General features: G+C 44.6%; 7 protein-coding genes and 1 long non-coding RNA gene across 11 annotated transcripts in view; 7 read left to right on the top strand and 1 right to left on the bottom strand.

The window, feature by feature from the left end:
* LOC106595351 (mitogen-activated protein kinase kinase kinase 3) overlaps positions 1-2760 on the top strand; it is a 21923-nt gene extending 19163 nt beyond the window's left edge. Inside the window, 1 exon segment of the mRNA XM_045715372.1 lies at positions 34-2760. Coding sequence (XP_045571328.1) covers positions 34-262 — 229 coding nt within the window. The 3' untranslated portion in view covers positions 263-2760.
* A 13652-nt stretch (positions 2761-16412) lies between these two features.
* LOC106601521 (glial fibrillary acidic protein) lies at positions 16413-29434 on the top strand. The gene is made up of 9 exons (XM_014193763.2): positions 16413-16957; positions 25845-25905; positions 26043-26138; positions 26274-26435; positions 26622-26747; positions 26914-27134; positions 27320-27363; positions 27532-27617; positions 27844-29434. Exons 1-9 carry the CDS (start codon positions 16431-16433, stop codon positions 27892-27894), a joined length of 1374 nt encoding a protein of 457 aa, XP_014049238.1. The 5' UTR covers positions 16413-16430; the 3' UTR covers positions 27895-29434.
* Positions 29435-39990: 10556 nt separating this feature from the next.
* LOC106601520 (potassium voltage-gated channel subfamily H member 6) lies at positions 39991-80387 on the top strand. 3 transcript variants are annotated; one of them, XM_045715367.1, is made up of 17 exons: positions 39991-40705; positions 43608-43838; positions 49077-49229; positions 49544-49647; positions 49862-50201; positions 50299-50349; positions 51036-51250; positions 71092-71517; positions 71683-72100; positions 72266-72465; positions 73216-73468; positions 75758-75951; positions 76317-76404; positions 76536-76820; positions 76910-77138; positions 77815-78022; positions 78232-80387. In XM_045715367.1, the coding sequence occupies exons 1-17, from the start codon at positions 40630-40632 to the stop codon at positions 78511-78513; spliced, it is 3753 nt and encodes a 1250-aa protein (XP_045571323.1). In that variant the 5' UTR covers positions 39991-40629; the 3' UTR covers positions 78514-80387. The 3 variants fall into 3 exon arrangements, with proteins under 3 accessions (XP_045571323.1, XP_045571325.1, XP_045571324.1); XM_045715368.1 differs by having other exon boundaries at positions 39993-40705; positions 76949-77138; XM_045715369.1 differs by lacking the exon at positions 50299-50349 and having other exon boundaries at positions 39992-40705.
* A 1698-nt stretch (positions 80388-82085) lies between these two features.
* Positions 82086-89029, bottom strand: LOC106601519 (DDB1- and CUL4-associated factor 7). The gene is made up of 7 exons (XM_014193758.2): positions 88438-89029; positions 86325-86483; positions 85997-86108; positions 84979-85097; positions 84004-84213; positions 83767-83884; positions 82086-83660 (listed from the first exon to the last, which is right to left on the bottom strand). The coding sequence occupies exons 1-7, from the start codon at positions 88573-88575 to the stop codon at positions 83488-83490; spliced, it is 1029 nt and encodes a 342-aa protein (XP_014049233.1). The 5' UTR covers positions 88576-89029; the 3' UTR covers positions 82086-83487.
* Positions 89030-89664: 635 nt separating this feature from the next.
* On the top strand, positions 89665-94418 carry LOC106601516 (PAT complex subunit CCDC47). 2 transcript variants are annotated; one of them, XM_045715370.1, is made up of 12 exons: positions 89665-89683; positions 90937-91238; positions 91365-91457; positions 91639-91935; positions 92020-92085; positions 92225-92326; positions 92454-92564; positions 92753-92838; positions 93005-93063; positions 93186-93295; positions 93440-93607; positions 93756-94418. In XM_045715370.1, the coding sequence occupies exons 2-12, from the start codon at positions 90945-90947 to the stop codon at positions 93834-93836; spliced, it is 1467 nt and encodes a 488-aa protein (XP_045571326.1). In that variant the 5' UTR covers positions 89665-89683; positions 90937-90944; the 3' UTR covers positions 93837-94418. The 2 variants fall into 2 exon arrangements, with proteins under 2 accessions (XP_045571326.1, XP_045571327.1); XM_045715371.1 differs by having other exon boundaries at positions 89670-89957.
* A 3080-nt stretch (positions 94419-97498) lies between these two features.
* Positions 97499-110479, top strand: LOC106585476 (histone-lysine N-methyltransferase SETD1A-like). Its single transcript, XM_045716068.1, is given in 26 exon segments — positions 97499-97807; positions 97914-98012; positions 98123-98393; positions 98593-98717; positions 98884-99139; positions 99321-99334; positions 99370-99758; positions 99870-100287; positions 100474-100552; positions 100928-101046; positions 101183-101642; positions 101732-102126; positions 102537-102710; positions 102943-103024; positions 103135-103295; positions 103609-103645; positions 103792-103987; positions 104151-104206; positions 104312-104963; positions 104965-105637; positions 106044-106395; positions 106811-106992; positions 107395-107505; positions 107741-107860; positions 108053-108190; positions 108411-110479. Coding segments are annotated over 26 exon segments (5871 nt in total). The 5' UTR covers positions 97499-97669; the 3' UTR covers positions 108585-110479.
* Positions 110480-120439: 9960 nt separating this feature from the next.
* On the top strand, positions 120440-130083 carry LOC106601564 (hydroxy-delta-5-steroid dehydrogenase, 3 beta- and steroid delta-isomerase). Its single transcript, XM_014193874.2, has 6 exons — positions 120440-120893; positions 124569-124724; positions 126040-126148; positions 127871-127970; positions 128537-128699; positions 128880-130083. The coding sequence occupies exons 1-6, from the start codon at positions 120734-120736 to the stop codon at positions 129290-129292; spliced, it is 1101 nt and encodes a 366-aa protein (XP_014049349.1). The 5' UTR covers positions 120440-120733; the 3' UTR covers positions 129293-130083.
* Positions 130084-132146: 2063 nt separating this feature from the next.
* On the top strand, positions 132147-134343 carry LOC123741700 (uncharacterized). The gene is made up of 2 exons (XR_006769226.1): positions 132147-132452; positions 132536-134343. It is a non-coding gene; the product is annotated as an uncharacterized lncRNA (long non-coding RNA).
* The last annotated feature ends 2857 nt before the right edge of the window (positions 134344-137200 follow it).

Genomic DNA, 137200 nt, shown 5'->3' with positions numbered 1-137200 from the left:
TTCTCTTAACACTGTGTGTGTCTCCTTCCCCAGGAGCCTGGGCTGCACAGTGGTGGAGATGCTGACAGAGAAGCCTCCCTGGGCCGAATACGAGGCCATGGCAGCCATCTTTAAGATCGCCACCCAGCCCACCAAACCCCTGCTGCCCTCACACACCTCGGACCACACCCGTGACTTCATCCACCGCATCTTTGTGGAGGCCAAGCACCGGCCCAGTGCTGAGGAGCTGCTCAGACACCCCTTCTCCCAGATCCTCTGCTGAGGGGAAGTACTAGTACACTTTCTCTGTCTCAACCGCTCCTCAGGACTCATGGCCTACAGCTGACATCTACACTCTAGACTTGGAATTTGGAACTTGGCTCTTTCCATCCTATAGCTCTCTCCCCAAACCAGACTCACCACCACTCACACTCATTCCTTAACCCACAAATACACATGATCCATTATTATGGATAATAGCACAGTGCCATTATTCCAAGCTGTTAAGGACAATTATCAAATTCACCTCCAACTTCCCCCACTAGGGGGAGCTGTATGACTGGTCAGTGTTCAGCTGTCTGCTGTGGAGAACTGGACCCACCAACTCCATACGAACTGTATCTATTCAGCTATCACCTTGGTGGTCTGTGAGAGGAACACACACACACACACACACACACACACACACACACACACAGACACTCCAAACACATCAAATCTATGATATGTGGCTCAAGATGGGATTTGATCAAGCACCGCCACCAAATGTGCCTTTCAAATATTCCAAAGTGTCCCCTCCTAAGTTTACATTCTCTAGATGGGCTGTTAGATGAGACCTCTGAGGTAATGAATTGTTTCATATGGGACTTACAGTAAGCTTGAGCAGAGCAGTGTCTGGTCTGCTTAGGCCAAGACAGCAGACCCACAGCCACAGCTCAGTGCTTCAACATGCTAACTGATGAAACCAACAGATGCACCACTCAGTGTTATAGAGACAGGATGGATTTCATTTTTCACTTTCTCCTCTGATCCGTCTCTGATATTCTTTGTATTTTTTAGAAAATGCCTCTTTATGGTCTTTTGAAGACTCATAGTCCCTGATGGTGCTGATCTGTCCTGTCCTCACCATACAACATGGAACCAGAGCCATCAGTGTTTTTATGTTGTCATTATGACCTTCACAGTAGACCAACTCTCCACTGCAGCCCCTCATTATCACAGCCCAGGGTTTTCTGAGTGTACCAAAAATGACCGATTTCATTCATGAAGGGGTTGGTTTCCAGTTTGGTTGGAGGATATGCTAACTACACAATATTACAAATGATATTGTACTTTGTGATTTAAAGAGAGATTTTATTTTAGTCCTAGACAAATACAATCCTAATGCCTTGATTTGAAAGTGAGTTGCCATAAGGTTAACCAGTTTTCTATGTGTTGACAAGTGTATCTAGGAAAACGCTACGCCAAACAGTGGAACTCTGCCATTTAGGATTCATTTGAGTCAGATGCACTTTTATGTAAAATTAATGTTGTTGGTTATTGTTCGCCTTACGAAATTCACTTTTTTTTAAACTTTAAATATTACATTTCTTTCACTTTTATTTAAATCCCTATGTTCATCCATTCCTGAATTTTTATATTCAAATATATATGTATAAATATATTTTTTATATATTGACTCTAGACAATTTGAAATCTAATGAGGATGCATTTAGACCTATGAGATAAATGTTGCCGTTCGAAATGATAAATTGTGAAAGCAGCTGGTTTTGCAGAAATTACAACATTGGGGTTTATTAGTGAAACACTTTGGGTGGAAAACGACCTCTGGCTATCTTACCTGGTCTCTGCTCCACAACAAGAAACATATCCACATTCCCAGCTCCAGTATAATATATTATGTCTAAAGGTCCATGCTTTATTAAATGGCAATACTTTTCCATTGGACCCTTTCTGTTGGACTGCCCTGTCAAACCTCTCACAGTTTCAGTAGTTTTTTTTACAAGGCCACCGCCTAGGAGTTAAAGGCTACTAAAGTTCCTCCATATTTCTCCTTGCTGGCGTGATGTGTGGGAAATAGAGGGGAAGTATGTGAAGTCTAATTTTAAGAGTATGCACTAGAATGCTGTGTCTCACCAGAATAACCTTCTCTTAGTGTCATTCTTGCAGAGCAGAGGGACCGAATGTGTGCGTTAGTTAGACTGAGCTGAGCAGGGCAGGGATGGAGGAGTTCTGATCAGGTAGATGCCAGAGACCGGGGTTCCACCCAACATGACGACTTTGTTTAGCTCAGGGTTCGAGAGACCGACCGGTGCCTAATGTCTGGGGCCCTCCACACTGAGCAAAGGGCTTTCTACAATTACCTTATTTTAGTTTTGTTTTCCATTTATTTCCATTTATTTCAGTGTTACTGGCACTAAAATACTTTCATAAGTGAATCAAATGAATATCATGTGGCTGCTAGATGTTAAAGAAGGCAGCTAAGAATCAGTTCAGTATTAGAAATGGTCCCGTTATATACAAAGAGCCAAAACAAATGTTTCAGTTAACAGAAGAACCCTGGGGTAAGCAAATGAAACAGGAGTTAAACGTTTAGATATATACATGTATGTAAATGTATAAATGAGTTTAATGACAGGGGACTTGCAGTGCAAAGTCACTCCAGTGTATCAAGTGTATTTACGTAGGAAAAAGAACAGTATGTTAAATGACATTGTTTTTCTATATCTTTGAGTGCCTAATTTCAAAAACAAATAAATGTTCTTTGTCTCTGGTCCAATATTCTGACCTGCTTACTTGTTTGTTTGCATAATGTTTTGTGTATGTTCCAGTCATGTACACCGCTCTGATGGAGGTGTGTTTGGTATTGTATAACATGTTTTTGGGCCAGCGGCTCTGGAACACACCGGCTAGTCTTTCCATGCATGTCTTCATTATCTCTGAGCAGCCAGCAGGTTGGAAAGTCAGACTGGCCCAGTCCAGTAAATAAAAGAACATCTCACTGAATAGAGCTCATTGTTGGAAGAAAGAAGCAACCTGACTGATGCGTGCTCCATCTCTTTCTCCCTCCCTTTAAGACAGAAGAGGAGGCGGAGAGAGCTCTGTTAATCTGTGTGGCCATGGGACAGAGAAACGCTTGGACCCAACAAAGGTTCCTTTTCTTAGCTACTGTGACAAGGGGATGGATGGCAGATAATAAGTACTTTATTGCTTTGTTTTTCTGGTAATGCACTTTCTCTGTGTATGTTTTAGCACGCGGCTTGTTCCATTTTCTTCCTGTGGATCTGACCCATGGCCCCTGATTACCAGGATCTGATACCAGTTACATAACCTTCCCCTACACCTGCAATGCACCGCTCCATGTGGCCTGCAGGTCTGTTGATGTGGTTAATGGCAGTGTTATTGTGATCAGTGGTAGTGTTATTGTGATCAGTGGTAGTGTTATTGTGATCAGTGGTAGTGTTATTGTAGTCGGTGGTAGTGTTATTGGGGTCAGTATGTTATTGTGGTCAGTGGTAGTGTTATTGTGATCAGTGGTAGTGTTATTGTGGTCAGTGGTAGTGTTATTGTGATCAGTGGTAGTGTTATTGTAGTCAGTGGTAGTGTTATTGTGATCAGTGGTAGTGTTATTGTGATCAGTGGTAGTGTTATTGTGATCAGTGGTAGTGTTATTGTGATCAGTGGTAGTGTTATTGTAGTCAGTGGTAGTGTTATTGTGATGAGTGGTAGTGTTATTGTGGTCAGTGGTAGTGTTATTGTGGTCAGTGGTAGTGTTATTGTGATCAGTGGTAGTGTTATTGTGATCAGTGGTAGTGTTATTGTGATCCGTGGTAGTGTTATTGTAGTCAGTGGTAGTGTTATTGTGATCAGTGGTAGTGTTATTGGGATCAGTGGTAGTGTTATTGTGATCAGTGGTAGTGTTATTGTAGTCAGTGGTAGTGTTATTGTGATCAGTGGTAGTGTTATTGTAGTAAGTGGTAGTGTTATTGTGATCAGTGGTAGTGTTATTGTGATCAGTGGTAGTGTTATTGTAGTCAGTGGTAGTGTTATTGTGATCAGTGGTAGTGTTATTGTAGTCAGTGGTAGTGTTATTGGGGTCAGTATGTTATTGTGATCAGTGGTAGTGTTATTGTGATCAGTGGTAGTGTTATTGTGATCAGTGGTAGTGTTATTGTGGTAAGTGGTAGTGTTATTGTGATCAGTGGTAGTGTTATTCTGGTCAGTATGTTATTGTGATCAGTGGTAGTGTTATTGTGGTCAGTGGTAGTATTATTGGGGTCAGTATGTTATTGTGATCAGTGGTAGTGTTATTGTGATCAGTGGTAGTGTTATTGTGATCAGTGGTAGTGTTATTGTGGTCACTGGTAGTGTTATTCTGGTCAGTATGTTATTGTAGTCAGTGGTAGTGTTATTGTGATCAGTGGTAGTGTTATTGTGATCAGTGGTAGTGTTATTGTGATCAGTGGTAGTGTTATTGTGGTCAGTGGTAGTGTTATTGTGATCAGTGGTAGTGTTATTGTGATCAGTGGTAGTGTTATTGTGATCAGTGGTAGTGTTATTGTGACCAGTGGTAGTGTTATTGTGATCAGTGGTAGTGTTATTGTGATCCGTGGTAGTGTTATTGTAGTCAGTGGTAGTGTTATTGTGATCAGTGGTAGTGTTATTGTGATCAGTGGTAGTGTTATTGTGATCAGTGGTAGTGTTATTGTAGTCAGTGGTAGTGTTATTGTGATCAGTGGTAGTGTTATTGTAGTCAGTGGTAGTGTTATTGTGATCAGTGGTAGTGTTATTGTGATCAGTGGTAGTGTTATTGTAGTCAGTGGTAGTGTTATTGTCATCAGTGGTAGTGTTATTGTAGTCAGTGGTAGTGTTATTGGGGTCAGTATGTTATTGTGATCAGTGGTAGTGTTATTGTGATCAGTGGTAGTGTTATTGTGATCAGTGGTAGTGTTATTGTGGTCAGTGGTAGTGTTATTGTGATCAGTGGTAGTGTTATTCTGGTCAGTATGTTATTGTGATCAGTGGTAGTGTTATTGTGGTCAGTGGTAGTATTATTGGGGTCAGTATGTTATTGTGATCAGTGGTAGTGTTATTGTGATCAGTGGTAGTGTTATTGTGGTCACTGGTAGTGTTATTCTGGTCAGTATGTTATTGTAGTCAGTGGTAGTGTTATTGTGATCAGTGGTAGTGTTATTGTGATCAGTGGTAGTGTTATTGTGATCAGTGGTAGTGTTATTGTGGTCAGTGGTAGTGTTATTGTGATCAGTGGTAGTGTTATTGTGATCAGTGGTAGTGTTATTGTGGTCAGTGGTAGTGTTATTGTAGTCAGTGGTAGTGTTATTGTGATCAGTGGTAGTGTTATTGTGGTCAGTGGTAGTGTTATTGTGATCAGTGGTAGTGTTATTGTTATTGTGATCAGTGGTAGTGTTATTGTAGTCAGTGGTAGTGTTATTGTGGTCAGTGGTAGTGTTATTGTGGTCAGTGAGTCATTGTAGTCAGTATGTTATTGTGGTCAGTGGTAGTAGTAGTGTTATTGTGATCAGTGGTAGTGTTATTGTGATCAGTGGTAGTGTTATTGTGATCAGTGGTAGTGTTATTGTAGTCAGTATGTAATTGTGGTCACTGGTAGTGTTATTCTGGTCAGTGGTAGTGTTATTGTAGTCAGTATGTTATTGTGGTCAGTGGTAGTGTTATTGTGGTCAGTGGTAGTGTTATTGTGATCAGTGGTAGTGTTATTGTGGTCAGTGGTAGTGTTATTGTGATCAGTGGTAGTGTTAATGTAGTCAGTGGTTGTGTTATTGTAGTCAGTGGTAGTGTTATTGTGATCAGTGGTAGTGTTATTGTGATCAGTGGTAGTGTTATTGTGATCAGTGGTAGTGTTATTGTGATCAGTGGTAGTGTTATTCTGGTCAGTATGTTATTGTGATCAGTGGTAGTATTATTGGGGTCAGTATGTTATTGTGATCAGTGGTAGTGTTATTGTGATCAGTGGTAGTGTTATTGTGATCAGTGGTAGTGTTATTGTGGTCACTGGTAGTGTTATTCTGGTCAGTATGTTATTGTAGTCAGTGGTAGTGTTATTGTGATCAGTGGTAGTGTTATTGTGATCAGTGGTAGTGTTATTGTGATCAGTGGTAGTGTTATTGTGGTCAGTGGTAGTGTTATTGTGATCAGTGGTAGTGTTATTGTGATCAGTGGTAGTGTTATTGTGATCAGTGGTAGTGTTATTGTGATCCGTGGTAGTGTTATTGTAGTCAGTGGTAGTGTTATTGTGATCAGTGGTAGTGTTATTGTGATCAGTGGTAGTGTTATTGTGAGTCAGTGGTAGTGTTATTGTGATCAGTGGTAGTGTTATTGTAGTCAGTGGTAGTGTTATTGTGATCAGTGGTAGTGTTATTGTGATCAGTGGTAGTGTTATTGTAGTCAGTGGTAGTGTTATTGTCATCAGTGGTAGTGTTATTGTAGTCAGTGGTAGTGTTATTGGGGTCAGTATGTTATTGTGATCAGTGGTAGTGTTATTGTGATCAGTGGTAGTGTTATTGTGATCAGTGGTAGTGTTATTGTGGTCAGTGGTAGTGTTATTGTGATCAGTGGTAGTGTTATTCTGGTCAGTATGTTATTGTGATCAGTGGTAGTGTTATTGTGGTCAGTGGTAGTATTATTGGGGTCAGTATGTTATTGTGATCAGTGGTAGTGTTATTGTGATCAGTGGTAGTGTTATTGTGGTCACTGGTAGTGTTATTCTGGTCAGTATGTTATTGTAGTCAGTGGTAGTGTTATTGTGATCAGTGGTAGTGTTATTGTGATCAGTGGTAGTGTTATTGTGATCAGTGGTAGTGTTATTGTGGTCAGTGGTAGTGTTATTGTGATCAGTGGTAGTGTTATTGTGATCAGTGGTAGTGTTATTGTGGTCAGTGGTAGTGTTATTGTGATCAGTGGTAGTGTTATTGTGATCAGTGGTAGTGTTATTGTGGTCAGTGGTAGTGTTATTGTGGTCAGTGGTAGTGTTATTGTGATCAGTGGTAGTGTTATTGTGGTCAGTGGTAGTGTTATTGTAGTCAGTGGTAGTGTTATTGTGATCAGTGGTAGTGTTATTGTGATCAGTGGTAGTGTTATTGGGGTCAGTGGTAGTGTTATTGCAGTGGTTATTGTGATCAGTGGTAGTGTTATTGTGATCAGTGGTAGTGTTATTGTGATCAGTGGTAGTGTTATTGTAGTCAGTGGTAGTGTTATTGTGGTCAGTGGTAGTGTTATTGTAGTCAGTGGTAGTGTTATTGTAGTCAGTGGTAGTGGTAGTGTTATTGTGATCAGTGGTAGTGTTATTGTAGTCAGTGGTAGTGTTATTGTGGTCAGTGGTAGTGTTATTGTGGTCAGTGGTAGTGTTATTGTAGTCAGTGGTAGTGTTATTGTAGTCAGTGGTAGTGGTAGTGTTATTGTGATCAGTGGTAGTGTTATTGTAGTCAGTGGTAGTGTTATTGTGGTCAGTGGTAGTGTTATTGTGGTCAGTGAGTCATTGTAGTCAGTATGTTATTGTGGTCAGTGGTAGTGTTATTGTGGTCAGTGGTAGTGTTATTGTAGTCAGTGGTAGTGTTATTGTGATCAGTGGTAGTGTTATTGTAGTCAGTATATAATTGTGGTCACTGGTAGTGTTATTCTGGTCAGTATGTTATTGTGATCAGTGGTAGTTTTATTGTGGTCAGTGGTAGTGTTATTGTAATCAGTGGTAGTGTTATTGTGGTCAGTGGTAGTGTTATTGTGATCAGTGGTAGTGTTATTGTGATCAGTGGTAGTGTTATTGTGGTCAGTGGTAGTGTTATTGTGGTCAGTGGTCGTGTTATTGTGATCAGTGGTAGTGTTATTGTGGTCAGTGGTAGTGTTATTGTGATCAGTGGTAGTGTTATTGTAGTCAGTGGTAGTGTTATTGGGGTCAGTGGTAGTGTTATTGTAGTCAGTATGTTATTGTGGTCAGTGGTAGTGTTATTGTGATCAGTGGTAGTGTTATTGTGGTCAGTGGTAGTGTTATTGTAGTCAGTGGTAGTGTTATTGTGATCAGTGGTAGTGTTATTGTGATCAGTGGTAGTGTTATTGTGATCAGTGGTAGTGTTATTGTGATCAGTGGTAGTGTTATTGTAGTCAGTGGTAGTGTTATTGTGATCAGTGGTAGTGTTATTGTGATCAGTGGTAGTGTTATTGTGGTCAGTGGTAGTGTTATTGTAGTCAGTGGTAGTGTTATTGGGGTCAGTGGTAGTGTTATTGTGATCAGTGAGTCACTGTAGTCAGTATGTTATTGTGGTCAGTGTTAGTGTTATTGTGATCAGTGGTAGTGTTATTGTGATCAGTGGTAGTGTTATTGTGATCATTGGTAGTGTTATTGTGATCAGTGGTAGTGTTATTGTGATCAGTGGTAGTGTTATTGTGATTAGTGGTAGTGTTATTGTAGTCAGTGGTAGTGTTATTGTGATCAGTGGTAGTGTTATTGTAGTCAGTGGTAGTGTTATTGTGATCAGTGGTAGTGTTATTGTGGTCAGTGGTAGTGTTATTGTTATTGTAGTCAGTGGTAGTGTTATTTTGATCAGTGGTAGTGTTATTGTGGTCAGTGAGTCATTGTAGTCAGTATGTTATTGTGGTCAGTGGTAGTAGTAGTGTTATTGTGATCAGTGGTAGTGTTATTGTAGTCAGTGGTAGTGTTATTGTGATCAGTGGTAGTGTTATTGTGGTCAGTGGTAGTGTTATTGTGATCAGTCGTAGTGTTATTGTGGTCAGTGGTAGTGTTATTGTGATCAGTGGTAGTGTTATTGTAGTCAGTATGTAATTGTGGTCACTGGTAGTGTTATTCTGGTCAGTATGTTATTGTGGTCAGTGGTAGTGTTATTGTAGTCAGTGGTAGTGTTATTGTGATCAGTGGTAGTGTTATTGTGATCAGTGGTAGTGTTATTGTGGTCAGTGGTAGTGTTATTGTGGTCAGTGGTAGTGTTATTGTAGTCAGTGGTAGTGTTATTGTGATCAGTGGTAGTGTTATTGTGGTCAGTGGTAGTGTTATTGTGATCAGTGGTAGTGTTATTGTAGTCAGTGGTAGTGTTATTGTGATCAGTGGTAGTGTTATTCTGGTCAGTATGTTATTGTGATCAGTGGTAGTGTTATTGTGATCAGTGGTAGTGTTATTGTGGTCAGTGGTAGTGTTATTGTGGTCAGTGGTAGTGTTATTGTGATCAGTGGTAGTGTTATTGTGGTCAGTGGTAGTGTTATTGTGGTCAGTGGTAGTGTTATTGTGGTCAGTGGTAGTGTTATTGTGATCAGTGGTATTGTTATTGTGATCAGTGAGTCACTGTAGTCAGTATGTTATTGTGGTCAGTGTTAGTGTTATTGTGATCAGTGGTAGTGTTATTGTGATCAGTGGTAGTGTTATTGTGATCATTGGTAGTGTTATTGTGATCAGTGGTAGTGTTATTGTGATCAGTGGTAGTGTTATTGTGATTAGTGGTAGTGTTATTGTAGTCAGTGGTAGTGTTATTGTGATCAGTGGTAGTGTTATTGTAGTCAGTGGTAGTGTTATTGTGATCAGTGGTAGTGTTATTGTGGTCAGTGGTAGTGTTATTGTTATTGTAGTCAGTGGTAGTGTTATTTTGATCAGTGGTAGTGTTATTGTGGTCAGTGAGTCATTGTAGTCAGTATGTTATTGTGGTCAGTGGTAGTAGTAGTGTTATTGTGATCAGTGGTAGTGTTATTGTAGTCAGTGGTAGTGTTATTGTGATCAGTGGTAGTGTTATTGTGGTCAGTGGTAGTGTTATTGTGATCAGTCGTAGTGTTATTGTGGTCAGTGGTAGTGTTATTGTGATCAGTGGTAGTGTTATTGTAGTCAGTATGTAATTGTGGTCACTGGTAGTGTTATTCTGGTCAGTATGTTATTGTGGTCAGTGGTAGTGTTATTGTAGTCAGTGGTAGTGTTATTGTGATCAGTGGTAGTGTTATTGTGATCAGTGGTAGTGTTATTGTGGTCAGTGGTAGTGTTATTGTGGTCAGTGGTAGTGTTATTGTAGTCAGTGGTAGTGTTATTGTGATCAGTGGTAGTGTTATTGTGGTCAGTGGTAGTGTTATTGTGATCAGTGGTAGTGTTATTGTAGTCAGTGGTAGTGTTATTGTGATCAGTGGTAGTGTTATTCTGGTCAGTATGTTATTGTGATCAGTGGTAGTGTTATTGTGATCAGTGGTAGTGTTATTGTGGTCAGTGGTAGTGTTATTGTGGTCAGTGGTAGTGTTATTGTGATCAGTGGTAGTGTTATTGTGGTCAGTGGTAGTGTTATTGTGGTCAGTGGTAGTGTTATTGTGGTCAGTGGTAGTGTTATTGTGATCAGTGGTAGTGTTATTGTGATCAGTGGTAGTGTTATTGTGATCAGTGGTAGTGTTATTGTGGTCAGTGGTAGTGTTATTGTGATCAGTGGTAGTGTTATTGTGATCAGTGGTAGTGTTATTGTGGTCAGTGGTAGTGTTATTGTGGTCAGTGGTAGTGTTATTGTGATCAGTGGTAGTGTTATTGTGATCAGTGGTAGTGTTATTGTGATCAGTGGTAGTGTTATTGTGATCAGTGGTAGTGTTATTGTGGTCAGTGGTAGTGTTATTGTAGTCAGTGGTAGTGTTATTGTGATCAGTGGTAGTGTTATTGTGATCAGTGGTAGTGTTATTGGGGTCAGTGGTAGTGTTATTGCAGTGGTTATTGTGATCAGTGGTAGTGTTATTGTGATCAGTGGTAGTGTTATTGTGATCAGTGGTAGTGTTATTGTAGTCAGTGGTAGTGTTATTGTGGTCAGTGGTAGTGTTATTGTAGTCAGTGGTAGTGTTATTGTAGTCAGTGGTAGTGGTAGTGTTATTGTGATCAGTGGTAGTGTTATTGTAGTCAGTGGTAGTGTTATTGTGGTCAGTGGTAGTGTTATTGTGGTCAGTGGTAGTGTTATTGTAGTCAGTGGTAGTGTTATTGTAGTCAGTGGTAGTGGTAGTGTTATTGTGATCAGTGGTAGTGTTATTGTAGTCAGTGGTAGTGTTATTGTGGTCAGTGGTAGTGTTATTGTGGTCAGTGAGTCATTGTAGTCAGTATGTTATTGTGGTCAGTGGTAGTGTTATTGTGGTCAGTGGTAGTGTTATTGTAGTCAGTGGTAGTGTTATTGTGATCAGTGGTAGTGTTATTGTAGTCAGTATATAATTGTGGTCACTGGTAGTGTTATTCTGGTCAGTATGTTATTGTGATCAGTGGTAGTTTTATTGTGGTCAGTGGTAGTGTTATTGTAATCAGTGGTAGTGTTATTGTGGTCAGTGGTAGTGTTATTGTGATCAGTGGTAGTGTTATTGTGATCAGTGGTAGTGTTATTGTGGTCAGTGGTAGTGTTATTGTGGTCAGTGGTCGTGTTATTGTGATCAGTGGTAGTGTTATTGTGGTCAGTGGTAGTGTTATTGTGATCAGTGGTAGTGTTATTGTAGTCAGTGGTAGTGTTATTGGGGTCAGTGGTAGTGTTATTGTAGTCAGTATGTTATTGTGGTCAGTGGTAGTGTTATTGTAGTCAGTGGTAGTGTTATTGTAGTCAGTGGTAGTGTTATTGTGGTCAGTGGTAGTGTTATTGTGATCAGTGGTAGTGTTATTGTGATCAGTGGTAGTGTTATTGTAGTCAGTGGTAGTGTTATTGTAGTCAGTGGTAGTGTTATTGTGATCAGTGGTAGTGTTATTGTAGTCAGTGGTAGTGTTATTGTAGTCAGTGGTAGTGTTATTGTGGTCAGTGGTAGTGTTATTGTGATCAGTGGTAGTGTTATTGTGATCAGTGGTAGTGTTATTGTGATCAGTGGTAGTGTTATTGTGATCAGTGGTAGTGTTATTGTGATCAGTGGTAGTGTTATTGTAGTCAGTGGTAGTGTTATTGTGATCAGTGGTAGTGTTATTGTGATCAGTGGTAGTGTTATTGTGGTCAGTGGTAGTGTTATTGTAGTCAGTGGTAGTGTTATTGGGGTCAGTGGTAGTGTTATTGTGATCAGTGAGTCACTGTAGTCAGTATGTTATTGTGGTCAGTGTTAGTGTTATTGTGATCAGTGGTAGTGTTATTGTGATCAGTGGTAGTGTTATTGTGATCATTGGTAGTGTTATTGTGATCAGTGGTAGTGTTATTGTGATCAGTGGTAGTGTTATTGTGATTAGTGGTAGTGTTATTGTAGTCAGTGGTAGTGTTATTGTGATCAGTGGTAGTGTTATTGTAGTCAGTGGTAGTGTTATTGTGATCAGTGGTAGTGTTATTGTGGTCAGTGGTAGTGTTATTGTTATTGTAGTCAGTGGTAGTGTTATTTTGATCAGTGGTAGTGTTATTGTGATCAGTGGTAGTGTTATTGTGATCAGTGGTAGTGTTATTGTGATCAGTGGTAGTGTTTGGAAGGTATGTGGTTCTCATCGTGTGCTATGTGTCTGGGTCTGTTTGTTATGCAGTTCTGTTTGTTAGGTATGTCTCTGGGCCGCTGGGGCCCAGCATTAGTGCTGACAGGCAGACTGCTGGACAGAGGCTACACTGGCTCCCCAGGCTCCTCTTTGTGACCACACTCAGTTTGGACCCAGTGGTGCTGAGTCATAGTCAGTGATTCAGCCTCCCTGTCTGCTCCAGTTAAGCTCCACACACACACACACACACACACACACACACACACACACACACACACACACACACACACACACACACACACACACACACACACACAGGGGGCACCAGCGGAGACTGGACCTATGCAGCCACATCTGGCATATTACGATTTCACAACTGCACCTTCCACCACTAACAACTACATACAACGTCCCATCATACCTGAGAGGGCATGTGCTAGCATGCACATCAGTGATAATCCACATCAGTGATAATGCACATCAGTGATACTGTACATCAGTGATACTGTACATCAGTGATACTGCACATCAGTGATACTGTACATCAATGATACTGTACATCAGTGATACTGTACATCAGTGATAATGCACATCAGTGATACTGTACATCAGTAATTAGTACACTGAATGCTGTGTGTGGGCATAGTATGTGTGTGTATGTGTGTGAGACCCATGGGCCACTAGGACCCCCATTCCCCGGGCTCTGCTGTTATGAATGGGCTCTTTGTTGGCAGAGAGGATGGGGTCCTGGGTCCCTGAGCTCCATGTGAGGACTAAGATTAAGTAATGTGACGGGGGGATTTATACGTGATTGAGCTGACTGGAGGCCCATATCATTGAGTTGATGGGGCGCGCTTAATCTAGTGGAGAAGGAGGGGCTGCTGTGTGAGTTTTGTTGTGGGTGGGGGATGAGGTGTATCCAGCTGAATGGTCAGAATTTGGGGTGTGCTCATTTGCATAGAGAGGAGGCTGGGGATGCAAGGGGGTCTGAGGTTGGGTAGCTCCCATAGGAGAGAGGGGAAAGGGGTTTAAACCGGCAGTAACAGAAAGGGTCTAAAAGGCCTGGAATGGTGAGGTGGGGGAGCCGTGTGCAGGCAAACAGAGCTGGCGTCCCTGTGGTTCTGGAGGGGGATCAGTCTGGAGGAACAGCATTAAGATTCTGCTCTACACCCAGGCAAGACGCCTTTTCTTCTGCTCCTTGCAAATGAGACGGGCTCCTCCTCATGTTGCCCCACAGGAATCAGATGTTTTGTTGGCCTTCCACTGGCTCTGTGAGGAGAGAGGGGGACACCCTCTTTCACTCCAACCAATCTCTCTCTCTCTCTATCTTTTTTTCTCTCTCTCTCTCTCTCCCTATCTCTCTCTCCCTTGTTTCTTTCCATCTTTCTCTCTTTCTGAATGTTTCTCCTCTGACAGATATTGCCTAAGTGACCAGATCTGAGGCAACCACAGTGACTGTCTCAGAAATCCAGGGGGCGATACAATTAGTGTCACCTTAATGATGAGACCACGTTATTAATCCTGCTAGATGGAAGCTTTTAAAACAACACATCCAGCCAGACTTACAGTGGACCCGCTCAGTTAACCTCTATCAACAGGGACCAATTGGAATTCAAGTCACTCTGTTGTTTTCTGTATTTACAGTCTTCCAGTCATACTGGTTCCCACTGGCTACACATTTCTTTTAACAGAGTGTGTTGGTAACAAAGAGGGTTTCTATGTTCTGCGATGTGGGTTTTACTACCTGTTGCAGGGCCAGAGTTGGCTGGAGGGGAGAGGGAGAACAGAGGCGAGCAGGATGGAAAATGCCCTAGGATCTTGCTGGTATAGTAGCTTGAGAGATCATAGACCTGGTTGTTTGAGCATGTTAGGATCATATCTGGGCAGCATGACTGTATAATAGCTGTGGATGTTTATATGAGGCTTCATCCCATCCCAGAGTCACATCCCTATTAGATGAGAGTCAACAAGAGTTTAACATGTTTTGAAGTAACTGGCACTGGGGTTGCCATGACAATGGATGGAAATTGATTCGTAACGGACTGGCTGCTGGTTTGTCGGGTTCAGACTAAGTTTCACGTCCCATCCCCCCATTCTCCAACCATCCATCTGCTGGAGTCCTGTGACAGTTTCAGCTATCTAATAACTCACAGACTGTCTCACCCTCAGGTAGCCTACCGGTTAAGAGCGTTGGGCTAGTAACTGAAAGGTTGCTGGTTTGAATCCCTGAGCCAGCAAGGTTGAAGAACCTGTTGTTCTGCCCTTGAGAAAGGTCATTCATTCCCAACAACTACTCTTGAGTGCTGATGACATCAATTAAGGCACCGCTCGGATTCAGAGGGTTTAGGTTAAATGTGGAAGATGCATTCAGTTGTACAGCTCACCAGGTGTTCCCCTTTATAGTAACCTAATACTTACTTTGCCATACATATTGTTGTTTGGATAGGTACCCAGAACTCGTTGGGCTTTTTGACCATGCCCAACACAGACTTCTTTCTCCAGGTCCAATTGCCCTCTTTTCAGGCTAAGCAGTCATTAAGTCTGATTGAATGAGCTGCCATCACTTACAACAGGGCTTTATGAGATGTGACTTGTGGAAGAGGGAGTGGTCGTATTGTTGCTAAGAGGCTGCAATCCAACTGGCTGCCTCTGGTCTTACTGGCCCATCCTCTGACACATAGCTTCCTTTGTCATTGATCACAGTTGATAATGGTCGGGATAGTGATGGATTAATAATGTGTGTGTGTTATGTTGCCGTGCTCCTGTGTGTGGCTGTGTGTCTGTCCAAAGAGAAGCACTCCAACCCACTGATAGATGTGGCCTATAGGTCTTATGTATGTATCCATCTGTAGCCTGTCAGTGACATCATGGTCAGAAACTCCAGGGGGGACAAAAAGGTGGAGATGTATAGCTGCTACTGTTCAGCCCTGTGGCCCCAAAGCTTCTCCAATCGGCTAGCACACTGTAATGGTGTCACTTGTTGACTGTTAGTACACTGCCATTTATTATGTATCCATGACTACAAGGACAATGATTATAAAACATTTTCCAGTATGATTTTGGCATTCTGATAAGCGGGTCAGCTGTTGAATAAGAGTTAATCTAATAATGCCATTTTGCTATTATAATGTTATTTTGTTTCTACTCCCCTCTGTTTACTCTCCTACTTTTGTCTTCAGTAGCTCACAATAGTTTGGAGATACTGTGGTCAATGTAGATATTCAATAATTGATTAACTGTTCTTGACTTCTATTTGATGTACCTAGATAAGACAAGAAAGAGAGGCAACCTTAACTAACTTGCTCTTTTCTTGCGGCGTTATGTAATTGTACTCATTCCCATTTTGACTCAGACAAGGAGAAGACTGAAGAGGAGCAGAGGAACAGGGATGGGGTGCGAGATCCTCCTAGACGGTGCTGCTGTCACACACAGAGTGGCGCGGGCCAATCAGAGTAATACCAATAAATCTGGAGGGCTTAGTGGGATATTTTGGACGCCAAGCGAGACAGAGTGCCACACAAGAACACAGCTACTATCTGACCCTCTCTCTGTCCCATTTTTCTCTGTCCCTCTCTTTTTCTGACCCTATTAGTCACCAACTAACAGGAATGGAGGAAAAGAGATCTCATTCCTTCACCTCCCTGCTTCTTTTCTTCCCTTTCAATCACACTCTGTCCCCATCTGTGTCTGTGTGACTGAGCATGTGTGGGAGGCAGCTTTGATTTGGTAGCCAAGCTCTGTCGCACCAAATCCTATTCAAACAAGGACGAGAGAGGGAGAGAGAGAAAGGCCAGGAGACATTTGTAGCTGAGTGGACGAGCACAAACAATCCCTGGCACACAGCTTTTGAGTGTCACATAAACCACCCTCCTCTCTCTCTCTCTCTCTCTCTCTCTTTCTCTTTCTGTCTGTCCCTCTCTGTGTCCTATTCAGTGACCGGCCCGGCCCGTCCCTTTTGCCCCTCCCTGTGTACTCTCTCTCAGGATGGGGGATGTCTATCCCTATAAAAGGCATGTGTGTGCCCTGACAGGGTTTCATTCCAGCCATGGAGAGTCAGAGAGTCCTGTCGTCTTACAGGAAGCGTTTCGGGCCCCAGGGGGCCGGCAGCGTGGGTGGGGGCGTGCGGCTCAGCAGTCTCTCCTCCAGCCGCTTCTCCCTCCATGGGAGCCCCCGCCACCTGACCCACTCCAGCACCATTTCCCGTCTCTCCCTGGGGTCGGCTGGAGGGGCCATGCTCCTGGGGACCCCTGGGAACCGGCTGGACTTCTCGGCTGACTCACTCCTCAAGGCCCAGTACCGGGAGACGCGCACCAACGAGAAGGTGGAGATGATGGGTCTTAACGACCGCTTCGCCAGCTTTATAGAGAAGGTGCGCTTCCTGGAGCAGCAGAACACGGTGCTGGTGACGGAGCTGAACCAACTGAGAGGGAAGGAGCCCAGCCGTCTGGGGGACATCTTCCAGGAGGAGCTGAGGGAGCTGCGCAGGCAGGTGGACGGACTCAGCGCTGGGAAGGCCCGGCTGGAGATAGAGAGGGACAATATGGCTGCTGACATGGCCACGCTCAAACAGAGGTGAGCATGAGGCAGTCTCATTTCCATCACTACAATTGGGCATTGATCAGTCTACTTTGTTTTAGTATTTTGGAGTTCCAATTGATATTGTGGAGTTCTAATTGCTTCAACATTCTGTCCACTTAAAAGTTTATTCGGAATTTGATTTAGTGGGTTCCTAGTGTTTGGCATGTGTTTTGGTCAATATGTTCATTTTGAATTGGAATCTTTGCTACAGTCTAAAACCAACAAGTGGATAGTTGACATAACACAATTCAGTATAACTGGATATCGTGTTACATGATAAAATTGCTCAGTAGATGCTTTGGCTTGTTAGTTATTGAAAACACTGTGCTCTGAGAAGGCTTTACTCAATGGTAGAGGTCAACCGATTATGATTTTTCAACGCCGATACTGATACCAATTATTGGAGGACCAAAAAAAAGCTATTCCGATTAATCGCCCGATTTAAAAAAAAAAAACTATTATTTGTAATAATGACAATTACAGCAATACTGAATGAACACTTATTTTAACTTAATATAATACATCAATAAAATCAATTTAGCCTCAAATAAATAATGAAACATGTTCAATTTGGTTTAAATAATGCAAAAACAAAGTGTTGGAGAAGGAAGTAAAAGTGCAATATGTGCCATGTAAGAAAGCTAATGTTTAAGTTCCTTGCTCAGAACATGAGAACATATGAAAACTGGTGGTTCCTTTTAACATGAGTCTTCAATATTCCCAGGTAAGAAGTTTTAGGTTGAGGTTATTATAGGACTATTTCTCTCTATACCATTTGTATTTCATATACCTTTGACTATTGGATGTTCTTATATGCACTTTAGTATTGCCAGTGTAACAGTATAGCTTCCGTCCCTCTCCTCGCTCCTACCTGGGCTCGAACCAGGAACACATCGACAACAGCCACCCTCGAAGCAGCGTTACCCATGCAGAGCAAGGGGAACAACTACTCCAAGTCTCAGAGCGAGTGACGTTTGAAACACTATTAGCGCGCACCCCGCTAACTAGCTAGCCATTTCACATCGGTTACACCAGCCTAATCTCGGGAGTTGATAAACAGCGCAATGCTTGAAGCATTGCGAACAGCTGCTGGCAAAACGCACAAAAGTGCTGTTTGAATGAATGCTTACGAGCCTGCTGGTGCCTACCACCGCTCAGTCAGACTGCTCTATCAAATATCAAATCATAGACTTAATTATAATATAATAAACACACAGAAATACGAGCCTTAGGTCATTAATATGGTCGAATCCGGAAACTATCATCTCGAAAACAAAACGTTTATTCTATCAGTGAAATACGGAACCGTTCCGTATTTTATCTAACAGGTGGCATCCCTAAGTCTAAATATTCCTGTTACTTTGCACAACCTTCAATGTTATGTCATAATTACGTACAATTCTGGCAAATTAGTTCGCAACGAGTCAGGCGGCCCAAACTGTTGCATAAACCCTGACTCTGTGTGCAATGAACGCAAGAGAAGTGACACAATTTCACCTGGTTAATATTGCCTGCTAACCTGGATTTCTTTTAGCTAAATATGCAGGTTTAAAATATATACTTCTGTGTATTGATTTTAAGAAAGACATTGATGTTTATGGTTAGGTAAAGTCGTGCAACGATTGTGCTGTTTTCGCAAATGAGCTTTTGTTAAATCATCCCCCGTTTGGCGAAGTTGGCTGTCTTTGTTAGGAAGAAAAAGTATTCACACAGTTCGCAACGAGCCAGGCGGCCCAAACTGCTGCATATACCCTGACTCTGTTGCAAGAGGTGACACATTTTTCCTAGTTAAAAGAAATTCATGTTAGCAGGCAATATTAACTAAATATGCAGGTTTAAAAATATATACTTGTGTATTGATTTTAAGAAAGACATTGATGTTTATGGTTAGGTACACGTTGGAGCAATGACAGGCCTTTTTCGCGAATGCGCACCGCATCGATTATATGCAACGCAGGACAGGCTAGATAAACTAGTAATATCATCAACCATGTGTAGTTAACTAGTGATTATGATTGATTGATTGATTGATTGATTGATTGTTTTTTATAAGATAAGTTTAATGCTAGCTAGCAACTTACCTTGGCTTCTTACTGCATTCGCGTAACAGGCAGGCTCCTCGTGGAGTGCAATGTAAAGCAGGTGGTTAGAGCGTTGGACTAGTTAACCGTAAGGTTGCAAGATTGAATCCCCGAGCTGACAAGGTAAAAATCTGTCGTTCTGCCCCTGAACAAGGCAGTTAACCCACCGTACTTGGCCGTCATTGAAAATAAGAATGTGTTCTTAACTGACTTGCCTAGTTAAATAAAGGTGTATTTTTTTATTTTTTTTTTACAAATAAATAAAAATAAAATAAAAAAAATCGGCTAATCGGTGTCCAAAAATACCTATTGCCGATTGTTATGAAAACTTCAAATCGGCCGTAATTAATCGGCCATTCCGATTAATCGGTCGACCTCTACTCAATGGGTGTCCGTCTTTCTAAACTTGATCCTGACCAGACCCCTACAGCCATTCAATGAGTGTGGAGGAATGGAGGAAACACATTAGAGCTGATTTCCACAAAGAGACCAGGGAGCCAGGCAGATGTTCTGTTGTTGCCTGCTCCCCCTTAATACTCATTCGTAAAATGCACGCTTCTTAGTTATGTTTATTGGTTTATTGCTTAAGTGGCATAGTTTATAGTTATGAGGTTATAGCTTATGTTTTCAGAGGATGTTTTTTTGTTGTTGCAAAGGACAAAGGGAACATCTAAGTGTGTAATGGTTTCTGAGCCTGTGTATACTATGGATCAGAGACGTGTGTGTGAGTGTCACTGCTCTCTGAATACAGATCTTTTCAATTGCCTTGGTTCAGTATGTGGTAGTTTTTCACAACACTTAGTACAGAACTCAAACCACATCATCAGAAAGGTAGTCATTTCTCAACTCAATTGAGTGAGTACAACATCAAATCATACAGTCACTTTTTTCCCAAACTTAATTAGTGTTTCATCTGGAAATACATGTTTCACATTCACAGTGCAATACATGTTCGTTTAAAGTAATTGCTTTTCACAATGCAATGCTCACTTTACTTTTTCTATGATTGTCTTCTCATTTTAATAAAATTACATTTTACTATTAACCGACTGCTCTTAATTGATAATCACTTAACCGTTTGGTTAACCTATAGATTTTAGATTTATTTTCTACTGCAGTTTTAGAGAACTAAATGATGAAAAAGTATGTTTGTAAAGTATAAATATAATGCACTATTATGATGATGAAGCATTTATAAGCATTTTATAAGCATTTCACTGCACAAATAAAATAAAATAAAATTGTATTTGTCACTTCTTAAACAACAGGTGTAGATGAACAGTGAAATGCTTACTTATGGTCCCTTCCCTACAATGCAGAGAGAAAAAGAGAAATGACACAATGGGTTCCAGTACTAGTGCACCTGCAATAACATCTGTACATCTGTGTACGCAACCAATACACTTTGATTTGATTTTACTTCACTGCAAAACATTTATAATCTGATATTGACAAGATTAGAGATGTTCTCTGTCATACAATTGAAAACAGCAGCACTACACATTTGGTCAAATTGAGTTAAGACAGAAATCAGGCTTTGTAGTCTCCTGGTTCAATTATCTTCCGTTTTCAAAGAAAATTGAGTTTCAAATGTGCAGTAACTACAATATCCACGTAAGAACCAATGCAAACAGCAGTAAGTGAAGTTACTAAGTGAAGTTCCTGCAGTTTGCCTTGGTATTCTATCGGGCTCTGAGTTCAGGCCATCCCGATCATAACATACCCTCACACACACACCATGAGACAGTCAAAAAGTTGGATAAACACATTTAGATTGTAGATACTGTACTTTTCTTTTGCATTACCCATATAGTTGTTTGTCATACAAAGGCAGAGTGCAGTATCAGCATTTTAGGGGTCATAGGTCAGGTAAGTGGTCATGGTTATAATAAGATAATTTGTCAGTGCATTATCACTTATCTACCTACAACATATTTGGCTGGAGAGTAAAAAAATACTATAAAGCCATTTTTCTCAGATTCACTGTTTGCGTAGACTGCTCTTTGCCTTTGTATGGCATTTCAGGTGGCTGCCCTGCCCTTGGCCTGAGTCTGCCTCCTGTCCCTCCTATCGTCATGGGCATACCTCCCTGAAAACAATGACACTATACTTTGCGTAGACCTGTTCTTCCTTAAGGTGGAACTGACATCTGTTCATATGGAAGAATATGACAAATGTTTTTAAAAATCGGACAAGCGAGCATTTAGATAAGGTAATTTTCACGTTTTCATAAATTCATAGAATGTTTGGGAATGACGTATAGTAAGGCATTTGTAAAAATTCTGTATCAATATAGAGTGGGAAAGCGGCAGTGCATTTGGACAATTAATAGACACTGCAGTAAATAAAAAAATGAAAAACCATCTGTCTTGTCCAGGCCGGTGCGCCATAGCCAATCAGAGTTACAGTAGGCCTATAAGTAAATATGCCATTTGCCACACGGGCCTGCCATCATTCACTTCGAACTGGACTGTGTGTTTACAGGCAGTAGCAACAGCACAACTTTAGATAATTAAAACTGCCCTTGCTAGTTTGATTGTATTGACATTCCCAACCTTAACTAAAATCGTCCGTTTTTTTCTAAATATTGAGTATTTAAAACTGAAACAGTGCTCAAGACAGGCTTGATGCAAGCTAATGCCTGCTAAACATTATGTTTCTTTCATTTCTTTCATTTGGTTACAGTACACCTATGTTGTAATTATATCTGAATAATCCATTTATTTTTACATCAATGATTATGAAAGATATCTTTAATGATCATACGTTTGATCACACATGGGATAGAAATTATGGAAATGTAATTTTCAGTCAATTTTGATGGGTAGTGCAAGTGTATTGCCTAATGTGAAAACAGTGTAATGTACTGTAATTTACAGTACTGTAGAAAATTACATTCAAAGGGCAATTTGTAATTAACTGGTTGTCACGTTTGTCGCATGATGAAGGAGACAAAGGCGCAGTGTGTGTATCGTTCCACATTTTACTTTAACTGTGAAACTATGCAAGACATACAAATAAACTAATAAACAAAACAAACCGTGACGAAGAGGTGAAACGTACACTAACTCAAAATAATCTCCCACAAACCCTAGTGGGAAAAACAATAACTTAAATATGATCCCCAATTAGAGACAACGATGACCAGCTGCCTCTAATTGGAGATCATCCCAACAAAAACATAGAAATACAGAAACTAGAACCACACAACATAGAAAATTTAACTAGACAAAAACCCCTGTCACGCCCTGACCTACTCTACCATAGAAAATAAAAGCTTTCTATGGTCAGGACGTGACACTGGTTGTTAAAACAACTTAATTGAGAAGATATCATTATATTGTATTTTGGTGATTTAATCAATTTCAAAGTAAGCTTATATTTAGGATCTATGGTTGTTTGGTGAAAGATGTCTCCAAATTAAATGAGTGCACAATAAAAGGTTTTGAATATAACTAACAAATGTTAGTTTGTACTAAGAGTTTTGAAAATTCACCACATTTGTGTGAAAATAGCACCAAAGCAATATAAAAAAAACATTATCACACAGCTGCTTTTCACCTCTAAGAGCTCAGCATGAGTATCGATGGTGAAGGTTGACAAGGTTAGAGGTCAGTTAGTGTTTCCTGCCGGTTTCCCAACTCTACTCTCTAACACCAATTCATCAGTCTGAATAAATACAGATCTGAGTTTGAGCGTGTGTGAGCATGTGTGTTTCAGTGTGGGGCAGATAGTGGCAGATGGAGTTTGGAAGTGTGTGTGTGTGTGTGTGCGTGCGTGTTCATGTGTGCGTGCTTGTTTGTGCGTGTTCGTGTGCTTGTTTGTGCGTGTGTGTGTGTGTTTTTTGGCTCCATTCTGAATCCGTAAACTCCGCCTCCATGGGAAAGGCTGATGGCAGGCTGATGTATAGAAGTGAATGGCTAATGATATGTAAGCTCTCCATTCAGCTGAGCTCAGCCCACCTACTGCAAACTCTGCTACTGCAGCATGGAAGACAAGTGGTACTCACAGTCCTTATCATCAGTTTATTCATGTCATTATGTATAAAAGAATATTCATACATAGACACATTTAATCATATCCTAATCATGATCCTGTAACGGCTGTCTTTGTCGTCAGATGAAACAGAGAAGTCATCGTCAGAAAAGGTGGACCAATATGCAGGGGAGGATGTGTTCATCATTAGTGTTTTAATAGAACAACGTGAACACTATACAAAAAACAAGAAAACTGACAGCCAACAGTCCTGTCAGGTGCAAACACTAACAGAAACAATTACCCACAAAACCCAAAGGAAAAACATGCTCCTTATGTGTGACTCCCAATCAACAACAACGAACTTCAGCTGTGCCTGATTGGGAGCCACACACGGCCCAAAACAAAGAAATACAAAAAACCTAGAAAAAGAACATAGAACGCCCACCCAATGTAACACTCTGGCCTAACCAAAATAAAGAACAAAAAACGCCTCTCTATGGCCAGGGCGTTACAGTACCCCCCCCCCAAGGTGCGGACTCCGGCCGGAAAACCTGACACTGAAGGGGAGGGTCCGGGTGGGCCTTCTTACGGCGGCGGCTCAGGTGCGGGACGTGGCCTCTGCTCCACCCTTGGCGTCGCCCTCTTAGGTGGCGCACCTGGCTGCACCGAAGGTCTGGTGGGTGACCCTGGTTGCGCCCGGCTGGCGGGAGGTGATGGTTGCGCCCGGCTGGCGGGCGGCGATGGCTGCGCCCGGCTGGCAGGCGGCGATGGCTGCGCCCAGCTGGCGGGCGGCGATGGCTGCGCCCGGCTGGCGGGCGACCCTGGTTGTGCCCGGCTGGCGGGAGGTGATGGTTGCGCCCGGCTGGTGGGCGGCGATGGCTGCGCCCGGCTGGCAGGTGACCATGGTTGCGCCCGGCTGGCGGGCGGTGATGGTTGCGCCTGGCTGGCGGGCGACCCTGGTTGCACCCGGCTGGCGGTGATGGTTGCGCCCGGCTGGTGGGCGGCGATGGCTGCGCCCGGCTGGCAGGTGACCATGGTTGCGCCCGGCTGGCGGGCGGTGATGGTTGCGCCTGGCTGGCGGGCGACCCTGGTTGCACCCGGCTGGCGGTGATGGTTGCGCCTGGCTGGCGGGCGACCCTGGTTGCGCCCGGCTGGCGGGCGGTGATGGTTGCGCCCGGCTGGTGGGCGGCGATGGCTGCGCCCGGCTGGCAGGTGACCCTGGTTGCGCCCAGCTGGCGGGCGGCGATGGCTGCGCCTGGCTGGCGGGCGTCCCTGGCGGCTCCGGCGGCACTGACCCAGGATTCACCAGGCTGAGGAGACATGTTAGAGGCCTGGCCCTAGGCGTAGGCACAGGACTCACCGGGCGGCTCTGACTGCTCTGGACAGGCGGGCAGCTCTGACGGCTCCGGACAGGCGGGCGGCTCTGGACAGGCGGGCGGGCGGGCGGGCGGCTCTGGCGGCTCCGGACAGGCGGTCGGCTCTGGCGGGCCTTGACTGGCGGGCGGCTCTGGCGGCTCCGGACTGGCGGGCAGCTCTGGTGGCTCCGGACTGGCGGGCAGCTCTGGTGGCTCCGGACTGGCGGGTAGCTCTGGCGGCTCCGGACTGGCGGGCAGCTCTGGCGGCTCCGGACTGGCGGGCAGCTCTGGCGGCTCCGGACTGGCGGGCAGCTCTGGCGGCTCCGGACTGGCGGGCAGCTCTGGCGGCTCCGGACTGGCGGGCAGCTCTGGCGGCTCCGGACTGGTGAGACCCACTGGAGGCCTAGTCCTGGGAGGTGGCACAGGACGGACCAGGATGGGGAGACCCACTGGTGGCCTGGTCCTAGGAGGAGGCACAGGACGGACCAGGATGGGGAGACCCACTGGAGGCCTGGTCCTAGGAGGAGGCACAGGACGGACCAGGTACCGCCTGACCACAGTACCGCCTGACTCCGCCAATCTCCCCGTGTGCCCCCCCCAAAAAATGTTTTGGGGCTGCCTCTCGTGTCTGTCACGCTCCCTTGCCTCGTACCAGCGCCTCTCAGCTCTCGCCGCCTCGATCTCCCACTGCGGGCGGCGATAATCCCCAGCTTGAGCCCATGGTCCTTTCCCATCCAGGATTTCCTCCCAAGTCCACGAATCCTGAACGCTCCTCTCCTGGCGCTTCTCCTTCCTCCGCTGCTTGGTCCGTGGTTGGTGGGTAATTCTGTAACAGCTGTCTTCGTCGTCAGATGAAACAGAGAAGTCATCGTCAAAAAAGGTGGATGGACCAATACGCAGCGGAGGATGTGTTCATCATTAGTGTTTTAATAGAACAACGTGAACACTATACAAAAAACAAGAAAACTGACAGCCAACAGTCCTGTCAGGTGCAAACACTAACAGAAACAATTACCCACAAAACCCAAAGGAAAAACATGCTCCTTATGTGTGACTCCCAATCAACAACAACGAACTACAGCTGTGCCTGATTGGGAGCCACACACGGCCCAAAACAAAGAAATACAAAAAACCTAGAAAAAGAACATAGAACGCCCACCCAATGTAACACCCTGGCCTAACCAAAATAAAGAACAAAAAACCCCTCTCTATGGCCAGGGCGTTACAGATCCCTTCACTTTTCTGGATGGAAAACATGATCATATATATTGGGTCATTTGGTGGGATCATGACCGGGATTCATTGACTTTGTATCAATAGAGAATAGGTTGAAACAATGTTTTATCTGAGGTGCATGGATCCTCTTTGCGTGACCAATGAGAGGACTTAGTGTGCACTCTAACACTGCCTCTCCTTTTATCTGTCTGTTTTCTATTTTTCCTCACTCTCTGTTTCCCTTTCAATCAGACTGCAAGATGAGATGGTTCTTAGACAGGATGCAGAAAGCAACTTGAACGCCTTTAGACAGGTGAGGTCATTTCTCTCATAATTTGTATCAATTTCACTATTATTGCCCATGTCCCTCTTTGCATGTGATCTTCACAGCCCGTGTTTTTATATGAGGAATATACATGTGACATTGACCTAAGGATTCTCTGTGTGTAGGACGTGGATGAGGCGTCTCTGAACCGTGTCCAGTTGGAGAGGAAGATAGACGCGCTGCAGGATGAGATTGCCTTCCTCAAGAAGATCCATGAGGAGGTGAGCTTCAGCTTCCCCTCGTCTCTATGGTCCTTACTGACCAACCTCTGTTTCCATCTCTAAAGTAAATAGTGAATATTCAGAGAGTGAAAGAGGTGACCTTTAACCTGTAAGCCTGTGGTTGGTTCTCTATAGGAGCTGCGTGAGCTGCAGGAGCAGCTGATGGCCCAGCAGGTCCATGTGGATGTGGACGTGTCCAAGCCAGACCTGACCGCTGCTCTGAGGGACATCCGGGTCCAGTATGAGTCTGTGGCCTCCTCGAACATTCAGGAGACGGAGGAGTGGTACCGCTCCAAGGTCATATCAGAAAGCTTGGGCTATTGCACATACATGTACACACATTACTGTACAAGCACAGGCAGACACACTACCATACAGATTAACATGCATACAGCCAGGTGTTGCACAATGCACACATTGACAACACACTATAAGATGCAGACTTTTAAACTGTCCTGTCTCTCCTTTTGTTGTTATGCACAGTTTGCCGACTTGACCGACGCAGCTACTCGGAACGCAGACGCCTTGCGATTGGCCAAACAGGAGGGCAACGAGTACCGCCGGCAACTCCAGGCCATGACCTGTGACGTGGAGGCACTCCGTGGAACAGTGAGTTGTCCAATCAGAGCAGAGTGTGCTGTGTCAACAATGAGACATGAGAAGACCATGAGTTCCATGACTCCCCTCTCTAACTGAACCACCTCTACTCTTTCATCTCTTTCCAAAGCTCTAACCCCCTTCCTTTCCTTCTCCCTCTCTTCCTCCTCTCCTGCAGAACGAGTCCCTGGAGCAGCAGCTGCGTGAGATGGAGGACCGTTTCTCCGTGGAGACGGCTGGTTACCAGGATACGGTGGGTCATCTGGAGGAGGAGATCCAGACTCTGAAGGAGGGGATGGCCAGACACCTGCAGGAGTATCAGGACCTGCTCAACGTCAAACTGGCCCTGGACATAGAGATCGCTACCTACAGGAAGCTGCTGGAGGGAGAGGAGAGCAGGTGAGGAGATAACGGTGGAGAGGAAGGAGGGTAGAAGGTAGGAAGAGAGGAGGGAGGAGGGATGGAGAGAGAGGGGGTTGGAGGGAATAAAGTGGGAAAAATAATGTGGATCTAATGAGCTGGTTCGGGAGGAGACAATAGGTGGTGGCTGGTAATTACTGATAGTCTCTCTTCCTCTTCCTCAGGATCACTGTTCCAATGCAGAGCTTCTCCAACCTGCAGTTCAGAGGTGAGTAAGGGTATCCCGACCCAGACATATTAGCATAGTCTATCCTGGCATTTAATAATTTACCCCAGCCATATGAATGATGTGCTGATGCATAAATCTCAAGTTAGGATTCGGCTCTCATGGGCATCTGAAAGCTAAAGGTCTCTCTCACCCTCTCCCTGAGTATAGAGAGCAGTATGGACACTAAGTTCTCTCCAGAGACCCATGTCAAGAGGAGCATCATAGTGCGGACTGTGGAGACTAGAGACGGGGAGGTATGTAGAACACCATAGATCACTGAATGAATCCATGGGGGATTTATTCCCATATCAGATGTGTGAATGTGCTCGCTTCCTGCTTAACTCCTCCAGAGGGCAGCATGCTACATTGTATTATTCAATACATGCAATTTCACAAGCTTTCAGATCACTTATAGACAGTCCCTCGCTACTGCTGCATCTACAACCCAACATGCCCTGTTCCCTGCTCTCTGTGTTTCAGATCATTAAGGAGTCTACGGCTGAGAGGAAGGAGATTCCTGACAGTCCTTAAAGGACACAGATGGTGCTAGCTATATGTCTGTCATACTGTCCCCACTCCCCAGTAACGCTTAGAGGCCTTGCATGATAATAACACCCTTTCCTGACCAGGCACCTCCCTCTTCCCCAAACCTCAAAGTCCCCCCAGTTGCAACCACCTCACCATCCCCTTCCTCTCCTCTTCATCATCACCCCCAGACCATGCTACATCATTAAATACTTAGGAGCTGCATTTTGTTGAAACAAAACAAAATCCCTCATTGCATCCTTGTTAGCATTTTTGCCAAAAAGTATTATTTTTGTATTGCTGTAACTGGAGATAGGCTTTAGTGCTGGGAAGTGTGGCCATGCACCTTAGAAGGAAGGGTCTTGGACTACTACCCTTTGTGATTAACAGACTTAATGCTTGGAAATGTATTTTTTGTTCAGCTCATAATAGTGACAGATCAGAGTGGGACATGTTCTCATTGTGTTTGGATAGTAGCCAGAGAGGAGGCCTTGAAATGTAGTGATTGTTATTCAGCTAGTGGCAGGGGTCATGCTGAAGTTGTGTGGTTTGAGTGGATGTGAGAAGTCAAGAGGAAAGTACAGTTGCTGGGGTTAGCAGTGGACAGGACGGGTCTCAGACAAGGAAGATGACGTGTGTATGACAGTGCTTTTGGCAGAACTGTTGGTGAAAAGAAAGAAGCTGATGTAACTCTCCTCTAGGGCCAAACATCCTATCTATTTCATCCCTCTGTCATACACTCCTCCCCCTCTCTCTCTCTCTCTGGATGCACTGTCTCTGGTTCCACTGTTTCATTGCAACATCATATTTTAACACTAGAACAGTGCCTGGGAACAGGGGTGAGAGGGACAGGATGGAGGTGAGACAGGGAGTATTGACGAGACCCTTACCTCTGAAATCCCCTGTTCCTCCCCCAGCCCCATCTCTGGAGTGTCAGTGATTGTAGAGAGACACAAAAGAGGGTGTTGCTGAGATAGCTTGGTGGTGGTGGAGCGGGTGGGGTTACATGGTGTCTCCCTGATGACAGCCCTCTGCAAGAAGCCCTGGGGGGGCTTGGAGGGTGGAGGAGAGGAGGGGGGTTGGAGGAGAGGAGGAGAGGAGGAGAGGAGGAGAGGAGGAGAGGAGGGGGTTGGAGGAGAGGAGGAGAGGAGGAGGGTTGGCGGGTGGCTGTCACAACACTAACTGTTAATCCCAGCTCTCTCCATCTGCTTAGAACCCCTGCTGACATAAACAAACTGACACCCCTGTCACCTACCATTCAGTACAGATGGTGCCTACAGACTGCTTTTCATTCTTCACTAAACACCAACCGTAACCATCTTCTAACATGCCTGCCTTTCTTTCACATCTCCCTTCCCTCTGCTTTGCCTTCGTGTCTCCACCCGTCAGCTCTAGATACTATTTTTGTCTGCATCTTACAATAGCCACAGCTGAACCACACTGCAGTAGGTCTAAGAAAAACCTACAAGATGTGAATATAACCTTAGATTTGACCAACATTATGACAACCCGCTAACAACAATAAAGCCATTTTGTTTGATTAGTATTTGTGTCTGAATGAGTCTTTTGTGAATGACCGTTTTTATTTGCTTTGTTTAGTCCAACACAAGCTGTTGCTTGGATTGAATGTGTACCGTTGTATGATTGTGTGAGCTCATGAAATAAAGATAGATACAGTACCAGCTCACTGATGACTTTATTTTATATACCCAGCACCTCCAAGTTGTTGATGTGCGTACACCACGTTAGAAACTCGTCGTGTGGGGCGCCAGATTTCAGGAGGACAGTTGGGCACTTGTTGATTGATCATAATCAATAAAACCCACATACTCATAATCAACATGCGTCATTTATCATAATGATAATCATCCATCCATATGTAGGCTCCTGTTTGCGCTATCTGTCTGCGGTGAATGAGTATAACTGAGTCTGACAGCCGATCTCTGTATCAGGTTCCACATTAGAGGTATGTGGGAGAGATGATGACTGGCATGGCTGACCGCTGAGATTGACAGGAGGGGTCAATGTTCATCATCATCACTACGTTGGTTGTTGTCCAGTGGCGAGGGGAATTGAGGTGGGAGGGTTCGGCACCAAAGCCTAGATTTACAGTACTGTCATCGTCACTTGTCAGTGTCATTGTCAGTGCTCTGCCCAGGCCCCTACAGAAGCACATAGACGGTATATTCTCTCACAGACGGGGTCAGACTGTAACACTGTGTTGAATGATCTAACAACCTATCCACACGTTCAGCCCTCAAGGACCCTTCACTTCACTCCCTGCCCAGAATCTAGAAGTCTTCCTGTAAGGACAATGACTCAAAGAGAGATTATATAAGTGCTCTCATCATATAGACTGTTCTCTGGGTCCCTTCTGACAAACAGCCAGAAAGGAGTTGAAGGAGGAAACATGCGTGTAGGTATGTGGGGTGCAGGTCTATAGGAGTCCCAGTCACGCAGAGGCCATCCTTTACTCACCGTACAGCTAATGTATTTCTGTGTGTTGGTGTGTGTATCAGTGGAGGCTGGAGGGAGGAGCTATAGGAGGGCAGGTTCATTGTAATGGCTGGAATGGAAAAATGGAACGGAGTCAAACATGTGCTTTCCATATGTTTTATGTGTTTGATACTGTCCCATTTATACCGTTCCAGCCATTTCAATGAGGCCGTCCTCACGCAGCTTATCTCAGAAGCCGCCACTGGTGTGTATGTGCACATGTGTATGTGTGTTTGTGTGTGTGTGCAGTACAGTACTGTAGTGGAGCAGGTTGAAAGCTTCAAGTTCCTTGGTGTCCACTTCACCAACAAACTATCATGGTCCAAACACACCAAGACAGTCGTGAAGAGGGCACGACAATGCCTATTCCCCCTTAGCAGACTGAAAAGATTTGGCATGGGTCCTCAGATCCTCAAAATGTTCTACAGCTGCACTATCGAGAGCATCCTGACTGGTTGCATCACTGCCTGGTATGGCAACTGCTCGGCCTCCGACTGCAAGGCACTACAGAGGGTAGTGCGTGCGGCCCAGTACATCACTGGGGCCAAGCTTCCTGCCATCCAGGACCTCTATACCAGGCAGTGTCAAATTGCCAAAGACTACAGTCACCCTAGTCATAGAATGTTCTCTCTGCTACCGCACAGCAAGCGGTACCGGAGCGCCAAGTCAAGTTCCAAAAGGGTTCTTAACAGCTTCTACCCCAAGCCATAAGACTCCTGAACAGCTAATCAAATGGTTACCCAGACAATTTGCATTGCCCCCCCCCCTTTACGCTGCTGCTACTCTGTTTATTATCAATGCATAGACACTTTAACTTTACCTACATGTACATATTACCTCAATTACCTGGACTAACCGCTGTCCCCGCACATTGACTGTGTACCAGAACCCCTGTTTTTAGCCTCACTAATATTATTTTACTGCTGCTCTTTAATTATTTGTTACTTTTATTTTTTATTAATCAATTTTTTACTTAACACTTACTTTTCTTAAAACTGCATTGTTGGTTAAGGGCTTGTAAGTCAGCATTTCACTGTAAGGTCTACACCAGTTGTATTTGACGCATGTGACAAATAACATTTGATTTGATTTGATGTGTCTATTTAGCCTGGTTCTTGTCAGTGGACTGGCGTGTCTCAGGTCTGGGATGGAGGTGGCCTCGAGCTGAAGGAATTCTGGCTAGATAAAACACTCACTCCACCAGGGTGTGGGCCCTGACGTCTGGCCCACTGCAACTTTTCCAGCCAATCTTTCAGAGGTGGGGGTAAGGACTGGTCACTATTGAAGAGCTTTTTCTCCTCAGCAGCCATACGTACTGTAGAACTATGAAGAGAAAGGGGTGACAATTAAGTTATCTAAAGAGTGTGCTTCTCAAAATCCTCCACTCTACATAAGTCCCCTTGTTGACCCCAAACATCACACAACCCTGTACACCCCACCCATGGCTTGGTGACCCCAAACATCACACAACCCTGTACAATCCACCCACGGCTTATGCACTCACAGGGCTCCTGGCAATACAGACCTCTTCACTCCATGAGAGAGGATGTCTAAAATGACCCATCATTTGTACTCAAATAATCATTCTAATGAGGATGATGAGTATGCTGCCGTCTTCTTTCCCTGACACTTTTAGACACTAGTGTGTTTGTTAGCTCTCTACACTAACAGAATCCATAATGAGCTCCCTAATGCATTTGTTTGTATCAGCGCAGAACATCAAGCACTCTTTCTCATCAATCACTACTGCAGTACTCAGCTCTTATTATGTAAAGGTGCACAGAGAACTAATGCTGGTAATGAGATGCTAGATGTGTGAGCATCATACACATGCCCTATCTCTATGTTACAGCCAGCACCCTTCTCCTCTCAGCCCCCTTGTCCTCTCCCCTCTTCACTACACATTCCTGCACTACTCGGCCCTGTCACCAAAGGGTCATGGGAAGGCATGTGTGCTTGTTGGTTAATTTTAGCCCTCATTTCATCAAGCCCATTGAGACAAAACACAGAACAAGCACGTCAACCCCTCCACCAAACACCACCACCCTAAAGCAACTCTCTCTGTCTCTTTGATTCTCTAGTAGACACCATAAACAACTGCAGTGACTTTTGACACACTAAGGCTACATTTACACAGGCAGCCCAATTCTGATATTTTTTCCACTAATTGCTCTTTTGACCAATCACATCAGATCTTTTCACATCAGAGGTTTTTCAGAGCTGATCTGACCAATTAGTGAAAAAAAATATCAGAATTGGGCTGCCTGTGTAAACTCAGCCACACACACACACACACACACACCCACACACACACACACACACACACACACACACACACACACACACACACACACACACACACACACACACACACACACACACACACACACACACACACGTTACCAAAGATACTGGCATACATCAGAGCTACAGGAGACGACAGAGAGACATGTCAGTGACAGTGAAAATGATCGGTGGTACTACATTTAAAGTAATGCAGCAATACATATGAACACTCTGGACACACAGGCACACTACAGACACAGACACAGACACAGACACAAGACACAAACACACACACACCAAGTCAATTAACGCATCCAACTCCAGACCATCTGACTGTTTAATAGTCACCACTAGCCGGCCTCCGCCCAGTACCCTGCCCTGCCCTGAACCTTAATCACTGTTACTACCCTGCACCTTTGAGACTGCTGCCCTATGTACACTGTCACTGAACCCATTTCATATGTATATACTGTATTATAGTAAAGGCTCATCCTATATAACTACTGCTGTACACACCTTTTCTATTCATATCCTGCCCATACTGTCTATAAACACACCATTAAATCCATAATGGACTCTGACATTGCTCATTCTGATATTTGTTAATTTATTTTATTTTATTTTTGGGATTTGTGTGTATTGTTTTATATTGTTAGGTATTACTGCACTGTTTAAGCCAGAAACATAAGCATTTCGCTGCACCTCTGATAACATTTGCAAAATATGTGTAATCAACCCATCAAACACTAAATATATCTTTGTTGATGGTTATTGACAACTCGACCGATCGTTATCAAGAGGACGTAATCAACAGGTCATACAGTAACGAACTTTAGGCCGATCAATGTTGGGATGATTCATATTACAGTTTTTTACAATCACCTTGGCACTAATTTCAGAACCTTAATGTCATTTTTCACAACTCTAGACACAAAACTCACAACCGATGATCAAAATGAACATTTTTCAAAACTCTAACACTTTTTCCAATTGCTTGGATACAATACACATAAAGCTAAGATCATTTGTTCATTGAACTAAAATCTCCTGTTCAAAATGACACAACTTAACATCAAAGTATTACCATTTCAAAATGCAATTCACACATTACATCTGAGATGACTGTCTATTCATTTCATTACAATTATCTAACTATCAATTGATACAACTGATCAAAATGATAAGTAACTGTTGCATTACTCTTAATGCATAGCTTTATGGAAACTGACAAACAATATTCCATGTTTAGATCATGAAAGTTTCAGGATAACGAGATCCATTGACACCAATTACCGTGGAACATGAACCAATTGGACTACATTATCTATGGACAAAATATTTCATAATCATTCTTTATCAGACACTGTTTCTATGGTCCCATGTACCACTTTTCCAGACCGTGTTTTCAGATTTGACATCACTGTATACTCACTTTATTAGGTACACCTATCTAGTACTGGGTAGGATCCCCTTTTGCCTCCACAACAGCCTGAATTATTCACGGTGTTGTACGTTAAGAGATGCCCTTCTGCACACCCCTGTTTTAAACAGCTGTTATTTGAGTATTTGTGGCCTTTCTGTTAGCTTGAATGAGTCTGGAAATTCTCCTCTGACGTCTCTCATTAACAAGGTGTTTTTGCCCACAGAACTGCCGCTCACTGAATGTGTTTTGTTTATCGCATCATTCTCTGTAAACTCTAGAGACTGTAGTGCGTAAAAATCCCAGGAGGGCAGCTGTTTCTGAGATGCTGGAACCACCATGTGTGGCACCTTGTCCGTTCTAATGTTTGGTCGAACAACGACTAAAGCTCTCTATACTCTATATATAGAGTTGCAGGCAGCCACATGATTCGCTGTTCGAAGGAGCAGGCTATTGGCTGGTGAGTGTATGTATGCAGGCCCTTGTCATTTATTTTCCAATACTGCCTACTCGTTACTGATGATTGATTTCACATTGTGGTACGAGTATATAGTGAAATGAGTGGTATCCACCTACAACAACATAGCGATAACATGGAGCCGGCAGGTGATCCAGGTCACAATAGAGGTCAAGCAGTGGGAGGAGGAAGACGTGGTGGTCAAAGGAATGGCAGGGGACAAGCACCCCTTCTGAGAGGTGGTCGTGGGCTTCGTTTGAGAGGTGTGGGGGAACGGGCCAAGACAGCGGCAGCAACAGCAGAGAGTGTCCAATGAAATCCGAGCAATAGTTGTAGACCATGTTGTAAATCATGGCATGACAATGACTGAGGCAGCTAGAATGATTCAACCAAACCTCAGAAGACCTCAGAACCGTGGCCTCAATCATCAGAACTTTCCACAATGAGAACCGGTAAGTCTTCAGCATGCACTAAACATTAGGCTACTCTCAATTGTCAAATGACTGTATACTGCATGCCAATGTGTACCACAGAGTAGGTGATGTGACTAAATGTGTTCTTACTGTCATTTTCCCTGCAGAATTGAGACTAGGCCAAATAGGGGAGGCAGAGGCAAAATTCTGACTGACCAAAAAGAACGGGCTGTGGTCAATTTGGTTCGGGACAGAAATTATATTCGTCTTACAGAAATTCGGCAGCACATCTTGGACAATGACGACATGTTCAACAATGTGGAAGCCATAAGTTTGCAGACTATTGCACGAATGCTGAAAAGGCACCAGGTGTCTCTAAAACAGCTATACCATGTGCCTTTTGAAAGAAATGCAGACAGAGTGAAGCAACTGAGGACTGAGTATGTTCAGGCATGTTCAGTTTCAAGATGCCTGTTGTGAAAAATTCCCCAAAAATTCTACATCATTGTAATCAGTAATTCTCTTTCCAAAATGTATTTTTAGAGGATAATGGAGCTGGATGCTGATGAAAACCATCACAAATTCCTCTTTTTGGATGAGGCAGGCTTCAACCTGGCCAAGACAAGGAGGAGAGGTCAGAATTTTATTGGCCAGTGGGCAACCATCCAAGTACCTGGACAACGTGGGGCCAACATCACCATGTGTGCGGCTATATCGGAAGATGGTGTGGTGGGACGCAGACCTCGTATTGGATCATATAATGCAGCTCTCCTTGTAACCTTCCTTGATGAGCTAAATCAGGTCTGTAGAGCTGATGGCGTGACCTATGTCATTGTGTGGGATAATGTCAGGTTCCACCATGCTCAAATGGTGCAAGCATGGTTTCAGGCCCATCCACAATTTACCACCCTGTACTTAACACTTACTCTCCTTTCCTTAACCTGATTGAGGAATCTTTCTCCACATGGGGGTGGAAGGTATATGATAGGGGCCCTCACGAACAAGCCACCCTTCCCCAGGCCATGGATGACGCATGCAATGTCATCACGGCAGACCAGTGTCAGGCCTGGATTTGCCATGCCCGAAGATTCTTCCCAAGATGTTTGGCTAATGAAAACATCCATTGTGATGTGGATGAGAACCTGTGGCCAAATCCACAAGACAGGGTTGATGGAAATATAGAAGTACAGTAATTAATCCTTTGTTTTTCTTTTTACAGTAAGCCAGGTGAGGAACACTGCAGTTGACGTTTTACTGTAGTTTTAAAAAAAAGTATAGCTAATTATTTTTGCTTTGATTCAAAGGAACCTATGTTGTGATTTTATTGTACTTCATCAATAAATGTCAAGTTTTGTTCAATGATTCCACTGTGTCTGTAGTATTCTCTCTACTAGTCCTTTTACAGTGATGTATTTATGTGTAGTACCATAATGAAACATGTATCACATATTTTGTACTACAATATTTAATGATTGTACAAACAACTACACAGTGAAACTATTGGTATCTTGTGTGTGGGTGATCTAAATGAATGTTCCTATGGTATTTCATGATAAATTAGTGTCACGACTTCCGCCGAAGTCGGGTCCTCTCCTTGTTCGGGCGGCGCTCGGCATCGCCGGTCTTCTAGCCATCATCGATCCACTTTTCATTTTCCATTTGTTTTGTCTTGTTTTCCTCACACCTGGTTTCAATCCCCTCAATCACTTGTTGTGTATTTAACCCTCTGTTCCCCCCCATGTCTTTGTGTGGGATTGTTTATTGTTTCATGTATGTGCACGTTAGGCTGGTTGCGCTGGGTTATGTCAAACCGTGTTGTATTTCGTGTTCGTTGTGCCGTGTGTTTTTGGTTCGCCTAATAAAAGGCTCTGTTTGGTACCCAATATCTGCTCTCCTGCGCCTGACTCCCTTACAGCCATTTACGCATACTGAACAATTCGTTGTTTGAACCAATGACTCTGCAAGTACAAGGTTTCTTTAAAGATATGAATCCACAATGCAATGTTTTGAACATTGGACAGCCTGTGTTACAAGTGATGACTGTTTTGAGTTTTGAGTCTAGGGTTTTGAAAAATGACCACAAGGATCTGAAATTACTATTTTATTTTTATTTAACTAGGCAAGTCAGTTAAGAACAAATTCTTATTTACAATGACGGCTTAGGAACAGTGGGTTAAGTGCCTTGTTCCGGGGCAGCTTGGAAAATTCCAGAAAATTATGTTATGGCTTTAGAAGCTTCTGTTAGGCTAATTGACATAATTTGAGTCAATTGGAGGTGTACCTGTGGATGTATTTCAAGGCATACCTTCAAACTCAGTGCCTCTTTGCTTGACATCATAGGAAAATAAAAAGAAATCAGCCAAGACCTCAGAAAAAAATATTGTAGACCTCCACAAGTCTGGCTCATCCTTGGGAGCAATTTCCAAACGTCTGAAGGTACCACGTTCATCTGTACAAACAATAGTACCCAAGTATAAACACCATGGGACCATGCAGCTGTCATACCACTCAGGAAGGAGACGCGTTCTGTCTCCTAGAGATGAACATACTTTGGTGCGAAAAGTGCAAGTCAATCCCAGAACAACAGCAAAGGACCTTGTGAAGATGCTGGAGGAAACAGGTACAAAAGTATTTATATCCACAGTAAAACGAGTCTTATGTCGACATAACCTGAAAGGCCGCTCAGCAAGGAAGAAGCCACTGCTCCAAATCCGCCATAAAAAAGCCAGACTACGGTTTGCAACTGCACATGGGGACAAAGATCGTACTTTTTGGAGAAATGTCCTCTTGTCTGATGAAACAAAAATAGAACTGTTTGGCCATAATGACCATCGTTATGTTTGGAGGAAAAAGGGGGAGGCTTGCAAGCTGAAGAACACCATCCCAACCGTGAAGCACGGGGGTGGCAGCATCATGTTGTGGGGGCGCTTTAGTGCAGGAGTGACTGGTGCACTTCACAAAATAGCTGGCATCATGAGGTAGGAAAATTTGGTGGATATATTGAAGCAACATCTCAAGACATCAGTCAGGAAGTTAAAGCTTGGTCGCAAATGGGTCTTCCAAATGGACAATGACCCCAAGCATACTTCCAAAGTTGTGGAAAAATGGCTTAAGGACAACAAAGTCAAGGTATTGGAGTGGCCATCAAAAAGCCCTGACCTCAATCCTATAGAAAATTTGTGAGCAGAACTGAAAAAGCGTGTGCGAGCAAGGAGGCCTACAAACCTGACTCAGTTACACCAGCTCTGTCAGGAGGAATGGGCCAAAATTCACCCAACTTATTGTGGGAAACTTGTGGAAGGCTACCTGAAACATTTGACCCAAGTTAAACAATTTAAAGGCAATGCTACCAAATACTAATTGAGTGTATGTAAACTTCTGACCCACTGGGAATGTGATGAAATAAATAAAAGCTCAAATAAATAGTTCTCTCTACTATTATTCTGATACTTCACATTCTTAAAATAAAGTGGTGATCCTACTGACCTAAAACAGGGTATTTTTACTAGGATTAAATGTCTGGAATTGTGAACAACTGAGTTTAAATGTATTTGTCTAAGGTGTATGTAAACTTCCAACTTCAACTGTACGTATATGGAAAAGCATCTATTCTCCTTAGAAACTGAGACAAGTGTTGTTCGGAACACACACCCCAGTTGGTCATTAGTGCCTGTCTCTTCTCTGGCACAGATCCCATGTGGGCACTTGGGCCCTCTGCTGTCTCCCCTCAATAATCTACACCTACACCTGCTGCCACACTGTCATCATAAAAAAAACCACTGTCTGTGTGGGTGTCTGTGTGGTTGTGTGTCTGTGTGGGTGTGTGCAAGTGTATGTCCAGGCCAGAGGAGGCTGGTGGGAGTAGCTATAGGAGGACAAGTTCATTGTAATGTCTGGAATGGAATAAATGGAGTCAAACGTGGTTTCCATATGTTAGATGTGTTTGATACCGTTCCATTTAACCCATTCCAGACATTACAATGAGCCCGTCCTGCTATAACTCCTCCCACCATCCTCCACAGGTCCAGGCCCTTGCCATATTGGTAATTAGCATGTAGTATAATGGTTAAGTTGGGGCCCTGCTATATACTGTCATCAAAACATACCCAGACTGTGCCTCTTATTAAGTCGAAGTGCCCTTGCCGTTTCACATAATTTTCTGTGAATCTTCTCCAATCTTCTCAGCCGTCGCCAGTGTTATCAGTGACTGGCTCAGGGAGCAGAAGGTTGAAGAAGCTTTGAGACGTGAGACTGGAGAATTTTTACCAGTGGTTTGACAGGATGACTTGAGGCATGCATAAGGCATTCTACTTGACATGTGTTGATGACACCTTCCAGCCCATGTTATGTTTTCTCACCTTTATCTGTATCTTTTCTTATCTGCCTCTTGTCACATGACATATCAATGGGCTGTTATTCACCAAGCTGGTTCAGTGGCTGTTTATGAGGAGGGGGATCCGATTCTCAGAATTGTGATCTTGTTTGTCTTTTTTTTGTTAAAGGCCCAGTGTAGTCAAACACGTGATTTCTCTGTGTTTTATATATATTTCCACCCTATGATGTTGGAATAAACCTGTGAAATTGTGAAAATGATGATAATGCCCTTTTTGTGTAAGAGATGTTTGAAAAGACAGTCCTAGCAAAATTCTGTCTTGAGAAATTGCTCTTTGCTAAGAAGCTACTTTTGTTTCTTTTTGATCATTTTCATTTAAAACAATCACAGTAAGGTACTTAACTGTTACCCAGAAATGATTTGATATTGAGATAAAAACGGCTGCATTGGACCATTAACTGTGTGGTCACTTATAGCATGAATTCCCCAAATGAAACATTTATGGATCATCCACAAACACACTGGACTGATACCCTTCACCCTGTCAATTATTGAGATTAAAGAAATGAAGAGGAGCATTACAGAGGCCAAGAGAGAGAGAGAGAGAGAGAGAGAGAGAGAGAGAGAGAGAGAGAGAGAGAGAGAGAGAGAGAGAGAGAGAGGGACTATTTTGAGCGTAGAGACTTCTGATGTGCAGCGAAGCAGTTGATGAGGGTGTCTCTGCTCACTGTCAAAAAGTGTCAGGCGCGTCTGGTGGGATGATGACTCCCCCTGCCCCGTGCAGTGCTTGGTCAACCCTGTCAAATGGGGAGGGCATCCGAGATTCGCCAAATAGTAGCTTCTTCTACTGTCCGGATGAAACGTAGCGGTTAAGACTTCGATTTACCCCTTTTCTTTCACTTCTCTTTGATCTTGTTGACGTGGAGGGCGGTGTTGGTTTTTCTCCTCTTCATTAGATGATAACGACTGGCAAGGCTAGACTAATTGTAGAGCCTATTTATTATTTTGTAGGCAAAGTGAAACGTTTTATGACTTATGAAATACCGTTTTTACACTTTCCTGTGTACCGCACGCAAAACCGGCTTCCAGTTCTCTCTCCTGTGGAGCGAGCGCCTTTTTTTTTTATCGCCCTAGCAACTGGTCCTCGCTGCTGCTGCCTTGTGACATTTCCTTGTCGCTTTGCTCACCAGCCATCGCATATTGAATTCTCCTTTTTCCACCCGCCTGTATGCGGGGCCATTTTTGCATAGGGTATTTCCCTACTTCGTCTTTAATTTGATTTATTTAAAACTCTGGAGGTTCATGCGTCGGAGAAGTCTCATCTTTCTGCTTCAAAATGCCTGTGAGACGCGGTCATGTAGCCCTCCAGAACACTTATCTGGACACCATTATCCGGAAATTCGATGGACAAAGTAAGTGGACACACTTTACATTATGACTGAAATAGTAATAACATAATGTGACCATGAGCAAGCTGTAATAACTGTATAATCCCAACAACAAACAATTAGACTGGGTAGAAATGAAAGTGAATGCCTTTTCCATGTAACCTTTCAACCATGCAAAGTGTAATAAATGTAAAGACAAATGCATTTGTCTAGTGGTCCCCCCAGTTTCTATTGATCCTAATATGAGTGCTACATGGCTGTTTCTGTAATCAAGCAGATGCTTCAGTTTAAGTCTGTCTGTCTGCCTGTCTGTCTGTCTGCCTGCCTGTCTGCCTGCCTGCCTGCCTGCCTGTTGGTGTAACCCCTGTACTATGGCCTGGGCATTAATGGCATGGCACAGGTGTTACTGCATTGCCCTGTAAATGTCCAAGACCTTCTGGCGATACTCCTCCTATCTCGACATTTGATTTACAGTTCAAACTTAGCTTATGTCCGTATGCATGTGCTGAATATGCCAAATTGTCATGTTAATACTATAGGTTTGAGTGTTTAGTATGTCTTTGCACCTGCCTATGATTTCCACATGTTGCATGAATTCACATGCTGCACTTTATTATATTGCATGAGTTAACATGTTCTCCGTTCTTAAACTGGTCAGACCACTGGATCCTGATAGAAAGAGTACATCATTTCTTTGCTTTACAGAGTTTGCATGTGACCACTAACTACAACTACACACTCTGTTAGTGCATATAACTGAGTGATATCCTTCTTGAACAGGGCCTTATGCAGCACATCACAGCACGCTTTACACACACAGTGCCGCTTCGTTTTCGTGCTTTTGTCTTGAATTAAATGGTATCGTAGTTGACTATTGCTCACTCAGAAACTGCCCCAGAAATTCTTTGCAACCCACTCAAACAAAACATTATTGATCCATTCAGCAAAGAAGAAATCCAGTTGTTTAAAAAAGAGGTATGGCTCTGATTATCACTCAACTTCAATTACTGTAGAGGCCTATAACCTAGCTCAGTAGAGGCCTATAACCTAGCTCAGTAGAGGCCTATAACCTAGCTCAGTAGAGGCCTATAACCTAGCTCAGTAGAGGCCTATAACCTAGCTCAGTAGTGGCCTATAACCTAGCTCAGTAGAGGCCTATAACCTAGCTCAGTAGAGGCCTATAACCTAGCTCAGTAGTGGCCTATAACCTAGCTCAGTAGAGGCCTATAACCTAGCTCAGTAGAGGCCTATAACCTAGCTCAGTAGAGGCCTATAGCCTAGCTCAGTAGAGGCCTATAACCTAGCTCAGTAGAGGCCTATAACCTAGCTCAGTAGTGGCCTATAACCTAGCTCAGTAGAGGCCTATAACCTAGCTCAGTAGAGGCCTATAACCTAGCTCAGTAGTGGCCTATAACCTAGCGCAGTAGAGGCCTATAACCTAGCTCAGTAGAGGCCTATAGCCTAGCTCAGTAGTGGCCTATAACCTAGCTCAGTAGAGGCCTATAACCTAGCTCAGTAGAGGCCTATAACCTAGCTCAGTAGAGGCCTATAACCTAGCTCAGTAGAGGCCTTTAACCTAGCTCAGTAGAGGCCTATAACCTAGCTCAGTAGAGGCCTATAACCTAGCTCAGTAGAGGCCTATAGCCTAGCTCAGTAGAGGCCTATAACCTAGCTCAGTAGAGGCCTATAACCTAGCTCAGTAGAGGCCTATAGCCTAGCTCAGTAGAGGCCTATTTCTATGCTACTGTAAGTCTGACTGTGACTACTGTGCCTGTCACTGTCAGTGTTCTTCAGTCACAGTGTGAAGGCAGTCTGTTGACCATAGGGGTACAGCTCAAAATAACCCTCTCCACCGCTGCTCCACATTAGAGAGAAGATGCAATGTTCCACTTTTCACCTCAATTTCATGTTAAAAGGATTTCAGCTTGTTTAATTTGCTGTGCTGGCAGGTGACAGTTCGGAATTAGTTTATGTCCGGGATTACTCTGGGATTTTCAAAGCTCTCTGCAGAGGGGTCCTCAGAGAGACCGATAAGTCCCATCAAACTTATGTCTTCCTTATCTCTGTGTGCGTGTGTGCGTGCGTAAGCACCCTGCCGGGTGATACGTTTTCCAAACCACTGCTGCTTAGCAACAATCTGAGTCTGGGTGTCTGTGTTCTGAGGCATTGATAATGACTTAGGATAGGATGTACTTTCCACCAAGCGACCTCACCTATTTACTCTACACAAAGGAGCAAAGAGGGGGAAGGGGTTCTGCTTTTTCTGGGTGAAGCTCTAAATCGCTCTCCTCATATTTGTTTAAATGGGGAAGAATGAGAGTTGTGTAACTCAGTTTCACGAGTGGATAAAAACAGGAGTAGAGACAGAGTCAGAGGTACAGATGTTTGAGCAGCTTTTCAACATAAACTGTACGACAATATCAGTGTAGCTGATGTGACTTCCAAGGCAATTGTCATTAGCGCTGGAGACAATAGCCACACTCATGAACCTAGGTAATGGCGGCTGAAACCTATTGCAGTATATTATAATCTTGATTGCGGACTGTCAATGCTGAGTCCAGCTGCTCCGTATTAGTCCCTCTGGGGCCATCTTGAATCATTACACTGATATAATTTGTGCCGCAGAGGGACAGGCTTGATTACTCCAATTTCAACTTGATGTTGAGGTGAATGTGGTTCGTTGAGTGTGAAACTGAAATGAACACAGTCCAGACTTGATTTGGATCTGATTGAGAGACTTCTCCTTGAAATGATCATTACCTGAATATGATAACTGAATGTTTCTGAAGTTGGATATACTTTGATTGTCCGATTTTGCATTTGATGTAATAGGCCTTCAATTATAATTGTACTGTAATTTCCCACATTCCCACCATATTCGTACATTTTCATATCTGCTCTGACTCTCCCCTTGGTTTCCTCCCAGATCGTAAGTTCCTGATAGCCAATGCTCAGATGAAGAACTGTGGCATTATCTACTGTAACGAGGGCTTCTGCCAGATGTTTGGCTTCTCGCGGGCAGAAATCATGCAGCAGCCCTGCACCTGCCAGTTCTTGGTGGGGCCTGGCACCATGAAGACTGCCCTGACACAGCTGGCACAGGCCCTGCTAGGGTCAGAGGAGCGCAAGGTGGAGATCCTCTACTACAACAAAGAAGGTAAGGAGAAGGTGGAGGTTTAGAATGAGATTCAGAGAGAAAGAGATGGAAAGAGCAAGAGAGTCAAAGTGACAGCATTACTCCCCTTCGTTATAGTGGGGAGTGCTGTAAAGGTCACATACAGAATATTTTGGTCCCTCCAAGTGTCATGGCTGTCTCCCTCTCACTTTTATATAATGCTACTGTATGATGCAGTGTTACAGTATGTGGAGCCAGCTGCTGCAGACTCAGTGAACTCTCATCTACTAATTTACCTGTCTGGGGAGTGGACATGGTGGAGCTGTCTTGGCCTGCTTACCTCACCTGCAACATGTTTATTCATCCCCTATAACGACACAGGACAAGACCCAGATGCAGACACAGGAGGCAGATGGTTCGAGTCTCTGATATTTATTAAACAACAAAGGGCAGGCAAGAGGCAGGTCGAGGACAGGTAAAAGATCAGAACCAGGTCAGAGTTCCAAATGGTACAGGGAGGCATGCAGGCTCAAGGTCAGGGCAGGCTGAATGGTCAGACAGGCGGGCTCAGTGTCAGGGCAGGCAAAAGGTCAAAACAAGGAGGACTAGAAAAACAGAGACAAGAAAAAGCAGGAGCACAGAAAAACACGCTGGTTGACTTGACAAGACAAACTGGCACAGACAAACAGAGAACACAGTAATAAATACCCTGGGAATAATTAGGAAGACGGGTGACACCTGGAGGTGGGTGGAGACAATCACAAAGACAGGTGAAACAGATCAGGGTGTGACATCCCCACTCCCCTTTCCCATCCTGTGCATAGCTGCACTAAGTAGTTTGGGGGTGGGGGTGCTGCAGGGGGATAGGGGAGTGCAGATGATTTATTTTTTTGCCCGCTATATAGGTCCGCTAATACAGGACACGTAAAGGCCCAGTGCACTACTTCTGTGATTTTTTTAAATTAAAAAAAGAAACAATACTTGTATGGTCCTGTGTTTTGTCTCTTGTACATGTACAGAGGACCCGGTGTTGGAACCAAAATTATTTTCCAATTGTTTTGTTCTGAACAGAAGCATATATCATTTTTTTCGTTACACTGTTCCGACCAGCAAAATACAGTTCTGAACTGGTTCAACCCCCCCAAAAGTACCCGTTTATATCGTTCCTTTCTGTTCCTTTTTAAACCTTTATTTATTTTCCATTTAGCTTGACATTAAATGACTTTTCCAATCATGCAGTATGGATAGTGCAGCTTGCTATAGAGCTGGCACACTATAGCTCAGTGAGTTGTTCACATGCGTTATGGAAAGACAAGTGTAGGGCGTGAGATGCAACTGAAACTTTGCGAGTGGGGAGACAGCGAGAGAGGGTGGAGGAGGAGGCTTGGCTTGAAACGCTGGGGATCTTGTGACGACATGCATTATCTGAATTAGGCCCACAGAACTATACCTACGGAGGAGCGGCTTCTATGGAAGATTTTTGAATGTCTTTGAACTTCAGAGTTGGCTTAACGTTGGACCAGAGTAGCTGGCTAGCTAACAAGCTTGCGTGTGCAGAGCGGCACCTGAATTAAAAACACATCTTACCTTTTTATAGTTAATAAATCCAATGTGAACTATAGGATCCCTAACTAGCATTGAAAAAGTTAATCCATCCTTCTGTAATAAAAAATCTCTCTCCCTATCTTCTGAATTATGTTTGTAGTGTCCGCAGGCTACAGCTATGCTTTTGAGGGGCAGATAGACTACACACACACACACACACTGGCAAAGATGTTCAGCTGGCAGACTTTGGAAGAAGATAATGATTGACAGAGGGAGAACTTTGCATAGGCGCTTTGTTGCATTTTTTTATGGGACTTTTAAATAATGGTTCTGTTCCAGAACAATATAGATCACTTTCGTTTCCTGGTCTGGTTCTGATTCTGTTCCTTCAAAATGTCATTATTTTCCAGTTTGTTTGCGACCCCTGCAAAGGACAGAGGGACAAGCAAACAGACCTGGCTAGTGAGGCTGTAGACACAATGCCGTTATGTTGGTCATTTGGGCATGAGAAGTGCCGTGTCGGAGAGCTTGTTGTCATGGAAATATTGTCAGCGTGCCAGCTCAAATCCACTGAACATCTATTTATTTTGTATCCCAGTAATGCATACAGTCATGAACGCAGGTGCGCACACAAGCACGAATGAATTGTAAATGGGTACAATTCATCATACACAATAAAAATGCATTATGTTACTGTACTTGATCCTAAAACTGAATGAATGTGTTTGTTTGTTGATGTGTGTGTGTGTGTGTGTGAGTGTAAAACAAGGACATTTCCTGGGGACATTACTCTGGGGACATTTTGCCGGTCCCCACAATGAAAATGACTGTTTTAGTCTTAGGGGTAAGGTTTAGGGGTTAGGGTTACAATTAGGATTAGGGTTAAGAGTTGGAGTTAGGGTTTGGTTAAGGGTTAGGTTTAGGGGTTAGGGAAAATAGGATTTTGAATGAGAATCAATTAGGCTTGGGCAGTATACCCCGTATACCAGGGTATTTGGAAATAGCCACAGGATGGTTTTTCAATACCGTCAATACCTTTGAAACTGTTTCTTTGAAGTTTTTCAATAAATTGTAATATTTGTGTCTGTTTTTTAAGTAAGTACCTGCAGTCAAATTGTGTTAGGAGAGCGTTAGGTGATAAGCAGATCGTGTTCTTCTTTTCACCTGTCACATTATTTGACATTATGAGACTTACCGTAGTTCCCCAGAACAGTTGAGCCAGTCACATGTTTGTTTGTGTTATAGCACAATGGGAGTAAGCAGGAACAGGGGAGTCCATCTGTGTATTGACAGGGTTGTATTTTATATTGAAAGTCAACAATGCCAAAGGTGCTTCAACAAAGTACTGAGTAAAGGGTCTGAATACTTATGTACAGTAAATGTGATATTTCAGTTTTTTATTTTTAATAAATTTGCTACAAGTTTTAGTTTTGTCATTCTGGCGTATTGTGTGTAGATGGTTGAGGACAAATAAGGCTCTGACGTAGCAATATGTGGAAAAAGTGAAGGGGTCTGAATACTTTCCGAATGCACAGTATCTAAGTAAGTGCTGAATTAATAAGGTGACGGGGCATCATATTGTGTTAGCTTTCTGCCATGTTTGAGAAGTCAAAGCCCTTTGGATGAGTTATCAGTACAACTGCCACTGCTATCTTTTTATTTCCTTGCGTTTTTTCACCTCTCTGTTCTCGGCCCGTCTCCTCCCCCATTTTCTCCGAGCAGAGCAGGCAGGTCCGTTGCCCTAGCGACTCCAGACTCCACACAGACACAGCGTGTACACATGCTGCTCCAGAGCCAGTTGTAACGGTTGTCGTCGGATTTAGACCAAAATGCAGCGGGGAAATGTGCACTCATCTTCTTTATTATAAACGGACAATAAGGAGAACCAAAACAAACACATACACAAAGAAAACACAACGACTAATCACAGGCTGGTAAGGCACAAAGCTATACACAGCATAATCTCCCACAAAGTACTCAACAAACACATACCTATATATAGGACTCTCAATCAGAGGCAACTAGAAAACACCTGCCTCCAATTGAGAGTCCAACCCCAATTAACAAAACATAGAAATACAAAAGACTAGACAGAACATAGAAATACACTAACATAGAACAGTGCCCCAAAACCCCCGGAATACATAAATCAAATACCCTACTAAACAAACCACCACCCCGAACCACATAAAACAAATACCCTCTGCCACATCCTGACCAAACTACAATAACAATTACTGGTCAGGACGTGACACCAGTACTGTTTTTCCTTCAAACAAGCATGCGTCAAACTTTGTTCATTTGCACAATGTCTCTCATTCACATTCACTTGTAAATGTCCAAACTCAACCAAAATGTTATTCGTAAGCTTCTACCTACAGTACCAGTCAAAGGTTTGGACACACCTACTCATTCAAGGGTTTTTCTTTATTTTTACTATTTTCTACATTGTAGAATAATAGTGAAGACATCAAAACTATGAAATAACCCATATGTAATCATGTTGTAACCAAAAAAGTGTTAAACAAAACAAAATATATTTTATATTTGAGATTCTTCAAACGAGCCACCCTTTGCCTTGATGATAACTTTGCACACGCTTGGCATTCTCTCAACCAGCTTCATGAGGTAGTCACTTGGAATGCCTTTCAATTAACAGGTGTGCCTTGTTAAAAGTTAATTTGTGGAATTTCTATACTTCTTAATGCGTTTGAGCCAATCAGTTGTGTTGTGATAAGGTAGGGTGGTATACAGAAGATAGCCCTATTTGGTAAAAGACCAAGTCCATATTGTGGAAAGAACAGCTCAAATAAGCAAAGAGAAACGACAGTCCATCATTACTGTAAGACATGAAGGTCAGTCAATGAGGAAAATGTCAACGTTTCTTCAAGTGCAGTCGCAAAAACCATCAAGCGCTATGATGAAACTGGCTCTCATGAGGACCGCTGCAGGAAAGGACGAGCTAGAGTTACCTCTGCTGCAGAGGTCAATGCGGAAAATTTAAAGAACTTGTAATAGAGAGTTGTAGTTTCGAACTAGCCAATATTCTACATAGTTTAGTGCATAAAACATGGTAATTGACTACAATGACTATAATCCATTGCACATCTACTTGTTCGGTCTGTGTTTCATTTACGCCTACTACAGAAGAGACAGAAGAATGCACCTCAAAAAGCACTAATCGCTCAGTACTACGATTGATATACCACTCTATTCCCCTCTCTTCTGTAGTTCTCTTGCTTTCTTTCTCTCTCTCTTTCTCTAGCTCTCCCTCTCGCCCGCTCTCTCCCTCCCCTCTTCCTACAGTCTGTCTACATTTTGATTGGTCTTATTCTCCATCTCCCTGTATATCTCATTTGCTGCCTCCCCCCTCTATCAGTTTCTCCTATGCTAGGACATGTTGACAGCCCCCACCCTGGCTTCACTTAAACAGAAAGGAGGGTCTCATAAATGCCCTGGGAAAACATCCAGTCATGGAAAGAAACTACAAGACTGTACAGCTGTTTAGAAGGCCTCTCCACATAAAACTGAAATGAGATGGCAGTAACAGCCCACCAACCATGAAACCTGAGACTCTGAGTCTAAATGTGTTCAGTGTTAAAGAGAGCACAGTCAGATAAGATTAAACAATATTTATAGTTACTTGAGCTGTCCTGAAGTCTGCTTAGTTACCTTTGAGCCCAGGTTAGGATGGCCATTAGCAGCTTTATAATGTTATGTCTCTCCCCCCTGCAGGGACCTGCAGGCCCTGTCTGATTGATGTGGTTCCTGTGAAGAAAGCGGAGGGACAGGTCATCATGTTCATCCTCAACTTCCAGGAAATCATTGACCCCTCCCTCAAGAAACCAGGTCTGAGACAGAGGGTGGCCCAGGGCTGGGTATGGGCAGGTCAGTGTGGAAAGCGTGTGTGTGATGACAGTGTGTGTGTGTGATACTGTCTGTCTGTCTGTCTGTCTGTCTGTCTGTCTGTCTGTCTGTCTGTCTGTCTGTCTGTCTGTCTGTCTGTCTGTCTGTCTGTCTGTCTGTCTGTCTGTCTGTCTGTCTGTCTGTCTGTCTGTCTGTCTGTCTGTCTGTCTGTCTGCATCAACCTGTTTATTCCATGTTGAATGTAGCTGTGTTATAACATACAGAATGTGACTACATCCTGGTACTCTAGGTGTATTTATGTAAAGTGGATGTATAAGCCCTCTGTGGTTTCTCAGGGCAGAGTCGCAGGCTGAAGTTGAGACTGCCATTGGTACGTGCAATGCGTCGGTCTTCCCTCGCCAAAGACCAGTTTGAGGGGGTGGTGGTGGACTACCTACAGGTAAGGTGGCCAGAGACTCCCATACACACATAGGCCTATACATACAGTACTCGTCTAAATATGACCTTACATATAATATATCTTGATTATCTCAGTTCCTGTAACTCTTATGTTTTGTAATGAATATAGCTTCAGTCACATACATTTAGCAGTAAGTAGAAATGTAGTACAATATTTAACCTATGATTGTCCTCTTCCTCCTTCCCTAATTCAGCCCAACAGTGAAGAGATCCCTCTGAAAGAGTTCCGTATCCCATCCAAGGAGAGCTGCATGCAGTCTGAGACAGAGGCGCTGATAGAGCAGGACCATGAGTCCTCCCAGCCTGCAAGCCACTACTCCCCCAAACTGCTGTCCCTATTGTCGGAGCGGCTGGAACCCAGCGTGCCCTTCCTCCCCAGCAGCCCCTTCTCCAGTGCAGCCTTCCCCAGGATGGTCCTGCCCCGGAGCCGCTCCAGAGAGACTGTCGGCAGCCTCCGCAGAGCTTCCTCCCTGGATGACCTCGACAGCATGAGGGCTGAGTCGGGCCGACCAGGAGACCCACGCTCCAACAGCAGTGAGTTCGTGTGTGTGTGTACCCAGTCAAAAGTGTAGTCTTTTGCCATTTTTGTACCCCCTCTGACAGGAAGAAATGTGGCTGTCTCCTCTTACAGTTCCATCTGAATCAAAACAAACCAAGCCAAAGCTACCTGGGCCTGTTGGAGGTATTCTGTTCTCTAGAAAATGAGAATCCTCACTCTCATTCCTCAAACACTGAGCATGTGCAGCAGCAGGGGCACTAATCAATGCCTCTAACCTATAGCCTGTGTGTGTGTGTGTGTGTGTGTGTGTGTGTGTGTGTGTGTGTGTGTGTGTGTGTGTGTGTGTGTGTGTGTGTGTGTGTGTGTGTGTGTGTGTGTGTGTGTGTGTGTGTGTGTGTGTGCCAGGTCTATAAGAGTCCCAGTCACTCAGAGGCCATCCTTTACTCATAACACAGCTAATACTATGGGCTATGGAGTGTAGGGCTGTGGACTTCCCATCTACCCCAGGGAAATAATGTAGAGGAATACATGCATCCCCACAATGCATTAACACACTCCCTCTCATTTCATTACTCTGTCAATTCAATTTAATTGGCTTTATTGGCATGAGAAACATATGTTTACATTGCCAAAAGAAGTGAAATAGATAATACACTTTCTCTGTATCTTTCTCAGATGCTTTGCTCAGTATAAACCAAGATGTTTCTCACCTAGAGGAATGGAAATTGCATTATAACACATTATATTTTTAGTTCTGAATCTGTTACTTGCAGTTTAAATAAAGGATTTGAATGATAATATAATATGTAAACTAGTCGTTGAAAATAGATAGAGACACAGTAATGAGAGATGAGTGTTGTTGTGTGCAGACCTGAAGGCCGGTACTCTGAGCTCCACCTCAGACTCGGACCTGATGCGACGCAGGACCAGCACTCGCAGGACCAGCACTCGTAACCCCCTCACACTCAGTTTCGCCTCTGACCTCTTGCGACCGCCCTCGCCCACTGAGATCGAGATCATCGCTCCCAGCAAAGTAAAGGACCGCCACCGAGATGTCACAGAGAAGGTCACACATGTCACACAGGTGAGACACATGGTCCTCACTAGCACTCATATCACACAACCACAACCGTGTGATTACCTGACTCAACCTGTATTCTGCTTATATCTTAAGGGATTTTTAAAGTGAGCTTTTTCAGAACGGCATGTGCGATATTGTGTACACAGGATGTTGTGTAAAAGGAACGTTGGGTTATTGAGAAGTGGTGGATTACATCTCTTCGGTCTGACTTCCTGTGTTGCAAGCTTTCTGCTGAAGAAGCAGCTGCATGTCACACAAGAGTTTCCACATGCATCCACATACACACACACACACACACACACACACACACACACACACACACACACACACACACACACACACACACACACACACACACACACACACACACACACACAAACAGGAACGATATATATAAAATTAAAACATTTTCAGTCACTTTGGTGCTATTTTCAAAAGTATGTGGTGAATTTTCTTAATACAAAACTCCAAACTGGTAACACTTGTAACACGGCAAGTGTCATAAAACGTTTTATTGTGCATTTATTTAGTTTGAATGCATCTTTCACCACACAGCCATTCATCCAAAATATAAATGTACTGTGAAATACCATGTGAACATTTATGTAACGGTTGTTGCAAGGAGAGGACCAAGGTGAAGCGTGGTAGGTGTTCATGATGGTATTTATTAAAACTGAACACTGAATCAAAAACAAAGTGGAACAAAACGCAACAGCTCTGTCAGGTGAAAAACACAAGACAGAAAACAACTACCCACAAAACCCTGTGGGAAAAGGCTACCTAAGTATGGCTCCCAATCAGAGACAACGATAGACAGCTGTCCCTGATTGAGAGCCATACCCGGCCAAAACACAGAAATACACAAAACATAGAAAACGGAACATAGAATGCCACCCTAGTCACACCCTGGCCTAACCAAAATAGAGAACAAAAACCTCTCTATGGCCAGGGCGTGACAATTTATTTAATCATCAAAACACAACATATTAATATCTTATCAATGTAGTTATTTTAACAGCTAGTTAATCCAATAGGTACATGTTTCAAAATGCCCTTTGAATATAATATGCTACAGTACTGTTTTCACATTAGACAATACACTTGCACTATCTATTGAAATTGACTGAACATCAAATATCGATAATTTCTATCCCATGTGTGATCTTTCACAATTGATGAAAAAAATATCTGTATTGTTCAGATATAATTCCAACATAGGTGTAATGTAATCAAATGAAAGAAACATAACATTTAGCAATAATTAGTTTGCATCAAGCCTGTCTTGAGCATTTGGCCATTGGTTCACATCGACATCGCAGTAAATGTCCTCATTGTTCATGCACCTGGGGAAAAACCTTTTGGCATGGAGAATCCAAGCCTGATACAGCCTGGATTGATGTCATTACATGACTCATTCATGGCCTGAAGGAGGGTGGTACGCTCATGGGGATGACAATCATATATCTTCCACCTGTACTGTAATATGTATTGTATTTTACAGTATTGTATTGTACTTATGTATTGTAGTGGTCCTGTATGTGGCTCAGTTCATAAGAGCATGGCACTAGCAAGACTAGAGTTGTGGGTTCAATTTCCACTGGGGTCACTTACGAAAATATAAAGATTCACTGTTGCCACTTAGGATAAAAGCATCTGCAACATAAATGGCATATATTACAGTATTACAGTACTGTACTGGCCAGATCAGCATGCACAGTGCCAAGCGTCGGCTGGAGTGGCGTAAAGCTCGGCGCCATTGGACTCTGGAGCAGTGGAAACGCGTTCTCTGGAGTGATGCATCACACTTCACTATCTATCAGTCAGATGGACAAATCTGGATTTGGTGGATGCCAGGAGAACGCTACCTGCCCCAATGCAACCCCATCGAACACCTTTGGGATGAATTGAAACGGCGACTGCGAGCCAGGCCTAATCGCCCAACATCAGTGCCCGACCTCCCTATTGCTCTTGTGGCTGAATGGAAGCAAGTCCCCGCAGCAATGTTCCAACATCTAGTGGAAAGTCTTCCCAGAATAGTGGAGGCAGTTTAGGCAGCAAAGGGGGGACCAACTCCATATTAATGCCCATGATTTTGGAATGAGATGTTCGACGAGCAGGTGTCCACACACTTTTCGTCATGTAGTGTGTAAGAGGATATTATCTCCTGTATGAACATTTTATTGGCTACATGTATGGAGATGTTGTTTAGCATCACTACTGTACTATATGTTCTTGTCTCTCTGCATGTATATGAAAGAGGGAGAATGGGGAAAAGACAGTTTGTATGTGTGAAAGAAAGATCCCACCTTCCATAGTGTGACATCTGTGCCAGCAGAAGAACTTCTCACACCCACATGTCATCACACTAAGTTTGAGTACATTGTCATAACCTGTAATGCCATGGAAACACTAACGCAGTGAGATGGCCCCACAACACCACTGCGTAGCACACTGACCCACATGTCTGTGGTGGGACAGTCAGAGTGGCCACCAGCCAGATGAACCCACACGCTAACCCTGGCTGCCCTGACTTCACTTGTCCACTACAAGTGGAGCAATGTGACTCAATATTAGGGATTTTTGTGGTATTACTAGATGTGTGTCTGTTAAGTGAACATACATGTCTTATGACAGTACATTTGAGTGTTATAACAGGCATATCATCAGAATTTACTTGATTGATTGTGAATGGGCAGTTTGACTTGCTGCTAATGTTAGCATTGCTCTGAGTGAGAGGTGAGCTCTTTAGGTTGCCGTGTCAATGCCCCCTGCCTTGCTCGCTGGGTGCACATGGGAGGCAATTTGGCGTGCCCCTAGTTCCTACCAATGGAAAAATCGATCCGGCCAATAGATGCTCCCCTCTCCACTTCCTCCAAACCTGCTCCTGGTAGAGTCCTCAGCTGCTGATCACTATAAATACCTCACACATGTACTCTCAAATTTTGTGAGCTGTGGTGTTTGTTTTTTAATCACCCTAACCAACAAGTTCACACATCTAGAAGATAATTTGCCTGGAGAAATCATCATGTTTGGCATGACATGGAGTGGCAAGGAGTGAAATGTTAGCACAAACAGACTGGATTTCTCCAGGCTAATTATGTTGCCTTCCCAGGGTTGGGTCAAATCCATTCCAATTCCAGTCAATTCAGAAAGTAAACCACGTTTCAATTCTAAATTGTCCTCATTGAAAAGCATTGAAGAGAATTGGAATTTCAGTGAATTCCTAAATTGACTGGAATTGGAAATGGAATTTACCCCAACCTTGTACCTTTCCAACTGATATTTGACGATTTCAACAATTTCTTTCTAAAAAGTAAGTGTTGTAGAGATAATGTACACAAAACAAAAATATAAACGCAACATGTAATGTGTTGGTCCCATGTTTCATGAGCTGAAATAAAAGATCCCAGAAATGTTCCATACCCACAAAAAGCTTATTTCTCTAAAATGTTATGCACATATTTGTTTACATCCCTGATAGTGAGCATTTCTCCTGTTCAAATATGACCCATCTACCTGACAGGTGCGGCATATCAAGAAGGTGATTGAATAGCATGAACATTACACACCTTGTGCTGGGGACAATAAAAGGCCACTCTAAAATGTGCAGTTTTGTCACACAACACAATGCCACAGATGTCAAAAATGTTGAGGGAGCGTGTAATTGGCATGCTGACTGCAGGAATGTCCACCAGAGCTGTTGCCAGAGAATTTAATGTTCATTTCTCTACCATAAGCCGCCTCCAACGTCGTTTTAGAGAATTTGGCAATACATCCAACCGTCCTCACAAGCACAGACCATACCATGTGTTCGGTGTTGTGGGGGTGAGCAGTTTGCTGATGTCAATGTTGTGAACAGAGTGCCCCATAGTGGCAGTCGTGTTATGGTATGGGCAGTCATAAGCTATGGATAACAAACACAATTGCGTTTTATCAATGACAATTTGAATTACCAAAAATACCGTGATGAGATCCTGAAGCCCATTGTGAGCCCCATTTTTTTTTAAAGGTATCTGTAACCAACAGTTGCGTATCTGTATTTCCAGTTATCTGAAATCCATAGATTAGGGCCAAATGAATTTATTTAAATTCACTGATTTCCTCATATGAACTGTAACTCAGTAAAATCTTTGAAATTGTTGCATGTTGGTTTATATTTTTGTTCAGTATAGAAACAATATAATATATATATATATATATATATCTTGCTCTGACATGATGAAAAAATATATATACAGCACCAGTTTAGACCAGCACCAGTTTAGACACCACTACTCATTCCAAGGTTTTTCTTTATTTTTACTATTTTCTACGTTGTAGAATAATAGTGAAGACATCAAAACTATGAAATAACACATATGAAATCATGTAGTAACCAAAAAAGAGTTCAACAAATCGGTTCAATTGTTGTGAAGAAGGCTTCACGGCGCCCAAGACAGTCCAGCAAGCGCCAGGACCGTCTCCTAAAGTTGATTCAGCTGCGGGATCGGGGCACCACCAGTACAGAGCTTGCTCAGGAATGGCAGCAGGCAGGTGTGAGTACATCTGCACGCACAGTGAGGTGAAGATTTTTGGAGGATGGCCTGGTGTCAAGAAGGGCAGCAAAGAAGCCACTTCTCTCCAGGAAAAACATCAGGGACAGACTGATATTATGCAAAAGGTACAGGGATTGGACTGCTGAGGACTGGGGTAAAGTCATTTTCTCTGATATATCCCCTTTCCGATTGTTTGGGGAATCCGGAAAAAAGCTTGTCCGGTGAAGACAAGGTGAGCGCTACCATCAGTCCTGTGTCATGCCAACAGTAAAGCATCCTGAGACCATTCATGTGTGGGGTTGCTTCTCAGCCAAGGGAGTGGGCTCACTCACAATTTTGAGTGAGAACACAACCATGAATAAAGAATGGTACAAACACATCCTCCGAGAGCAACTTCTCCCAACCATCCAGGAACAGTTTGGTGACGAACAATGCCTTTTCCAGCATGATGGAGCACCTTGCCATAAGGCAAAAGTGATAACTAAGTGGCTCGGGAAACAAAACATCTATATTTTGGGTCCATGGCCAGGAAACTCCCCCAGAATTTAATCCCATTGAGAACTTGTGGTCAAGCCTCAAGAGGCGGGTGGACAAACAAAAACCCACAAATTCTGACAAACTCCAAGCATTGATTATGCAAGAATGGGCTGCCATCAGTCAGGATGTGGCCCAGAAGTTAATTGACAGCATGCCAGGGCAGATTGCAGAGGTCTTGAAAAAAAGGGTCAACACTGCAAATATTGACTCATTTCTGGGACTCATCAACTTCATGTAATTGTCAATAAAAGCCTTTGACACTTATGAAATGCTTGTAATTATACTTCAGTATTCCATAGTAACATCTGACAAAAATATCTAAAGACACTGAGGCAGCAAACTTTGTGGAAATGAATATTTGTGTCATTCTCAAAACTTTTGGCCATGACTGTATATACATATATTTATATTTCATCATATCAGAGCACGATATACAGTATGGGGCTTGAGCCCTATTGATAAGACGTGCAGTTCATACTCAATCCCTCTACTTCCCGTTCCCACGATTATTTCCCACTTTCATCCGTGACTGTGTATGTGAGTATTCCAGCTGTTCTGCTATCATGTGTCTGTGTGTGTTGCTTGCAGGGGTGGAAGGGGTCAAGGTGGGTGGTTATGAAACATGTTGCTCTGGTTGGGCGGTGGCAGTCATGCAAATAACTGCCGGTCTCACAGTAATTGACCGTTAATTAACATAAAGACGTTTAGCATCTCCTGGCTTCCATGCATACTGTAGCCTACAAGCCACTGATGCAGACCTTTGGAACATCTCCATTTAAAAAAGTCTAATAAATCCATGTAATATAGCCTACACCATCACAATAAATACTTTTTTTTTAAACAGGTCTAAAGAAACATGATATGAAGAAAATGTAGTCTATTTCAGAAGAACAGAATAGCATACTCTGAGTTGTCCTTATGTTAGGCCCTGATATGGCAATGCCATATGGCTGTTTATTTTATTTTATTTTATTTTATTTCACCTTTATTTAACCAGGTAGGCTAGTTGAGAACAAGTTCTCATTTGCAGCAGCGACCTGGCCAAGATAAAGCATAGCAATTCGACACATACAACAACACAGAGTTACACATGGAATAAACAAAACATACAGTCAATAATACAGTAGAACAAAAGAAAACAAAAAGTCTATATACAGTAAGTGCAAATGAGGTACGATAAGGGAGTTAATGTGAGTCTGGAAGGAGAAGGTATTTGTAGTTGTCCACGTATTCTAAGTCAGAGCCATCCAGAGTAGTGATGCTGGACGGGCGAGCAGGTGCGGGCAGTGATCGATTGAATAGCATGCATTTAGTTTTACTTGCGTTTGAGAGCAGTTGGAGGCCACGGAAGGAGAGTTGTATGGCATTGAAGCTCGTCTGGAGGTTAGTTAACACAGTGTCCAAAGAGGGGCCAGTAGTATACAGAATGGTGTCGTCTGCGTAGAGGTGGATCAGAGAATCACCAGCAGCAAGAGCAACATCATTGATGTATACAGAGAAGAGAGTCGGCCCGAGAATTGAACCCTGTGGCACCCCCCATAGAGACTGCTAGAGGTCCGGACAACAGGCCCTCCGATTTGACACACTGAACTCTATCAGAGAAGTAGTTGGTAAACCAGGCGAGGCAATCATTTGAGAAACCAAGGCTTGTCAAGTCTGCCAATAAGAATGTGGTGATTGACAGAGTCGAAAGCCTTGGCCAGGTCAATGAATACGGCTGCACAGTAATGTCTCTTATCGTTGGCGGTTATGATGTCGTTTAGGACCTTGAGCGTGGCTGAGGTGCACCCATGACCAGCTCTGAAACCAGATTGCATAGTGGAGAAGGTACGGTGGGATTCGAAATGGTCGGTAATCAGTTTGTTAACTTGGCTTTCGAAGACCTTAGATATAGTCTGTAGCAGTCTGCGTCTAGAGTGTCACCCCCTTTGAAGAGTGGGATGACCGCGGCAGCTTGGGCTACACTAGTTAGCAGACAAGATTTGCTTAAAATTCTGTGGCATTATATTTTATTATTTTATAGTATGAAGAATACAATTGAACATAGCTTAATTAAATGGAAAGGATATTTTCTCTAAACTATTTGAGGGAGTGCTTACATGTGGCTATTCTGTGTTGAGTGGTTAACAAAGAATTTGGTCCTCCTGTATGCTTAATTTGGAGATATTTATGCAACTTTAGTGGTGAATCAAATGTTGGGCAAATGTTTTGATTTTTAATACATTCTCAGGCTGCATGATGGGACTCAAATGATGATTTGAAAAAAGTCACATGAAAGGCATGAGCTCTAATTTGTTTCTTGTGCAGGCTACACACTTATCCAGTCTCATTCATAATTTGACAAGCACTTGATTGTACGGCTCTGGGTGTAGTGGGTGTGAAGTCAGGCGCAGGAAGCAGAGAGTACAGGGTAGTGCTTCATTTGCACACACGGCGAACATAAGCCACCCCACGAAAATACAGGGCTCACACAAAACAAATGCCCCAAACACTGGGGACTGAAACAGTCCGGAGAACACCCACGACCGAAAACACGTCAGACACAAGCGTGCACAGTAGCAACACACAAACAATCCCGCACACAGAGCAGGCGGGCCTACTGGCTAAAATAACCTGACTAATCAGCCTAACACAAAACAGGTGAAACCAATAAACAGAAATGGGAAAAAGGGAATCAGTGGCAGCTAGTAGGCCGGTGACGACGACCGCCGAGCACCACCCGAGCAGGAAGGGGAGCCACCTTCGGTAGGAGTCGTGACAGTACCCCCCCCCCCCCCGACGCGTGGCTCCCACAGCACGCAGAGGGCAACCTGGAGGGCGAGGCGCAGGGTGATCCGGGTGGAGGCGATGGAAATCCCTCAACAGTGACGGGTCCAAGATGTCCCCCACCGGTACCCAGCACCTCTCCTCCGGGCCGTACCCCTCCCAGTCCACGAGGTACTGCAGGCCCCTCACCCGGTGTCTCGAGTCCAGAATGGCCCGTATAGTGTACGCCGGGGACCCCCCGATGGAGGGGTAGGTTTCGGGTCGAGAGCCAGACCCTGTCCCCCGATACGAACACGGGGGCCTCACTGCGGTGGCGGTCAGCACTTCTCTTCTGCCGTCCACTGGCTTGCTTGAGGGATTCCTGGACGGCTCTCCAGGTCTCCTTGGAGCGCTGCACCCACTCCTCCACCGCAGGAGCCTCGGTCTGACTCTGGTGCCATGGTGCCATGACCGGCTGGTAGCCCAAGACACACTGAAATGGTGATAGGTTCGTAGAGGAGTGACGGAGTGAGTTCTGGGCCAACTCCGCCCATGGGATGTACCTAGACCACTCCCCTGGCCGGTCCTGGCAATACGACCGCAGAAACCTACCCACCTCCTGGTTCACTCTCTCCGCCTGCCCATTACTCTCGGGCTGATAACCAGAGGTCAAGCTGACCGAGACCCCCAGATGCTCCATAAACGCCCTCCATAACCTGGACGTGAACTGGGGACCTCGATCTGAGACGATGTCCTCCGGCACCCCGTAGTGCCGGAAGACGTGGGTAAATAGCGCCTCAGCAGTCTGTAGGGCCGTAGGGAGACCGGGCAACGGGAGAAGACGGCAGGACTTAGAAAACCGATCCACAACAACCAGGACAGTAGTGTTCCCCTGAGACGGGGGGAGATCGGTCAGGAAGTCCACTGACAGGTGAGACCATGGCCTAGGAAGGTGCCTAGGAGCCTTACTCTGGGCGCATACCGAACAGAAAGAGACGTAGAACCTAACGTCCTTAGCCAAGGTGGGCCACCAGTACTTCCCCCTGAGACCCCGCACTGTCCTCGCCACACCAGGATGACCCGAAGAGGGTATTGTGAGCCCACCAAATCAATTGATCACGAACACCAAGCAGCACGTACTTGCGACCCGTGGGACACTGTGGAGGCGCAGGTTCCACCCGTAACGCCCGCTCGATGTCCGAGTCCACCTCCCATACCACCGGTGCCACCAGCCTAGAGGCTGGAATGATGGGAGTAGGATCGATGGGCCGGTCCTCCGTGTCATAGAGACGGGACAGCGCGTCGGCCTTCGTATTCAGGGAGCCTGGTCTATAAGAAATGGTGAACCTGAATCGGGTGAAGAACATGGCCCACCTTGCTTGATGCGGATTCAGTCTCCTAGCTGCCCGGATATACTTCAGATTCTGGTGGTCGGTCCAGATGAGCAAAAGGTGCCTAGCCCCCTCAAGCCAGTGTCTCCACACCTTCAGGGCCTTTACCACCACTAACAACTCCCGGTCCCCCACATCATAATTATGCTCCGCCGGACCGAGCTTCTTTGAAAAGAAAGCGCAGGGGCGGAGTTTCAGTGGCGTACCTGAGCGCTGTGATAGCACGGCACCCACCCCAGCCTCGGACGCGTCCACCTCCACTATGAATGCTAGAGAGGAGTCCGGGTGCGCCAACACGGGCGCATCGGTGAACAGCGCCTTCAACCTATTGAAGGCTCTGTCAGCCTCTGTCGACCACCGCAAACGCACCGGCCCCCCTTCAGCAGTGAGGTAATGGGGGCCGCTACCTGGCCAAAACCCCGGATAAACCTCCGGTAGTAATTGGCAAACCCTAAGAACCACTGCACTTCCTTCACCATGGTTGGAGTCGGCCAATTACGCACGGCCTTAACGCGGTCACACTCCATCACCACCCCCGAGGTGGAAATGCGATAACCCAGGAAGGAGACGGCTCGTTTGGAGAACACACACTTCTCAGCCTTGACGTATAGGTCATGCTCCAGCAGTCTACCAAGCACCTTGCGCACCAGAGACACATGCGCGGCGCGGGTGGCGGAATATATCAGAATATCATCGATATAGACAACCACGCCCTGCATGTGCAGGTCCCTGAGAATCTCGTCTACAAAGGATTGAAAGACGGCTGGAGCATTCTTTAACCCATACGGCATGACGAGGTACTCATAATGACCCGATGTGGTACTAAACGTGGTTTTCCACTCGTCTCCATCCCGAATACGCACCAGATTATACGCGCTCCTGAGGTCCAGTTTTGTGAAAAGCTTGCTCCGTGAAGTGATTCCACCGCCGTAGCGATGAGAGGTAGCGGGTAACTAAACCCCACCGTGATGGCATTTAGGCCTCTATAATCAATGAACGGACGCAGACCTCCCTCCTTTTTTTCACAAAAAAGAAACTAGAGGAGACGGGTGAAATGGAGGGCCGAATGTACCCCTGTCCCAGAGATTCCGTGACATATGTCTCCATAGCCAACGTCTCCTCCTGTGACAATGGGTACACGTGATTCTTGGGAAGCGCAGCGTTTACCTGGAGATTTATCGCACTGTCGATGAGGTGGTAATTTAGTCGCCCTCTTCTTACAGAAAGCGATAGCCAAATCGGCATATTCAGGGGGAATGCGCACAGTGGAAACCTGGTCTGGACTCTCCACCGACGTGGCACCGATGGAAACTCCCATACACCTCCCTGAACACTCCTCTGACCACCCCTGGAGAACCCCCTGTCTCCACGAAATCCTGGGATTGTGACTAGCCAGCCAGGGAACCCCCAGCACCACCGGAAACGCAGGCAAATCGATAAGGAAGAGACTAATCTGTTCCTTATGATTCCCCTGCGTTACCATGTCCAGTGGAACCGTGGTCTCCCTGACCAACCCTGACCCTAATGGCTGGCTATCTAAGGAGTGCACTGGGAAGGGGGATCTATCGGCACTAGCGGAATTCCCAGCTTGATGGCGAGTCCGCGATCCATAAAGTTCCCAGCTGCGCCTGAATCGACTAGCGCCTTATGCTGGGAAGAGGGAGAAAAGTCACGAAAACAAATAAATACAAACATGTTACCAACAGGGGGTTCTGGGTGAGTTTGGTGCTGACTCACCTGGGGTAACCGAGAAGTGTTCTGCCTGCCCTCTCGACTCCCAAACTGGCTCCTCCAGCACCGGTCAGCCGTGTGTCCTCTCCGACCACAGCTGGTGCAGGAGGAGCCTCCTCCTCCGGTACACCTCGGCACGGTCCCCCCTAATTCCATAGGAATAGGGGCAGGAGTGCTAGGAGGTGGAACAGACAGGACCCTTTCCGAACGCCCGCGGGCAGCCAGCAGAGAGACATGTTCGTTGAGGGAGAGAGTGGTGTCCCGACACGCTAGCTCCCTGCGGATGTCCTCCCGGAGACTACACCGGTAATGGTCTATCAGGGCCCTGTCGTTCCACCCAGCCCCAGCGGCCAAGGTCCGGAACTCATTTAACATTTACATTTAAGTCATTTACATTTAACTCCAACGCGAAGTCCTGCGCGCTCCTCGTCTCCTGCCTAAGATGGAATAGTCGCACACCCCAACTCTGGATAATGATCCCTCGCCGAGTCTGGGCCATTCCAGACCGCGTTGGCCCACTCCAGAGCTCGACCCGTCAGGCAGGAGACGAGGACACTCACACTCTCCTCCCCCGAGGGAGTAGATCTCATGGTAGCTAGGTACAGCTCGAGCTGGAGCAGGAACCCCTGGCACCCAGCTGCCGCTCCATCGCACTCCCTCGGGAGCGCAAGACGAAGCGCGCCGGAGCCGGATGCAGGGGGAGGAGGAGGTGGACTCGTCGGAGGAACCGGAGGTGGAGAGAGGAGACCACTCCTCTCCCATCGGTCCATTCTCTCCATCATCGGATCCATCGCCGATCCTATCCGATGGAGAACGGTGGTATGATGGAGGACACGTTCCTCCATCGAGGGAAGGGGGGTGGCAGCTGCTCCTGCTGACTCCATTCAGAGGGAGTGGGATTCTGTAAGGCTCTGGGTGTAGTGGGTGCGAAGTCAGGCGCAGGAAGCAGAGAGTACAGGGTAGTGCTTTATTTGCACACACGGCAAACATAAGCCACCCCACGAAAATACAGGGCGCACACAAAACAAATGCCCCAAACACTGGGGACTGAAACAGTCCGGAGAACACCCACGACCGAAAACACGTCAGACACAAGCGTGCACAGTAGCAGCACACAAACAATCGCGGCTGTGCTTCCCTTTGTAGTCCGTAATAGTTTGCAAGCCCTGCCACATCCGACGAGCGTCGGAGCCGGTATAGTATGATTCCATTTTAGTCCTGTATTGACGCTTTGTCTGTTTGATGGTTCATTGGAGGGCATAGAGAGATTTCTTATTAGCATTGGCGTCCTCTGACCACTTCCGTATTGAGTGAGTCACTGGTACTTCCCGCTTTATTTTTTGCTTGTAAGCAGGAGTCAGGAGGATAGAGTTATGGTCAGATTTGCCAAATGGAGGGCGAGGGAGAGTTTTGTATGCATCTCTGTGTGTGGAGTAAAGGTGGTCTAGAGTTTTTTTCCCCTCTGGTTGCACGTTTAACATGCTGGTAGAAATTAGGTCAAATGGTATGGTCTACAGCTTATCATGAGATACTCTACCTCAGCCGAGCAAAACCTTGAGACTTCCTTAATATTCGATTTTGTGCACCAGCTGTCATTTACAAATAGACCGTGACTGCCACCCCTTGCCTTACCGGAGGCAGCTGTTCTATCTTGCCGATGAACCGAAAACCCCAGCAGCTGTATGTTATCCATGTCGTTCAGCCACGACTCGGTGAAATGTAAGATATTACCGTTTTTTATGTCCCGTTGGTAGGATATCCTTGATCAGAGCTCATCCATTTTGTTATCCAATAATTGCACGTTTTATGTTTTAACCCGGAAGCCAGCCGCACCAATGTGTCAGAGGACACCTGGCGACCGTGTCAGCGTGCATGCGCCCGGCCCGCCACAGGAGTCGCTAGAGCACGATAGGACAAGGAAATCTCGGCCTGCCAAACCCTCTCCTAACCCGGACGACGCTGGGCCAATTGTGCGCCGCTCATGGGTCTTCCAGTCACGGCCAGCTGTGATACAGCCTGGGTTCGAACCTGGGTCTGTAGTGATGCCTCAAGCACTGTGATGCAGTGCCTTAGACCGCTGCGCCACTCGGGAGGACACCACAAATTGATTTTAACAAACAATTGGTCCCCCAAAAAATGCGGCCCACCGTTGAATTTCAAAATCCGGATTTGTCCCTCGAGCCAAAAAGTTTGCCCACCCCTGCTTTACATGGTTATAAAGTGGATTAATGTGCTTCATTTTAAGAAGTTATTTGGCCACTTTAGTTGTGATACAAACCTTATCAAAACACATAGGCCTTTGGGCTAGGCTACATGTGTTGTGCGACTATGATTTGAAAAAAATAGTTTCTTGCCTTACAAGCTGGGCATCATTCACAAGTGACAATATATTATTCAGAAGTGATAGGCTAATATTGTCACCCATCAGACTATTCTTGATTTAATCTTGTCTTTACATATACTAAATAATATATGCGTGAAATTTGTTTTGATTTAGAATGGACCATTATCATGCACTTGTCTCGGAACAGGGGCAGGGGGAAAAATACATGTAATCTATGCACTTAAATAGTGAATGGAAAACGCTTTTCCCGTGGTTCCTTTTCATGCCAGCCAGGTCGACTATACTCCTGTTGTAAAGCGAAGCAGTGTGCTTAATATTAGGAAATTTGATAAATAAATATAGTAGGCCTAGCCTATAGAAAGCTGATGGGATCCTCCTCTTTTTAATAGAGGCCATCAAAACTCTGTTTTCTCACACAATTGCATAGCCTATAGAAATGTTGCTCAACATGAGCTCATGGGCTCTCATGAAGTGTTTTATTTTATTTTTGATAACATTTGCATTGATGTCAGAGTGATTAGAAGGACAATAGAGTGCTGAGTACCAGGCAGTTAGCAGGTTTGGTAGGCTGCTAATGACCATCAGCAGCATCAGAGCTTTGAGAAGCCTAGTTACCGTGACTACAGTCACCTGGAATTTGACTGTGGTCATATGAATCGTGACTGCCGGTGTCACGGTAATACGGTCACCGTAACAGCCCTATGCTCTGGTGATGCTGGAAGGGGAGGCGTTGGGAGGCAGGGGGGTATCGAGCGGCCCTCTGCGCGGCCTGACACTGACGATGACCTTGGCCTCTGGTACTAATGGAAGTAGAGGGCAGCAGAGGTCTCTCTTTCTCGTCTGTCTGTCTGTCTGTCTGTCTGTCTGTCTGTCTGTCTGTCTGTCTGTCTGTCTGTCTGTCTGTCTGCCTGTCTGCCCTCCGCTATCTCCTTTATGTTTGTTGGTGTCTACAAGGTGTCAGTCATTATCTTCCATCTTCTCTTCTCCATCTCTCTGGTTCTCCCCTTCCCTTCCTCCTTTTCTCCACCTCCAGTCCATTCTCTCTACATGTTGTTCTTACCGTATCCCTGTATCGTTTGAAGAGCTAGAATGTTCTGAACAAGGAAAATCTCCACCATGACATAATGGTCAATTTTTAGGTCAAACAGATCGTTATCCCTGCAAGAGCACATTACGGTGGCTAACTACTAAACAAGTATCCATTGGTCAAAATAAATGGTCTGAAAAAGCAGTCAACATAACAGTTACCTTATCTATTATGAGTACAGAATGCATGTAGGATTTTGCCTGGGTCATGTCTCGTTACGCAACTGAGCTTCTTGGTAATCCCCTCTTTTATAATTGAATTTCGATTTGCGCCTTACAAAAAGAGGGAAATTATCCCTGTCATTGATCTTTGCTGGTATTGATTAGTCTGCGTAAGATTAAGCACATTATGTGATTGACTGTACAATCAGTGGTCCGTAGAAGAGTGACAGATGGTGAATGACAGTCAGTGAGAGAGACAGACCCTACATCTCCCCCTACTGCGCCCCCTGTCTCTGACTAAGTCTGTAGGGTAGAACAATTCTTACTAAAATAACTCCAGACAACAGGAGGTTGGGGGCACCTTAATTGGGGAGGATGGGCTCGTGCTAATGGCTGAAGTGGAATTGATGGAATGGTATCAAATACATCAAACACATGGTTGAATACCATTCCATTCGCTCCGTTCCAGCCATTGTTATGAGCCGTCCACCCCTCAGCAGCCTCCACTGCTCCAGACGTTACCTACGGATATTTTTTATGGTTTTCTAAATTAAAACATGCTTCATGATTCTGCGTATACTGTATTTGTTTGTGTTAGCTATAGGTTTGTGTGCATGTGTGTGTTTATGTGTGTGTCTCAGTTTGTGTCTGAGTGTACTGTATGTATGTGTTTGTATGTGAGTGTGAGTCTGTGTGTGTGTGTGTGTGTGTGTGTGTGTGTGTGTGTGTGTGTGTGTGTGTGTGTGTGTTGTGCATACTGTACTAGCAGCAGTGTTCATACTGTACTAGCAGCAGTGTTCATACTGTACTAGCAGCAGTGTTCATACTGTACTAGCAGCAGTGTTCATACTGTACTAGCAGCAGTGTTGCCGCGGGGCTCCAGCTGTGAGGGCTGGGCTGCCGGGTGCAGATGGAGAGGGAGAGGGAGAGGGAGAGGGAGAGGGAGGGGGAGAGGGAGGGGGAGAGGGAGAGGGAGGGGGAGAGGGAGAGGGAGAGGGAGAGGGAGAGGGAGGGGAGAGGGAGAGGGAGAGGGAGGGCGGTGTTTACAAACGTTATCCTCTCTCAGTTTTCTCCCGCCCTCTCTTCCAGCCACACTCCTCAACATGAGCCTGAAACAGAAACTCCAACCTGTGAGTACTCCAACTCTACTCTCTCACTCCCTATTCTCTTCTTTCTTTCTCTTCCTGACTCACTCCTGTCCTTTTCTGCCTCTCCTCTTACCCTCATGGTCATCTGGTGGTTCGTAGCAGGCTACCGAGCTCCATCCTCCGTATTGACAGTGAGGCAGGGGCTGTGACGGATGTTGTTAGTGCTGATGTCATCTTGTTGTCGTCAAAATTTGTCTTGTGTCACTTGTCGCCCACTTTTTTTTCGTAGGTGATAATTATGTTGATGTTTTGTGGGCTCCAGGGTACTTGTTGGTCTCTGGAATTTGGAATGTTCATTTGATTAGCATGAATCAAATTTCATTTTGTTCTGAAAATGATTATTCTAATTTAAAGAGAACAGTTCACAGTACCTTAGTGGTGTTTGTTTGGTGTATGAAGGAAAACTAGTGTCAGAGGTTTTTAATTTCAGACTGGATTGTTACTGAAGTATTAACATAGTTAGGTGTTCTTTATGCAAATAGCTAGTGTTTGTTTTTAATCTTTAAAAAGGTATTTGTTGTATTCTATGTCAGATGTCATTGTGTTTTCCAATAAGGACTGTTAACTGTTATAAGCCCTGAGTGGTTTTGGTTAAACATTGTGGTGCAGACGGCATGGATCTTATTCAGGCTGTCATTATGAAACAGGACTGGAAATGATGTCAATAATCTGAAATTACCCAGATGAGTGAATCTGGGTAACACACACGCACACTGCCCATCCCTCAGCTTGCTCCCACAGGTTCATCATGTTAGATGTTAAATTCAGTCCTCAGGGGGAGAATCCTGATTGTTGGTACAGCAGCGCATCTGTCAGAGAAAGAGCACAGTGACACGTGGAATCACAACCCTCATTTAGCCACAAACATTGATAGCAATAAGGCCTAAGGTCCTGAGCCCTATGTAGCCCCCAGCAGTCAGGTCTTCTTTCATACGGTATGTAGCAAACAGTGCTGTAGGTGTAGAATCTTCATTTGATCACCCTGTTGCAGGAGAACTTTCCTGCAATGCAGAAAATGTAAAACGTGTTGTGTATTTGAGGTTTAAAAAGACTCCTGAAGTTTATAATTTCCACTTTGAAATGCCATTAATTATAATCCACATAATAATTCACATTTCCTGTTGCTGCAGAATTATTTTCCTGCTCTATCGAACTGGCTCAAATTAAGATCCTACATCTGTACAGTACTTTAAATGCTCTGCTATGAGAGGTTCTGCAGTGCATTTTCACATCCTCAGTCTTCAGTCAATCGTTTCAGTTTGTTGTTTCAAATTGTTTATTCTGTGTACGAAATGCATTAACTGAACTATCCATTTAATTAAAGCTCAGTCCTACTATTCCTTGTATTAGATTAGTTTACTGACTACTGGAGCAGCACCCCCTGGACTGGGTGAGAGTTGGGTCATAGAGCGGTAAGTGGGCAGTGTGTAGTTTGGATGGGAATCGATAGGAGGCTAACCAGATGGTGTCATTTTATCACCTCTAAGACTGACTGTATGTGGGGACTTTAGCCTTACAGGTTTGGTCTCTTACTTTGAGTCTGAACATCTTTTCCATTTAAGAATCAAAGCTGTGAGGGTTGAGAGAGGTCAGATGTTCTGGAAAGAGATGGAAATTGTCATAGGAAGCTTTCACCTTGTACTCAGGTTATTTAGTAGGGAAAAAACCTTGTAGCACTGAACATGCCGCATTTAATGTACCTGTATTTTGTGATCCAGCTAAGTAGGGACATTATTCTGTCACCATAGTTATGCAAACTATACATGCAAAGTAGGATGAGCCAGTGGAGGTTCCACCAGTCTAGCCTGCAGAACATGTTGACCAGCTAGACCAGCCAGAACATGTTGACTGTTTAGGTAATATTATGGTCTGTTACACCAGCCTAGCCTGCAACACATGTTGACTGTGGAGGACCATAATATTACCTAAAAATGTATATTTTCCTCACACACCATCATCGAAACCACAGTATCTGAATCGACAACAATAACCCAAGAGATCACACTCACATAGACCATTTCAATCAGTCTGCCCCTAGTGCTCTTACTAACCGGTACAACGATGAGAGCCTCCATATCCAGGAGCTCCAGTTTATCCTGGTCCCGACCACAGCAGCAGCAGGAGGAGGAGGTCCCCCTCAAAGTCCCCAGCAGCCCTCCCTGTCTCCCCCGGAACAGATAGGTCCCACTCAAAGTCCGGATGTGATACAGCCTGGAATCAAACCAGGGACTGTAGTGACTTCTCTTGCACTGAGATGCAGGGCCCTAGACCGCTGCACCATTCGGGAGCCCATATGGGTGATATCAGAGAGCACATTGTGCACCATGGTCTGCCTATGTCCAGAGCTGTAAAAATACTTGAAAGTACTACTTAAGTAGTTTCTTGGGGTATCTGTACTTTACTTTACTATTTATATTTTTGACTACTTTTACTTTTATTTTCCGAAAGAAAATGATGTACTTTTTACTCCATACATTTTCCCTGACACCCAAAAGTACTCATTACATTTTCAATGGTTAGCAGGACAGGAAAAGGGTCTAATTCACACACTTTTCAAGAGAACAACCCTGGTCATCCATACAGCCTCTACATCAAGCACACAGACAGTTTTGACCAATACTGCCCTCCTACACAAGCACTCACAAAAGGTGTTAGTGAAAATGAACCAAAATCACCCAGCTCTTAGCAACAATCCCTGTCGATTTGCTTGTAAATTAGGGCACTTACCCTGCTCTGCCATTGGCCGAGGGACAGTGAAGGGGGTCACATGGTGTGGCAGGTGAGCTGCAGTAGGGTCTTTTTAAAGGCCAGTGAGTGGGGTGGGGTGGGGGAGAAGGGTACAGACAGCCAGGCAGCCAGAGAGGGTCCACTCCCCAGCAGTGGTCTGTTAGAGCTGGGCACATAGGCACTGGGCCACTGAGTAGCTGATCTGGAGCATTGTGCTGGACATAGCGGGCTAGGATGGAGCAGGGGAGGACCTATCTGTTCCGGGGGAGACAGGGAGGGTTGCTGGGGACTTTGAGGGGGACCTCCTCCTCCTGCTGCTGCTGTAGTCGGGACCAGGATAAACTGGAGCTCTTGGATATGGAGGCTCTCATCGTTGTACCGGTTAGTAAGAGCACTAGGGGCAGACTGATTGAAATGGTCTATGTGAGTGTGATCTCTTGGGTTATTGTTGTCGATTCAGATACTGTGGTTTCGATGATGGTGTGTGAGGAAAATATACATTTTTAGGTAATATTATGGTCTGTGCTGTCACTATGAGAACACAATCACTAAGGTCCTCTCTGTATTTGAATTTGCACCTATGATTTACATACTGGTTATTATAGTTGATTTGGTTCCTATTTGGCTGTACTGACTGTGTTGAACACTCAGAAATCAGACCCCCGTAACCATGTAGATATTTGTCTTGTGAAAAGCTGTGCGTTGGCTTCTACAGTGTTTGTGTTGGGTCCTTTGAGACAGATATTGTTTATACTCCAGGACATAATTGTCTTCATGACAACATGACTGGTTAGCTGTGAGACTGAGGGATGTTTGTGTGAACATTTACACTCATTGCATTGTATCACACACACACACACACACACACACACACACACACACACACACACACACACACACTACTTCTCCCTCTTTGTCACTCTGGAATACACATTAACTCTGATTGATTTGTGACAGTGCTTGAACAGCTAATGGAGGGTTGTTGTGTTTTTTTGCTGCTGCTGTTCTAGTTGTGCTGAGGTGAGAGACATGTGGGTTGGAGGCCCGCGGTGTCAGACACAGTAGGTAGGTAGACAGAACACAGTTGCTCCCCTTCCTTCCCCCAAAGGGCACAACAAAGACAATATCAGGTCCTGTTCTGCTCCTCTCTTCTGAACTGTCTTCTGCTCTGGTTCCCTGAACCCACGTCCCTCGGGTTTCTCGGCACAATTCTCTGACATGACTCACTCTCTTTCCCATTTCTTATACAGCTTTCCATTTTGCTAAGGCTGTTTGGCTTATCATCTCATATTATTGTGGTTCTAATCAAGGCCTTTTCAGCAGGGTGGTGAGGGACCATTGTGAAGATATTCTGTTTCATTTCTGTTTCACTTTTACTGCCCATGATTAATCTAGATTCAGCAGGACTCTCTGACCGTCTCTGCCCTCTCCCTTCTAGGTACTGTCCCTAGGGGCTGATGTCCTGCCAGAGTACAAGCTCCAGGCGCCTCGCATCCACAAGTGGACCATCCTCCACTACAGTCCCTTCAAGGCGGTGTGGGACTGGGTCATCCTCCTGCTGGTCATCTACACGGCTGTCTTCACCCCCTACTCCGCTGCCTTCCTGCTCAACGAGGTGGAAGACGAGCTCCGGCGCTCCTGTGGCTACACCTGCAACCCCCTCAACGTGGTGGACCTGGTGGTGGACGTCATGTTTATCGTGGACATTCTCATCAACTTCCGGACCACATATGTCAATCACAATGACGAGGTGGTCAGCCACCCGGGGCGAATCGCCCAGCACTACTTCAAAGGCTGGTTCCTCATTGATATAGTGGCAGCCATCCCCTTTGACTTGCTCATATTCCGCTCTGGCTCTGATGAGGTGAGATGGATGGAGGAGAAGGTGGATCATTTGAATCTGTGTGTAGTATTGGTCCTTTTTTTGCAGTGTTGGTCAGTGTACCAATTCAACAAAGACTCTCTCATAAATCTTCTTGTTCTTTTACATGAATTGCTTTGTTTGTACTTTGAACCTCTCTCCTCTCAGCCCCAGACGACCACTCTGATTGGCTTGCTGAAGACTGCTCGGCTACTGCGATTGGTGCGTGTGGCGCGGAAGCTGGACCGCTACTCAGAGTACGGCGCCGCTGTTCTCTTCCTCCTCATGTGCACCTTTGCCCTCATCGCCCATTGGCTGGCCTGTATCTGGTACGCCATCGGCAACGCGGAGCGCACCAACTCGGCCCGCATCGGAGGCATGAAGATCGGCTGGCTGGACAACCTGGCTGAACAGATTGGTAAACCATACAACGACACAGATCCTGCCTCCGGCCCCTCCACCAAGGATAAATACGTCACAGCGCTTTACTTTACCTTCAGCAGCTTGACCAGCGTGGGCTTCGGTAACGTTTCCCCCAACACCAACCCTGAGAAGATCTTCTCCATCTGCATCATGCTAATCGGCTGTGAGTACGTCACCAGTGTGTCTGAGTACGTCACCAGTGTGTCCGTGTCTGTAGTGTGCCTGTGTGTCCAGAGTGTTCATATGCATTGCTGCATTACTTTAAGTGTAGTACCACCGATCATTTTAGGTGGATGTCACTGACATGTCTCTCTGTCGTCTCCTGTAGCTCTGATGTATGCCAGTATCTTTGGTAACGTGTCGGCTATCATCCAGAGGCTGTACTCCGGCACGGCCCGTTACCACACCCAGATGCTGCGTGTCAAAGAGTTCATCCGCTTCCACCAGATCCCAGAGGGACTACGCCAGAGACTGGAGGAATACTTCCAACATGCCTGGTCCTATACCAATGGCATCGACATGAACGCTGTGAGTCACTCTCAAACACACATTCATATACAGCCAAACACACACACATCCATATGCACGCGAAAAACACACACGTTCATATTCACACGAAAAACACATATTCCCTACTTGCCACCTGAGTTTTGCCGCCATTAGGTGCTCAGACAGGGAGACCTAACAGTGTAAATGATGTGCGTCATATCCTTTGTGTTAGTAGATAGATAGCGTCCTGCTGGTTGCAGAGAAGAGAAAAGCATTAGGCCTCTAACACCACAGGAACATGACGTAGCAGAGAGCACGCCTGTCAATTCAATCTGAACACAGTTGATCACATAGACACTGTGTGTGTGCATGTGTCCCCTTGTCAATAGTGAGCATCAACTGAAACTGCTCTCCCCACTCGCTCTCTCTCTGTCTCTCTCTGTCTCTCTCTCTCTGTCTCTCTCTCTCTCTCTCTGTCTCTCTCTTTCTCTCTGTCTCTCTCTCTCTGTTTCTCTCTGTCTCTCTCTCTGTCTCTCTCTGTCTCTCTCTCTTTCTGTCTCTCTCTGTCTCTCTCTCTCTCTCTGTTTCTCTCTGTCTCTCTCTGTCTCTCTCTCTCTCTCTGTCTCTCTCTCTCTCTGTCTCTCTCTGTCTCTCTCTCTCTCTCTGTCTCTCTCTCTCTCTCTCTGTCTCTCTGTCTCTCTCTGTCTCTTTCTTTCTTTCTCTCTCTCTCTCTCTCTCTCTCTCTCTCTCTCTCTCTCTTCTCTCTTTCTCCCTCTCCCATTTCTCTAGGTGCTGAAGGGTTTCCCTGAGTGTCTGCAGGCTGATATCTGCCTCCACCTGAACCGCTGCCTGCTCCAGAACTGCAGGGCCTTCAAGGGGGCTAGTAACGGCTGTCTGCGGGCGCTGGCCATGAGGTTTAAGACCACCCACGCCCCTCCAGGCGACACCCTGGTCCACATGGGAGACGTCCTCTCAGCTCTCTACTTCATCTCTAGAGGGTCCATAGAGATTCTGAGAGACGATGTGGTGGTGGCCATACTGGGTAGGCTGAAGGGTGGTGGCCATACTGGGTAGACTGAAGGGTGGTGGTGGCCATACTGGGTAGGCTGAAGGGTGGTGGTGGTTACTGGGTAGGCTGAAGGGTGGTGGTTACTGGGTAGGCTGAAGGGTGGTGGTGGTTACTGGGTAGGCTGAAGGGTGGTGGTTACTGGGTAGGCTGAAGGGTGGTGGTGGTTACTGGGTAGGCTGAAGGGTGGTGAGGGTTACTGGGTAGGCTGAAGGGTGGTGGTGGTTACTGGGTAGGATGAAGGGTGGTGGTGGTTACTGGGTAGGCTGAAGGGTGGTGGCCATACTGGGTAGGCTGAAGGGTGGTGGGGGTTACTGGGTAGGCTGAAGGGTGGTGGGGGTTACTGGGTAGGCTGAAGGGTGGTGGTGGTTATTGGGTAGGCTGAAGGGTGGTGATGGCCATACTGGGTAGGCTGAAGGGTGGTGGTGGTTACTGGGTAGGCTGAAGGGTGGTGGTGGTTACTGGGTAGTCTGAAGGGTGGTGGGGGTTACTGGGTAGGCTGAAGGGTGGTGGTGGTTACTGGGTAGGCTGAAGGGTGGTGGTGGTTACTGGGTAGGCTGAAGGGTGGTGGTGGTTACTGGGTAGGCTGAAGGGTGGTGGTGGTTACTGGGTAGGCTGAATGGTGGTGGTGGTTACTGGGTAGACTGAAGGGTGGTAGTGGTTACTGGGTAGGATGAAGGGTGGTGGTGGTTACTGGGTAGGCTGAAGGGGGGTGGTGGTTACTGGGTAGACGGAAGGGTGGTGGGGGTTACTGGGTAGACTGAAGGGTGGTGGGGGTTACTGGGTAGGCTGAAGGGTGGTGGGGGTTACTGGGTAGGCTGAAGGGTGGTGGTGGCCATACTGGGTAAGCTGAAGGGTGGTGGTGGCCATACTGGGTAGGCTGAAGGGTGGTGGTGGTTACTGGGTAGGCTGAAGGGTGGTGGTGGTTACTGGGTAGGCTGAAGGGTGGTGGTGGTTACTGGTTAGGCTGAAGGGTGGTGGTGGCCATACTGGGTAGGCTGAAGGGTGGTGGTGGTTACTGGGTAGGCTGAAGGGTGGTGGTGGTTACTGGGTAGGATGAAGGGTGGTGGTGGTTACTGGGTAGGCTGAAGGGTGGTGGTGGCCATACTGGGTAGGCTGAAGGGTGGTGGTGGTTACTGGGTAGGCTGAAGGGTGGTGGTGGTTACTGGGTAGGCTGAAGGGTGGTGGTGGTTACTGGGTAGACTGAAGGGTGGTGGTGGTTACTGGGTAGGCTGAAGGGTGGTAGTGGTTACTGGGTAGGATGAAGGGTGGTGAGGGTTACTGGGTAGGCTGAAGGGTGGTGGTGGTTACTGGGTAGGCTGAAGGGTGGTAGTGGTTACTGGGTAGGATGAAGGGTGGTGAGGGTTACTGGGTAGGCTGAAGGGTGGTGGTGGTTACTGGGTAGGCTGAAGGGTGGTGGTGGTTACTGGGTAGGATGAAGGGTGGTGAGGGTTACTGGGTAGGCTGAAGGGTGGTGGTGGTTACTGGGTAGGCTGAAGGGTGGTGGTGGTTACTGGGTAGGATGAAGGGTGGTGAGGGTTACTGGGTAGCCTCTCCTTCTTTCTTAAGTCTTCCCCTCGTTCTTCCCTTTCAAGCTTATGTGGTTTAGTGCATTCTCTGTCTGTCTGCCTGTCTCTGTCTGTCTGTTTCTCTCTCTCTCTCTCTCTCTCTCTCTCTCTCTCTCTCTCTCTCTCTCTCTCTCTCTCTCTCTCTCTCTCTCTCTCTCTCTCTCTCTCTCTCTCTCCCTCTCCCTCTCTCACACTCACACACATACACACACACACTGCTGTGTTGTGGTGTGCTGTTTAGCCAGAGGTGTTTGGGCACGGCTCCACTTCCATTCCACAGTGTCATTGATTACCGATCACCCGATTGCTCAGACCCACTCTTTCTATGCTAGCCTGTCTCGCTTTGATTCGTCTCCCCTCTGCATTTAAGTGGACACAAAGTCAGGCCTAACTGGAATAATGTAGAGCATTAGTGTTATTGTTCTAGTCTCTGAAAAATCTAGAAATAATCCAGAAGAAATTTAACCTAGAAAATAAATCTATCAGGGTAGTCTTGTAGACGGAGGCTTTTACTCCCCCTGGTGGTGTATGTGAGTGAGCTTATAAGTGTTTTTAATGCTTATGTTTTCCAATTCTTTTTTTGTTCAAACATTGCTTTCTCCATTGTCCCTCTATTCACCTCCTTTTCCTCTCCACCTGTGTCACCTTTCAACCTCTCATCTCTCCATTCTCTCTCTCTCTCTCGTTCTCTCTGTAGGTCAGAATGATATCTTCGGAGAACCCATCTATCTTTTTGGGCGTCCAGGGAAGTCCAGTGCAGACGTCAGGGCTTTGACCTACTGTGACCTCCATAGGATCCTGAGGGAGGACCTGCTGGAGGTGCTGGACATGTACCCAGACTTCTCCGACTGCTTCTGGACCAACCTGGAGATCACCTTCAACCTCCGAGATGTGAGTACCGTCAGGGGGGGGGACAGAGAGCACCCTCTCCAACCACTAGTAGGTACTGTTCATGTTGGGCCGGTTTCCTGGACACAGACTGTGTAGTCTTGGACTAAAAATCATTCTCAATTGAGAATCTCCTTTGAAAGTGCTTTTTAGCCCAGGACTAGTCTTAATCTGTGTCTGGGAAACAAGCCCTTAGTCATAAAGAGAGCTTAACACAAGGTCAATGAGTTTTAGTTAGGCAAACTAATGCAAAAGCATTACTTCTTGAATATTTAGTGTGTATAAAGCTGATGATTGATGGTGTGTGTGTATTGTGTTGTAAAGTGTGAGTTGTTTTTTGTTGAGTTACTGAAGCTGATGTGTATTAGGTAGATAGAATGAACCAGGCACCTCCCAGTGAGGACTCTGAATGTGGATACCGACGGCCGCGGCCACGACGCACGAGAAACCGGCCTGGTGAGTGTGTGTGGTTCTGCTCATTATGTCCTCATGGGTTTCTTATACATTGTTAAAAGTAAAAGTAGTGTTACTATCAATGATATGTCTAAAGTTGTGGTGATCATTGTACCTGTCCTGGTTGTGTGTAGACGGCATGGACCGTGAGGACTCATTTCCAGACCAGTCGTGTCCTTTGGGGAACCACAGCGGCCCGGACACAAGCTCCCACTGGGAGGGCATGTGTAGCAGCGCCAGCGCCTGCTCCCAGTCCAGTGACGATGAGATGAAGCCCCTGGGACATAGCAAAGCAGAGCTGTACCCCTCTGTGGACAACACCGATGACTACCCCCCTGCTGTGGTCAGCCTGCTGCCTCCCAGCGGACCCTCAGCCGGCATGGGGTCGCCCCTGGACCGAGGAAGTCACCAATACACAGGTAAAGAGAGACTGAGATATAGATACACAGTATTACGCATGAACTTACTAAGATCAGTGGACTGTACTATGTTCTAACCTGCATCAAAGCATTCCCACAGGCATCTCTGCTCTTTCTCTACATCCCAGCTGCAGCCCCCATCAACATGCCAGGCCCAGGGGTGTATGGGTATTGGCCTGACCGGAGGACCAGTCAGTTGTCAGATCCCCAGCGGCGCTGCTCCTCAGTCAGGGGCACCTACCACTCTCCTCCCTGTGCAGAGGACAGGCCCAATGAACTGGAGTCCAGAGTGGAGCTGCTACAGTCCCAGCTCCACAGGTATAGATGAGATGAGAGAAGAGGAGAGGAAAAGTGAGGAGAGGAGAGAAGAGGAGGGGAAAAGGGATGACAGGAAAGGAGAGGAAAAGTGACGAGGGCACAGCAAAGGGGATCTTTAGAAAGGAACTGTGAGGAGAGGAGAGGAGAGGAGAGGAGAGGAGAGGAGAGGAGAGGAGAGGAGAGGAGAGGAGAGGAGAGGAGAGGAGAGGAGAGGAGAGGAGAGGAGAGGAGAGGAGAGGAGAGGAGAGGAGAGGAGAGGAGAGGATTTACAGACAGGTAAAGGAAGATAATAATTGGAAGCCAAAATAAATAATGGAGGTAGACCAAGAAATGATTGAGAGAGATCACAGAGGAAGAAATGATTGAGAGAGATCACAGAGGAAGAAATGATTGAGAGAGATCACAGAGGAAGAAATGATTGAGAGAGATCACAGAGGAAGAAATGATTGAGAGAGATCACAGAGGAAGAAATGATTGAGAGAGATCACAGAGGAAGAAATGATTGAGAGAGATCACAGAGGAAGAAATGATTGAGAGAGATCACAGAGGAAGAAATGATTGAGAGAGATCACAGAGGAAGAAATGATTGAGAGAGATCACAGAGGAAGAAATGATTGACTTTATTCTTCTTTGGTCTTTCCTCTCCCACCCTGCCTCCATCCTTGGCCCTGCCCAGACTGGAGACTCGGATGACTGCAGACATCCACGTGATCCTGCAGCTGCTCCAAAGGCAGATAACCCCAGTACCCCCGGCCTACAGCACTGTGTTGCCCAGCCCTCACCCTGCTCACACCACCACCCTGTACAGCACAGCAGCCCCCATCATCCACACTGTCCCCTTCATGCCCCCAATCAAGATTGACAGCATGCCTTCGCCACTGCAGGTGGGTACTGGTATGGTGTACAGATAGTACAGTATATATCAGTTTTTGCTTGCTACAATGCTCTGTCCTCGAAGAGCTATATGATATTGTGAAACAGTGGGCTGATAAAATGAGTGAGAGCGAGGAATTGGTATTAGAGGTTGTACAGTATACTGAGTTACTGAATCGCTTTTGTGCTTCACCTGTCTGCCCCGTTTTTTTCTTTGCAGAGCCCGGACTCAGACAAGCACAAGTCCAAGGATTCCCTGTCCAGTGGGATCCACCTCACGGTGGCCTCTGATGACACCATGTCCATGTCCCCTGAGACAGAGCCCCTTCCAGGGTCCTCCATGGGCCTTAGCCCCCCCCATGTCTCCTGCCAAACCCTGGGGCCCTCTGGACTGCTGTGTGGCAGCCTGCGTTTCCCCTCCCTCCCTGACAACCTGGAGACCTCCACAGAGGGGCAGGAGATTCAGAGGCACGTTTCTGACCCCATCCTGCCAGGCAGCTAAAACCCTCTGACCTTTAACCTTAAACCTGATCATCCCTCACTCCTAGTACCCCCTACACCACCACAGGAGGACAATCATATGTTGGCAGTCACTTCTCTAATCGTCCCCTCTCTCATTCCTCCTCTCCAATCCCCACCCAACCCCCTAACCTGTAAGATGCTGCTGATCAACGTGGGTTGCCTTCCACGTAGCTGAGAGGAGGTTCTATGGAGGGCCCCCTCTCACTGACTCACAGTGCCCGGGGCTGAGGCACCTCTGGTCCTGTGCGACAAACAACCTCTCCTCTCTATCAGGGCCTAGGGCATTATTGAGAGGGGGTTTAAGATTTCTGCAACCCAGACCCTACAAAGCCTGGGGTCCTGGCACTGCCTATGGAGAACTGATATGAAACTGGGCTGACTAGAAGCACACGGACACACACGTCACACGGACACTAACAATAACCCCAAACCCCCTTTTCCCTGGATCTCAAAGCTGTAGTATTATCATTCCTCTCTCGTTTTCTTTTTGTTAAGTGATGGTCCTTTTATGCCATGGTCCTTTTTGTTGGGAGATAAGAATTTGGCCAAAAATACATATAACTGTGTGTACTGTATGTTTACACTGTAGAGGAACTGCACATTCAGGCTCAGTGCTGTTTATAAGTTGAACTGAAACGTATTTTTATAGTATCATGAGGATCTTACCGTCAATCTGGAAAATCTATTAGTTATGAATGCACAAATGTATTGTTGCTATGTTGGTGTAACATATTATCAACAGATGATATAAAGAGATGGTATAAATGCTGTCTAAATACTGTTTATGTCTGTATGGTAGGAATGACTACTGTAAAAGTGGCCATTTTTGAATACAGTAATTCTACTCTCATGTTCTACCAATCATATGACTTAATGGAAAGCAATAATTGTTAACATGAAGTGACATGTCTCATTATTGAGTCAACATTGTCAGGGGTCATGAGAACAGCTAATTGACATGGGGAAAAAAGCATAACGGACAGTTTTCTCATCTCCTTTATGCTGTAGTTATGTAGCACCTGTGAAGCATTATAAACACCTTTCATTTATACAGCCATTACTGCTTTGCTTGGTTCATCATGTTTGTGTATGTCTATATATCTGTTCTGTTTCACAGGACTGTTGTTACACCAAGGATGCATCATCTCTTTTTCAGGTGTGTGTGTGTGTGTGTGTGTGTGTGTGTGTGTGTGTGTGTGTGTGTGTGTGTGTGTGTGTGTGTGTGTGTGTGTGTGTGTGTGTGTGTGTGTGTGTGTGTGTGTGTGTGTGTGTGTGTGTGTGTGTGTGTGTGTGTGTGTGTGTGTGTGTGTGTGTGTGTGTGTGTGTGTGTGTGTGTGTGTGTGTGTGTGTGTGTGTGTGCAATGTTTGTTGACTATGTTTGAGTAAGTGACATGGTCACATATTTAACATCACCCTTTTGGAAGGCCTGGATTCAATCTGATTCTACAAGACAATGTTCCCGCTTTTGAAGGGACCACATTAACGGTAAACGCTGCATATGTCGGCTCAATCGGAAATTACGTTTAAATGGTGCATTGTCCAAATCCGTGATCAGATTGAATCCTGGCCCAAATGTGTGTAATGACTCAAGGTGCCAAAGTTAGTGGATGTTTGATGCCCACCTGGGAGGAAGTGATGTCGATGGAATCTGCCAATCAAGTTATGTCACTGGGATAGTGTCATTTTCCCAGAATCCCAGTGTCAAGATGTTTTTGACAGTTTCAGGAGAATGTAACTCTGTTTTTTAAGCCTTTCTTGTTCTGTAAAGGTTTCTTGAAGCACAAAATCATAATTCTTATTCATCTTTTTTAGATTAAAGATTATTTATAACAAATAATACAGAAACTTCAACTACTGGCAAGTTGTTTATTTTTGGTTGAGGGCTTGGACTTAAGTGGTTTGCACCATTTACTCTTCTTCAGTTGGGCTTACTTTTGTGGAATTCATAGACATTAACTTATAAACCATATTTTTAAACCAGGAACTCATTCAGTTGGGCTATGTTAAAGGCCCAGTTCATCCCAAAGGTGTTTGATGGGTTTGAGGTCAGGGCTCTGTGTAGGCTAGTCAAATTCTTCTTCCACACGATCTCGACAAACCATTTCTGTATGGACCTCGCTTTATGCATGGGGGCATTGTCATGCTGAAATAGGAAAGGGCCTTCCCCAAACTGTTGCCACAATGTTGGAAGCACAGAATCTTCTAGAATGTCAATGTAGAGTTAAGATTTCCCTTCACTGGAACTAAGGGGCCTAGCCCAAACCATGAAAAACAGCCCAGACCATTATTCCTCCTCCACCAAACTTTACAGTTGGCACTATGCATTAGGGCAGGTAGCGTTCTCCTGGCATCCACCAAACCCGACGGACTGACGCGTTTCTACTGCTTCAGAGTCCAATAGCAGCGAGCTTTACATCACTCTAGCCGGCGCTTGGCATTGCGCATGATGATCTAAGGCTTGTGTGCGGCTGCTTGGCCACAGAAACCTATTTCATGAAGCTCCTGACTAACAGTTATTGTGCTGACGTTGCTTCCAGAGGAAGTTTGGAACTCGGTAGTGAGTGTTGCAACCAAGGACAGATGATTTTCACCACTCGGCGGTCTCGTTCTTTGAGCTTGTGGAGCCGTTGTTGCTCCTAGACGTTTCCACTTCACAATAACAGCATTACAGTTGACCGGGGCAGCTCTAGCAGGGCAGAAATCTGACGAACTGAGCTCTTCAGTAAGGCCATTTTACTGCCAATGCATGTCTATGTAGATTGCATGGTTGTCTGCTAGATCTTATACTCCTGTCAGTAACGGGTGTAGCTGAAATAGCCAAATACACTAATACTGAAATTGTGAAAATTATGAGTGAGAAATGTTGGTGGGATGGAGTTTTGGCCTGCCTGGTGACATCACCAGGAAGTAAATTAGTTAATTGACCAATAAGAGTTCCCAACCTCTCTGCCAGTAAAGGCTCGGTTTCAGCTGGTTGACATTTATTGTCATGAATCTTTCCCTGGAGGCAGAACTGAGCTATTTCTGCTAAATGGGCCAGTTGCAAAGTCAAAATTGGTTATATCGTAAAAAATGTATTTCAACTAAATTACCTTTTTGGTCTTAATTTAAGGTTAGGCATTAGGGTTAGCAGTGTAGTTAAGGTTAGGTATAAAATTAGAAGTTATGACTATGTGGCTGTCAGCAGCTAGTGACAACTCTGTAGAGCTGCCTCCAGTGCAACATTCATGACAATAAATACCAACCAGACAGTTTTCAGTTTCCCCCTACATAACAGAAATTGCTCTTTTTGACCATTTTAATTGAAAATAATCACCAAGGTACTTAACTGTTACCCAGAAATGATTTAATGTTTAGATCAAAACAGCTGTATTGGACCTTTAAGAACACTGCAGAGAGAAATGTAATGTTAGAAGCTGACAGAACTATACCTGCTCAGTGCAATACATAGCCATCTGTACATTGAAGTGACGTTATGCCCACCTAAATAAATCATAACATCCTGACCTATCCGTGTGTATTCAGTGATGCAATAACACTGACAACTACAAAAACACACAAAGGAATATTTATTAGTTAGAGCAAATTTGGTAATACAAACTTTTATGAAAAAAGCTACTACATGTAGATTTGCCTTATCATCAATATCTTGGTTTATATATTTATAAGTATGTACATTTCCCCTTGTACAAACATGCGAAAAGGGGGTTGACCTTCGAGTACAGTGAACAATAAAAAGATAGGAAGAGCGAGACAGGAGAAAAAAAGGTTTCACTCTCCTTCAGTACTAGGCTAAGTAAACGCATTTGTTTCACACAGTCTTGAATAGGAACTGCAGTTGTTCCGAGCAACTCTACTCAAAATGAAGAAAACATTAATCTTCTTTTTGGTAGGTTCTGGTCTAGTCCAAAGGGGCTGATGGCAAAGTATCCAAACTGTGTGTTGAACACAGGAGGCTGCTGAGGGGAGGACGACTCATAATAATGGCTGGAACAAAACAAATGGAATGGCATCAAACACCTGGAAACCATGTGTTAGATGTGTTTCATACCATTCCACCTATTCCGCTCCAGCCGTTAGAATGAGCCTGTTCTCCCCAATTAAAGTGCCACCAACTTCCTGTGGTATTGAACCATAACACTTCAGTCACTTCACTATATGTCAGATTATCACAGTATAATCATGGAAGTGATCTGGTACCAGCAAACCATTAAAAAAAAATACTTAAAAATAATTATGAGGCCTTAAAATTAGCCTAATGGTTTCAAATTTAGAAGTCTACAACTGGATTCAAACCAGTTCAGAAAGACACCCAGATGACCCTAAATTACATTTTCTGACAGTGAGTGTCATTTTAAATCCAGTTTCCTGACCCTAAATATGTCATATAGCTGGCTAAAACAACAGGTTAAACACACTCAAGAGGCAGTCTTCAGTTGGAACTGCACTGTTTCACTGCATAATGAATTGACCATCTAGAATTGTTGAACCCACTGATGCATTATGGCGCTGTACAGACACTGATGCATTATGGCGCTGTACAGACACTGATGCATTATGGCGCTGTACAGACACTGATGCATTATGGCGCTGTACAGACACTGATGCATTATGGCGCTGTACAGACACTGATGCATTATGGCGCTGTACAGACACTGATGCATTATGGCGCTGTACAGACACTGATGATTACCAAAACAATAAATAAAGACAACATACTCCTTTTGACACAGGGATTAGTTCTATCAAAAACAGAGTAAACCAGGACATTGTGGAGTGGGACAAAGAGTTCACACCACCTCCCATACGCACATCAATCAGCCAGGACAGAGCAGTGGTTTGAGGCAGTCCTGCAAGATTTACTTCCACTCAAAAAAACATGTCCAAGTTCTGAATCCACACATCATCCTCATCCTCCAGCCCTTCACATCCACCCCTCAGGTGAAGGTTGGCTTTAGACCCGCAGGATCTCTAGGCAGTTGTTGTAGCCGATGGCGATCCAGTCAGGCTGGGTGGAGGCCCACTGGACGTTGTTGATCTCCCCCTCAGCTGTGTAGGCCAGAATAGGGTCCTCGATGGCCCTGGGCATTTGCTGGATGTCCCATATCAGCGCCTGGTGGTCGTCGGCTGAGGAAAGACAAGACATTATTATTACACTGAAGGGAGAAGGTGAGAAGACTTAGAATGGGGTCTGAGGAAAGGTGAACTGGTGAAGAAGCTGTTTGTGCCTTACCTGCAGTGCAGATGTGACAGGAGGAGTGGGGAGCCCAGGCGATGCCGTTGACACAGGCCCGGTGGTTGTTGAGGCGGGCCACCGGCGTGCAGGGAACACGCACGTCCAGAATCACAACCTGAGACACACAGCACAGGAGAGAGAACACAGATGGGGATAAGGAGAGGGAGCAACAAAGAGAGAATGGACAATACCAAACTAAAAGAGGAATGAGAAAGTAGAGTAAAATAGACTGACTTCCATGCCGTCCATAGCCATGGTGGCCAGGTAGTTGGGGTCCTGTTTGTTCCAGCAGAGGCGCAGCAGGGGGTGGTGCTGGGGATCTTCATAGATGATGGTGCTGTGTTCCAGGTGCCGCAGGTCAAACATGCGTACTGAGCCGTCCGCGCCGACCGACGCAAACATGTCCCGACCACCGCCTGCGCGGCTGAACGCGATGTCATACACCTAGACACAGAGAACACCACCAACATACAGAGTTATTACACTGGTATACCCACAGACACACATTCAGACTTTATGATCTCAGGACCAGGGGTTGGAACCAAAATTATTTTCCAATTCTTCTGTTCTGAACAGAACCCCTATTTGTTTTGTTCCAGTGGTCCGACCAGCATAATAAAATTCTGAACTGGTTGGAACCCAAAAAAAGTAACGGTTCATATTGCTCCTTTTGGTAAAATGTTTAGGCTGTAAAATAAACCGTTTTCACATTTAGCTCATTCAGCTTCATCAATTACTTCGGATGGAGCAGCTTGCGGTGTATGCACAAGCTATTTGTTTATTTGTTGGCCATTTAAGAGCAGGCGCGAGATGAGATAAGACAATTTCATGGGTGGGAAGAGAGAGGGGTGGACATGGAGAGGCTTGGTTTGAAGCGCTAAACATCATCTGAATTGGCTATTACTAGAATACCTTTAAAGTCGTAACTTCACTGAATTACATAATTAAATATTAGACATTAGGAATATTTTTTGAACAACAAAATAACATTATTAATCGGTTCTCAGGATTTGGAATAAAGGATTCTGTTACGCAACACTAGAGACCTGTTTCGTTCCTCAGAAAATGTCGTTATTTTCCGTTTTTTTCGGTTCTGCTCTCTAAACAGGTTCTAGCCGCTGCTCACGACAACTAGCCTTTACTTACTCATTCATACAAGTAAACTAAACTTCAAGGCAAGGCTTATATTCCCCCTCAGCCCTCACACACCTCTTTGTCATGAGCAATGAGCTGGGTCTTGACGTGGCCGGAGACGAGGTTGACTCTGCCCAGCACTTGGCCAGTCTCCAACCCCCAGATAGTACAGGTGGTGTCAATGCTGGAGGTGCCTGAAATGGACAGATCAGAACCAGGATTAAAAACACTGACAGTCACCAAACAAGACACACTGTAAAACTTCAATTAACAGCCTGGGTGTTTATTTGCATGAATCACTCTACACAACCGGCGCTTATTTGAGACAGGCTTCTATTTCCATTATGCACACAGCTCAATAAATTGTTGAAGAGACTACCAGTTTCACCAGTATAAACATTATAATAACAAATCCATCGCAGATCAGACCTGCAAAGGCTGCCTATCACACACCCTCTATTTCACGCTTCAGCACCATTCATTTGATGCAGCGTTTTATTTTTGGTGGCGTCATGGCTCGCAACATTGACAGAATAAAAAATGTAATGCACGACTGTGGGAATATCAGAGCTGTGTCCATGGTAACAGTTGTCAACAATTCATTTAGACCCAGCATTTATTTGCTGAAATATGTGACGATGCCCAGATTTTAAAAGTGACAGGCAGCTATTTGAGATTGCATTTCAATTGTTTTACGCTACTTACTCTGACACACATGCTGTAGACACTGACAGCACACCAGTAGACTATATGCTAGAGCTGGGCGATATGGACAAACATCAATGTCACAATAAATGGACTAAATTATCACGATAACTTGAACGATAAGTTTATGACATTGTGCGCCACAGTTATTTTTTATATTACTCTTAAATCTACTACTTTCAATGTAGTAGCTATGAATTGTTGTATTAACAATCACCCATATTAGCAAACTTGTTTCATTTGAAACTTCACATTTCTCTACTAGGGCACCTATAGGTTATTTACTGTAATGAACGTGATCAGCAAAATGTCCATGATATTTGGTCGGTGTCACAAATTTTTGGTTTATAGTCCCAGCTCTACTTTATGCATATGCCCCATCTCTTACCCAGTAGATTAGGATCCACTTCATTCCAGTCAAACGAGGTGAGTGGGGCACAGAAGTCAGAGTTCTTGTTGTTATTCAGCAAGCATTCCAAACGCGTCTCTGTTTCACTGACCTAAGGGGTAACATTTAACAAGCCATGAGATGCTATACAACTACGTAGAAAAGAAGAGTCCCCCCTGGGCAAGTAACTGAGCTAGAGTGCAACTCCAGATGCTGCAAGAGGGACACAATAGTTAGAAGAGGGTGCTGGCCAGGGAGCGCCCAACATATGACATCTATTATGTTTACGTATGATTTAGTATCAAGGAGGCTGTGGGTGCATGCATACCCTCCAGATGCGCAGGTAGTCCCCGCTAGTGGCAAGCAGGTCTGGGTAAACACCCTTGCTGTCCGGGATCCACATGATCTTGGTGGTGGGGTAGGGGTGGTCAAAGGTGTTCCTGCAGATGAACTCTGAACTCTCCTCCTCCAGACCCACAATCTGCACCTGAAGACAAACAACAATAATTTAAATCAGCAACCGCTCTTGATATACAGTCGTGGCCAAAAGTTGAGAATGACACAAATATTAATTTTCACAAAGTCTGCTGCCTCAGTTTGTATGATGGCAATTTGCATATACTCCAGAATGTTATGAAGAGTGATCAGATGAATTGCAAAGTCCCTCTTCGCCATGCAAATGAACTGAATCCCCCAAAAACATTTCCACTGCATTTCAGCCCTGCCACAAAAGGACGAGCTGACATGTCAGTGATTCTCTCGTTAACACAGGTGTGAGTGCTGACGAGGACAAGGCTGGAGATCACTCTGTCATGCTGATTGAATTCGAATAACAGACTGGAAGCTTCAAAAGGAGGGTGGTGCTTGGAATCATTGTTCTTCCTCTGTCAACCATGGTTACCTGCAAGGAAACACGTGCCCCCATCATTGCTTTGCACAAAAAGGGCTTCACAGGCAAGGATATTGCTGCCAGTAAAATTGCACCTAAATCAACCATTTATCGGATCATCAAGAACTTCAAGGAGAGCGGTTCAATTGTTGTGAAGAAGGCTTCAGGGCGCCCAAGAAAGTCCAGCAAGCGCCAGGACCGTCTCCTAAAGTTGATTCAGCTGCGGGATCGGGGCACCACCAGTACAGAGCTTGCTCAGGAATGGCAGCAGGCAGGTGTGAGTGCATCTGCACGCACAGTGAGGTAAAGACTTTTGGAGGATGACCTGGTGTCAAGAAGGGCAGCAAAGAAGCCACTTCTCTCCAGGAAAAACATCAGGGACAGACTGATATTCTGCAAAAGGTACAGGGATTGGACTACTGAGGACTGGGGTAAAGTCATTTTCTCTGAATTCCCTTCCCGATTGTTTGGGGCATCCGGAAAAAAGCTTGTGCGGAGAAGACAAGGTGAGCGCCACCATCAGTCCTGTGTCATGCCAACAGTAAAGCATCCTGAGACCATTCATGTGTGGGGTTGCTTCTCAGCCAAGGGAGTGGGCTCACTCACAATTTTGCCTAAGAACACAGCCATGAATAAAAAAAAAATGGTACCAACACATCCACCTAGAGCAACTTCTCCCAACCATCCAGGAACAGTTTGTAGCTCAGTTGGTAGAGCATGGTGTTTGCAACGCCAGGGTTGTGGGTTCAATTCCCGCCGGGGGCCAGCGCAGAAAAAAAAAGTATGAAATTAAATGTATGCATTCACTACTGTAAGTCGCTCAAGATAAGCGCGTCTGCTAAATGACTAAAATGTAAAAATGTGACAAACAATGCCATTTCCTGCATGATGGAGCACCTTGCCATAAGGCAAAAGTGATAACTAAGTAGCTCGGGGAACAAAACATCAATATTTTGGGTCCATGGCCAGGAAACTCCCCAGACCTTAATCCCATTGAGAACTTGTGGTCAAGCCTCAAGAGGCGGGTGGACAAACAAAACCCCACAAATTCTGACAAACTCCAAGCATTGATTATGCAAGAATGGGCTGCCATCAGTCAGGATGTGGCCCAGAAGTTAATTGACAGCATGCAGAGGTCTTGAAAAAGAAGGGTCAACCCTGCAAATATTGACTCTTTGCATCAACCTCATCTTATTGTCAATAAAAGCCTTTGACACTTATGAAATGCTTGTAATTATACTTCAGTATTCCATAGTAACATCTGACAAAAATATCTAAAGACACTGAAGCAGCAAACTTTGTGGAAATTAATATTTGTTTCATTCAAAACTTTTGGCCACGACTGTACTATTTAACAAGGAACAAATTACTCAGAGCTTAAAACACACTTCATACTGTTTTTATTAACTTTTTGGTCATATTCATTCATAGAAGCGAAGATCTGTTCTGGGTTCTGTTTATACCCAAGATCTGTTCTGGGTGGCCCACATCACAGCATTGTGGGATTCACGGTGGTCCCAACTAATTATTTCTGATTAATCTTCTCACTCACCTTATTGTTATATTCTTCAACGAAACTTCCAAGGGCCAGGCGAAAGCGTTTGTCGGGACGAACGCTCCAGTTCATTGCATACACCGTCCATGGCGCTTCGTATTTGTAGATCTCTTTTCGCTTACCGTGGAGAGACATAGCTCAATAAACGAGCTCTTATATCAAATCCTTACCTATATAAAACAAAACAACTGTTTCCTTGGAACAAAATATACCCCACGGCTCGTTAATGACTTTCCGAATTGAAGATTTGAACAGTTCAAATGACAAAGGCTGTCAAACGACAGCTAGCTAGCAAACAGTCGTTAGTTATGGATACTACACTAGCCCAGTTAACGCCATTAGCTAGCTAGTAGCGCGTTCTACCGCGTGATAGCTATCACTGTCGGACAACGAAGTCGACGTTTAAGCTTAAATGAAGCTTCGAGACACGTTAGCTTACGGCCAATAGTCTGAATTTGCTATTCGCTCGATTTTGATGATCCGGGTAAGTGAGCCTTCTTTTCGAATTGAGTCCCCTGCTAGCTTTGACCCGAATCCGACTTCCACAACACTGCTGCAACCACAAAGAGGGGTGGGGGATCATTCTCCTCGAATCTCCTCCCATCGAAGAAAATGTCGGCGGTGTGACGCTAGCTAGCTCATAGACTACAATCACCCCATTAAAGTGTGGAAATCATCATACCAATCACACCATTCTTAAAATATGCAAAGATTGTTTTTACTATTTTAACAGCGTAACATGGGTGGTGGACTCTGCTTAGGGATTTTGTCTAGAAGGGATACAGTTTATGTCACAATTAACTTTTCGTAACAGGTTAGGATAATTCACGTAGCAGGTTAGGAAAGGAGTTAGGCTCAGGTAAAATGCACAAAAATATATATATTCGTCAATTTGATAAACTCTATACAACTGGGAAAAAACTTTTGAACAGTCATGCTAGTCTGAAACTCTGGTATCTTTAAGAGCTCCGACTTTCCGTGCCGAAGATCACTGGTGTTATTATTTCGTATTTTCCCGGAGTTCCCAGTTGTCTTGAAAGCGCCATAAACTGATTATCCAATAGAAACCCCTAATCACACTTGTAGGCGGTGTCACAAGGCGACGTTGGTAGACTAGCTAAACGTCAACGGGTAACGTCTCGGCCGAACTGCGCATGTGCACGCCGTCAACTCAAAGGCACTTCTTCGCTATAAAGTTGTTTTTAACGAACATGAAAAAGTGTCAGTTTGTCACTTTCACAAGGTTGGAGTAATAACATATTTAACTACTTACAACATTGGCTTGAATCTAGGCTGTGTCTTTAGATTACGAGAAAAACAACAACAAGGAATAATATTTGACTTCTCAAACCCCGGCCTGGTCTGTTTCGCAAGCGGTCCAGGAAGTGTCGCGAGGTTGCGCCTCTGGGTTTTTAGAAACTCTGTGGTAGAATCTACTGTCAAGGGGACTGTATTGAACTGTTAAGCTAACGACGACCTCAGCGTTTTCCATAGGAACATATTTTAACACTCCATAGGTATTCATACAGCTAACGTTACATGTGTTGTTTTGCTTTAGTTTGATTCAATGTGATAAATCCGGCTATTGTTATATTGTCAACCACTTATTAGCTATAGGGTGGCAATAACTTGGTTGGTAACGTTAGCTAGCTTGCTCGGTTAGAATGGGAAGAGATGGGGGGATGGGACACGTTGGCTAATCAGTGAGTTATCTAGCTAGCTAGACTAACGTTAGTTAGTTAACCAGAAATCGTCAACTGTGGTGGCATATTTGCTAGCTCTTTGTAATCTTAGCCATCTTAAATGTTCTATGATTTCAGCTAGCCACTCCAAGTCAAGCTAGCTAGGTAACAGAGTCAGAGAGTGGATTTGGCTAGCAGCAGACAGCTAACGTTAGTTAGCGCACCTGAATGCTAAGCAAGATATTTGTATCTGTGGTTTGTTAAGCTGGTATTAACTAGCATTAATGGACTACAGTGTCTGGAATGATGTGTCTATAAAGAAAGCAACGCGAGCCATATATTTTTGTAATATTGATGACTTGTGAATGATAGGGTCACTGGATCATTACCAATAACCACAGGCCATGTCCAGTCCGATTAATGGACAGATTCTATGGCGTTCAGACTGACACATTTTTGATTTAGGTAATTTGACAGTGTCCAGACCTAGCTACCACTCTCTTGGATGTTGACCTTTTCAGTGGGAGTGGATGTAAGAGGCATGAAATTATACATATGTGTTGTAAACAAACAAGTTACTATCCTGGGCATGTAACTAAATCAACTCACAGTAATGCAGATGTTTGTTGGAAACATCTTTGTGACAGCCAGCCTGTGTGAGACTGACTGAGGCATTCTGTCTAGTGCTGGTTTGACCTTCTGTCACCTCCAAACCCAACTAGTTTGACTTGAATTTACCTTTCCCTCCTTATCTTCCTCCTGCTCTTCTTCTCCTCCCACCTGTCCTCTCCTCTACCGGCCTGTGCTGGCACAGCTTCAACCATGAGGAGTGTGTACCTCCTGCTGCCCGCGCTGCTACTTCTCCTGGCACTGCCCGTCTCCAGGGGACGCTACAACGATGACTTTGACGACGGGGAAGACCTGGCAGACTTTGCAGACGACAATGACTTTGCTGAGTTTGAGGATGTGAGCGAGGACACTGCGGCCGAGCCAGAGACGGCCCCTCCTCCCCGTGCGGCCCCCCCTGCTCAGCCTGCTGAGGACGATGAGGATGAGGCCACAGTGGAGCTGGAGGAAGACGGACAGGAGGACGGCTTTGAGGATTCCGATACACAGGTTAGGGGCTCCAGTGGCCTGGTAGCTTGCATATGACCAGGGACAACTTAGTTGGCACACTCTCCCATGCACTGTGTTTTTGGTTTGTGCCAGAACTAATCAATATTTCATTTTGTATTGCTGTAGGATCAAGACATGTACAGCAAGTATGATCCAGACGAGTTTGATGGCATGGAGAAGCCCAGCCAGTCCCTTAAAGACCCTCTGATCATCCACACAGTAAGTTCACTGTTAACACCAGACTAGTGACCATTATGAAGCCATTGATTCCAGACCTATTTCTTAAACTGTACTCTTGACAATCAAGAAGAACATCCCTCTTAAATGTGAGTGTCAAGATCAAACATCCTTAATGTTGTGGTTGTCAAGGTGATGAAGTCTGTCCTTCTTCCCCTTCCAGGTGCCGGCCCACCTTCAGAACAGCTGGGAGAGCTACTACATGGAAATTCTAATGGTGACGGGCCTGCTGGCCTATATCATGAACTACATCATCGGCAAGAACAAGAACAGCCGTCTGGCTACAGCCTGGTTCAACTCCCACCGAGAGCTCCTGGAGAGCAACTTTGCCTTGGTGGGTGATGATGGCACCAGTAAGGATGCAGTGAGCACTGGGAAGCTGAACCAGGAGAATGAGCACATCTACAACCTGTGGTGCTCAGGTCGAGTGTGTTGTGAGGGCATGCTCATCCAGCTTAAGGTATTTACAGTGTGTGTGAGTAAGAGAGAAAGTGTTTGTGTGAGAACTAGCTGCTGTTTCAATGTTTTCTCTGGTCTGTTCCAGTTTGTGAAGAGGCAGGACCTGCTGAATGTACTGGCCAGGATGATGAGGCCAGTCTGTGATCAAGTGGTGGGTACATATGATGCCTGCATACATTTACATCACCAGTCACATTGTCACTCTCCTCAGCGCTTACAAATACTTTCCTAAAGGTAGACCTTTTCTGTTGTCTGACTTGCTGTATGTTTCTGTCTCTTTTTCTTTGTAGCAAATTAAAGTTACTCTGAATGATGAGGACATGGATACGTTTGTGTTTGCTGTGGGCACCAAAAAGGCCATGGCTCGGATGCAGAAGGAGATGCAGGACTTGGTGAGGGGCGGGCCAACATGACTATACATTCATTCAGCCATCCAGACACTATTAACCATCTATAAGCCTCAGGCTGCGTGGGTGTATGTTTTGACCCGTCTTTGTTTGTGTGTCTGTCTGTCCCCAGAGTGAGTTCTGCAGTGACAAGCCCAAGTCAGGGGCAAAGTACGGCCTTCCTGAACTCCTGGCCATCCTGACAGAGATGGGTGAGGTCACGGATGGTGTGATGGACAGCAAGGTGAGCAAGGGAGGGCACCTCTGTTGTGGCCTACTCACTACAGTGGGGACTTTGTCACTAGGCTATTGCAGAGTGGTCTCTTATTGTTTGTAGTGGGAGAATATGACATGTAGAGTACAGTGTGCTACAATTTGACAGACCCCTTGTTTGTTTTTTTCATTCACCCTTCCACTGTCTTTGTCTTTCAGATGGTTCATTATATCACCAACCATGCTGACAAGATCGAGTCCATCCATTTCTCTGACCAATTTTCTGGTACAAAAGTTGTGCAAGAGTAAGTGTGCCTGCAAGCAAGTCAGTCTTTCCACAACATATTAACTATATCACACCAATGTCCTTACTCCACCCCTACCTCTGGTCTTGTATTAAAGCCTCTTATGAAATGATGTACAGCTGTTTCTGTTACGTGAAGCTTCCTTCTCAACCCTGTTGTGTTTCAGGGATGGACAGCCCTTAAAGCTGCCTGAGACCAAGAAGACGCTGCTGTTTACATTTAATGGTGAGCCAATTGTCTCCACTTGAAATGCTTTCCAACACTTGGCATGCAGCCGATTCACCATATTTGATACGTAGTGACTGAATGAAATGTTAACAAATGTTTTCCTGTGTTTGTGCATGTAGTGCCTGGCATGGGGAACACGTCTCCCAAAGACATGGACACTCTGCTACCCCTGATGAACATGGTCATCTACAGCATCGACAAGGTCAAGAAGCTCCGCCTCAACAGAGAGGTGAGAATGGCAGGATAATTACACTAGTCTCCTAGTACACCCTCAATCTGGCCTGTTGGCAGACTTTTCTTTTTATCTACAGTCTTCCTTTCATCTATCACTGCATCTCCTTGCTCACCCTCTCTCTCCCTGTGTCTCCTCCAGGGAAAACAGAAGGCAGATAAGAACCGTGCCCGTGTGGAGGAGAACTTCCTGAAGCAGACCCACAATCAGCGCCAGGAGGCTGCTCAGACCCGGCGGGAGGAGAAGAAGAGGGCTGAGAAGGAGAGGATCATGAGCGAGGAGGATCCTGAGAGACAGCGCCGCCTGGAGGTCAGCTCCACCACAGCCCACCAGCAGAATAACACACTGGAACGCTACACACTGGAACATTACACATTGGAACACAGCACACTGTTCATCTTGGCCTTCTTTGTACCTCTTGCTCTAACTGTCTCTATGGTGTTTCCCCCTTTTCCAGGAGGCTGCTCAACGTCGCGATCAGAAGAAGATTGAGAAGAAGCAGATGAAGATGAAGCAGATCAAAGTCAAAGCCATGTGAGGACAGACGGCTACAGGGATTCAATCACACAGCTCAGACGGTTTCCACTGCTTCCATCCATCTCTCTCACTTCAGCGCCCAGTTCTGGCTCACAGGCTCACACAGACATTCCCTTCTCCATGGGTGTGTCAAGCTTAGCTGTTTCTGTTCTCATGGAAACACTTTGTCCAATCAGAGTGGGGGTTTCCTTGGCTGTGAGTGAGCTGCTAGTGACAAGCGAGAGGGACAGAGGAGTTTTGCATATCAAGTCTGTCACCATGATGACCCGTTCCAGTTTTTTTCCTGTTTTGACTTTTTCTTCTGCCTAGGTCTTCATTGCTCTTTTCAAAGCAAGTCGGCTCAATGAGCTTATTAATCGAATCGACAGGGATTGGGGGTTGCACCTCTTGGTGGGAAATAAAATGCTCATATTTTAAAGGAATGAAGGCATGTGAGGCCTGTTTGAGTTATTAAGTTAACACTGTGGATGCTACAAGACGAGATGCAAAATATCCAATTTTAATTTATATCTAAGTGACGGTCCTTACAAGCTATGTCTGTCTGGTGAATTTCTAAGCAAACAATAAAATGCACTGGAAGCTATTGAACAATCTAATTTGTGTATTTTTAGAGATGGCAGAGCCATCTTTGTGTGCCTGGACCAGATCCTATGAGGTCGAGGGTCCCGCGAATCTGGAGAAATGACTAAAGTCAAAGGCTCATGTGACAATACAGGACATGTACAACAACCCTACTCCGACAAAGTAATGTAAAACAATACCAACCGTCAAACTGAAATGCAGCCCATAATACAGTCCTTTCAGAAAGTATTCAGACCCCTTGACTTTTTCCACATTTTGTTACGTTACAGCCTTATTCTAAAATGCATTAAATAAAAAAATCCTCATCAATCTACACACTATACCACAGAATGACAAAGCGAAAACAGGTTTATAGAAATGTTTGCGAATGTACTAAAAATAAAAGTATTCAGACCCTTTGCTATGAGACTTGAAATTGAGCTCAGGTGCATCCTGTTTCCATTGATCATCCTTGAGATGTTTCTACAACTTGGTTGGAGTCCACCTGTGGTAAATGCACATGAGAAGGACCTTGGTCAGGGAGATGACCAAGACCCTGATGGTCCCTCTGACAAAGCTCCAATGTGGAGATTGGGGAATAATTCAGAAGGACAACCATCTCTGCAGCACTCTACCAATCAGGCCTTTATGGTAGAGTGGCCAGACGGAAGCCACTGCTCAGTAAAAGGCACATGACAGCCCACTTCGAGTTTGCCACAATACGCAAAAGGAAGATGGTGCTAGAATAGAATATCAACCGTGAGGCTGAATTACAGTATATATTTAAATATCTTTATTGACAGGCATATGCCAAGCGTTACGTCTGGAGGAATCCTGGCACCATCCCTAAGGTGAAGCATGGTGGTGGTAGCATCCTGTTGTGGGTATGTTTTTCAGCAGCAGGGACTGGGAGACTAGTCAGGAATGAGGGAGAGATGAAAGGAGCATAATACAGAGATCCTTGATGACAACCTGCACCAGAGCGCTCAGGACCTGACTGGGGCGAAGGTTCACCTTCCAACAGGACAACGACTCTAAGCACACAGCCAAGACTACGCAGGAGGGGCTTCGGGACAAGTCTCTGAATGTCCTTGAGTGGGCCATCCAGAGCCAAGACTTGAACCCGAACATCTGTGCCAAACTTGTAGTGTCATACCCAAGAAGACTCAGTGCTCTAATCGCTGCCAAAGGTGCTTAAACAAAGTACTGAGTAAAGGGTCTGATTACTTATGTAAATGTTATGTTTTATTTGTAATAAATTTACAAACATTTCTAAACCTGCATTAGATTTGTCATTATGGAGAATTGTGTGTATTATGAGAAACAAAATGTGGTAAAAGTAAAGCGTTCTGAATACTTTCTGAATGCACTGTATCATGTATATTTTGTTAACCGTCCGGATGGCTTGGTCTTCGATGAGCTTATAGCTCTTCCATTGCAAACTGAAAGCTCTTTGTGTATTCAGCTCACTGTCTGGATCCATGCGATAACTGGAAGAGTGAAGTAGGATGGAACTTAAGTGTTTGTCAGTAATGTTAACTTTTTTTAAATCGTCATAGCAGGCACAGGTATACATGATGCTAGCTACATACTCGTATTTGATTAATAAACAAACATGTTTTCGCAAACCTTTGATAAAAATGATCACATCAGTATAGCTTCAAACGTTAGTTGTATACCTATGGCATAGTGCAAACTTGCCCCCAGCCTGGTGCTGTTGTCAAAACAATGGCAACGTCACACACTAGCTAGTTGTGCTTTGCTGAGGAATATTTTGTTTTTGTCCGCTCACACAGGATTCATGATTTTGTTTAAGGTGCAGCAGCAACCCTACTTCCCGCAACTATGAACATAAACCGTGTTACTTGTGTGACGTATGTGATCATGTGTCTCGTTTCCCTGCGGTGCCATGTTTGGCCACATGATGGCAGTGTTGTCACTTGATCGTTTCCTTGTGCAGTAGTTCTTTTGAAACTTCTTTGGTACTCCGTATGCATAATATAACTAAGTAAAGAAGTTCAAAACTGGAGGTATGAGGATAATTAAATAATACATTTTTCTGTGTCAATGTCCTGCAAGTTATACTATGTGGAATGGCAAAGGACACATCTGACACATTAATCCGTAGATTCGCCACAAGTAGTCATAGACAAGAGAAGGCACATACGAATAGTTTTTAAAATCCTATAGCTACCTGTATGTAGTAGGCACATCCAACATATTTTTTTAATCTATTTTTAGTCGGTGACGTTTATATTTTGACTGAGTTGACTGTTCCCTTGTCATTTATTTTCGTGGATCTGGATGGATTGTGAGGAAAGTGCTGACTTCGAATGACGAAATGTATTCGCAAAGACTGATGGAGTGCAGGCGAGGCTTTCAGGTTTGTTACGCGATGGCCGCTCGTTTAACATTATTTTATTTTAGGACATAAACAAATATTTCGTGAAATATTACGCTTTGTATGGTAACTACACAGCACCGGGAAAGTATCGGCATTGTTATAACTGAGCTATTGTGCCCACTGGCAAAAACGGAGTTATCTTTTCAGTTTGGTACTCAGTGTTTTTCCCCGTTCGTCCTAGGCCTAGCTTCACTTGAGCGGCGGGTTGGTAGTTTCGGATGAAGCGGGCAAGCGGTTTGAAAGAGGCAGGTTCGGTTAGGCGAGTGAATGACGTTTAGCAAGCTAACTGAGGTCAATCTTTGCATCGTTGTACAGAAATAATATTTTGGATAACCACTGTCAAATGTATGAAACTTAACTAGTTAGTTGGGATTTGAATAGCTAGCTAGGTAACAAGCTAACTTGTTAAATGAAACTGGGTATGGTAGTAACTAACGCTAGCTACACATGCTAATCTAGTTTAGATATAGCTAGTTAGTCAAGGTGATCCGAAGTATATAACTAACGTTACAATAAGTTACCTTAGTTATCTAAATCATAACTAGCGGATTTAAAATAGTGGAATCCTATCAAAACACAGCTAGCTAGCGTGTGACGTTGTCATTGTTTTGACAGCAGCACCAGGCTGGAGCGAGTTTACAGTATGCCAGAGGTAGGTTACCATGACTAGAACTGACGTTTGACGCTACATTGATGTGAGCTGTTTTATCAAAGAAGGTTTTCTAAAACATGGTTTATTTAACCAAATACGAGTATGTAGTTAGCATCATGTATACTTGTGCCTGTTATGAGGATACAAAATGATGGTAACGTTAGTGACAAAACACTTAATTCAGTTGCATCTCCCACTTCACTCTTCCAGTTATAGCATGGATCCAGACAGTGAGCCGGATACACAACGAGCTCTCAGTTTGCAATGGAAGAGCTATAAGCTCGTCCAAGACCCAGCCATCCGGAGGGTTAACAACAAAATATACCGATATGATGGGGTGCATTTCAGTGTGCCGGTTGGTATTGTTTTTACGTAACTTTTTTATTTATTTTGGAGTAGGGTTGTTGTACATGTCCTGAATTGTAACATGAGCCTTTGACTTTTACTTGTCATCTCTCCAGGACTCGGGGTTCCCCCCAGTGGGAGATTTGCGGGACCCTCGGCCTCGTAGAATCTGGTCCAGGCACACAGAGATGGCCCTGCCAGTGCCCAAGTTCAAAGTTAGAACCCTAACTAACTTGCTGACTCATCATACACTCACACCAGCCTCGCTCTCTAAAAGCTGCTCTGTAGCATGCTATCTCTAATTTACCTTATTTTGTTCCCAAAGCTGGATGAGTTCTACGTGGGCCCCATTCCCCTCAAGGAGGTGACCTTCGCTCGCCTCAATGACAACATCAAGGAACCCTTCCTGGCTGAGATGTGTGCAAAGTTTGGAGAGGTGGAGGAGATGGAGATATTGTTTCACCCCAAGACCCGTAAGCACCTGGGCCTGGCCCGCGTGCTCTTCACCAGCACCAGGGGGGCGAAGGACACTGTCAAACACCTGCACAACACCTCCGTCATGGGTAACATCATTCACGCTCAGCTGGACATCAAAGGTATGACATGGATTCATGGCTTAATATCCTATGTGGTTTGATTTGATATAAAAATCTATTTTGTATAAAAATAACTTCTATTGCAATTACTATTGAAGCATAGAGGTGTTTTATGGAGACATAATTGTTGTCACATTAGAATTTTGTGAAGATATTAGCTACATCCTTGTCTTATGGGTATGTTTGTGTGTATCTGCAGGCCAGCAGAGGCAGAAGTATTATGACCTGATAGTGAGTGGCTCCTACACGCCCCAGACTGTGCCCACAGGAGGCAAGGCCCTGACAGAGCGGTTCCAGCCCCCAGCGCCAACACAACCAGACACGGTACACTCACCAAGGGTTCATCACAACCATCCTACGGACATTTTCATGGAGAATTTACCTTTATGGTCCATCATTCTTGAGAGGCTTTCATAATTTTCTACTGTGTAATGTTTTTTACTTTCTCTGTCTAATTCTCCCATCTTCCTGTTCCTCTCTCTCTGTGCAGTCGTCAGATATCAGGCGGAGACTGTCCTCTGAGATAGCTGGTCTGGCTGCGGGCTTGGCTGCAGGGGTACCGGCTCTCACCCCTGGGAGCACCACCCCCTGCTCTGTGGACACAGGCTTCAGTGAGCAGCGTCTAGACACGACCCCATCCTCCATGGGGGGGCCTACACCCCAGGCTCCTCCGCTTCCTCACAGGGAGGAGGAACGCCCTACACCCCTCGCTCTGTCTCACAGGACTCGGGCTACGCTGTTGCCAGGTCAGTATTGGGGAATAAATACCCTGCATAATAGCTCAGAATTGTTAATTTATCCAAAAATGAGTTTGTCATTCCAAAAAGGTATGCACATTTCTGTTTATTAGGATAGTAATAGTCAATGTGGTAACTTGTGTTATATATAAACCCTCCTATGAACCCTCTTTCTCCTTTTGTTTCTTAGACAAGTTGGATACAGTGCTGGCCCATTGACCAGTGGCTACCCTCCCCAGGACATGCTTCCCTCCTCCTCCTGCTCCTCCTCTACCGTCTCCTCCTCAGTCGGGGCATACAAAGCTCCCCGGTACTCGGAGGACCCCCATGCACCTCCTCAAGACCCCTACCAAAGGTGTCGCCCCACATACCCCCCTACCGGCCCTTTCCGTCCTAATGAGCCCCCGCTCTACCCCACATACCCAAATGCTGGAGGGGCTGGACAGCACATGGCACACCACCCTGCAATGCCTCCCCCACCACCTGCACCCCAGTACGAGCAGCCCCCTCTGGCAGACCGGGACAGAGAGAGGGACAGAGAGCGGGACAGGGACTCGGGAGGGCGGTACGGTGCCGGTGGGATCGGCTCTAGAAGGTCATCTTACCAGGAGGCCAACTCTTCCTCCAAGTATTCCCACCACTCGCATCACTCAGAGAGGGAGAGGGGCTACAGACGGGACAGCCTGGGCTCCAGAGAACACGGCAGACACCGTAACCACCACTCACACAATCACAGCAGCAGTAGTAGTAGCAGCAGCAGCCGGCGACGGAGCAGCCACGACCGAGACAGCAGGGAGAGGGACAGAGACAGCGACTACTCAAACAGCTCCGACCCCAGATTTAACTCCAACTCCCACCGCTCCTCCTCCAACAGCCTGTCCCCGCCTCCATCTACCTACCCCTCCTACTCCTCCTCCAAAGACCAACCACCTCCCCACAACCCCTCTGTCTCCTCCCGCCTAGAGCCCTCCTCAGTATATCGTGCCCAGCCTAGTGGTGCTGGTTCTGGGGAGAGGGGGTCTGTGTCGGACAAGGACCCCCGATCCCACCACACCCCTCTGCCGCCCCCTCCACCACCTCCCCTCCCCCCCGCCTCTGTGATAGCGGCGGCTGTAGCAGAGACGCTCAGTGCCCTTGACTTTGGCCAGGAGAGCCCAGTCAGAGAGGAGACGTGGACCAAGCCCAAACGCCGTCCCACCACCCCACCTCCCCCTCCTCAGCATCCCTCCACCCCTCCCTCTTCTCCACCCCACTCCTCCATCGCTTCCTCCTCCACTTCACCCTCCTCCACCTCCCTCCCACACCATCTCCCCTCCTCCACTTCCCTCTCCCCACCCCCCAAGCGAGACTCCTCCTCCCCGGAGCCAGATTCCACCAATGAGAGCCTGCCATTTGTCTACCACAGCAGCAGCTTAGACTCTCGTATTGAGATGCTCCTGAAAGAGCAGAAAGCTAAGTTCTCCTTCCTGCCCTCTGATGAAGATGAGGAAGAGGACAGGAAGGAAGAAAGGCAGAGAGAGAAGGTGGCAGCAGCAGGAGAGGGAGGAGCAGGGAAGGGAGGAGCAGCAGGGGAGGGCAGGAGCAATAAGCAGAGGGAGCAGGATGGGGAGAAAGACAGGCGGAGGAGACAAGGAGGAGATGGTGGAGGCCAGCAGAGGAGGAAAGGAGAGAGGGATAGAGACGGCCGTAGAGGGAGGAAGCAGAGAATGGGGGGAGAGGGGAGGAAGAGTCCCACTGTAGTAGCACAAGCTACCCCCTCCTCCTCCTCCACCTTCTCTCCCCGCGTCCCCACCACAGATGACCATACTAGTCTCCATGGAACAGGACCTCTGCAGGAGGAGACAGCCCAACCTGAGCCTATTGATCCAAGGACCAGACAAGGGGCACAGACACCCCCCTACAACGGAAAGAGTCAGGTAAGAACATCTTACTCTGTTAATGGAAATCTTGTAGGAATCAGATTGTATGGAAACGTTGGTGTATTGTTAGCAGGGATTGTCAGTTGATGCAAAAGTATGGGAAAGTTGTGAAATCTCTCTTTCCTTCCTGCAGTCATCCCCTCATTCCTCTGGGGAGGACATGGAGATCTCTGACGAGGATGAAGAGCACACCATTACAGCAGTGACCACCCACCACGCCACTCCTTCCTCCGTCTCTTCTCCATCTTCATCCCAGGCCCCCCTGCCCTCCCAGACAGACCCCTCTGCCTCCCCTTCTGACCCCACACAGCACTTTGGCACGTCCATGCCTGCTCCACCCATCCCCTCTTACCCCCCTCACCTCCCTCCCCCGGGCTTTTCCCTGCAGCCCCCTCCACCCCCCTGCATCCCCCCACCGCTGGGCCACATGGAGCTGCACCCTGAGTACCCTCCTCCCATGCCCCCACACATGTATGACTATGCCAGCAGTATGGAGCTGATGAACCAGTACAGTGGCGGAGCCCCCATGTCCTTCCAGATGCAGACCCAGATGCTGAGTCGGCTGCACCAGCTGAGGATGTCCTCCTCTAATGGCACTGCTGCCCCTGGCGACGCCCCCCCTTCAGACTACTACCACTCCATGCCCCTCCCCCACACCCCCACCACCCCTACATGGACCAAGAAGGGGGTGGCTATGACCAGGACCAGCACTACATGCCCCCCCACATGCCCTACGCCTACCCTGGACCCTCTCAGATGCCCCACCACCACGCCATCCCCCCTCCACACACGGGCTGGGCCCCGCATGTCTTATCCGAACACTACGCGTACCACACCCCTCCGCCCTATGGGACTATGCCTCCTGTGGGGGGAGAGGCCCAGTACGGGGCGGAAGGGGACCCACAAATGCCCCTGCTAACAGAGAACCCCCACGAGGCCACAGTGCAGCTGGTGCTCGCCACCCTCATCCAGGAGATGAAGAGCATCATGCAGAGGGACCTCAACCGCAAGATGGTGGAGAACATCGCCTTTGGAACCTTTGACGAGTGGTGGGAGCGCAAGGAGACCAAAGCCAAGGTAAGAGAGTGGAACAACATGTTCAGAAAGCACAGAAAAAACGCCCCATACTACATACCTGGTTTGAGGAGTTGGTGAGGTAACTTTGGTCAACCCTTGAGTTCAACTCGGGATAACTGGTACCATGAAAGTGACTCACCCTTCAGCCAGGTATATTTCTATGGCAACGAATTCTTCAGAACTAACCTGCAGGCTAACTCCATTTATCCTGAATGAAGTGTCTGCCATGAGTTGAGGACCAAATAAATCAGATTCCCTCCCTCTCATCAAGATTCCCTCCCTCCATCATCCCCTTCGTTTTATTAATCAAATGTTTTTTGTATGTTGAACATAAATGTTAAAATATCATTATTTGATTTGCCGTGATACCCATTGGCTTTTGTAAATCCACATCTGTCCTCCCTCCCCAGCCGTTCCAGACCATGGTTCGGGGTGTGGCTGCAGTGAGGGACGAGGACAAGAAGGAGGAGAACAAGGCCAGCAGCAAGCCCCGGGAGCCCCTCATGTCTCTGGTGGACTGGGCCAAGAGTGGAGGAATGGAAGGCTTCTCACTGAGAGGGGCGCTACGACTTCCCTCATTCAAGGTAAACAAGTACACAGAGGCAGCAGTTGGAACTCGGGAATTGTCAGTTACTCATGTACATACACTTTTGTACTGTGCTTAGGAAATAGAGATGGATTAGTACTGTACATGTATAGACATTGCACTAATACATGTTCATGAATAGACATTACTCCAATGTATCCATCCATTCACTTAGGGATTTTTTCCACCATAACTTAGCATGATATTAACAGTCTGTGTATTGTGTCCAGGTGAAGAGGAAAGAACCTCTGGAGCTAGCAGAGGTAGGAGAGATGAAGAGACCCAAGACACCGCCAGAGGATGACGACGAAGGTGAGCTTTTCATCAATGACCCCCTCCTTTGGGAATCCCTTTGGGGGTTTGTCACCGACCGTCTTTGTGTTTCCTATGTTGGCTCACCATCTCTCTCCTTCTCCCCCCAGACTCGTACCATGACAAGGGTCTAGAGGGAAGAATGGCAGATGGGGAGGGCCACAGGGCTGAGAGGGACAGCAGGCGGAGGAAGAAGAAGATGAGAAGTCGTAAACCTTGGGACCTGGACAGCGAAGGAGAAGAGACTTCTGACGGTTCATCTTCAGATAAGGTGTGTGTCTGCATGTGCAAGGGATAATTTAGCATGAAAATAATGTTTCTCCACATAATAAAGTTTATCTTATCTCAAAATGGAATAAATGGCTACAGAAACAATAATGCAGGATTCTTCTAATCAGTTGATGATTTCCACAAGCAGTACATACTGGCAGTGTTGTTGTATTTCCCCATAGTGCTGGCTAGATGGCAGCATTTCACTGTATGCCTCTTCATACTCTGCTGTACTTTGGCTTCATTGACTTGGATTGAACCTGAGACACTGTTCTATATTATCACAAACTGTGTCCTTCTGTTCCTCTCTGTAGGAGGATGAGGAGGAGGGAAGTGACAAGGAGTCGGAAGGTAAATCTAGCATTCTTCATGTTATCCTTACTGAAGACAATGTGCCCCCCTCACAGACTTTCTTATCTACCTTTTCCATCATGCCATCTTATCATCTCTCACTTCCTCTCACTTAATCTCTCACTTCATCTCGCTTCTTTCTTCAGATGAGGCCTTGAGTGCGGACAGCGATGATGAGAGCCTCTCCTCATCCACAGAGAGTTCTTCCTCCTCAACATCATCCTCCTCTTCCTCTGAAGACGAGGATGAGGAGGAAGGAGAGCAGGCCGGCAGTGGATTGGACACCATGGATGAGTCTACGATGGACAGCACAGCTCTGGACACAGAGAAGGGGGATGACCGGTACGTTTTGAACAGTGTTCCTGTTTTTGAATATACCTGTATATAAGTATCCAAAATGTTTTTTTTAATATATTTTCTATGGAAGTATCTTTATTGAAACTTGATTTGTTGCTCAATGTGTGTCTGGGTTGATACTGACCATTCCACTTGTTGTGCACTCCAGAGAAAAGTCTGCAGCTGCTGTTCCAAAAGCACCGCTCAGCGCCGAGATCAAAGCTGGTTAGTCACACATTTAGTTTCTCTGTTACGGATGTTCATTTCCATGGCAAGTGCCAATGTTGTTTTTCACCTGATTCATAATTCAAATATTTGCCCATCTCTCAGAAATTGCTGCCAGCAAGAAGGATTCATCAACACTCAGCTCAAACACTCGTCCTCCAGCCCCCCGCCCCTCCTCCCCAATTGTCATTGTGCCTCCTCTCAAGAAGCGAAGGAAGACCGTCTCGTTCTCTACCGGGGAGAGAGACTACAAACCCCACCTTCCAACGCTCCCCTTGTCCCCACCTCCCTCCACTGCCTCTCCTCTCTTCTCCCACATGAAATCTCACCTTCCAGACTCCATTTTCATCGCCTCCGCACCTGGAACCACCCCCTCCAAGACTCTCTCACTCCTCCCCTTTGCCTCCAAACCAGGCGAAGGTAATGCCCTCTCTCCCTCCCCTGTTCTCACTGTTCCCTCGCCTGTACGCCCCGAAGACTCAAAAAAGAGCCCTGTTCCTCTGGTGTCCCCCCCAATCACCCCCACTAAGTCCCCCAACAAACGGGGGGCCTCCCCCAAATCCCCTGCTCCAGTGTGGGTGTGTCGCACCGTGCAGAACCTCCCCCTGGACCACGCCTCCATGGTCAAGATGGCCTTCGAGGAGGCCCCGCCCCCTGTCACAAAGGGCCGGGGCAGGGGACGCCCCAGGACTGTCAGCCTGTCGACCCCCACCCCTCCCCCCTCCTTCCACACCCTCAGAGAGGAGGAGGAGGAAGAGGAGGAAGAGACTGCAGAGGCTGAGACTCAGTGAGCAGCTGGGAGCATCCAGCCTGCTACAGCTGGGCTCGGCCCCCACGGCTGATCTGTCTGTCCTGGCTGATGTGGCCCTAAAGCTGGACCCAGACGCTGGAGACTCAGAGGAGACGGAGACGTCAGACGAGGCAGAGGAGCAGAAGATGGAGGAGGAGATGCTCCTCTCTCCCAAAGCCCTCCCCCTGGTTATGGACCCACAGGGCCTGTCTGCCCTGCAGGAGCACAACTATTCCAAAGCCCCCTTCCACCTCATCCCTGCCCAAAAGAGGAGTGTCTCCAAACAGGAGCCTGGGGCGCTCCTCCCTGCAGACTTCAACCATCACGCCATCTCTGGGGTGCTGGAGGCACCTGAGGAGGTTATAGGGGAACCCCTGCCCTCTAGGGACAGACACCAGGCTGAGTATCTGTCTGGCATGGGGCTGCTGTGTGAGGATGGAGACATGGCCAAGGCCTCTGTGCTGACACCTCTCACCACATCAGCCAAGAGGAAGGGAATGGCGTCGAGGGGCAGCGAACTGGAGGAGATGGGGAAAGACAAGAACAAGAAGAGGAGGAGGAAAGATGAGGAATATCTGGAGTTGCAGCAAACGAAAAAGCAGAAGGAACATCAGACCAAGAAACAGAAGAGGAAACTAGAGGTGGGAGGTTTTGTGGGTTTGTGCTTGAGTCAAGAGTCACAACTAAGAAGTGTTGAGCATGGTGTGTCAACAACATGTAAAGATGGGCTATTGCTCAACCACAGCTTACATTTACTGTAACTTTGTCATCTTAAAATGACATGCAAAGCAACGTCTTTCCTCAATTGCACAAAGTTTCACAGCTTGACAGTTACATGGCCAAATTGTCATATAAATATATATAAATGTCTAACAAATTACTTGTAAATTAGTCTAATGTAGAAAGTCCCATCCTATGGCCTGTATTGACCAGTATTTAAGAACCTGTTACAGGCTAATTTTACTACCTGGGTTGACATCTCCCACTCTCTCCTTGTTCCTGTCCCTCTCCCACTCTCTCCCTCTTCCTGTCCCCGGTTCCTGTCAGGAGGTGGACCTGGAGGAGGATGTGGACGTGGAGCAGCTGGAGCCGGGTGAGCTGTCTAACACGGAGGGCGAGGAAGAGGAAGAGTGGGACAATGTGAGGAAGAGCGAGCGCCTCTTCCTCCAGGAGGCCGGGTTGACGTCGTCGCAGCGTTGGCCCAAGCCCATCCCTGCCCCGGAGCCCGTCACGTTTGACCAGCGCAGCGAGTTTGAGCAGATGACCATCCTGTACGACATCTGGAACTCTGGTCTAGACATGGAGGACATGACGCTGCTGAAGACGACCTACGAGAAGCTGCTGCAGGACGACCACAGCACCGACTGGCTCAACGACACACACTGGGTCCACCACACTGATATCCTTTACTACTGGCAGGGCAGGGGGTTTGGAACGAGGGTTAGAAGCCCTGCTTGTGGTTTAGGATCTTCCATGTGTTGATGCCTCTTATGAACAGTTGAGCTGTGTTTTAAGTAATGTACCGGTATGTGGAAGTCAGTGGAGGCTTCTGAGGGGAGTACGGCTCATAATAATGGCTGGAGCGCAGCAAATAGAATGGCATCAATCACCTGGAAACCATGTGTTTGATGTATTTGATACCATTCCACTCATTACGCTCCAGCCATTACCACAAGCCCATCCTCCCCAATTAAGGTGCCACCAACCTCCTGTGGTGGAAGTAGATGAAATGGTGTATAAGGATGCATGTGTATTTAGATGGACTGGTGTGTGTTCAACAGTAACTGTTGTTAGCCTTAACGTGTGGCCTGCACTTACCAACATCCCCAACCCGCGGCGTAAGAAGAAGAGTGCAGACGGGCAGCTGCGGGAGCACGTGACAGGCTGTGCCAGGAGCGAGGGCTACTACGCCATCAGCAGGAAGGAGAAGGATGTCTACCTGGATCTGGAACTGCCTGAGCAGGCCCTACTGGAGGCTGCTGACTACGACGCCTCGGTACGCACACCTCTCTTTACCATCGCTCTCCTTTTTATACTATATATAGTCTCTGGCTTTTCATACAATGGTGTCATGTTGTTGCCTGTCATAGGCTCTGTGGTCACAGGTTTTGTTCCAATAAGATTGATGACCTTTGTTCATTGAATACAGGGAAGTTGGTGAACAAGTACTGTATTTCTTATTTTAGCATATGCTTCACAATGCTGTAGGAAGTCCCGTGGAGTTTGTCATGCAGATGTATTCAACAGCTTTGCTGCGTCTGCTTGAGTCAATGAAAATAAACTCATTTAACCCCAGATTAACTATTTTATTGGGCGTTTAGGGCAAAGTGCCTCTGACTCAGTATTTAGCTCAAGGCCATGTGATGGTGTGTAACTCTCCTTCTGTCGTCCCCCTCAGGGCTCAAACCGGCTGCTGTCAGAGAGACGGTCGGAGCAGCGCCGCCTCCTCAGTGCCATAGGCATCCCTGCAGTCATGGACTCTGACCTGCTCAAACTCAATCAGCTCAAGGTACACAACAGCAGCCTGGAACTGTGTGTACCACTGATATTATGTAACTGCTGTGTTACCTCTGCTCTACAACCACCATGTCATTTCCCATGGGTTTCATTCTGAGAACTCACTTCTGTTACTGTGTGATGAAGACCTTGACCTTTTAAACTGGACTGAGTTTGTGAAACCCTGGACTAGAGTAACTAAATGATTATTGCACCACTATGGCACTAACTCTTACTTCCTTCCTCAGTTCCGTAAGAAGAAGCTTCGATTTGGCCGCAGTAGGATCCATGAATGGGGCCTGTTCACCATGGAACCCATTGCTGCTGACGAGATGGTCATTGAGTATGTGGGCCAGAATATCAGACAGGTACTGGTCATTGTACTGCTTGAGGAGTGTATGTGTGTAGGTCATATTGTAGTCTGTACTTCATTCATCCATAGTGTGGTGTCATAGCATTAGCAATATACACAATAGACACATGGCAAACATCAGTGTTTGTCTTTCCTGGGTGTTCAGCTGGCATCGTTGTTTGACTGTTTGTGCCCGTTTCTTTGCCAGATGGTGGCTGACAACAGAGAGAAGCGTTATGCCCAGCAGGGCATTGGGAGCAGCTACCTGTTCAGAGTGGACCACGACACCATCATTGATGCTACCAAGTTAGGCAACCTGGCACGCTTCATCAACCACTGCTGCACTGTGAGTCAGCCTATACCTGCACAAGCAAAACAATACAGCATATAACAACGGAGTGAAGCAACGTAAAGACTAAATAGAAATACACACATTTCCATCATAGATATTTAGTGACTCTGATACACACACAATGTTCACAGTAACATTGACTGGTAAGACCCTCTTAAGTCGTTTTGTTTTCTTTGAATTACCCATAACTGGTCTCATCCTCTTCCTTCCCCAGCCTAACTGCTATGCAAAGGTGATCACCATAGAATCCCAGAAGAAGATCGTGATCTACTCCAAGCAGGCCATTGGCATGAATGAAGAGATTACCTACGACTACAAGTTCCCTCTAGAGGAAAATAAGATTCCCTGTCTGTGTGGAACAGAGAACTGCCGTGGGACGCTCAACTAGATACCACAGCATGACCACTGTCACACTGAGGTGTGGCAGTACCCCGTTTCAGTCCCTCCTGTCCCCCCTCCACAACCCCCGACTATAACCAAGAACAAAGCCACACCCACCACCAACAGCCCCCCTCCTGACCCCAAAGCCCACCTGCTCCTCCAGACTGTCAAACAGTTGTCTGTACCATATCCAGAAAACAGAGAGAGACATGCAACGTTTGCACTGTTCACACGCTTTAATTTACCTGGGGTTATGGTTTATTATCGTAGGGGCTGTGAGACTGTCCTTCTCAGGGGTGTGATTCATTATCGGGCCCCCTCTCCTGTACCCCAAACCCCTGAAATGCAGCATTAGTCTCTGCTGTAGCAGGATTTAATAACTTAGGACCACTTGTTCCCGTTCGGTCAAGGGTGGACATTTTTTCCCCCCTGCCAACAGCCTTTCCTTGGAATAGAGAATGCAACCGTAACCTATCAGAACTGGTTTTGTGTGTCTTGTCTGCCTCCGCACAGATGGGGAATGGTCCAGAAGCTCCCGCTAACCCAAACCCTCTGCCCACACACACCGATCCACACGTAGACGCACAGGATTTACAAACATATTCAGGGTTTTAAAGGCGCTCGTTCGCAGCGCAGTTTTAGTTACACACTCTAATCCATTGGGACTTCAGTTATGCAAGATTTCCAAAAATGAAGATTGTTTGAGCTTTGTCATTTTATAGTATTGCATATTCTTATTACTATTGTTGTTCTGATTTAGTTGCGTGAGTTGTAGGTGGGTGCGTGACTCCCCTCACCAGTTTGTTTGGATGAGAGACCATAGACTTAAATATTTGTTTTTCACCATGCTACATAAGAACAAATCATTTGTAGATCAAATAATGTGTGGTGTCACATCAGTTTATCTTTAAAGCTTAAGATGGCTGCTGAGTTTTAGTCTGCAGGTTTATCTCAATTTGGAATGCTTTGTTTGTTCCTTTTACGTTCCCCTTTCCCCATTGTGATGTTGTCCCTCCTCACGTTAGGAAGCAGAGAAAGGACCTGACGCGTGTGTATCTCTGTGTTGGTGTGTGTCTGTGTGTTTTAAGAGAATGTATTCTTACAGGAAGAGTATGTTTTTATTCCTGTCGTGTGAATGTGCTCTCACTGTCAATTAGTAGTTTTGTGCTATTGAACAACCTGCAAATGTCAGGTTGTCTGCGATTTTTGTATGACATGGTCAAGGCACACTGTCAGGAAAACTGTTTCTATGAAATCTCCCTTATTTGGCAAACCATTACAGACAAATCTGTTCAAAAAATGTTTTTAATTGAAATGTAACCTTTATTTAACTAGGCAAGTCAGTTAAGAACAAATTCTTATTTACAATGATGGCCTACCCGGATGACGCTGGGCCAATTGTGCACCACCCTATGGGACTCCCAATCACAGCCGGATGTGATACAGCCTGTAATCGAACCAGGGACTGTAGTGATGCCTCTTGCACTGAGATGCAGTGCCTTAGACCGCTGAGCCACTCGGGAGCCCAAACATAACTCTGCCCCATTGACTGTTATCCAGCGTTGAGGTCAGTATGTTGGACTTTGTCATTGGGTGTGTGTTCTGAATGGTTTTAAAGGGTGAACTTGTGTGTAGATCAGATCTGGTAAATCTAGTTTCTAGTTAAGTCGATCTCAAGGGGGCATTTTTCACTGTTATCCATGCTCTCTCAACTCAAGCAGTCGCTGTCCCAAGTTGTAATCTTTGATTTAGATGTTTAAAATGTCACAAGGCCCCTCTGTGTTCTGTTCCTTCCACAGCAGAAAAGTGATCTATATTTCTTGTTGCAACAGGCGCTTTTCAGTACAAACCAACCCTCTAACTTTAAAATAAAAAGATGGAAAAAAAGATCTGACAAATGTACATATTGTAGAGGTGTTTGTTTCTCGTAGAAACACACTGGTTCCAGTCTGTAAATACGTTGTTCCTTTCCTACTTCCCATGAGGAAAACTGTACATACCTTCCATTGTTCTTTTTTGTTTTTCCTTTTAATTTGATTTTAATATTATTTGCAATATTTCTCTTGTATTAATGCGTTGGACTCTTTTATTAATGGTGCATTAAAATATTTTTTAAAAAAAGTGAAAGCTTTGTTTGTTTTTTTTAAATCCTTGGTTGAGTGTCTGGACTTTCACCTAGCCTTTCACCTAGCCTTTCACCTAGCCTATGGGTTGTTTATAGGTGTTAATATATTCACTCTGGCTATCTAATGCGATTTCAGAGCACTCTCATCCAAGTGTTCCAGCAACAACGGTTGAATGTGTCAGTAAACGTCGGCAAAATATAACGTTCCTAGAGAATGAGTTGAAGAAAATACAATCCCAAATAATGAGCTGTGTGAGAATGTAGCTGAACTTCAAAGGTACTCTCGCAGGTGGAATCTGAAAATCCAAGGTGTAAAAGAGGGAGAGGATATTAGGGAAACATGTATTAATATCCTGGGAAAGGTGGCTCCGTGCATCAAAGACAGGCTAAGAGACGTGATTGATGTGGTACATCGACTTGGGAAACAAAGATCTGATGGACCCCCTCGCAATATCATCTTGCGCTTAACTCTGCGCCATTACAGGGACATCATCTGGAGAATGGCCAAGGGGAACACGTTTCTGGATGAGAAGAAGCTCCGCATCAAAGAAGCTCTGATACCGCAGGACCAGGCTTCCAGGGAGAAACTGGCCGCTTATACAGAAGGCTCGACAAGAGGGAAAGAAGGCTGGGTTCAAGGGCCCACACGCGTTTATCGAATGAAGAATGATTACTGGGTAACTCTGTTGACATTAACCAAACTGGAACTGCCAAGAGTACAGTTAATGTACTACCACGAATAAATGTACTGTTCGAACTACAACTGATGAACACTTGCCAAATAAAAAAAATTAAAAAAAAAGGAAGTAAATAGATTTATTATACTGTTAACCACCGCTACCTCAGCTGAGTGTAGTTTTCCATCGAAGTAACCCTCTCAAGGTTCACTGTTTGTTTTATTGTTCACATTACTACTTCTGTTATCTAATTTGTGTTATTTTTTAATGCAGGAGTTCGTTTTCAATTCACTCAATATCGTTAGTCTGAATGCTAGGTGTTTGAGAAATCTTACAAAAAGGAAAGCTTTATTTTTATATTGTAAACGCAGTAACGCAGATTTTGTCCTTCAGGAAACTCATTCGGGTGAAAGTGATTTGAAATGTTGGAAAGCACAATGGGGAGATATGGCCTATTTCAGTCATGGATCAAATCATTCTGCTGGTGTTTTGACACTTATTCACAAGTTTAAAGGTGACGTTCTAGAATCCACATCTTCACAAGATGGGAGATGGGTCATAGTAACTCTTAAACTTGACAATGCTATTTTCATCATTTGTAATGTATACGGACATAACTCACATGCTCCAAATAAGACCCTTTTTACCCAACTTACCAGGAAAGTACAGGATTTAAGCATCAAATACTCAGAGGCTTTTCTAATTATTTATGTTTTTTTTAATGAAACACCTGATGCATCTGCTGATCGTTTTCTTCCTAGAATGAGTCAAAGCCCTCAAAATAGCAATATTATCACTACTTTATGCAAGGATCTCTGTGTTGAGGATGCCTGGCGTTATTTCAATCCAGATGCAAGGGGTTATACCTGGACCAACAAAACTATGTAACGTAAATCTAGAATAGATTTATTCCTGATTTCACCCTTTTTGTTACAATTTGTTATAGATGTAGATAATCAGCTGGCCCCCTTTTCTGATCATCACTTGATTTCCCTGAATTTACAAGCTACTAAAAAACCAAAAGGTATATTAGAAATATTGGAAATTAAACAAACACTTCTTAAAGATACTACTCTCATTGAAAACATCAAATCGTAAGCTAAATATATTTTTGCATTAAAAGACTTGGGTCATGGAAGTAGATGGGAATTGTTTGAATATAAAGTCAGAGTGGTAGCCATTAAACGCGCCGAAGAGCTGATACAATTAAAGAACCTTAGAGAAAAAGAGATGATGAGCAAACTTGACAGTTTTCTAAAGAAAGACAATCTATCTGAAGAAGAGGAGTCTGTATCCAAGTCTTTACAACTAGAATTAGAACAGCTTTACACGGATCTGGCAAAGGGTGCCTTTGTAAGGTCAAGAGCAAAATGGATTGACGAGTGGGAAAGAAACACTAGTTACTTTTTTGCACTTGAAAAGAGAAACTACAAAAGAAAATCTATAACTGCACTCAAAATTAACAATGTTTTATGCAAAGATCCCATTACAATATCATCATTTGTCAATTCCTTTTATGAAAACCTTTACAGCTCTCAATTTCAGGAAGATGGTTGTGAAAGCTACATTTGCCACATTCAGAATTATGTCCCTGTAATTGAGGATGATTTCCACTCAGTTTGCAATTGACCTGTGACAATTGTAGAAATTAAAGAGGCTCTGAATTCAATGAAAAAAGGGAAATCCCCTGGTCCTGATGGCCTGTCAGTTGAATTCTGTAGACAGTTTGGGGAGTTACTAGAAGACCCGATTTTTAATATGTTTCAAGATTGCGTTAAAAGTGGAGAAATGGTCTCCACTATGAAACAAGGCCTTATTTCATTGATTCCGAAGCCCGATAAAGACCCTTGTCTCATTGACAATTGGAGACCAATTTCTTTATTAAATATTGATTACAAATTGATTGCTCTGGTTTATGCCAAAAGTTTAAAGAAAGGAATAGATTGCATTATAAATGAGACTCAAACAGGATTTATGAAGGGCCGTCACATAAGCTCTAACATTCGTTTAGTCTTGGACCTTATAGAATATTCAGATGAAATTGACTCAGATGCGGTTGTCTTATTTCTGGACTTCTGTAAAGCCTTTGACCCAATTGAACATTAATTTCTCTTTAGGTCTCTTAAACTTTTTGGATTCGGTGAACATTTTATCAAAGTAATTTGCATGTTTTACAAAGATATAAATAGTTCTGTGTTACTAAACCTTAATACTTCCAAAAGATTCAGTATCAACGGAAGTGTACGACAGGGATGCCCAATTTTTATTCATTTTGGTTGTGGAACTTCTATCTCTAGATATTCTGAATAATGCAAATGTGTATGGCTTAACCATTTCTAACAAAGAAATCAACATTTCCCAACTGGCTGATGATACTACTCTTTTTGTAAGAGACAAAGACCATGTCGCCCATGCCCTTAATGCTATAACTGCATTTTCTATTGCATCAGGATTAAAACTGAATGTTTCTAAATGTGAAATCTTATGTTTATTTGACTCTGATGATAAAGAAATAGAAAATATTTCTGTGAAGGACTGTGTTAAATATTAGGAATACATCTGTCAAAAAAACACTTAGTCAGACATTTTAATTTCTCTCCTAAAATTAAGAAAGCCCAAAATATATTTAATAATTGGCTACAAAGAGATCTTTCTATACTTGGGAGAGTACTTCTGTCCAAGGCAGAGGGACTGTCTCGTTTTGTGTACCCCTCATTATCTTCATCTGGAAAAATAAGTCTCACAAGCTAAAAGTAGGTATTTTCTTATAAAAGAGCTGAAGGAGGTCTGGAAGTGTTGGATTTTGTTGACATAAATAACACTTTCAAGATCAACTGATTGAAAAGATGTTTGATCAATACTGATTCAATATGGTATTTCATTCCAAATAATGTGTTTAATAAGTTGGGAGGTCTTCAATTTTTACTGAAATGTAATTATATTCCTCAAAGATTACCTGCTAAATTGGCTAGGTTTCACCAACAAGCTTTAATGGCCTGGAAAATATGTTTCCTGCACTATTTTTCCCCACATAAAGCTCTTTTGTGGAATAATTCAGACATAACTGTAAGGAATAAGTCATTGTTCTACCCCAGCTGGCATGAGAGGAATATTGACTTTGTTCTTGATGTTTTCGACCACAAGGGTAATATTCTCACATATGAACAATTTATAACAGTGAAAGAGTTTCCAATACCTTTCAGAGAGTTTATTTCTGTGATCAAAGCTGTTCCCAGTGGTCTAACTACACTAATGAATACTCATCTTAGTTTTGGTAATGATCACAAAGTTTATCCAGAACTCAGATTGGAAGGTGTGGGCTTACTTGAGAAATCTTGTTGTAATAAATATATAAGACAAGTTCTTCATTCACAAAACCAACTTACACCGAGAGGAACATTTTCCTGGAACATGCTTATTCCTGACATTATCTGGAAAAATACATGTTTATGGCCTTACAAATATTGTATACCAAACAAAGTTAAGGAAGGGCACTTACATTTTTTTACATAAGATATATCCATGTAATTCTATGATATCCACATTTGTGGCTATTGATGATATCTGCGTTTTCTGTGAAAAAGAAGGTGAGAATCTGTCTCACTTGTTCTTTGAATGTAAATTTGTGTCAGAATTTTGGGAAAACCTTGCAAAATACTTATTTACCATTATGAACAATACCCATATTTTTGACATGAAAGATATATGTTACTATTGCAATGATAACAAGACCATTGAAATGATTGTGATTTTTTTATTCTTGTTGCCAAATATTTTATACACAAACAAAAATTCCAAAATTCTATACCAAAATTACACTTTTTTTATTGAATTTAACTATTTTATTAAAACATTAACCCTAGTGAATAATAACAAGAATAATATTTTCCTAAATCATTACAATAAGATTTTTTTCAGAGTGATTACAATTGCACTAGAATTGTTTATTATTATTTTTGTTTATTTCAGTAGTTTCTCGTTAATACCTGCGTTCTGTTTTGTATGATGTAAGAATGTAAATTGTTGATTTTGAATAATAAAAATAATAAAAAACAAAATAAACGTCGGCAAAAAAAACGTCATTCAATTGTTGCCAGCAGCACAGTTAGTCACCAATGCTCTTGATAACATGAAAATAGCCTAAGCAGCTCTGCTAGGGCGAGTAAAATGGTCAGACTGAGGTTCTCTCATTTCTGTCTGGAAGTAGCTAGCCAATTTTAGCCAATTAGCTTAGATGATTGACTGCGGTTGTGAGGTCAGACCGCTCGGACCAACCCTACTCCTCTCTGACCGCTCCGAATATACAAACGGACAATCAGACAACACACTGAATTTACGAACGCCCAGAGCGCACTCTGGCACTCCAGAGTGATTTTACTAACACAGAGATAAGATTGTCTTACAATGAATGTTAAGACACGTTCAGGCTAGTTTGAAAAGATACAAGTTATGACAACGTAATAATTGCATGTGGCAGCTTTCGAAAATAAAATAATGAATTGGACTAGCGACGTCCCATTGTTGCAAATAGTTATGGGATATTAGATTTCCGTTTTCTTAGTCGTCTGCAATCTAGCTTTCAGGGGGAAGTAGCAGACCGTAGTAGAATATTATCCATATAGGGTCGTCAAGCGATTTTGTAATACATAGTGGTCTTTTTGATATCGTCTTCTCCTACCCTGTGGTACTATACTGTATGTCATTAGGGTGAGTGTGCATAGTGGAACGCACACAATGTCTTACAGGAACTTGCAGGCTTGCCGGAAACGGCAATGCCCTCGTGCATAGAGAGGATACAACAGAAGGTACGTTTGTCAGTCAAGTTCCACCTGAAAAACGGAGTGTTTCCTGTGTGTGTGAGAGTGATAGAGATGGAGAAATCGTGGTGCTTTCTAAATGAAGCCAAGTGGATTGCAAAGTGTAGTGTCAGAGGAGGAGGAAACACAAATAAGGAAGACGTGACCTTGTATGGAACTGGGTTAACAGACACTTAGACCATTATGTGGCGAAGAAGTATGCATTTTCTGAGCTGGTTTTGTTATTTTTTAACTTCATGAACTCTGCTTCTATAACAAGGGTGATTGAACTCACTCATGATAACCAATATATTATTATGCAAAGTTGCATGTTGTAAAATAATTTACAAAACTAGGTGAAACCAAGTTGTAAAACCCTAAATAGGACATTTTCGAAGTTATTTATTGAATGTTTATCATTCAATCCAATTTAAGGGGCTTTATTGGCATGGGAAACATGTGTTAATATTGCCAAAGCAAGTGAGGTAGATAATATACAAAAGTGAAATAAACAATAAAAATGTACAGTAAACATTACACATACAGAAGTTTCAAAAGAATAAAGACATTACAAATGTCATATTATGTATATATACAGTGTTGTAACAATGTACACATGGTTAAAGTACACAAGGGAAAATAAATAAGCATAAATATGGGTTGTATTTACAATGGTGTTTGTTCTTCACTAGTTGCCCTTTTCTTGTGGCAACAGGTCACAAATCTTGCTGCTGTGATGGCACACTGAAATTTCACCCAGTAGATATGTTTATCAAAATTAGATTTGTTTTGGATTTCTTTGTGGGTCTGTGTAATCTGAGGGAAATATGTGTCTCTAATATGGTCATACATTTGGCAGGAGGTTAGGAAGTGCAGCTCAGTTTCCACCTCATTTTGTGGGCTGTGTGCACATAGCCTGTCTTCTCTTGAGAGCCATGTCTGCCTACGGCGACCTTTCTCAATAGCAAGGCTATGCTCACTGAGTCATTCATCCATTTTGGACATACCTCATTGAATGAGCATAATCCAAACATTATGGGTAAATGATTTACTGAAATTGCATCTGTTTCACTTTGTTTTCAAGCATGTAGTAGCCTTCAAAATTATAGCGATGAGGCTGTGAGGATTCTCCCGACCTAGGACACTTACAAGCTTGGTCTGTTCTTTTGGGGGCACTTTGTGACATGCATTTTAAAACAATAATTTGCAATCTTCTTTGATAGTTGATCTAGACTGTCAAAATCAGTTATAGTCCACATTCAACCAAATCAGTGAGACTGTTTAGCGGATGGTCAATGGTAACTTAAAGTTCAGGATGGGTATAACGAGGCTGTTTAACCAGTAAATACTGCCTGATTCAGCGCTGTGAGTAATATGCTCTCATTTAACCTGGCAATGACAATGTTTTGCAGTCTGTAGCTGAGACTATAGGTAACTTGTCTGTGAATCATGTGACTCTCTGGAAATTTGCAAGGAATGGAAATACAATACCTTGTGTGTCACTTTCCATGTAGGTGTACGCTAGTACAATATCTGTTTCACAATATGTTGTCCATTCAAATGTTGCTGTGTGCATGACTTACAGGGCTGTTCAAGAAGGCTATTATTGGACACAGAGAGATGTTGGATGAATGGCCATGTTGTTAAAACAGGAGAACAATAAGGCTTCTGACATTTGACATGATATTCAATCCAGTCCAGTCAGAGAGAAAGAATTAAAGGAAGTAAGACTTTTTCAGACCACTGGGGCTGTCTGCTTCATTGCCCCAGACTGACAGGTAGAACAGTTCCGTGGTTAAAATCATTGAGCAAGCCAAGCCAGTAAAAAAACAATATTACAACCTGTTGTGACAATTGTGTTGTTTACTCTATAGCCATTAGTTCATACACCATGGTTATACACAATAAGGCCGTGACAGCTAGAAGACAACAGTCACACAGTTGCGGAATAAATTCAACTACACATACTGTTTGTTTCATCACAAAACCGGAGAGCCACATCTGTGTGAAGTCCACAATGCAAATATCGCATGTAACAAACTGTTATCTCAAGCAAGTTAATGTTTGACAGTTTACTAAATAAACAAACTACTGATTTACAACCACAGAGTTACTGCAAGTCAGAACAAAGTCAACAGGAGCACTGCCTCCGCCATTCCAGCACCAATTCAACTTAAACATTTAAACATCATAAAATCAACAAGGCTATATATGCTTAGTTTAATAGACTGAAAAACTTAAAAGATACCAAAAACAATTTAGTTCAATCGATGTTGTTAAATATCATGTGCCTGTCCATGGTACTGATTTCTCTGTGTGTGTGTGTGCATGTGTGTAAGTAAAGCAAAACATGTTGTTAACTCACCCTACTTGTAGGCTAGTTGAACGCTAATGCCATCCTCCTCTATTTCATGTTGGGAAATCGGTCTATGACTCTGTCATAAACTTTTAGTTTTTTGTTGTTATAGGATACCTAGCTAAAATGCTTGCTAGCCTAACTACCTAGCATGGGCAACAATGAACCAGCTAAGTTAGCTAGCTAGTTAGTTACTGTGAGCCTACTCGGCTACATATTGAACTTCAATCGTCTCAGGCCAGTGGCACAACATATTCATTTATGGTTAGATTAGAATCGATGTCATGAACATTGGCCTGTGCAGAGAATTAAGTAAAAGTCCAAATCCCTTCTCCATCCATGGCTTAGGAAAGGGGCGGATTTCGCAAGCTTGTTACTGCAGGGCATCAACACAAGCAGCCCAGAAAATGACGTTTTGCTTAGAAAGTTATTTGAATGGTCTGAAGCCAAATCCAAACTGGCCTCCCTTGGGGGGCGTTTTGTGGCACCAGGACAACCCACAGTTGAGCTCAGCTCAATGCTGATTGGCTAATTATTATTATTTAATATTATGTATTTATTTTTTTTATCAAGGGAGGCCAAATGCTTGCTGGAATCAATCAATCAATCAAATGCTATGGCGGCAACATGTAATAGTCATTTGGTCCGGACAGCATCAGATACATGGGCTACACATTCTGAGACAGAGGGACGCTGTTGCCCTCGCTCGGGTTGATTTCTCCGGTGAGATTCAGCTACTTGCGAATTGACGTACATTTATGAAAACACAGAGATGAAAGATACATTATTTTAGATTTTATTTTATTGGTTAAATATTTGGGAAAGCCTGGCTTCCCTTGGCGTCCATGAATACACGCCACTGCTGACAGTGAATAATATATTTCTAGTGAACATAGCAGGTCCGTACTGATTATGACTGTTCTAGTCCCCAAACCAGATTCCCTCTGTCATATAGCCTACACAATAAATAAATCATTCAGTGCTCTACATAGATGTTGCCTTCATGTAGTTTTTTTTTGTGTGGGATGTGAACTTGCGTGGGCGGTGTGTAGGATACAGTAGAATTTCAAGGCGACAGCCTGCAGCAGTGTTATACAGGAGCACAATCGAGAGCATAATGTCGGGCTGCATCACAGCCTGGTATGGAAACTCCACCGCTGCTGACGGTAAGGCACTACAGAGTGTGGTACGTTCGGGTGCACACTGCCTGCCCTCCAGGACACCTACAACACCAGGTGTCACAGGAAGGGCAAGAAGATAATCAGGAACCTCAGCCACCCGAGCCACGGCCTGTTCTCCTCGCTTCCATCACTCAGACGGGGACAGTATAGGAGCATAATGGCAAAAACTGACAGACTGGCCAATAGCTTCTACCACCGGACCATAGTGGTGCTGAATAGCCACCACTAGTCAGCTATTTGCTCCCTCTATGGACATTTCCCCCGTCAACAAACATGTATCACTGTTACAGATGGAAATATGTGTATATATTTTTTTGGTGTAATGTTTCAATCACTTCCCTTTGACCTGCACTGTCGGAGCTGTACCCTGCAATTACATCTGCAACCCTGTGCATGTGACTAATAAACTCTAATCTAATCATGGTGGCATATAGCCTATCTACAGTAAGCTACATTTAAACGAGAAGACCAATCGAGTTCATTTTGCATAGTGATCTTTGACTTTCTTTGATGATAGAACAAACACTAAGTCGAAGGTCATCAATTAAGTCCAGTGAAGCGGAGCAGTTTACGATCGCTGTGTACAAACCGATCAGGGCTGCGTTCAGTACGTTTTTACGTTCTGGAACGTTCAATTGAACGGAAACGGTGCTGTTCTGAACGACCAGGGTTGGGGAACGAGGAAGGTTGGGGAATACTGTCAGCATGACCACTTCCCTTTAAAACACGGCACTCATTGCTTCCAGCCACACCTCGCCACATCTACTAAACGGTAGTCTATTCAAGAACGTACAAGAACCTTTTGGGGGAACGTGTCGTTCAGAACAAACCGTTGTTCAACGTAGCAAACGTTTAAGAGGACTGAACGCACCTCAACCTCTCCCTGTCTTTTTTCATTTCGTTCTCTCTCGTTGTTTATCTCCGCTCTTTTAGAACGCAGAAGGAGTTGTAGAAGATCAACAAGGACGACTCAGTAGCTCATCAACCAAACAATACGCGTTGATAGTAGCAACAGTGAAGAATGTTGACTAAAGAACGGGGCCTGGTTTATCTCGTCACCGGGGGCTGTGGGTTCCTCGGACAACACCTGTTACAGGTCCTTTTGGAGAAAGAGGATGCGGTAACGGAAATTCGACTTTTTGACAAACACATCGACTCTAGTCTAAATGGCCACAGCACAGGTAAAACAAAAATATATTCTTGAAACATAAATTGTAAATGTCTGGCAGTTCACTGACATGCTCAAACCCTATTTGTAGTTTTCTTGTCTAATAATGTTTTATGCATATTTTATTGGCATAACCAAACACCACACGAGGCTGCTGAGTTGAAAACGGCTCATAAATGTCCAGAATGATTTGCAGCTGTGGGACTAGTGGCGTTTTAAACATGAAAGTTAAGTTACTCTTAACCCTTATTCATGGTGACAATGATTATTGGGCTAAGCTACTCCTAGCAAGATATAGAGGCTCAAGTGGGCAAGACCTCTAATCATGAATGTCCTGGGGTTTATTCACTGAGAAGAGGTGGGGTGTCAACTCCTCAGTGAAACAGTTAGGGTCTTTATCTACCTTAGCACATTGAAATGACTGAAAGTGAGAGAACCTAGACTAGCATCACAGACCTTTACCCACATACATACCCAATCAAATAGATTCTGGATATCAGCTGTATTCCATGGAAACTATTTTCTGACACCCTTTATTTTTGGCTTACACCTTTCTTACTCTTATATTCTCAGGCATAAGAACATGCACATTTTTAATTATCTAACTTTGTACAAACTTTTATTCCATTGTCAGTCTTCACTACAGAAACAGAGCCATATATGGGATAGAGGTGGAGGGTGGGCAGTAGGTAGATGGACTGAGAGGGAGAGATGGGAAAGCTGAAAGTCAGATACATACTAGAGTGTGACAGAGATGAGAGTTAGCGAATGTCACTGAAAGGGAAATGTTAGGATAGTAAACAACACATAAGTGCACTCCGCTGAGGTCACTTCTACATCTGAATTGCTTGCGGTTTGGGGTTTTAGGCTGGGTTTCTGTATAAGCACTTTGTGACATCTGCTGATGTAAAAAGCTCTTTATAAATGTGTTTGATTTGATTTGACTGCATCGGTCTGCATGAACAACGTCATAACATGATGGGGTCATGGACACAGATTGCCCACACCCCTCCTAATTCCATTTCCTATTCTTGAACACTGCAGCTGGCCTATGTAATTTCCCGTAACCTGTGACATGTCACTGTCATAACAGGAATCTCCACCTGCACCCTGTCACCTTGTGTGACTTTTCAGTTTGTGTGGAATATGAATCGGAAAGGCAGGGTGGTATGTGGGGAAGGCTGCGCTCATCACAGACTGACAGGTTTGTTGGACAGAGCCTTCCTCCAAACTCAGTGATAGAAGATCACTCCATAGATGTGTATGACTGATGAGCTAAATATATGGCATTGATTACAAATGAAATCGCCCATATAGGCTTACATTGTTAGTCTTTAACCTCCTATATTGCCGTAGGCTACATCCAGGTAATATTAGAACACCTTGTTTTCTCTTAAATACCAAACATATATATTTCTCCCCTGGTGAGAATGTGCTTTTCAAGTAGAGGAGATGTAAGGGCTGAGGAAAAATGGAAAAAATGATTTACCATTCATTCATTACCATTCATTATGTAAGCCAGTGGTATTCACCTCCTACTATGTCTGGAGTTTGCTGGTTTTCTGCTCTACCTGATTAATAATTGCACCCACCTCTTGACCAAGGTCTAAATCAGTCACTGATTAGAAGGGAACATTGAAAAACCGCAGTGGAGCTGGCTTCGAGGCCCCGACTTGAGTTTGAGGGATGTAGGCTATTCCAAGGCGTGCACAAAGCCTGGTGGCTGGTAGTATTCATATAGCCCAGCCAGGGGGAGGCCTATAGTACACTTTATGTAATCAGAGCTCATAGTCTAGTTCTAATCTCGCTGTAACAGTGAACTGAAAAGACCAAGATGCTGTGATTGAATGAGATTTGCAACTTAACTTTGAGCCTTTGCTTGAAATGTTTCTGAAGTATTTACGTTCTGTAGGTTCTTTTTAGATATGAAGCATACATATTTTTTCACAGAGAAGGGTATGAGTGACTAAACCGATAACCAAAACAAACCAAGAATTTAACTTGGTTATTGGTGTATATGTTGCGTAGCATGTGAACCGCTGCTGCATCTCATGTAGTTACAGTAGCCTAGTAAGAGAGGGGCTTGTAAACTTCAGAGGACAAGGTTGACTGAAGCTTTCACTTCCTGTAATTACTTCAATTACAGTTGCTGTAGTTACTGGGTAATTACAGAACCTAGCTTTGGTTTGGTTCAATGGAAGTCAACAAATAATGTCAGATCCTTAAAAGGTTCTACAGCTGCACCATCGAGAGCATTCTGCCTGGTTGCATCACTGCCCGGTATGGCAACTGCTCGGCCCCCGACCGCAAGACGCTACTGAGGATAGTGCGAACGGCCCAGAACATCACTGGGGCCAAGCTTCCTGCCATCCAGGACATCTATAGCAGGCGGTGTCAGAGGAAGGCCCTAAAATTGTCAGACTCCAGCCACCCCAGTCATAGACTGTTCTCTCTACTACCACATGGCAAGCTGTACCGGAGAGCCAAGTCTAGGTCCAAGAGACTTCTAAACAGTTTCTACCCCCAAGCCATAAAACTCCTGAACATCTAGTCAAATGGCTACTCAGACATTGCAACCCCCCCCCCTCTCCACACCACTGCCACTCTCTGTTGTCATCTATGCATAGTCACTTTAATTAACTCCACCTACATCTACATACTACCTCAACTGACCGGTGCCCCCGCACATTGACTCTGTACCGGCACCCCCCTGTATATATTGTTATATATGTTTTTACTGCTCCTCTTTAATTACTTGTTGCTTTTCTCTTATTCATATTTTTTTTAAACTGCACTGTCGGTTAGGGGCTCGTAAGTAAGCATTTCACTGTAAGGTCTACCTACACCTGTTGTATTCGGCGCATGTGACAAATACAATTTGATTTGATTTGCTACTTAACCAAGCCACTGAGGCAGAGCTAAAAGAGACAGCTGCAGTAGTGTGACTTCAAGGCAAGAGTGTGTTTTTTTATGAGTCGGGACCATTCCTGTGGTTACTTGGACTCCAGCCCCGTCCTGGCTTTATGGTCCTTAGATATATTTCAAGGCCATGATCTAGATAAGCCAAGCCAGGGACAGCAAACTGAGAATAAGGGCAGCTTCTTTTCCATCTTATCATTCCAAGAAGGAAAGACGGAACAAACAGCTCTCAAAAGACACATTTGTGAAGGACGTGATTTTGTTGTGACCCACCTACTGGTGTTCCAATAAACATAAAGACCTTGTATGAGAAGACGTTAATTATGGTGGGGTGATTGGGTCTTTTTATAGCAACATCAGATTACATTTTTTCCAGAAACAGACAGAGTTCCTCAGTGGACCCAGCTTTGGTTAGGTAGCTAGGCAATGTAGGATCTGATTTAGAGGAAACAAATGAACACTCAAGTCAAAGAATCAAAGAATACTTCATATAGCCATGGAAACATGCATAGAAAGACTTGGTTCCTCCTCACACAACATATGTACCTAGACCTTCTAACCACAATATGTCTGATTCTTCTCTTAGGCTATTATTCTGTACATGATGTCCATGTCTTGTTGTCCAATCTCAATCTAGGATCAATTGTATTATTGTGCATTGTAGATCAGTTTATAGATATTTCATTCCGGTGAAAACAGTCTCTTTTACACTATATCTAACATCTTACAACCCCCCCCCCTCCACTTTTCTCCCTCTCTCCCCCGTCAGAGCGGGTAAAGGTGGTGGTGACGCAGGGGGACATCACAGATTACTCCAGTGTCCTGGAGGTGTCCAAGGGGGCAGACCTGGTCATCCACACGGCCAGCCTGGTGGATGTCTGGCACAGAGTCCCTGAGACAGTCATCCAGGCTGTGAATGTTCAAGGTAAGGGCTCAGACACAGCAATAGCATTCACTGGCTGAGAATACGCACCGATTTTTTACATGTAGAATCTCATAAAAAATGTGGTCAGTCAGACGCCTACAGCGAGCTGAACGGTGGGCAGACGAACACTAGATCCACATTCGGTGCGATGTGTGGAAGCCTTAAGACACAGGAGGATTTACGAAGAAGGGAATGGAAAATATGTTGGGGGAACGGAAAAGAGAAGAGGGAGAAATGGTTGCCTTCGAGATGATTGATGATAGAACGAGACAAACATAGGAGGGGTGGTTGGCTTCTCTTGACTGTAAATTAATTCCACAACAGGAACTGTTATGAAGACCCATGAAAACCCATGAAATAGTATTCCCTAAAGTTATTGTGATTCATGGTATAACCCACGTTTTTCCTGTTTGCCTGTCGCCTCTCCCTTCCTATAGTGCCTGGTGTTTTCCTCTGAACATTCTGACTATAAAACTGCCCCTTGAGTCTGTTAAGGATGACAACTACAGCAATGGTTTTATAGTGAGCAAACATAGACATACACAAATAAGGTCATTATTTATTTATGTAGTGGGTAAATGTGTGTGAGTCTCTGAGAAGGCCTGTTTATAGAAATTGTGTGTGTGCTTGTCATGAGATTGAAATGGCTGTAAAAGACTCATCTCAAAAGGTTTCACATCTCACGATAAGGTTAGTGCCAGCCTGTCAGGTGGTTTTCATGTAACTGAATTACCTACAAACTCAACTTATTGAAGGGAATCAGCTGTTCTCTGTGATCCACTGCAAGTCAACTGGTTTCTATTAAACTAACAACATCAAATTCAAATAGCAAGCCCTTGGAAGCATTATATAAGCCCAATTGAATACTGACACTTTGTTTCCAGTTTGTGGTTATTCTATCTATTCCCCGTCTGGTGGGTGGCCTACTGTGGTGGGTGTGTGTCTCACTGTCCCAGATCTGGGTAGCTGTCCCATATTTCTGCTCGTCGTCTCTTGGAGAATGTGACATTGTCCTCACAGGAATAGTTGTTTGTATTAGTTAGTGTAATTACTGTATATCAGATGTTTCAAATCCTTCTAGGATGTTTGTGTTGAGCTCTGAGAAAACACCTATCATCCGGGGCTAGTTCCTAGAACATCCTCCTCCAGGTACTTGTGTACTCATCGTCTGCCAACATCTCTGACCAGATGTTCTGCACGCACTTCATGTTGACTGCACCACATCCTAGCCCTTTCTTTCTGCAATTAAATCAATGATTACCTCTAGTTATTGGCCTCTAGAATGTTTCTCTTCCTCTCTCCGTCTCTCTAACAGGAACTGTGAATGTGATCAATGCCTGTGTGGAGAATGGTATTCAGTATCTGGTCTACACCAGCAGCATGGAGGTGGTCGGCCCCAATGTGAAAGGAGACCCCTTTATCAGGTAGACTTTTACTTCACAAATATCTGTTTCTCCTTTAGGCTTTTGTTCTTTTTTTCCTCTTTCCACTAAATCACTACCTCTCCTCCATCTGTCTTTTGTCTAGCCCGTATGGTAGAGATTTCCCTTATCTGTATTATATCAGCCATGTGACTATTTTATTTTCTGATTTGTCTATGAACTCGTATGTCTCAATTCTTCCCTAATTCTCCATCGAGAGACATTTACTGTGAGGAGAGATACATAAAGAGGTAGATAGGAGACAGGAATAGAGAGGGACAATAAATATTATTATTATTAGAGAGACATGAGAGAGCATTCCAGTCATAGTGTTGCGTTAAGGTCTAGTAGATGATGGATATGAAGCAGAGCCCACATCAAGGCACGCTTCCTTCATCCCTCCCTCTCTCACACAGACTAAAGCACTAGCCTCTCTGATGTGGCAGACATGTTATGCTCTACACTGAGTATACAAACATTATGAACACCTGCTCTTTCCACGACAGACTGACCAGGTGAAAGCTATGAACCCTTATTGATGTCAAATCCACATAAATCAGTATAGATGAAGGGGAAGGATTTTTAAGCCTTGAGATTGAGACATGGATTGTGTATGTGTGCTATTCAGATGGTGAATGGGCAAGACAAAAGATTGAAGTGCCTTTGAACAGGGTATGGTAGTAGGTGCCAGGCGCACCGGTTTGTGTCAAGAACTGCAACGCTGTTGAGTTTTTCACACTCAACAGTTTCCCGTGTGTATCAAGAATGGTCCACCACCCAAAGGACATCCAGCCAACTGTGGGAAGCATTGGAATCAACATGGGCAGGCATCCATGTGGAATGCTTTCGACACCTTGTAGAGCCCATGCCCCGACAAATTGAGGCTGTTCTGAGGGAGAACGTGGGGGGTGAAACTCAATATTAGGAAGGTGTTCCTAATGTTTGGTAAACTCAGTATGTCATTGTGTGTTATTATAGGTGTGTTTAGGAATGTACTTATCACATATGGTCCCTATAAGAAGATAAGTGGATATGTGACAAAGATGATGACAGTCAGTAGTAGGTATGAGGAACATCACAGGATAGAATTCATCTTTACCATTGAATTGAAGCTGCACATTGCCAGTTCAATATGAACATAGCCAGGCCCATGTACTTTGCAATGCTGTGTGATGATGTCAGGAAAACTGTGTGGCAAAAATAACTACATCATAATAACAGCCCTGTGTTAGGTAATAGGCTCAGGTACACAAAGCCTTAAAGCATTGTCTGGTTTAACCTGTTTTAGGCTGGCAGGTCCTGGGAGCGTTGATGTTTTTGTGTAGCGTCATCGGATCTTTTTCTTAACATTTCAGATGTTAAACTCATTTCTGTCATACCAAGGAATTAGAGTGACAGAGAGAGAGGGATGAGGGAAATCCACACACACACTGTGGATTTGCAGATGTGTTTGCTATTCTCTTCCTTTCACATCAGCACTCACAGTGTCCGGGGGAAAATGTCTGTCAGCCTTTACATGCATGACTGACTTTGCTAAAATATTCACAGAAACAACAGGATGAGTCCTGCACAGCCAGCAAGGAGAAACAACACCATGAAACTGCCAATGTCATCTGGCTATTATACTGAATCATTCCACATTCCACATGTGAATGTGATATTCTGTTCAAAGGTCATCAAATAATAACACCCCCCACCGTCTCCCTCTCTCTCTCTCATGCACAGAGGTGATGAAGACACCGTCTACAATGTTTATCATGATATGCCCTACCCCAGGAGCAAGGCCAAGGCAGAGAAACTGGTGCTGGAGGCCAACGGCAATAAGGTACTTGTATTAACACATCACATCTCATACAAAGACGCGGTAATAACACACACAGACCAACTCACACACTTTTATTTGATGGACATTTTGAAAGATCCGGGGGATAGTTGCCTTTAATGGTACCCTCATTAATAGCCTGATTCAGATAGGGAATCCCTTCATGGACCTTATTCAGATACTTATTCTCTCTCTTTGACTGAATTGCTCAAAAAGGTACCGCAGAACACAAATAAACTATAGTAATCCATGAAAAAAATGTTTTGGAGCTTATGTTGCATGTAAGATTTTTTCGCCCAATGGCCATATTTCTGCTGTTACTCTGCGCGAAAAACTAATATTTCTGAATTATGATAAATGGTAGAATTCTTTTCGACTTCACTGTCACTCTGCCAAAAAGCTGTTTAAGTGTTCCCTTGTGCGTTAGTCTACTCCACCCTTCTGTTAACATGTTGAGTTAAAACTGCATATTTGGGATTCCGGGTTTCAAAACTGTTTTCATTTCCCGTCCGCTCCCATCAGTTTCTAATGCTCTGTTACCACATCCTTCCTCTCCTCTCTCTGGCCAGGTGAATGAAGGGGCCTGCTTGTACACATGCTCCCTCCGTCCCACAGGGATCTATGGTGAGCAGCACCAGCTGATGAGGGACTTCTATGAGATGGGTGTGAGGACAGGGGGCTGGATCATTCGAGGCGTCCCAAAGGACACGGAACATGGTCGTGTCTATGCAGGTGAGTCCTGAAACCCGTGCTGATACCTAGCCACACCTACAAGATCTTGAGTCATCCTTTTAGCTGATTTTCTACTGAGCTCTTGGTTATGTACCAAGGTGGCTACTTAACTTGTTCTCCAGCCCTAGTGGATTAGGCTAGTGGTATGCACGTTCTCAGCATAGTTTCCTTTTTTTTCAGGTAACGTGGCTTGGATGCATCTGCTGGCTGCTCGCTCCCTGAGAGAGCACCCCCAACGGGTTGGAGGGGAAGTTTACTTCTGCTATGACGACTCACCCTACAAGAGTTATGAGGATTTCAACATGCAGTTCCTGTCTGGGTTCAACTTCCGCCAGGTCCGTGTGCCGCTATTGGTGCTGTGGTTGGTGGCGTGCCTGAATGACCTGCTCCGCTGGGTGCTGAAGCCTGTGTGCAGCTACACACCATTACTCAATCGCTACACACTCGCTGTGGCCAGCACCTCCTTCACAGTAGGTTCAGACAAGGCCCAGCGCCACTTCCAGTACCGCCCCCTCTATGACTGGGAACAGTGCAAGGCCCGCACACAGAGATGGGTGGACACCTTTCCCTTCGCAGGCCCCAAGGACTCCTGATTTGCTGGTCTGAGGGAACCTTGTCTGGGCTAAACCGATGCACCACACATCATAACATGGGATGGATGGAGGAGTGAGAGGACTTTCTCAGATTTATATTCTCACTATGTTTGCTCCATCATAAGCAGTATTATCATTACACGTATGCATACAAACTCTTGACCCCTGAACTCTTAAACCCTGAACTATGACCTCCTGCACGTGTTCTTCAAAAATGGTTATGTCCTCCTACCTGTCACTACTTGTGGCTAGCCTGTAGCTCCTCAGTCAAAATGATGACAAGGCATGTTCCACACTGAAATGGGTCACTTATCCATCCCATGATCTTCTGATTCACATGAGAACCTTCCCAGCTCTAAATAAGAGATAATACATTGGAGATTCAATATAAAAAGTTTGGTGCTTTATCGGACATTGCCATATTCATCCTCTTAAAAAAGGGGTAGATATGTGATTGTAGTCATAAAAGGGCATAGGTATGTGATCTAGGAAAGCTGCTCATGAATTGTTTTGAGTCTATTTCCAACAATACACAGTGCAATACATTGCTATACATATTTTGCAATACATACATGAAAATGCAATACATTTTCCACAAGACATCATCACTACATAGACTTGATCTGTTTTTGTTGAAGAGCACTAGTGCAGAAAACATGCATCTTAAACATGCATTAATGCACACAGAGAATATTGTCTGATTTTGTTCTATGTGATTTTAGAGTTTTATGAATCAAATCAAATCAAAGTTTATTTGTCACGTGCGCTGAATACAACAGTTGTAGACCTTACAGTGAAATGCTTACTTACAGGCTCTAACCAATAGTGCGGAAAAAAAGGTGTGTGTGTGTGTGTGTGTGTGTGTGTGTGTGTGTAAGTAGAGAAATAAAACAACAGTAAAAAGACATTTGAAAATAAGAGTAGCAAGGCTATATACAGACACCGGTTAGTCAGGCTTATTTAGGTAGTATGTACATGTGGGTATGGTTAAAGTGACTATGCATATATGATGAACAGAGTAGCAGTAGCGTAAAAAGAGGGGTTGGCAGGTGGTGGGACACAATGCAGATAGCCCAGTTAGTCAATGTGCGGGAGCACTGGTTGGTCGGGCCAATTGAGGTAGTATGTACATGAATGTATAGTTAAAGTGACTATGCATATAAGATAAACAGAGAGTAGTGGGGGGGGGGGGGGGGGGGCACACAATGCAAATAGTTTGGGTAACCATTTGGTTACCTGTTCAGGAGTCTTATGGCTTGGGGGTAAAAACTGTTGAGAAGCCTTTTTGTTCTAGACTTGGCACTCCGGTACCGCTTGCCATGCGGTAGTAGAAAGAACAGTCTATGACTGGGGTGGCTGGGGTCTTTGACAATTTTCAGGGCCTTCCTCTGACACCGCCTGGTGTAGAGGTCCTGGATGGCAGGCTGCTTTGCCCCAGTGATGTACTGGGCCGTACGCGCTACCCTCTGAAGTGCCTTGCGGTCGGAGGCCGAGCAATTGCTGTACCAGGCAGTGATGCAACCGGTCAGGATGCTCTCGATGTTGCAGCTGTAGAACCTTTTGAGGATCTCAGGACCCATGCGAAATCTTTTTAGTTGCCTGAGGGGTAATAGGCTTTGTCGTGCCCTCTTGACGACTGTCTTGGTGTGTTTGGACCATTCTAATTTGTTGTTGATGTGGACACCAAGGAATTTGAAGCTCTCCACCTGCTCCACCACAGCCCCATCGATGAGAATGGGGACGTGCTTGGTCCTCCTTTTCCTGTAGTCCACAATCATCTCCTTAGTCTTGGTTATGTTGAGGGATAGGTTGTTATTCTGGCACCACCCGACCAGGTCTCTGACCTCCTCCTTGTAGGCTGTCTCGTCGTTGTCGGTGATCAGGCCTACCACTGTTGTGTCGTCAGCAAACTTAATGATGGTGTTGGAGTCGTGCCTGGCCATGCAGTCGTGGGTGAACAGGGAGTACAGGAGGTCTCTGAGCACGCACCACTGGGGAGCTCCAGTGTTGAGGATCAGCGTGGCAGATGTGTTACTACCTACCCTCACCACCTGGGGGCGGCCTGTCAGGAAGTCCAGGATCCAGTTGCAGAGGGAGGTGTTTAGTCCCAGGTTCCTTAGCTTAGTGATGAGCTTTGAGGGTACTATGGTGTTGAACGCTGAGCTGTAGTCAATGAATAGCATTCTCACATAGGTGTTCCTTTTGTCCAGGTGGGAAAGGGCAGTGTGGAGTGCAATAGAGATTGCATCATCTGTGGATCTGTTTGGGAGGTATGCAAATTGGAGTGGGTCTAGGGTTTCTGGGATAATGGTGTTGATGTGAGCCATTACCAGCCTTTCAAAGCACTTCATGGCTACGGACGTGAGTGCTACGGGTCTGTAGTCATTTAGGCAGGTTGCCTTTGTGTTCTTGGGCACAGGGACTATGGTGCTCTGCTTGAAGCATGTTGGTATTACAGACTCAATCAGGGACATGTTGAAAATGTCAGTGAAGACACCTGCCAGTTGGTCAGCACATGCCCAGAGCACACGTCCTGGTAATCCGTCTGGCCCCGCAGCCTTGTGAATGTTGACCTGTTTAAAGGTCTTACGTCGGCTACGGAGAGCGTGATCACATAGTCTTCCGGAACAGCTGATGCTCTCATGCATGCCTCAGTGTTGCTTGCCTCGAAGCGAGCATAGAAGTGATTTAGCTCGTCTGGTAGGCTCGTGTCACTGGGCAGCTCGCGGCTGTGCTTCCCTTTGTAGTCTGTAATAGTTTGCAAGCCCTGCCACATCCGACGAGCATTGGAGCAGGTGTAGTATGATTCAATCTTAGCCCTGTATTGACACTTTGCCTGTTTGATGGTTCGTTGCAGGGCATAGCGGGATTTCTTGTAAGCTTCCTGGTTAGTCCCGCACCTTGAAAGCGGCAGCTCTACCCTTTAGCTCAGTGCGAATGTTTGCTGTAATCCATGGCTTCTGGTTGGGCTATGTACGTACAGTCACTGTGGGGACGACGTCCTCAATGCACTTATTGATAAAGCCAGTGACTGATGTGGTGTATTCCTCAATGTCATCGGAAGAATCCCGGAACATGTTCCAGTCTGTGATAGCAAAACAGTCCTGTAGTTTAGCATCTGCTTCATTTGACCATTTTCTTTCACCTGCTATACATTAAGGTAATTTTATAATCTGAATGCACTGCCAATTTAAAAACGATAATAAAAAAATCTTTCAAAATAACATTTGCCAGTGCATTCAGATTTTAAACTTCAGACAGAGAAAAGGTTAATTTTATATTTCATGCCTATTGATGAAATTATAATTTAGTGAAGTAGCGTTACTTAAAGAGCAACTGAAGGCAATAAACAACTTCTATTCTATTCTCTGGTAGAAAATGGCCTATGTCTCAAAGCAACTATACATGAATGAAATGTAAGCATTTCATGAGACACCTATTAAAGATGTGTAACATGAAAATATTGTCCCATTTACAATGTGTAATTTATTGACGGTCGCTAACTAGCCCCAGAGATAGGTTATCCAAAGTCACAACAATTTTGACACTGTCCCACACCAGCCGGCAAAGAAGTTGGATAGCTTGCTAGCTAATTTAGGCTTCTTCCAGACACAAGAACTTGTTCGACTGTTTCAAGTTATCTCAAAGGGTGTGTACTGTTTTGGCAGAGTGTAAGTACAAATGCTTCCCACGTCGGAAAACACAACAGACACCCACATCAAAGAGCGCCAAGACCCAAAACTTGTTAAGTTTCATTTCCAAATGAGGAGAATTGAAACCAGGACTTGATCAGGAAGTTCAGCCCTCTTTAAGAAAACAATAGACATACTTGGAACACAAGGAGGTTGGGGGCACCTTAATTGGGGAGGATGGGCTTGTGGTAAGGACTGGAGCGGAATGGTATGTGTTTGATGCCATTCCATTAGCTCCATTCCAGCCATTATTATGAGCCATCCTCCCCTCTGCAGCCTCCTCAGACTTGGAAAGCATACTCTTTCTGTATTGAATATTGTATTGAATATGAATATGTATTTTGTATTTATTTGTTTAATTCCAAATATAAGTATTTTAATTAATTCAAAGTAGATTTTTTTTACAAGGTAAATATGATACTATCAAAGACACAATGCAAGATTTTTTCTGAAAACGGCCTAGGTCCACTATGGTGACCTCGGAAACTGCAAAATAAACTAAATGGAGAAACATATGGAATACATGTTAACAACACATTCATTACACGTCCTTTACATAGTTATTGTCGGTATTAGATAGAACGTTGCGCCCCTGCCTGCCTGTGGGGAAAACAACTTGTGGTTACCTTTTTCAAATGTAATTTTCTTGTTGCCTGCTTGTTTTAATCTATTACAAAACTACATTTAAGAAAAGTACAACGTCTAAAGATTACTTTTCAACATTGCCTGTGATGGGGGTCACCTTGGTGTCATGATAGGGGCTGCACCAAATGATTGATGTATTATAATAATTGATTATGCTTATGTTGTATTAATAGAAGGGGAAGGGCTATAAGACCCTCCCCCACTACATTTATAGGGTCTTGGACCACAGATTAGCAATATATGCATTATAAGGTTTAATACTGTTCCACAGTTCTTTTCTAGTCTCTGCCTCTTATACGAAACGGTCTGAGCAGATGTGTGAGCCATTGCAGTTAAAACAGGGTGTCTGTGAGAAAGCGCCTCAAGCCTAAAAGAGATACATAGACATAGACCCCTGCAAGGGAGTAAATAGATAAGAGAGAAGTCAGACATACCACTTTAAGCCACACGTGAATGGAAAATTACTGCTGAGCCCTTAGAGAAGACTGGACTATTGTTTTCTCCTGCAAGTTTGTATAACTGTATATGCATGGGCTTGGTCTCATGAGTAGAAGGTGTTGACGTAGGCAGTTACACCACTAGGGGTTGACTGCAAGTATATTAAAGCAACTTTGACCTTTTTTACTTTGCAGAACTAACTCTGAAACAGAAGTTTCCATTGTCAACTTCTGTCTGCAATTGCATTAATAAAGGTTTGATTGATTTACTTACCAATAAGCCAATGATTGACAAGGAACAAGGAACTTACCCCGACACCTGCTCCCAAGCGTTCTCACTACTTAGAAATACGTAATATTGTAGGGATTCCCTCATGCCCCTTTTCATGACAGTGCTAGCAGCCACCTGAGTGAGACCAACAGCACAAACTAACGGAATATAAACCTACAAGTAATCAGGGGAGTTAAAGACTATACTATACTGAACAAAAATATAAACAAAATATGCAAGAATGTTGCTAAGTAACAGTTCATATAAGGAAATCAGTCAATTGAAATAAATAAATTAGACCCTAATCTATGGATTTCACATGACTGGGAATACAGATATGCATCTGTTGATCAGATATCCTAACAAAAAAGGCAGGGGTGTAGATCAGGAAACCAGTCAGTATCTGGTGTGACCACCATTTGGCTCATGCAGCACGACACATCTCCTTCGCATAGAGTTTATCAGGCTGTTGATTGTGGCCTGTGGAATGTTGTCCCACTCCTCTTCAATGGCTGGTCAAAGTTTCTGGATATTGGCAGGAACTGCAACACGCTATCATGCACGTCGATTCAGAGCATCCCCAACATACTCAATGGGTGACATGTCTGGTGAGTATGCAGGCCATGGAAGAACTGAGACAGTTTCAGCTTCCAGGAATTGTGTACAGACATGGGGCCGTGCATTATCATGCTGAAACATGAGGTGATGGCGGCGGATGAATAGCACAATGGGTCTCAGGATCTCGTCACGGTATCTCTGGGCATTCAAATTGCCATCGATAAAATGCAATCGTGTTCATTGTCCATAGCTTATGCCTGCCCATACCATAACCCCACGCCAACATGGTGCACTCTGTTCACAACCTTGACATCAACAAACCGCTCGCCCACACAACGCCATACACGTGGTCTGCGGTTGTGAGCTAGTTGGACGCGCTGCCAAATTCTCTAAAATGACATTGGAGGCGGCTTATGGTAGAGAAATTAACATTCAATTCTCTGGCAACAGCTCTGGTGGATATTCCTGTAGTCAGCATGCCAATTGCACGCTCCCTCAACTTGAAACATCTGTGGCATTGTGTTATGTAAAAAAACTGCACATTTTAGAGTGGCCTTTATTGTCCCCAGCACAAGGTGCACTTGTGTTATTTTGTAATTTTTATTAGGATCCCCATTAGCTAACGCCGTAACGCTAGCTAATCTTCCTGAGGTCCAACACCAATGAACAAGACTTCACAAACATTCAACAAGTAGACAATACAGACAATTACAATACCTGACAGGAAACACATTTAACATTCAGTTGATGCTTTCTATTTCCTCTCCAGTCATATGGTCTATCGCATGTTCTTTTATTTTTTTCTTGAAGGTGGATTTACTTTTTCCCTGAAAAATATGGATTGTTAAAGAGTTCCATTCAGCTATGGCTCTATATAAAACTGTAGATTTAAGGCGATTTGTCCTTGGCTTGGGTTGACTTAGCTGCCCTAAATTTGCCTGTCTAGTTTGGTGGTTATGCGTGTTGCTAGTATGTACTAACTGGCCTGAAAAATACTTTTTTTTTTTTTTTTTTTAAATATAATATTCCTAAAGAAGATCAGAAGACTGGATAGTAATTTGTTTTTAACGTGAAGCCATGAGAGATTCTGACGCATTTTGGATAATATTCATACAGAGAGAGCAATGAGAGCTAATCTGGCAGCCCTGTTTTGAACGATTTGGAGATTTTCTATATATATTTTTTATTTTTTATTTTATTTCACCTTTATTTAACCAGGTAAGCTAGTTGAGAACAAGTTCTCATGTACAACTGCGACCTGGCCAAGATAAAGCAAAGCAGTGCGACACAAGGTAGGCAATAAATAGGCCATAGTAGCAAAATAATTACAATTTAGCTGTCACGTCCTGACCAGTATAAGGGGTTATTGTAGTTTGGTCAGGACGTGGCAGGGGGTATTTGTTTTATGTGGTTCGGGGTTTAATGGGATATGTATTTATGTAAGAGGGGTGTTTGATTTATGTGTTCCAGGGGTTTTGGGTTATGTTCTTTATTTTTGTATTTCTATGTTCTGTCTATGTTGTGTATTTCTTTGTTGGCCTGGTATGGCTCTCAAACAGGAACAGCTGTACATCAGTGTTGCTGATTGAGAATCATACTTAGGTAGCCTGTTCTCACCTGTCCCTTTGTGGGAAGTTGTGGTTGCATAGCTGTGTGTTTTAGCCTGCAATCCTGTTCGTTCGATCGTTTTCTTGTTTTGTTTTGTTTGTGTTCAATAAAAGTCATTATGAGCACTCAACCCGCTGCGCCTTGGTCCACTACGTACGACGACCGTTACATTAGCAGATTAACACTGGAGTGATAAATGAGCAGATGATGATGTGCAAGTAGAGATACTGGTGTGCAAAAGAGCATGGGGATGAGGTAGGTAGATAGGGTGGGCTATTTACAGATGGACTATGTACAGCGCAGCGATCGGTTAGCTGCTCAGATAGCTGATATTTAAAGTTAGTAAGGGAAATATAAGTCTCCAGCTAAAGCAATTTTTGCAATTCGTTCCAGTCATTGGCAGCAGAGAACTGGAAGGAAAGGCAGCCAAAGGAGGTGTTGGCTTTGGGGATGACCAGTGCGATATACCTGCTGGAGCGCGTGTTACAGATGGGTGTTGTTATCGTGACCAGTGAGCTGAGATAAGGCGGAGCTTTACCTAGCATAGACTTATAGATGACCTGGAGCCTGTGGGTCTGGCGACGAATATGTAGCGAGGGCCAGCCGACTAGAGCATACAGGTCACAGTGGTGGGTGGTATATGGGGCTTTGGTAACAAAACGGATGGCACTGTGATAGACTGCATCCAATTTGCTGA

The sequence above is a fragment of the Salmo salar genome, chromosome ssa03 (genome assembly GCF_905237065.1).
Source record: "Salmo salar chromosome ssa03, Ssal_v3.1, whole genome shotgun sequence".
Classification (NCBI taxonomy): Eukaryota; Metazoa; Chordata; class Actinopteri; order Salmoniformes; family Salmonidae; genus Salmo; species Salmo salar.
Note: the sequence above shows the minus strand (reverse complement) of the source record. Positions and strands in the feature narration are given on the sequence as shown.

Coding starts and splice junctions, on each gene's coding strand:
- LOC106601521 (XM_014193763.2), top strand. CDS start 16,431: ATGGAGAGTCAGAGAGTCCTGTCGTCTTACAGGAAGCGTTTCGGGCCC. Junction 27,364..27,531: donor CTCCAACCTGCAGTTCAGAG/GTGAGTAAGGGT, acceptor CCCTGAGTATAG/AGAGCAGTATGGACACTAAG. Junction 27,618..27,843: donor TGGAGACTAGAGACGGGGAG/GTATGTAGAACA, acceptor TCTGTGTTTCAG/ATCATTAAGGAGTCTACGGC.
- LOC106601520 (XM_045715367.1), top strand. CDS start 40,630: ATGCCTGTGAGACGCGGTCATGTAGCCCTCCAGAACACTTATCTGGAC. Junction 40,706..43,607: donor CCGGAAATTCGATGGACAAA/GTAAGTGGACAC, acceptor GTTTCCTCCCAG/ATCGTAAGTTCCTGATAGCC. Junction 76,821..76,909: donor AGGAAGTCACCAATACACAG/GTAAAGAGAGAC, acceptor CCTGCATCAAAG/CATTCCCACAGGCATCTCTG.
- LOC106601519 (XM_014193758.2), bottom strand. CDS start 88,575: ATGTCTCTCCACGGTAAGCGAAAAGAGATCTACAAATACGAAGCGCCA. Junction 86,484..88,437: donor TTGAAGAATATAACAATAAG/GTGAGTGAGAAG, acceptor GTTTGTCTTCAG/GTGCAGATTGTGGGTCTGGA. Junction 84,214..84,978: donor TCATTGCTCATGACAAAGAG/GTGTGTGAGGGC, acceptor CTCTGTGTCTAG/GTGTATGACATCGCGTTCAG.
- LOC106601516 (XM_045715370.1), top strand. CDS start 90,945: ATGAGGAGTGTGTACCTCCTGCTGCCCGCGCTGCTACTTCTCCTGGCA. Junction 92,839..93,004: donor GGTACAAAAGTTGTGCAAGA/GTAAGTGTGCCT, acceptor GTTGTGTTTCAG/GGATGGACAGCCCTTAAAGC. Junction 93,296..93,439: donor AGCTCCGCCTCAACAGAGAG/GTGAGAATGGCA, acceptor TGTCTCCTCCAG/GGAAAACAGAAGGCAGATAA.
- LOC106601564 (XM_014193874.2), top strand. CDS start 120,734: ATGTTGACTAAAGAACGGGGCCTGGTTTATCTCGTCACCGGGGGCTGT. Junction 124,725..126,039: donor CCAGGCTGTGAATGTTCAAG/GTAAGGGCTCAG, acceptor TCTCTCTAACAG/GAACTGTGAATGTGATCAAT. Junction 126,149..127,870: donor AAAGGAGACCCCTTTATCAG/GTAGACTTTTAC, acceptor TCTCATGCACAG/AGGTGATGAAGACACCGTCT.